General features: G+C 36.1%; 6 protein-coding genes and 2 long non-coding RNA genes across 9 annotated transcripts in view; 6 read left to right on the top strand and 2 right to left on the bottom strand.

The window, feature by feature from the left end:
• The window catches only part of LOC121432084 (SPARC-like), a 27,592-nt gene extending 21,316 nt beyond the window's left edge, over positions 1 to 6,276 (bottom strand). Inside the window, exon 1 of the mRNA XM_041629932.1 lies at positions 5,980 to 6,276. Within this exon, the coding sequence (XP_041485866.1) occupies positions 5,980 to 6,027 (48 nt within the window). The 5' untranslated portion in view covers positions 6,028 to 6,276. The remainder of the gene's footprint in view (positions 1 to 5,979) is intronic.
• A 2,827-nt stretch (positions 6,277 to 9,103) lies between these two features.
• LOC121431825 (E3 ubiquitin/ISG15 ligase TRIM25-like) lies at positions 9,104 to 12,195 on the top strand. The gene is made up of 2 exons (XM_041629579.1): positions 9,104 to 9,409; positions 10,041 to 12,195. Exon 2 carries the CDS (start codon positions 10,062 to 10,064, stop codon positions 11,919 to 11,921), a length of 1,860 nt encoding a protein of 619 aa, XP_041485513.1. The 5' UTR covers positions 9,104 to 9,409; positions 10,041 to 10,061; the 3' UTR covers positions 11,922 to 12,195.
• Positions 12,196 to 17,605: 5,410 nt separating this feature from the next.
• On the top strand, positions 17,606 to 18,935 carry LOC121431911 (transmembrane protein 35A-like). The gene is made up of 2 exons (XM_041629692.1): positions 17,606 to 17,788; positions 18,392 to 18,935. Exons 1-2 carry the CDS (start codon positions 17,678 to 17,680, stop codon positions 18,794 to 18,796), a joined length of 516 nt encoding a protein of 171 aa, XP_041485626.1. The 5' UTR covers positions 17,606 to 17,677; the 3' UTR covers positions 18,797 to 18,935.
• A 7,447-nt stretch (positions 18,936 to 26,382) lies between these two features.
• Positions 26,383 to 36,093, bottom strand: LOC121431849. Of its 2 annotated transcripts, none has more exons than XM_041629615.1 (8): positions 36,041 to 36,093; positions 35,508 to 35,699; positions 31,091 to 31,230; positions 30,549 to 30,654; positions 30,026 to 30,114; positions 28,485 to 28,652; positions 27,673 to 27,840; positions 26,383 to 26,734 (listed from the first exon to the last, which is right to left on the bottom strand). In XM_041629615.1, the coding sequence occupies exons 2-8, from the start codon at positions 35,614 to 35,616 to the stop codon at positions 26,612 to 26,614; spliced, it is 903 nt and encodes a 300-aa protein (XP_041485549.1). In that variant the 5' UTR covers positions 35,617 to 35,699; positions 36,041 to 36,093; the 3' UTR covers positions 26,383 to 26,611. The 2 variants fall into 2 exon arrangements, with proteins under 2 accessions (XP_041485549.1, XP_041485550.1); XM_041629616.1 differs by having other exon boundaries at positions 35,508 to 35,693; positions 36,041 to 36,057.
• A 2,446-nt stretch (positions 36,094 to 38,539) lies between these two features.
• LOC121432190 (solute carrier family 15 member 4-like) lies at positions 38,540 to 57,149 on the top strand. Its single transcript, XM_041630046.1, has 8 exons — positions 38,540 to 39,014; positions 41,478 to 41,688; positions 48,812 to 48,981; positions 49,544 to 49,764; positions 51,174 to 51,360; positions 51,967 to 52,167; positions 54,920 to 55,051; positions 56,387 to 57,149. Exons 1-8 carry the CDS (start codon positions 38,540 to 38,542, stop codon positions 56,659 to 56,661), a joined length of 1,872 nt encoding a protein of 623 aa, XP_041485980.1. The 3' UTR covers positions 56,662 to 57,149.
• A 3,956-nt stretch (positions 57,150 to 61,105) lies between these two features.
• Positions 61,106 to 64,069, top strand: LOC121432122. The gene is made up of 2 exons (XR_005972182.1): positions 61,106 to 61,434; positions 61,682 to 64,069. It is a non-coding gene; the product is annotated as an uncharacterized LOC121432122 (long non-coding RNA).
• Positions 64,070 to 69,247: 5,178 nt separating this feature from the next.
• Positions 69,248 to 85,065, top strand: LOC121431781. The gene is made up of 3 exons (XR_005972163.1): positions 69,248 to 69,492; positions 69,543 to 69,545; positions 85,054 to 85,065. It is a non-coding gene; the product is annotated as an uncharacterized LOC121431781 (long non-coding RNA).
• Positions 85,066 to 100,568: 15,503 nt separating this feature from the next.
• Positions 100,569 to 121,045, top strand: LOC121431682 (gelsolin-like protein 2). The gene is made up of 11 exons (XM_041629334.1): positions 100,569 to 100,873; positions 108,773 to 108,882; positions 111,473 to 111,634; positions 112,415 to 112,480; positions 113,612 to 113,739; positions 114,894 to 115,014; positions 115,334 to 115,447; positions 117,581 to 117,774; positions 118,716 to 118,797; positions 119,826 to 119,921; positions 120,625 to 121,045. Exons 2-11 carry the CDS (start codon positions 108,811 to 108,813, stop codon positions 120,718 to 120,720), a joined length of 1,131 nt encoding a protein of 376 aa, XP_041485268.1. The 5' UTR covers positions 100,569 to 100,873; positions 108,773 to 108,810; the 3' UTR covers positions 120,721 to 121,045.
• The last annotated feature ends 4,089 nt before the right edge of the window (positions 121,046 to 125,134 follow it).

Raw genomic sequence — 125,134 nt, 5'->3', positions numbered from 1 at the left:
CACCACTCCCTGGGGAGTATTCCAGTCAGTCGCCGGTGAGGCGCACACAGTACTGGACAAGCTACAATTACTTTCACATCCTTCCGGATACCCATTTAGCACCTGGGTCGAGAGTGGCAAACTGTGGATTAACGCCTTGCCAGAAGACGCCATATATACCGTGGTGGGATTCGAACACACGACCCTCTGTTTACAAGGTGAAAGGTGAGAGTCAGAACCACTAAACCACGGCTCCTCCACATAAATCTGTCATATTCTTTGCTATTAGTGTACATAAACCTAACCTTGTTTTTCACTTCGAAAAGGGGGAAGGGACAGACAGAAACGGATATAAGCTGGACAAACCCACAATGCATCATTCTATAAATAAGTCCATTCCCTATATACCCCCTCCCCGATCCTCCCATCACACAAGAGGCTTCATAATTATACAGACACTTTTTTTTCTTCAAAAAAATGATACTTTGCGCCCCCTGTCGTGTGTTTTCAATGATCGTTTTGATTTTTTTTATATAAAAGCAAAGAATCTGCGTTTTATAAAGATTGGGAAGGATGGGGGAGGGGTAAACATAACGCATTAGCACCCTTTGAATGATGTACTTCGCGATGGACGTTTTCTTTCTGCTTGTTTCTAGATGGTCCCTTAAATTGTTGGTGAACGAAGCAGCAAGCAAGAGACCACCAGGCCTCATCTGGTGCAGTTGAGAACACCAATAGTTGATGCAATTTAATGTATATAATTCTATACTTTTTGTTACTTAACATTTATATAATATATTCTATTTCTGCAATTGTAAGCGCTGTGATACTTTTTGTGTATAGCCCATATAAATAACTGTTGAGGTGTATCTCATCTTCACCCCCTTTAATGTCACGTGGGGTCGCAATCGTTCCCCTCTCATTCTGGTTACAAACTATAGTCTAATTTCTTCAAGATCAAGTTTCATATCGAATCCAAGTTTCAAGTTTTTCCTGTTACTCCTGAGGGGGTCACATACGGAGAACAAGATGTCGGCGAAACCGAAATGACAGCTGGAGTTTTCACCATGTGTAATGTGAAAGTATCTCTCCTCCAAGGGGAATATCTGGAGCTACTATCTGATCGAAGCTCCATGATCATACTTGTATCGCACATATCACGGTATGTATCATGCTTTACCAAAATTATCAGAAATGTATATCAGTTAAAGAGTATATCGCAATGATTATCATGATCCATTTCAGGTCCAAATCAAAAGGCCAGTGACTCCTACGTTAACAATCTCACACATAAGTTTTAACGCTTGAACATAATACAGTATTGCAATGTGACAGAGGGGAAGGGAGGGGGGGGGGGTCTCAAAGCTCTTGGTGCTTGGTTGTGATCACGGCCACCCTCCCCCCTCCCTTGTCGTCCCCATCCCTGTTCAAAAATATATATAGGCCTACACCATGCACTGACTGAGGTGCACATTGCATCTGAACTCTAGAAATTATTTCATCTAATAACCCCCTATTAATCATCTCGATGATATCAGTTATTTCAAATATGTCACATCACACATGCCTGCATATGATATGAACAGCGCACTGGAGGCGAACTAACAAACACTGGTATCGTGGCGTATATAGATATGTATAGAGACAGAGGGAGGGGGGATTTGGTATAATTAGCAAGGGTGATGATCTAGGGACGGGAACAGCATCCCTTCTCTCACCCTCCTCAACCTTTCAACTCGAACATTTGAAAATGATCGTCCTCATTTCAATTTTGGAGTAAATAATAGGTAAATGCAAGCTGTCTAGTGCTTTAAAGGGGAATGAAACTTTTGGAACAAGTAGGCTTGTGTCGAAACAGAAAAATAAAAGAATAAGAACAAAGAAAGTTTCAGAAAAATCGGACAAATAATGAGAAAGTTATGAGCATTTGAATATTGCAATCTCTAATGCTATGGAGATCCTCCCATTGGCAACACGACAAGGATGTGTGATGTCACTGATGAACAACTTTCCCTTTGATGGACTATAAAATACCCTGATAATGTGTCTTTTTGCTTTTTTGTATGGTGATACAAACTCTCTATCCATGATGTATTCTTTAAAAATCTGTATTACATGCCCTCCTCTAGAAACAGCACATGATCTACTGATAGATGTGATAAAAGAGGCAATTCAAGTGAAATATATACTTAAGTAATGGGGAGAGTTGTTCAAGAGTGACATCACACATCTTTGTCGCATTGCCAATGTGAGGATCTCCATAGCATTAGTGATTGCAATATTCAAAAGCTCATAACTTTCTCATTACTTGTCCGATTTTTCTCAAACTTTCGTTGATCTGTTTCTATGATTTTTCTGTTTTCACATAAGCTATCTTGGTCGAAAGGTTTCATTCTCCTTTAAAATCAAATATTTAAAGATTCTAGGAGGGCACATAGCAAGGGTAATGATCCATGGGGGTGGGGCAGCACTCCCTCATGACCCTCAAATCGAATATTTGAGAATGGTCGTCCTCATTTCATTTTTTTTAAAGTAAATCATAAGTTAATGCTCGGCATATAACATCTTATTCAAACCTTCCGATGCTGTCATTGTGGAACTACTAAATGAAAATGTAATGAAATGAAAATGAAATTTTCAGGGATTTCATTCTGCTTTCAAAATACGATTAAAAACTCTTTGAATTGGTGACAAAACTTCTTGCGCCCCATGCATAAGCACACTAATTATCATGAGTATTGATCGCGAACCCTGAAATATATATACCTACATGCATGATGTAGGTTACGGTTCCTCCTAACTACCGATGTTAGGCTATCTATCTTTCAAATCTTTGATCGAGATATGGCATATTTTCCAGACTTCATATTGATAAAACTGCATCCTATAATTCAGGCTGTGAGGCCTCCGACCAATAGATTTAATTTGTACCTGGCGATATAAAGTATTTCCGTCTGATATTTTCGTCCGACACCCTAGTCGTGGATCGCAGACTTAAATTATTTTTACCCTATATTTAGATTTAGCCCCCAAAATGAACCTGGATCTAAATTTTGCCTAACTGCAATGTTGTATTTGACTAATATTATAAAGTAGTATGTCTGTTCTTGTCTTAAATGGTTTAAATGGGAAATCAACCAAATCTGGATCTTTGTATATTCTTACGACCAGTAGCGACGCAAAGGTATTGTGAATGGAGGCTAGATGATATAGAGGTGACGTCGTGCGACCCAGATCTCTAATGGAATAATTATACAGTGCATCCCACAAGAAAAGAAACCCGTTTTCGAGATAGATTCCACAATTATTAAACATATTTTTACTATGTATTTGATACTTATGGAAAGAATGGAATCTCATATTTATTTTGAGACCAACAGCTTAGCAAATCATTCACGCATGGCAGGTTACTAACAATAAATATTGAGGTCTATCAGAAACATTTTGCGCAGAAAGTCACGTCATCATCTGAATAAACTCTCATTTCAGGGATCAGTGTGAAAAACTTGACAAAGAATACAAAAGAAATGCTAATGAGTCAATCGTCGAATAAGCACGATCGTCGTATCATGAACCAATCTTGTCCAAATTTTCTGCGCAACCTGATTTTTACATTAAAATTTCAAACTCGTCTTGCTCATTAATGCGTGAAGTGTTCGTCACATATTAGGTATCATAATGTAGAGGAATAGTTGAATTGTGTCATGATGTAAAAATGAAATATCATGATTAATTTGCCCTTGAAGAATAAATATGAGAAAATCCCGGTTCCTTTTTTTTTCTGAGATGCACTGTATATTGATAATTTTTATGTTATACTATCTGCCATTCTTCTTTCATTTCCTTTCCTTCATTTTATGTCCTTTCCATTTTTTCACTACTTGAAAATCATAATCTCAGGGAGCGTTCATTCCATGCCCCCCCCCCCTGGCGTTGCCCATACACTGGTCGTCACCTGAACAGCATCTGCTCGATTGTAATAACATACTGTCAGAGATATCACTCTCCACTCATAATACAATATGACAGCACGTATGTGAGGTATCCTTCATTATATCACCTTTAATCTAATCTAACGAACAATATCGTCAGCCCAAATACCAATACCACATTACGTGTCAAAATGATCTAACATCGCAAGATGGCAAAAAATATTCAAATTTAAAATTTAAGTGCAGTGGATTTTGTTTTAAAAGCCTTTAATTATTTTGTCAGGATTCAATATTGTAGGATAAAATTGATTTTTTCAAACCAAAGCATGAATACTTTCTTTCGAGGTATAGCTTTAAAGAAGCATTTTCTATATAACAGTTCTACAATAACTTCACTTAAGTCTATTCATAATCAACTGAAAAATTATAAGGTAGACCACATTCTCAACATTTTAATTTTATTTTCATACCGTTTGTTTATTAAGAATCCACATTTTTAATTCAAATCCATCAGTTTATTTTTTACTGTCTTTATTAATTTTTTACCAATGATTTGACCTATGTTTAACATATTACTAGCTTATTACCGCTCTGGATGTCTCAACATTGACACATTGTTGCATTTTCCTCACTGAGTGGATCCCTAATTTATGGGGGATTCTGACAAGCAAAATAACAAGGGATCCTAAAAGGAGCATGTGCCCACCCCGCCCCCCCCTCCCCCGCCGGAACCATACCTGCCCTGAAATTAGGCAGGACAGAAACAATTTGAAAATGTTGAAAACGACCTCCCCCCCCCCCCTCAATACCCTCTTAACCACACGCCCAGTAGTATCCAACCGTCTTGTTTTCGTAGTATACATATGTTTTTTATCGCAGTGGAATTCAGAGTCTGACAGATATCTCGGGTAACCTATAACCGGTAAAAGACATACGGCCTCACATCACTCGCCCTACACGACCTCGAACATGACTTGTCATAATTCAAGTTTGAAAGTTCGTATACATTTAAACATTATTTCGTAGACCTTGCATTTATTTTATCGAGAGGTGAAATGATACTCCTATTTTGTTGGGATGCTTTTTTGTGTGTTATTTGCGGGAGATGGGAGGGAGGAGGGTGTATTATGCCGGCTTGATTCTTCTGTTTCAAAAGGGGATAGGGTAAGTAAACATATGCTTTGTTGTATAAACACCCGAATTCGCGATACAAAGTTTGCACCGTAATATTCCTGTACTACAAAATACAACTTCAGAATATGATACAACGCGTTTGCCAGTAATTCCACCATTTATGAAACGCCCCAACCGATTAATCTCTCTCAAAGTCAAAGCATATTGTCACAGAACAGTCAATTTATTGCACTCAACCTCACAGAAAACCCTTTGAATAGGGTATCTTTAATAAAGTACATTCAGTTTTGATGGCTGTTACAGTTATTATCCACCCCATTGGCACTGCTTATGAAGTAATACACTTGCTACAGGCGATGGAAAATAACAAAGACGTGAAAAAGACGAAAATACCGAAATAGGACTCGCTCAACCCTGAAATATGAACTATATGCGATCTTATGACAAATGTAATAGAAAGAGAAGAAGTGTATAGTAACGAGGCGTCGGAGAAGAAAATATTATGGAATATTATGTGACAGCGCTATAAGCCTGATTTAGGTGATAAATCAGAAACACGTCAGCGACACCCTCTTTGAAACTCCGAGTTGGTATTTTACTGATGCACCAATAACTGGTTAAGCTTTCGAGATTTTGTTGGTTATTCTGTTCAAGCCTACTGATCTGTTACACTTTCATACATAAAGTCACTGCTGTGCTTTGGAGAATGGGCAAATAAGATTAATCAACCAATCAATCTATCTATCTAAAACTATCTATCTACCTATCTATTTATCTAACTATCTATCTATCACGTCATTGCCTTTTCTACGACTGCAACAACTTCAATATCAACAATATTTCAAGGGAACGGAATAGACAAAATAAGGCTTAATACTAAGTCATATGAAAATGGTACATCGAAACAAGGTATGAAAGAATAAAGTTTATTTACCAAAGGTATGACAAGTCCTAATATTGCGATAACAAGTAACCTCGTCATTTTGTCCTTGATGTCCTAAATTCCTAGGCTTTCCAAGCAACAAGGAAAGTTAAATCAAATCCAGTTATATAGATGCAGGTCCTGGCTCCGTAGCTCCTGTACTCATAAGAAGGCGGATGAGAACTTTATGAGAGGAGCGGATGGGTAAAAGTTGAACTTGCGATACGGTCTCACGCTTGTCGACAAGTCGCACCCGCAGTGCGCTTCTACCAAACCTGGCGCTATTCAGTATTCTGTCGATTTGGTCTGCTTTTGTTACACTGCAGACCCTTTACATGTATATGTGGTTTTTTTCACAGTATATATATTAATTTAACTCTTTAACTTATTTTACTTCAGAGGAAAATGGATGAACGCTCTTATAATTAGAACTCTTCATATTGCATTGAGAGACCGATTTCATGTGTGAAAATGATAACAGATCTACGTCATCGACCATTGAGCATTACTTTTGGCCAATCAGAGTAGATTATGCCCATTACGTCACCCACATCTGACAGGTGGCTATTCAAAAGAGGAAGGGAAAAACAAGACGAGATCGTTTTTTTTTCGGAAACCGACTAATATCATTTTCGGTTGGTCTGTCTGGTTGTGACATTGTGGTGTTTTTATTTTATTGTCTCCATTCTTTTTGATAACCAAAATATGAATCGTCAAATCTAGATCGATGTTCAAAGATGGCATTTACTTCCACATTTTGCTTTAATGCACGAAATATAATTTCTGATTTCTGATGCAACAGTCGTTTACGAGACGCTACACCCCCCCCCCCCCTTGAAACGAAAAAAAATCATTTAATTACACGAAAATTAAAATTGAAATTATTTTCGACGGATGATTGCATGTCTTGACAAAATGGAATCTCGTACAATTGGGTAGTATTCGCATTTTGTATGGCCGAGTCATACCAAAGACTTACACAAATGGGACCTTCTGCCTTCTTGCTAGGCGCTCAGCATTTAGATTGGTGAAGGGTAATAACATAATGGCCCGGTGGTAGAGCAGTTTCATAACAGGAGTTTTCTACCCTACATGGGTAAGTAAAACGTTATTCTTATGTTAATTGCTCAGGTAAAACGACCACAACGATCATTTCGTCCCCATTCTGCGCCGGTCAGCACACATGGTAATCATAATACCCGAAGGCTGGCCCGCGACAAATTGTTTATGTTCAAGTTCATTTCTGCATTCTCTGAAGCAGCGGGCGGTTGAAATTTCCTTGACTTTGTTGTAAAACAGCCATATCGCGTCGATTTTTGTTTTCGACGGATGTCTAATTTTAAATCTGGAAAACATTTATATCTTAGAAGAGAGAACAAGTGGGGTTGCCACTGCACGGAGGGTAAATTTCCATTTCGTCTATTGCCAACTCGTCCATTCATCACATGGTCTACCTTAATTTTGTCTAAATTCGATCATTTTGCCCATTTAACACTTAGTCAATTAGAGCAAATGGTATATGGACTAAATTGCCATTGGACCAGAGAAAAGGAAAATAGAAATATACAAACATTAATTAAGAATTTTTTATCATTTTGTGTCACCCCCTCCTTGCACTTCAATCGGTCATTACATCACTTTTGAAAAATTAAACCGCATAATTCTAACAGTAAATCGCTTTGTTCACTCGCATTATCATTTTGAATTAGAGTTTCATGGAGTCCAACTGGTAAAATTGATTAATATCTAACCTGTAACAGTAATTTAGTTACGATAGAGTGATACGTGATGCGATAATCAAATTCGAGGAACATAATTTATAGTTTTATTGACCCTTCATTGTAGGGTCAGTATATGCATAATCAACTCAAGTTCGATAAAGTATACAATTATTGATTGCTATTAATAATAATAATATTCCGCATTTACATAGCGCTTAATACATCGGAACGACGTCTCTAAGCGCTTTACAGACATATTATTACCCCGGTCATTGGATCCTTGCATGCGCGCATACAATGTATGCACCTTCTCCACTCCCTGGGGAGCATTCCAACAAGAGTTCCAAGACTCACTTGCTAGGCATACTACATATAGGCTTTCACATCCTACCGGGTACCCATTTAACACCTGGGTGGAGAGTGGCAAAGTGTGGATTAATGCCTTGCCAAAGGACGCTAGGCCATGGTGGGATTCGAACACACGACCCTCTGAATACAAGACGAGAGTCAGAACCGCTACACCACGACGCTTCAACGTGATTCTATTGATTTCGCTCCTGTCACCTCCTGATGATTGATGATACCACTGTTCTCGAAATTTTTGTTTAGGATTCCTTTCCTTCTTCATCATCATTTCAGAGAGGAGACAGTTAGACATAGAGGGCAGAGAGAGGGCGCCTCATAGCACTAGGTATCTGATGGATGAAGTACCATTTCAGCAATCGCACTGATCTGCCTTGGCAGAACCAGGGATAGGCCTATTGCTATTTCGAAAATGATGGAGGTGGGTCTACGCTCCTCTTCCCCTATTCCTTCTCCTCCCTCCTATATGGCTTACACCTCCTCCTTCTTCTTAATTCTTCTTCTTCTCCTTCTTTTTTTTCTTCTTTTCCTTTCTTTTTTCTTCTCATATTAGCCCTTATTTTGTGATTTCTTCGCCATATACCGTTTTTCCCTTTTCCACTCCTCCTTGTCCTCTTCTTCCCCCTCTTCTTCTTGTTTCTTTTTTTCATGTAAACTATGTCAGGAAGTCCAAATTTCTGAAGAAATTGTGCCCCTGTAACTTTCAAATTCTGGATCCACCCTTGAAGCTAAGGACTATTTGGAAATAGTAGGTCGAAAACAAAAGAAATAACAGCTATAATCAAATATTGCGGGGACTGGAAATACATGAAAGTAGGTCATAAAGACTTTTCCATTGATAATCATGTACCATATTATGTGCCTGTACTTTGGACTTTCGCAACCGCACGCACGGACGTGTACGCTGAATAAGTTCAGGGGACCGTTTCATGAAAGTTGTCAACACTGACAAGTTGTCTTTCTCCGACAATTACCATAGTAACAGTCAGAAGCCATAGCTTCTAACCAATCATAACCAATGATTTCATTGAAATTGTCAGTGCTGACAAGTTAGTCAGTGTTGACAACTTTCATGAAACACCCCTAGAAATGACAAATTTTCTTGCTTTTATTTCACTGACTTCCGCGTTCAGGAAGGACAATTCATCAGCAGTACACTTTAGCAAACTATTGCGCAAACTCTGAAAGTGGGTGTGTACCGTTGCATTGCACCATGTGACAAAGAAGTGACATGCACTTGATCATTGCCTCGTGTCTTACTAGTAATTGAAATATTAGCATACACCCTACCTGCTCTATAGCATATAGAGTATTTCCTACGAGGTTACTTGTACAGAACGTGTGCATATTCCGAGAAGGTAAATAATAATCATTTTTAATTATATTTTATCACGAATTGTCTTTGTATCAGCCTTATAGGGGGTAGATATTTAAATATACTAGCGCATTTAATGAACTTACTAATGAATCTGAATTTGGAAGTTGAACAAGTTTATATACCTTACTGAAGTTTACTCATATTAATTTATTGATAATAAGTGCTTTTCAATTTTGATGAATTCAACTATACAAAAACGTCTTGTATTAATATCAAGGACATGTGCAGTGTTGCTATGCCACAATTGCAACCTTCTTCATCAATCTGGAAACACCAATTCTTTTATAGCAGAATAAGACTATAAATTCCTATCCCCAAATACAAGCAGTTCTGTAACATATTTTCAAAAAATACAAATCTTTATAGAATTAGGGTGTGCTTAAGGCATGAACTATACAAACATTTTCTCCTTTATGATGCAACTATTTTGTCATCATGTTATTGCTGTGATGTTGTACCTAAATGATTATTTTTTTTCTTATATTAAGATATTGGTTTTTAATAAAACACCCTTAGGTAGTATAAAATAAACAGACAAACATTGGTATATAATCTTGGAGTGGACTATTCAATTTCATCATTCCATTGATCGTTTTTTTTTAACTATGCAGATTTGAGGTTGGTTCTCCAAAATGGCTGCTGAACTAAAGAAGGTGGTAAATCAGAACCTTGAGTGCCCCGTCTGCCTGAATATTTTTAACGAACCAAAGATCTTGAGCTGCTCCCATACCTTCTGCAAGGGCTGTTTGGATTCTTTGCTCGGTTACCTCCCGGAAGAACTAAAACTATTATGTCCAGTTTGTCGGAAGGAAACCGTGGTTCCTGATGGAGAAGTGAGTAACTTACAAACAAACCTAACTGTGAGGGCGCTGGTCGAAGATGTCCAAACCCAGGTACAGATGTGCTCCAACTGCGATCAGGAGGATGCGGCTCCAGCTGCAGTATATTGCAAAGATTGCAGTGACTACCTTTGCGAATCCTGCCACAAGATGCACTCAAAGTGGGCCAAGTTCTCAAGTCATTCAATCGCAGCTGCCAAAGATGTCAGCACTGGAAAGGTTACTTTGAAGAGGCGGGGGCAGTGTCAGAAACATCCCGGTGAGGAGGAGGGATGCTTTTGCCTCGATTGTAATGGGTATGTCTGCTTCAGATGTAGCGTCCTAGATCACACGCAAGAAGGACATAAGGTCTTGGAAGCAGTAGCTTATGAAAAGGAGCACAAGAGGAAGATTGAAGAGATGGAAGCAAAAGCAGCGTCAAAGATCTGCGATGTCAAGAAATATGTTGCATCCGTTACAAAACAGCGGCAAAGATTGCATAATGTACAAGAAAATATCTGTCACGATATTGACGAAGCATATGAAGAAACTGCCAGAAAATTGGCCGAAAGGAAAGAAATATTGAAGGGTATTGTCGAAAAACGAATAAAGAAATTCGACAGCTCGTTGGAGGAGATGGAATGGCAAGGCGATCAGCAGATAGCCCAAATAGATGCAGTGTGTAGATTGGTAAAGAATGGTTTGAAGGTTCCTGTGCAAAAAGAAGCTCTTAGAACGCACAACACGCTCTTCAAGGAGATGGAACAGCTGCTAACACGAGTAGACCCTGATGAGCAGAAGCCAAAACGAACTGCCGATGAAGGAGAACAGCTTCGTTTTATTCGGAGTCAAAGAGGAATAGAGATAGGCCAAGTCCAAGGGGATTCCAATTGGATCCTGCACATGGAAAGTCAGCTCCCTTTGAAGAACAGCATGCGTGGGATGACAGTATCGCCTGCCAATACTGTCGACATCGGCTGCTGGACTGGAGGAATTGTGACCTTCTCGACCGCTGGCATCCTTCAAGAGATAGTACTAAAAGATGTCGAAGTGTGTGCCTTGCAGTTCACATCTGATGGTGGATACGTCATACGTGACTTCAGCAATAACATTTCCCTCTACACACTGCATTGTTGCAAGAAGCTCAGAGTTCATTTCGAAACGCTGAGTGACGAGGAAGGCGGTCCAGGAGATCTCACAGTTGACAAGGATGGCAACATCCTCTCAAGCTACAGGACGACCAAGGCTATCCAGGTCTTCGGGCCATCGGGTGGGAAGCCAATCAGGGAGATCCAGTGTCAAGGATTCGAGCCACAGCAGATATTTGCAATGAGTTCCAGGAATGCGATTTTGGTGAAGAGTGATGGGCACACTGTACGAATTCTTGATGGTCATTCTGGTGCAACCTTGGACAGTATCACCAACGAAGGGGTGGATGCATATCCTGCCGTTTGCAAGGATGGCACGGTCATCATCGCCTGGGTGACTTACGAAGAGGGACGAGTTAGCATTGTCCAATACACAGGAGAACTGAAGGTCATCCAGAAGATCATAACGAACTTCAAGATCACAAAGCCATCTCGTCCGTGGTACTACCTACAGGAGTTCAAGACTGGAGAGATTGCCTTCTGCACTCCTGGAAAATTATATATCTTTCGTGAGACCAAGGACTAATACATAAGATGTTATAGCCTGTGCACTTTGCCCCCTAAAAAAGTCCTTGTGGTTAATGCAACCTTGTGTCTACATTGAAAAACATGGTGTTTCACCGTTATCAAACCACCCCTACCCCCTCCGGACCCCTTCAAGCTTTCACGCCATTTCACCGACTTATTACTTTCAAATAACTAGAGGCAACTGCTCTCAACCAAAAAATATCTTATTTGAGAAGATTTTTTTAGAAATTATCCATGCCAACTTGCCAAAAGATTGGTTGTTATATGTTACGAATTCCTCCAATGCCTGTACACCCCGCCTCCATTTGAGCGGTTTTTAATGTACAGATTTTTTGAAAATTATATTCTGATATATATAAAATATATAATATGATTGGTTTAATTTTAGTAGTTTTCGTAGAACCACACGCTAATTGTTCTCAGTATGAAACGATAGAGTATACAGGAACCCCCCTTTTTTTTTTTAAATGATTCCAGAATTGTACGACAGCAAGTGAAGTGTCGATGAGAAAAATCGGCAATGGGGAGGAGTCGCCTTTATTACATGGTACGCGGAAAGATTTTGAAAGTGGGGGCGGGGTGAACATGCATGAATCACAAATTGATGGTCATTTCCAAGTTTATATTCTGTATACGTTTACTGAAAAAATGGGGAAGGGCTTTAGCCAACCCGATGCCTCCGATGAATCTCATTTTTATAAAACAAATTGAATATGTATGTTTCATTAAATAACGAATATATTTACAGTTGTAATATTGAACAGTTCTAATGGCCTACCATCTTTTCTTCATCAAAAGACATGAGTTAACTGCCTTCAAGGATAACGGGGAATGAAAAGAGCCAATAGAAAGGGTGATTTGTTCATAATGATGATGAATGATTTTAAAACGTGAATGAATTGATTGATTGATTGATTGATTAATTGATTGATTGATGGATGGATGGATAAATGGATGGATGGATGGATGGATGGAAGGAAGGAAGGAATGAACTGACGGACGGACGGATGGATGAATGAATGAATTAGTGAATTATTCAGATATCAAAACTTGATTTTCAGTGTTTTCAATAGACCGGTTTTATTCGATTTCTCCTGGTCATATACAAGGTACTTTGGTCAGTAACCTCTTGTAAACATATTCGCGTGGGCGCGTCGTGGATAGTGGTTCTTACTCTCGGATTTCAAACAGAGGGTCGTGGGTTCGAATCCTAGCCATGACGTGTTTTCCTTCAGCCAGAAATTTATCCACACTGTGCTGCACTCGACCCAGGTGAGGTGAATGGGTACCCAGCAGGATTAATTCCTTGAATGCACCGAGCGCCCTTAGCCTTAAGTAATACAATAATACTATAAAATCGGAAGGGAAGGAGACCAACTAAAAAGTAGAGCTTGTAGGGTGAAGGCCCCCTTTTATAACTACATTAATTTATTATTTAAAAATAAGTTCTGCCGGCCTTTCTGCTTTTACATATGATCCAAATTAAGTATTTTTTAAGAAATAGAAATCTAGAAGGTTGTTTCATAAAATAAAAAGAGCAATGGATTGATGCTGACAGTGGCGTACCGTGGGTAACGGCATTGGGGGAGCACCAGCAAAAAATTTGAGTCACTTAGTGAGCGCGCTTCGCGCGCTCATTTGCAAGGTATACTGGCCTAATATAGACATTTTAAGGACAGTGTCACTAAACGGATATGTATCTCACTTCTCACATAATGCGAGCACGAAGCGCGAGCTGAAGATTTATAATATTCAGACCTAAAAGGTACATGATAAGGGACAATTTTTTGTAATCATAATATGTGTATCTGTCTCGCTAAACAAACAATGCGAGCGCGAAGAGCGAGCTCAAATTCTGTACATATTGACCCCAAACAGGGATATTTTTTTTTCAAGGAATCAATTAAAAGTACACATATCTCGCCATAGTCATCCAATGAGAGTGCCAAGCGCATCCTGATTTTGTTATAATTACATCTAAACACATGAAGCACTTTTTGTAGTCATTGTAATCATATGATTATCATACGCATCTCACTCATCAGATATTTCGAGCGCGAAGCGCGAGCTGAAATTTTAGGAAATTCAGACCTGAAGAAGGGCATTTTAAGGCTTGTTTGTAGAAATTCACGAAGACCATACGTATTTCTCTAACCAAATGATGCGAGAGCGAAGTGCAAGCTGAAAATTTTTGATATCCATATCAGGTACATTTTAAGTACTGATTTTAGGATTTCATGAAGAGCAGACATATCTCACCAACCCACAAATGCGAACATAAGTACGGAAGGAAATGTTTTATATAAGGACCTTAAAGTGGGGCAATCACTTTAAGTAGTCGGGAATAAGAAGCCTGTCACTACATAAAACAATATTAATTCGAAGTGCAAGGAAATATATTTGGTGTATATAGACTTGAAAACGGGAGGTTTTATTACAACAGGATTGTATATCTCATTAAACAGACAATGTGAGCACTAGGAACAATGAAGACATAGGCCCTGAGCAAATTATGTTTCATAAAGTTATGAAAAATGTTTTTATGTAAGATAAGCTAATTATAACAACATTATAATGAACAATAATTACTTCTTTCCCAATTACGTTTCTCTCTCTTTTTCTTCTTTTCCCCGTTTTTTTTTCTTTTGGCCAGCCGATTGGGGGGGGGCACGTGCCCCCATGCCCCCCCCCCCCCGTAGTTACGCCACTGGATGCTAATTAACGGGAACTGTGTATGCTAAGAAGTACAGTAACTGCATAGAGATGTATACTAATATATATCTCTATGAGTAACTACTAGTATTACGTAATGTTGAGAGAGAAGATCTGAAATTAGACGACAATTTGAGACGCAAATCTTGATAATCGGCATAATGAGACTGAGGGTAAAAATAATTAAAACTATGTAAATAATATTTTCATTTGTAAATCAGTATATAATTATATCTTTATTAACGTAGAGTAGACAAAATGCTATTCATTTATTTATTTAGTGTAGAAACCACCAAGCTTTATGACATGTATTAAAATTGGCAATGTTTTCTTCACGTACGTACGTACCAACGAACGTAGAGGGCAGCAACACACAAGCGTGTTGCTCTAAGGAAGGTCAACTCGATACGCGCATGTAACTGAGCTGCGCGCATATTTTATTGTTCATGACAACGAAATCAAATGCCGACCCAATACAACAACAAATTAGTAGTGATCAAGGAACGAATATGAAAGAATATGACTACAACGATATCAAAGATAACATTAAAAAATATGTTGAGGGATATACATAAATATGAAAACATACTTTGATATTTGAAACTTTACAAATGCAAGTTTCAGGAAACTAAAATCATTACCAAATCGGTGATTGTTGTTATCAGCGATTTCACCAGACGGCTGTATTAGGTGATTTGCGCCGAGACGATTTTGTGACCACTCGCAAAGCATTTCGGGATTGAATATGTCCCCCTTATTTTCTCTGGGCTCTTCGCTGAACCCATCATCATTCTATGCTTAAGCTACATTATGCTCCGTCGTCTGCTTAGATTTCAACCCCCTAGTCTAGCACTGGTACTTGTTCTGCTAGGCGTCGATCAGCATTTATCTGCAGTCCATATAGGCCGTGACTCATTTATTTATTTATTTATTAGAGCAGGCAGCAATGCCAATGGGTATTAAAAAAATTAATTCACGTATCTATCAGTAGTATGTTATCATTTCTTTTCACCATTTTCCCCAAAACTTATAAATTTAGAAATACATTCCAATCAGTAATAAGTGAAGTCTACATCTAACCTAGATCTTGATCATGTTGATCGATAGACCAAAAGCTTCAGTCTCTGTATTTTGGTTGCTCTGCTGAACTGCGCTGGCTCACTCACCGATGGATATTATAGTAAAATGTCAGAAATTGTTGAATAAATCCCCAGAAACGACGGTTATTCCTGTCTAGTTGATCGATAGACCCAAGTCTAAAGATCTAACTTTATTTGTCTAACTAACTGTCTAACTAGACAAATGCTCTGACCAGTCTCGATCTGTTTGTTGAAGATGTTGTTCCACACTGGATATCTAAGTAGATCTAGAATATATATAGATCTAGCACGACTTGTTGGTATGAGATAGTCTATGCAACAATAAAAAAATACTAAAATAATAATAAACTCAAAACAGATGAATTCCACATTGTCTTTATATAGGACGCCTAAATCTAGACCATTTGAGGGTTGGTCCATGCAAGCTAAGTTTGGTTCAATTAAGGCCAGCGTGCATGGGCTAGCCGCTAGGAGGTTATGATTTTTTTAGTCCGTACGTTAATTTAATGCCTACAGGGTAAAATCTAGATCTAGAACTAGAAGATTTAATGGTTGACAAGTTACCGTTAGGCCTTACCGTTAGGCATGAAATCTTTAAAATTCAGTTAGAAAATGCATAAAAATAAAATCACGACGAGCTTAGTCACTTTGCTCTTTCACTTTCGAAATTTCTCCAAAAAAAAAAATACGCGTTCTGCCAGCCAAGCCCAGGCCATGCAGGCCCAGGAAAATTTACCAATTCTTGCAATATGGCAAACAAATTATGTAAAAGTCTTTGATTGCACAGAATCAATGGTCAAATTAAGATATGGATGCTGTCTATCAAATCTACTTTCTGCCCAAAATCATAAATTAAGATGGTGTAAAATCTATCTAGCTCCCATTTCTTCTAGTCTAGGCCTAGATCTAAGTATAACGGTTAAGTCTAACGCAAAACGATGATGGCACTCTGCAAACGATGTAACATTGCAATCAATTTCCCAGAATTGGCTGAATTTTCTTAGAAATTATTGAAGAAAACCAGGGAAAATGTGAATAGGTGGCCGTTTATTCAAGCTTTAATTTGGCTTTGGAAGTTTGGTTGCTCAATGATTATCGACCTTCGACGCGACGCAGCGCCTGGCTGTGCAGCTCAGCTGCAGCGCAGCCAATGCAATGCATCCGATGCATGGGGTTTTTTTCGCCGTCCATAGTCTCCGACTCGAAGTTGAAATTTATACCCGGATTTCGGGATTTCGGCGCCTTATATTAAGATTTATAGACTTAAAAGTCAAATGCAAATTAAAATTTGAAATCTGACCTTGAACAATCATCGTTGATAAACTTCAGCCCTGAAGCAATTGCACTTCAAATCAGACCAGGCAAATTAGACGTCATTGTGTATGTTGCTAGAAGATCTATGACGAGTCGACTGAAGCCCCAGCGCATCATCAACGTTACTAGTAGCTACGCGACCGGCCCAGACTCGGGGCACCCAGGCCAGTAAAATGACCTCGATTATTACGGTGGTTGTCTATGCATTTATTAGTGGTGCAGCGAAATTCAGCAGAGGAAAATAAGAAATAAGAGGTATCCTCGTCATAGACTTAATATTCCAAAATGAGAAAAAATGTCAATATCATGATTATTTAAGATAAATAATTTCTTTAAAAATAAAACTAATATTTTCAATATTTTTACCTAGAATAACCGACCTAATAATTGTTCATTAAAAATATTTAAAATTAACAAATGAAAAAAAATCAACTCGACAAATTTCCGAAAAGTCCCCCTTATTTTTTAGACTGGTCACAAAATTCGAGCGGAGTTGACCTTCCTTAGAGCAACACGCTTGTGTGTTGCTGCCCTCTACGTTCGTTGGTACGTACGGTACTTCTTTAATTCTGTCGTAAACTTTAGAGACGACTCAGACGAATTTCATGTGAAATTTACAGTCCTAAAAATGGCATCTAAATTGATAATTTTGCTGTCTGGAGTCCTGGGCGTATTCTTCTTATATGCAGGTGTTTGCAAGATATATCCTATGTTGGATCAAGACCTTCATTTATCAATGGTAGTTCTCATTTATTATTGCTTTAAATTTGTGCATGTCCCATGTGTTGAAATGTGAGTTAGTTCTTCATCGCTATTTTGCCGTGCCATAAAATGTGATACAAAACATAAGTGCAAACAAGATAAGATAAAGCCAATAATGCTGTAGGCATGACTCAATTTTTGTTTGCTCTTTATCTCTACTCACATTGCTCACAAACTAAGGCCCCCACCCAAAACAAATAAATTATAACAATTGGGGTCTATTAAAAACAAAATAGAATAATGAATTATTTAGTCAACAATAATAATACCCCGAAATGGGATAGATCAATGCCATAATTGTATGTAAATTTTGAGATTGTGCTTCTCTTGTCATACTCTGTCAGAGAAAATGAATATGCTAATTGTTTTATTGGATTTAAGAGCTTTAGTCTGGTATATAGAATTAGAGTCTTACTCTTAGAAATATCTTTCTCTTTCATTTAAAGAATTTGATGAAACTATGAAGGTCCCATACTTCACAGATTCCCCTCCCCCCCCCCCCCATGAAATCCTTGCTATCCAGGTGCTCTGAAAAATCTTTTAGATTTCCTTTTTTACATTTCTTTTTTTTTATCTTCAGAAAAAGCACTTTGTGAATTATGCTCGAGTGGCTCCACTTCGCACCAACCTCAATATGAAGATCAAGGCCAGCCAGTATCGCTCTGCCATCGGGAGCTTAGAGATTGTTGGTGGGTTTGGACTGCTCAGTATGACCGGCCGCACAGCACGAATGATCGGCTTTGTGATGCTCATCGCAGCTGAACTCTTCATGATTCATTCCTACCAGGCATTGGGTGATCCTATCCATAAATACCTCCGTTTAGTAGCCGCAGCCGTTCTTCTTACAGCCCAGATGATGTTTGAGAGATGGTATGCAGGAGGAAATGGAGAAGAGGAAAAAGCGCCCTCAACGACATCAAAAAAGAAGAGGAGGAGCAATAAGAATGAAGGTGTAACAAATGAAGAAAGCAAGAAAGAGAGCTGATAGTATCCTCTGATTTTTTTCTTGTAATATTATCTCTTGTTCCATCATACCGTAAGGGCACCAGTATTCAACCCGTTTGGAGAGTTTCCTCAAATATATGAAAATATAGAATTTACCTGAATTTCAGACCCATCTTATTTCCAAGAGCAAATGCTGGTTATTCTTTTTCTGTTATTTTTTTTTTCAACCAGTCAACTGTGTGCGCGGGCGATCGAATTATATGGCGATGGTTTTTGGCACTAGTATTCAATCCGTCGGCACTAGTATTCAACCTAGCAATGAAAGATGGCCCTGTCTCTCAATCTGCCCTTGCCCCATCCGACTATGGACTAGACCATTTGAGATGAGACCAAACAGGGAATTAATCAAAGCCAGAGACTTGCATAGATCTAGATCTAATTTAGCAATCTAAACCCTTTTGAGATTTGCTATCTATCCTCACTAGGTTGAATAATAGTGCCATTCAGTGCAAAAGGCCATCGCCGCTTAATTCGATCCTCCGTGCATACAGTCGACAGACTGATAAAGAAAATACCCACAACAGATTACCCTGGAAATGATAAAGGTATGAAATTAAGATAGATTCCCTATTTCTAAATATTTTGGGGAAAATGACAAAATCTTTGAATTATGCCGGGTTGAATACTAGTGCCCATATGGTATGTGTACTGAGTAAATGTAAGCAAAAATTGTTATGGTTGGTTATTTTTTTGCCAATTTTGTATTTCCATCACTAACATTTTCAGCTTGTGTAAATGGCAAACTTTTGTTGCTACTACTAGTGAAAATGAAATAAAAAAAAATCGTGACTATTACATGACAACTCATGAGCATAAAGTGTGATAAATGATCAAAAAAATTATTCTACATGTACATACAGTGTATTGATATGATGTTAACAGCTTGGAGTCGTGGACAACCATGAAATATCATGAATTTATATGGTTGATTGATGATTAAAAGGTACACAAGGTATACAATCAATATGAATTGCTTCCCCCCCCACACTTTACCCAGTCAACATATTAGCTTCCAAAGCTTGAGTGATCTGTGCAGCAGTGCCAAATAACAACAGTAAAAATATTTGGCCCAAATTCACATAGGCTGGCTTGAGTTATTCCATTGCTTAGAAGAGATTTCATGATATGTTTGTACTTAGATTCAGTGGCGTAACTAGGGGGGGGGGCATGGGGGGGGCACGTGCCCCCCCCCAATCGGCTGGCCCCCCACCCCCAAAAAAAAACGGGGAAAAAGAGGGAGAAAGTGAAAGAAATAAAGTGGGAAGGAAGAAATTGTTGTTAATTATGTTATATTATATTATAATTATGTTATGTTATATTACAAGATAAAAAAATATATATAACTTTATGAAACATAATTTGCTCAGGGCCTATGTCTTCATTGTTCCTGATACTCGCATTGTCTGTTTAACGAGATATATAATCCTGTTGTACTAAAACCTCCCGTTTTCAAGTCAATATACACCAAATATATCTCCTCGCACTTCGAATTATTATTGTTTTATGTAATGACTTATCATTTTAAGGTCTTAATATAAAACATTTCCCGTCCGTGCTTACGTTCGCATTAGTGGATTAGTGAGATAATATGTCTGCTCTTCATGATTTCCTAAAATCAGTCCTTAAGATGTCAATTTTTTTAAATCTGAATATCAAAGATTTTAGCTTGCAATCGCATCATTTGGTTAGTGGTCTACGTGAATTCCTACAAACAAGCCTTAGAATGCCCCTCTTCAGGTGTGAATTTCCAAATTTTTCAGCACACGCTCGCAATATTTGACTAGTGAGATGCGTATGATAATCATGACTACAATGACTACAAAAAGTATGTCTTTAGGTGTAATTCTAACAAAATCAGCATGTGCTTGGCACTCGCATTAGATAACTATGGTGAGATATGTGTACTCTTAATGGATTCTTTTAAAAATAGTCCTAAAAATATCCATGTTTGGGGTCAATATATACAAAAATTTCAGCTCGCGCTTCGCGCTCGCTTCATTTGGTAAATGAAATACGTAGGGTCGTCGTGAATTCCTACAAAAAAGCCTTAAAATGTCCCTCTTCAGGTCTGAATTTCCTAAATTTTTAGTGAGATGCGCATTTTAATCATGATTACAATGACAATTGCTTTTTGTGTTTGGATGCATATAATTCTAACAAAATCAGCAAGCGCTTGGCACTCGCATTAGAATACTATGGTGAGATATGTATACTCTAAATAGATTCCTAAAACATAGTCCTTAAAATGTCTGATTGGGATCAATATATACAAAAATTTCAGCTTGCGCTTCGCGTTCGCATTTTTTTTTTAGCGAAACAGGTACATATCATGATTACAAAAATTTGCTTATAATTTCCCCTTTTATGTCTGAATATGAAAAATTTTCAGCTCGCGCTTGCATTATGTGATCAGTGACATACATATCTATTTAATGACACTGACCTTAAAATATCTCTATTCGGTCAGCATAATTAGCACTTGGTGACTCAAATTTTTGGCTGGTGCCCCCCCCAATGCCGTGACCCACGGTACGCCACTGCTTAGATTAGTGACTTAATGTACGTCCACACTGAAATGACCAATTGCGAATGCTTGCTCTTGGCAAAGGGCACTGAATTCATGCTGGTTGCTAGGTTGAGATCAAGCTTCTTCAAAGTGATTGTGTTGAATTATTTACAACACTTAAACATTATGAATGAAATTCTTGCTTGAGAAAGTTAAATGCCTGGACTCTAGAGTATGATTCAACCCATGACCATCTACCTGCACTTTAAGGTGTATGTCAAAAATGTCACCATTGTATTTCCATAATGTGTTTTGTACCGAATTGTCCTTTTTTTAATATGGCACCATCGACTGGTATCCAGAAATTAATTGGAAAAATTAAGTAATACGAGCTATCATAGAGTTAATTATATTGTCTTGTTTAACCAAGTGTGTTCTTCTGGGATATATGGGTGGTTTCAAGTTTGGTGTTAACATTTTGGGGTTGATGATAGGGTGATTTTTACATTGGCATTGAATTTAAAATGATGCTGGTTCTTGGATAAACCTTATGAAATATCAAGCTATCAATTATGTTATTTGGCTCAAGCTTGGATAACAGGGAATCTTGCTAGGGAAAGCAAGATAAATTGCACTTCAAACACCAACACCAGCAACAACACTCAACTTGAAATCACCTACTTGTATAGGATTTTTTTTTCAATTTTGGTGTTGACATTGTGGTGTTGGTGTTGGGATAAATTTTATATCAGCCCAACGCTACACTTTAATGAAGCCTGGACTTGGAGAAAGCTTACTTCTTGTTGCGCTAGTATTTAATATCCATGATGAATTTGGATTATATGTATAAACTCAATCATGTTAGGCGTTGAAGCTGTGGAAAGCAATCTGAATACTTACCAAAGAATACAAACACCAACAATGACTTTTAAGTCACCCATTGTATGGTATGCTTGAAAATTCATCCTTCTTGGAGATATGTCAGACAAGCTACCATACATGAATATAACATTGACATCAGTGTGATATTTGTGAAAATTTTTCTCTAAAATATTTTACTGGTCCTAAATATTTCTTGCTTCTGTTCATTCTATGATTACTTCTGTTTCACCCTTATGGTGATATACTGGAGTATTCATTTTCTTTTATTTTCAATTATTTTCATTTTCTTTTATCTATTTTTTTCTTTGATCAATGTATTCATTCTCTCAGTTGATCGATTTAATTGTTTTTTATTTCACCTTTTTAAGAATTTTTTATTATTTTCAATTTTTCATTAATTCATTCAGTATCATCCATAATTATTTTTTAAATATTTTTTTATTTATTTATATATACATGTATATTTTTTCTTTTTTTTTCGGGGGGGGGTGGGGGCTAAGTCATCCTTGGGCACCATGTGTATTGTATCACTGTTATTTGCTCTTCCTGTGCTTACAAAATTGCTTTGTCCATTCTTTCCTTTTTGCCAAAAAAAAATTGTGTCATTATTCATACTGAAAGCATTATGTTTATGTGATGTATGAAATTTGATAATTCATGGCAATAAATTTATAATTTTATGACTTTTATCGTGATTGTATTGTTGTATAAGTTATTTGTTGGTTTCTTTTCTTAACAAGGGAAAGCTGAAAGGGGGGATACAATGAGAGTGGAAATTCATAGCTCTGTTGTAATGGATCAAAACTTCATAAATACTACCAGGTTTCTTTCAATTTTCTGTTTTTATTGAATGTCCAATATACCCAAACCGAATTCTCTATATTTGAGTAAATATAATTTGAAAAAGAAACCAGCATATTTCATTGAAATTGGACATAAAATAAGATTGTTATGACATTTTAAAATAAAAATTGTCATTTTTTTTTCACAAAATGCACATAGTTCTATAGAAATGAGGGACCCAGTGGTTTCACACACTATCTTTTTCGAAAATATATCAATTTTTTTAATAAAGTAAAACTTGGTTTGATGATGATCACTTAATTAATGTACATGTAGGTAATAGGTAATTACTCATTTTTATTTTTAATCTGTGAAGACTTAAGAGCTAAAGAAAATTTAAATATTTCATATTATGTTTAAAAAATACAATAGACATAGTGTATAACATCAATGACAGCCTTATTTGTGTGCACATAAGTTTAAAACAAGCAAAACTTTTGGCTTTCACATCAAATTTCTGATGAAATTTTTAGTGATATACTTATTTAGTTTCATCTTTAAAGGTCAAGTCCACCCCAAAAAAGTGTTAAATTTTAATCGATGGAGAAAAATCAAACAAGCATTACGCTGAAAATTCCATCAAAATCGGATGTATATTAGGAAAGTTATGAAAATTTACAGTTTCGCTTATTTTTTACAAATCAGTTATATGCATAACTAGGCGACACTAATGAGACAGTCGATGATGTCCCTCACTCACTATTTTTGTTTTTTATTGTTTGAATTATGTCATCTTTCAATTTGTACAGATTTGACAATAAGGACCAACTTGACTGAACCATAAAATATAATAACAATGGTAATACCACATGTTCAGGGAGGAATAAAACTTTGTTTCACAGGACAACGGGGAGAAAATTTGAATATTTCATATATGGTAATAAAAAAAAAAAAGAAATAGTGAGTGGATGATGTCATCAGTCTCCTCATTTGCATGCAGACCAGGATGTGTATATAACTATTTTGTGAATTAAGCAAAACTTTTAAATATCGTAACTTTATTTTACATCCGATTTTGATGAAATTTTCAGTGTTGTGCTTGTTGGATTTTTCTCAGTTTATTAAAATCAACATTTTGTTGGGGTGGACTTGTCCTTTGATTTACAGATCAGCTTGTTAGGCAAGACTTTTTTGTCTTTAAAATAAACTTGACAAATGGGTTTTAATTCTCCATCATTTATACAATGTCTTCAAGTCATACAATAATTTACAAATGGACTACTTTTTCACATCTTGCTTTCAGCTCAAATTTACTTTATTTAAATACAACGACACAAATGCTTAGAGCACATTAATAGTACCAGTACCACATCAACATCGATAATACATTTTTGTAGTTTTTTTTACAAGGTGGTGAATGAGTTTGATATTGAGTACATCAAAATAAATTATTGCACACACAAAGAAATATAATAATCTGAAAAGAATATAAATGTACACTTTCTGGAATGCTACAGGTCTACTGTACAAATGATACACAAATATTTACACCTAAAATGTGTAAAAACTCATAACTTAAAAATCTTCTTCTATGCCTGTAAAACTGTATTTGTAGTAACTGATGGTTCCAGTCGGAAAAGAAAAAACATTATTGTGGACTAGTCATGGCAGGCCTCAAAAACTTGAGTGTTATGTTTAACATCAAAGTAATGTAAATATGGTTGCACAGCCTATATGCGATGTTGATGATGATTTCTACACTACAAAATGCATTACACTTCGGACACATTTTGCTTTAAGTGCAAAATGAGATAACTACAATTACATCAACAGCTAATTATTATTGGATCCTAAAATCCTAAAATGGGCAGAAATCTTAAATCTTCAAGTAATGATTGGCAACAAAACTGATGAAATCTTAGATAAATGATATTATTCTATCTTCTCCTTAAATGATGATGACGAAGATGATTATCATTACCATTATCATTTGGCACTTTTATAACAATAAAAACACAGTAATAATCATAACACCTTCATATTTATTCAAAGTATTTGATATAATAATAATAATAATAGACAGTTCTTGTATAGCGCATAACACATTATAAATAACGTCTCTATGCGCTTCCAAAGGACTTGGATATTATTACCCTGGCTTTAGCCTCGCAGCCTTTTACAGCGCGATGGCATTTCAAGGAATAAATTCCTGCCAGGTACCCATTTACCTCACCTGGGTTGAGTGCAGCACAATGTGGAAAAATTTCTTGCTGAAGGAAACTACGCCATGGCTGGGATTTGAACCCACGACCCTGTTTCAAAGTCCGGGGACTAATCCACTGGGCCACAACGCTCCACATGATAATTATCACACCGCCCATTATATTTATGATATACTTTATACTTCATGATATGATATACATGTATGGAGTCTGGACCCTGTTCTGCCAATAGTTCAAACTGATTGTATCTATAGTATACCTTTAAGAGTTGACCTCTGATTTAAAAAAAAGTCATTACAATGACTATTTTTGTAACTTACTGGACTTTCTTGAGATTTCACTGAAGTCAATCATATTTGCTGACACCATACTTTGAGTTTGAGAAACCCCTTGAATATAACTATGTGTTTGGTGGCTCATCCAATTAAGAAGTACCATTGAATCAAATCACAGACATTCATTTACTGGATTTAATAAAAATCATGCAAGTGTAAATAGATAATGACTGCAATATGGGGCAAGGAGTGAATATCCCTAGTAACGACATAACTTTTGGTCATATTGACTCTTGTTGATGAAGAACACCTTTGAACTGGTCAACATCCTATAGATGTCGGGTTTCCCACAAAACTTGACACTAAATTTTCAATTCACCACTGCTGCGGTAAACCTCTTGTACGGCTGCCAGAAAGACAGCTGCTTTTGGTATTGAATACAAATACGCTGCTGCATCCATTACATGTTTGCAACACAAATAGGGAAACCATCCCTGCTAATTCTCTTGCTAAAACTAGCCAAAAGACATATTACCAACACTTCTCAAACTAAGTGTTAAGCGCAATAAAAGTATAATAATAATTATTATTTACTATTTATTCGTGATAATAAAAAAGAAATTTGAATTGTTCTGATAGTCTGAAACATTGAGCTTTTCCATACATAACAACAAGCAATGTATGCTTTAACATAATTGGGCCTGTTTGATTAATCTTTGGAAATCTTACTTCCAGGGGCCTGTTGCATAAAACTTTTTACCTGAGAAAACTCTGGTAAAAACTGAAAACTAAGGTTAGTCTGATTTCTGCCATTGACTTCAACACAGGGCAAAAACTCTGGTAAAAACAACCTGAGTTTTCTCAGGTAAAAAGTTTTATGCAACTGGCCCCTGGAGAGCCAATAAACATGCATTTCAATGGGATGTTTGCCCGTAGGGTTTCATGAAATGATAATAGCAAGACTCCTATTTGGCATTATCTGAAACTCATTGTGATCTCCATGAACAGGCCCTTTGTTCTCTCCTTAACAAAGAAATGTCTATGAATTTGAATTACTTGGCAACTCAATGAAGCAGTATGGAAATTTTCATCACACAAGTGATCATGAAAACATTTAATTTCACTTTTCATGACTGAAGCAACATGGCCAAATCCTCCATACCGCTTGACAGTAGGGCATCCTTCAGCGTTTCCTTGGTAACGACAGCATCAGTCTTGTCACGCCAAACTTTCAAGAGCTCGAACAGATGCTGGGTGGGAAAGAGGGAAATTAACAGAGAATATAAATAAACAGTGGTCTCTATTTTTCAAAGTAAATCTGGCAATATCTGAACTTTTTCAATCTACATTCTAATTGAGTGATGGGTACTTTGGAGGACTTTTCTGGAGCTAGAAACCCCTCGGACCATCACATACTTTTCTCCGCTGCACTAAACATACTTCATCATGCTTAATGTTACCAAGACAACATACTTTCAACTCTTTTCTTTTTCTATGGGGGGGGGGCTGTCCGGGCTGATAGGTATTATCAAGGGCTAGGTAACTCTCAATCGCATACCCAGGCCTGGCATACCTTTCTTCACTGTACTCTACATACTTCATCATGCTCTTTGTTACCAAAACAATCCCCAACAACTTTCAACTCTTCTCTTTTTTCTATAGGAGAGGGGTCGATAGATGTTTTTTTTTACTATCTGGGGCTAGGTAGCCCTCAACCCACCAGATAAAAATTTTCACTGCACAAACTCACCTCTACTTGTTAGCAGAAATATCCCCAACAACTTTCAACTCTTCTCTATTTCTATGGGGGGGGGGGGTGGTAGATAGGTATGACTATCAGGGGCTAGGTAGGCACTCAACCATTTCTCTACATCTTTTGCTGCACTGAACATACCAAATCATGCTTCTTGTTACAAAGGTGATCCCGGCATCTTTGACCTCTTCTCCCAAGAGGGGGGGGGGGTAAAATTTTGGATATTTTGGAGGCTAGATAGCCCTCCACCCTGTTGTACATTTTTGTTGCACTGATCATACCTATCATGCTTTTTGTTACTAAGGTGATCTCGAACATCATTTAACTTTTCTTCCATGAGGGAAGATGCTGGGAGGGGTATATTTTCAATAAATTCATGGACTAGATAGCCCTCAGTCCCGATATACATTTTTCTTTTTGCTGCACTGAACATACCTCATCATGTTTCTTGTTACCAAGGCGATCCCCGACATCTTTGATCTCCTCTTCTGTGAACCCGAGTTTATTGACAAGAAGAAGCCAGTCCCGATTCCTAGCGTTACCAGCGACTCGCTGTAGAAGAGAAACTGATGGTCGGTTGTCCTCGGAAGATGCTCTTGAGTTCTGCAGAATACAAAACAATTATCAAGCGTTAAATCTACAACCTAGCAAAGTAAAACTTCGGCAACACTGATGAAAAAAATATTGTTACATAACCCCTTGCATGTTCATGGAAAACAGAAAAATATCAAAGTGGTGCCATACTAGATGAGCCCAAGGCCAAAGACTGAACTGCACAAGGTGAAATGAAATATGGCACATGACCATAGAGAATTTTTCACATTTTGTATGAACAAGCAGGGAGTAACGTTATCATCTTTTGAATTTCATGGTATAATAGGCCAAGCTTTAAAACAATGAATCAAATTTTTGCTGCTTCTTCTAGAAGCATTAAAGTAGGTTTGGATCTTCACAGGACACTAAAATCAATGTCATTGTCATAATTTATTGTGATTTACAAGGTAGTAATTATCAAATCCATAACAATTCAACCATTGACATTCCATATAATAAAATACATAACAATTAAATGAAACTGATGAAATTTGCAGGCATGTTAAGAAAGGTCATCACAAATCCCTACATTTCATGTTTGATCTAATGTTTTACCTGACAACTTCTCAATCCTTGCATATAATTGGCTGGCAGCAACTTTGTGAGTGATAGTTACTGACAAGGCACCCCATGAAACTAGCCTCAGTAATTACCTTGGATGTAGGTGACCCTGAACTAATGGGGTCAAAGGTCATAATCTGCTCCACCACGTTGGTAGGCATCTTCTTCACCCAACGGACAAAGTCTTCCTCACCGATTGACCCTTGACCTTTGACATCTACTTCCTGCATGAAGACCTGGGCTGTCCTTGAGATGACTGCCTATATTTTGTGAAAAGGGTAATACTGTGTGTAATTTCCTTTTTCTTAAAAATACATCAGTGAACATTACAAGACACTATGGGTAGTATTCTAATAGCCATTGTTAGGTTAAAGATAATGAAAGTAATTGCAGTAAACACTGCTTTCACAAGAAAGTCAGTAAAACCAGGCTTAATTGTCACTATAACATCAAAGAGGATCTAGATCTGGTACAGTTACATAAACTGAACTTTGTGAAATCTTGAAATCTACGCTGAAAAATGTTCACACTGAAGATCACCAACACAGATAAGCACCCACGTGGGACAGTGTACAATTATTACTTTGAATGTCGGCCCGATGCTTGACCCAAATCCCGTGCTTATTTGCTAATTTCTCAGCAATTACACAATTTCTTCCAGAATCCTTTGGCACATATTTTTTTATTTATACAAACAGATACTTTGGTGGTCATATCATTGGATTCTGTACGAACTCATTTGGAAATCGTTACCACAACTGGCATTTATCTTTAAATATGGGTTAACTTAGACCACATTATTATGGAGTGCCAGTTGTCAAGTTATTAAAAAAATATCTTATAATCCTTCCTCAAACAGTTGTCAAAAAATTAATTGCATCCTAAAATGGGGAAAATAGGAAAATATAATGAATTTCAATCAATTAATTGTAATATTTTAATTGTCACAAATATGGAAGAAATATTATGAAGCCAGCATTCAATAAAAGTGTGGTTAAAAGTTGCAGTTTAGACTAAGGTCAAACCTAGATTTAATTATCAGAACACCACCCAGAATGATAAGTCTCATATTGTTATTGAAGGTTTAACAAAGACCCCTTTCCCCTCGGAGACTTGTCTCATACTGTTCTCAAGGAGAGAAAATACATGTAAATGAATAAAAGCTGATCCAAAATCATACTGAAATGAGCCAAAGAACGGACAAAATCTCGAACCCTTTTCCTCACTCATATATTTCAATACCATCCTCTCACCTGGGTTGGTGAAATACAATATGGATAAATTTCTTAATGAAGGAAAACATGCCCCGGCTAGGCTTTGAACCCATGACCCTCTGAACTACTAGACCATGGTGCACCGTGGCGAATATTGCCGAGATAAAAAGCATTTCGCTGCCCCCATCTTCGAAACTTTAAATAAGCTCCATACTTGGGGAAAAGTATTTTTGAGAAGCCAGTGAACACACATTTTGCTCCATTTATCTTGCCAATTACATGCCTTCAAGTAAGTTCTGCAGACAACAGTTCCAAGCAATGTAAGGGAATATATAAGCCATAGGATTTGATTGGTCGGGTTAGGTGAGTAATTATAGCGGTCTATATTAGTGCTAAAGGAAGTCTTCAGAAAGTATTACCTCACTAGTATCTGTGTAAATCTCCTTCAAAATCTCTGTCAGGATAGGTAGCGTGATTGCATTTGCATTGTTTAGAACCCGAAAAGCACCTAAGGAAAGAGAAAGAGAGACAGAGAGAGAAAGGAAGAGAAAAAAATGAAATAACATAAACCTGGAAAAGCTACACCATTACAGCTGCAAGGAATTTTCTGATTTGCAACTATACTTGAGAAGGGGGGAGGACTTCATTAAACTATATAGTGTATGGGTACAAAAAGTTAAAAAAAATAATATTTTAATGTATTTTTTTGCCTGGTAAGCCCCCCCCCAAAAAAAAAAAACCACGCATAGCCCCTGTACTTTGTGAATAAAGTCTGTACTTGAGGATACCTGTTGCCAGCACAGACAAAATAATTAGCATTTAATGGACTCTTGACAACTTGTGATAATTTGATAAAGCAAGTGCAGTAGATAATCATCATTTCAAAGAATGTGCACTTTTTTTACTAGATTTAAAAAAAAAATCAAAGTAAAGTACATGTACCTATGACTCTTGTCTCAATGTTACTGTCACTGAACCATTTTGTTGCGTTGCAGTACGTCTGGAATGACACACCTCCATTCTCAGTCCTCGGGAACTGCATCAGTATCTGTAATTTGGGGATGGAAACATTACGGTACTCTATAGGGATTGCTAGTGGACAACATAAATGATGATGAAATCAGAATAGACTGATGAATTGGCTAAAAGATAAGGATACGAAGTGAAAACAAAATAGCTACTGGCATGAAACTGATTTATATATCCACCTGACATATAAAAAACACAAGAGACAAGACAATCTGGTATTCTGCTCAAGATTTCTGATGACTTTGCAATATGTAATTAAATCAAATTTCAAATAGTCATAAATAACCATGTAATATAATCTATGCTATGGCCAGAATTGTTTTACAGGACCCCTGGGTAAGGTGTGTAGTATTCAACACTGCTGATGATCCGGAGGGGGGAGGGCATTTCTCCCCCCCCCCCGACCTCCCTTCGATTTTCTAATTTTCCACAGGAGCCTATGGGTAATTACATACCTTGTTAATGAAGTTTTCCTCACTAGAACTTCCCATCTTTGTACTAAGAGACTTGAGGGTGTCAGCTGACAGCTCACCATTGCTGCTGCTCCCCAGCTTCTGAAATGCATCCCACAATTTCTTGACCTGCGGATTAGTCACTTCATGGCGACAAAAAATAAAAAATAAGAAGAATGAGAAGAAATAGTACCGGTAAGTACATGTAATAATAATGTCAATTATGATGATGCTGATGATGATTGATGATGATGATGGTGGTTATGGTGATGATGATGATGACGATGATAACGATGACAATGATGAAGATGAGGATGATGGCTGATAATGATCAATAATGATTATATTTCGCCTTTTCTAAAAAGTAACAACTATAGTTAACACAATATTACACAAGTACAAAAGTACAACAAATCTACTTTTACTTCCTCTAACTTCTTTATTTACCGGTATATTAATTTTGATAATCTGATTCATTACTAAATTTGGAAAATAGTAATGCTCATAAATACAAAATATGTATTTTTTTTTGGGGGGGTAGAATATGGACATACATGTATATACATTTACTATTCATGATTATTTCTGTTCTGTCAGATGACACAAAAATATGATTTCTTAATTTTCAAGATCGAACAATGTTCTTAGCTCAGCGGATAGGCCTTCTTTCAGGCAGCTCTACTCAGTCTAATGCCATGTCACTTTATACATCATAGGGGGCAGTTTCATAAAGCTGTCCGTAAAAGTGAATGACTTTAACTGGTGATCCTTTCTTGTGGTAAATGATATTCACTATTATATGTTCATTGTTGATAATTTAGCATGGAAGAAAGGTTCACCAGTCATTCTTAAAGTCGCACTTAACTTATTGAGCAGCTTCATGACCCCCCCCCCCACGGATCAACACATTTAAGTGTTCGAGCAGCTTATCAGAATTAGTGAGGGGGATCAGGAGCATGTTCCCCGGCCCTCACCAACCAAAATATCAAAATTGATTGCACATATCCTCTTTTTTTATGGGGTGCAGAATGTGGGGCTAAAACTTTGAATGAGACATTTAGGTTGTTGATTTGAGTTCTGGTTGAATAAATCTGAAGAAATTCATCTCTATACTTTGTTTCTGTGCTACCCTCCCACCCCATCCCAGTGGCGGATCCAGAGGGGGGCGCCCCGGGCGCGCGCCCCCCCCTATTTTCGCCGGATTTTTTTTTTTTTTTTTTTGATGGTTATATTTACTGGATTGGTACAATGAAGTCAATTTCAAGGGCTAGATCTAGTCAAAACTATATTTTAACTTACGCTCATGGCCTTTGTGTTCGCACAAATGCACCTCTGTCATACTGTATTGCAATATGTAAATTCCGGAATTCCAGGGCGCGCAAGTCGATTGGTTGGAAAGTTGCACCACTTGTAATCGGGAGTTGCAGTGCAGTGACCAGTGTGAAGATGTTGGATTGGATATCATTTTTTCCCGAAATTTTGTGTTTTTTGTAACATGCGTTTGTCCGTCTTTATGGCAAATACATGTAAAATGTAAGTAACAGATCGCGAGAGAAAGTGTCAACGATGCGAATGATGTCTATCCCCGAGATTATTTTTCACTCAAAGATGAAGCCCTGTATCGGGCGCCACGTGCGCAGCATTATCATTCTGCCTTGGTCATGTACGTTTTCACTGAAATGTATAGGTCAGACATATTTGTATTTAATGTAAACTAACTTTTACACTTTCTGGTAGATTCAGAGGCATATTATCCAGGGCGCCCCAACCATAGGCGGATCCAGGGGGGGGGGGCGAGGGGCCCGGGCCCCCCTATTGGCGGAGCAAAAAAGAAAAAAAGGGGAAAAGGAAGGAAAAATGAAAAAAGGAAAAGAGAGGAGAAAAGAAGGAAGGCAAGCATAAGAGGAGGAAGATGAGTGAATAAAATAAGATAAGGGGAATTAAGACTTGGAAATTATTTTTTTTAATCTTTCATGTCGGGATATAAAATTTTCGCTCGCATTGCCTTCTAGGTGATATCTTGCTCAATATGGACCTTAAAATATCAAATTCTGAAGTCAATATACAAAACATATTTCAGCTGGGAAATTGAACTTTCATTATTTTGTTTTATTCACAAATTGATTTTTTAAAAGTGTAAAAAATTCTGTTTTATGGTCTGAATATTAACAATTTCTGCTTGCGCTGCGCGCTCGCAAAATTTGATTTGTCAGGTACCTATTATTTTCCTGTATTCCATGAAGTTCTCAAAATATCCCTATTTAGGTCAGATTGTCAAAACGTATCAGCTAGCGCTGCACGCTTGCATTTTGATTAGTGAGTTATGTATATCTCAATATTAATTCTAAAACAAACTACTTAAAATCACCATTTGATGACAATTAATCATAAATTTCTGCTCGCGATTTGCGCTCGCATTGATAGATTTTAAACTCGTGCATCTTATGCATAATTACAAAAGTGCTTAAATGTCCAATTTTCAGGCCATAATATTAATAGATTTTGCGCTCTCATGCTTAGGAAGAGAAATAGGAAGATAGTCATCATTTTCTTATGATGACATAATGTCCTTATAGAATATCCCGGTCCTATGTCAAAACTCAAAGTAACAATAATTGAAAATATCAGCTGTTTTAACTGTGATCCTTCTTCACCTCACAATTTTTCCACAAAGTGCTTGCAATACAGAGCTTAAAGTGACCCCTTTTCAGATCTGAATATCATATATTTTTAGCTCGCGCTTTGCGCTCGCTTTATTGATTTTCATGGTAAAAAAAGGTATTTAGAATACCCAAATTCTAGGTTGATATCTCAAACACACGTTTATTCAGATACGCACCTTGTTCTCCATTTAAATAATTATCCAGTTTCAGATAACAATATAAAGAATTGTCTGCTCGCGCTTTGTGCTCGCATTATTAATGTATGAAAATTTCCAATAGCTTAACCTTTTCATGATTTACAAAACATGAATAGAGTGTCCAGAATTTTTCCGCTCGCGCTTCGCGCTCGCATCAATAATGTTCAGTTTTTGTCTTATCCTTTCCACGATTACAAAAAGTGCTTGAAATTTCCATTATTCAGGTAGAAATGTCAAAAATTTCAGCTCGCGCTTCGCGCTCGCAATATTTGAATGTTGAAATATGTAACGTCTTCATGGCTAAGTTCAAGCAGTCCATAACAAATACGTTTTCGATCAGCTCAAACGTATATAAAATTTTTCCGCTCGCGCTCTGCGCTCGCATTATTAATGTAAGGAAGATCCCCACTTCCTCATCCTTTTCATGATTTACAAAACTTGAATAGAGTGTCTCGTTCAGTAGGTCTAAATCACGAAATTTTTTGCTCACGCTTCGCGCTCGCACTAATCGTTTAGTTATATACCTATTCTGTTAAGTTACAAAAAGTGCTTAGAATTTCCATTCCTTAGGTAAAAATGTCAAAAAATTTCAGCTCGCGCTTCGCGCTCGCATTATTTGATTTATAAAAAATATGTAACGTCTTCATGGCTAACTGCAAGAAAGTCCTTAACAGTACCTTTTCCATCAGTTCATTTTTGCTCGCGCTTCACGTTCGTAATAATTATTCACTTGCATACACATCTTTTTTCAGGATTGCCCAGAATGTTCAAAACTTTTAGAAAAAAGTAAATAAGATTCCCCAAAAAAAAATAGCTCGCGCTTCGCGCTCGCATTATATAAATAATGATTATGGTATTATATATTTATGTTTATTCATAAGAATAAAGCTATAAGAAGTGACTAATATGACTACCCCTTTAAAGATACCAAAAATCCCGGCAAATATCATATTCGAGTGGCCGATCGGGGAAAATATGGCTGAAAAAAAAATTCCGGGCCCCCCTATTGGCGAAGGCTGGATCCGCCCCTGCCCCCAACTAAGTTTCGCCGAAGCAATCATTCCAACGAATTATCAAGGAGCAAAATTGTATATTCTCAATCACCAGTCGACCCCACTCCGCGTTTGCTGTGTATAGGCAGCTATATGTCAGCGTAAGGAGCGAAGATTTTATGTGACGGGGGGGGGGGGGGTGGGGGTTGGGGGGGAGAATAAAAATACTTTCGTGCAAGCAAGTGAAGAGCCTTTGCCAAATGTATGTTTTGAATGACCGCTTATACGGTGTGTGACTGGAAACCAGCTCCTAAATGAGTCAGTATGTGTCTTTTAGTCATGAAGTTACAGTGATTTAAGTGTGCATTTTTCTTCTAAAGGTGCTCTCAAAATACGACTTTTGGACATGATTTTTTGAAAAAGTCCTTGCCGTGGGAGGGGGGTATCCCCCCTCCCACACCCTCCCCCGCTCGGTCGCTTCGCTCCCTCGCCGCTGGCGCCCCCCCTATTTCAAAATCCTGGATCCTCCCACCCCATCCCAACACCCCTTGCCTTTCACATTTCTTACTCTTGGATGCTTCTGCATGCTTGGAAATCCATTCATCACTGGATGGGTGGACCATTTCAGAAACAATACCTCCATCATTTCCTGCAAAGTTAGAAGCCACAACCCCCATTCCGGATATTGACCTTGATGATCTTCTCTAGATCTATATTGGATCAGAATCGTCTGAGCTGCGACTGCAAAAGTTCTCTGAGTCTGACAGGAGCATGACAAAAAAAAAAGATGTGAAATTAGTGAATAATGTCGTCGTTGATTTATTTTGTTCATCAATAAATAATGTTGTTGATTTATTTTGTTCAACAATGACAGCATATGAACATTAACATGATCAAGTTACATTAACAATGTCAACTGACATGACTGACAACATACATGATGAACAAAGTCAAATTTGAGTATTCATAATTAAACAGGATTTGAGATCCATTCAAATTAACAGTTCACTTGAAAAATGACATTGGCATCATGCATTTACGCCACACAATGTAAATACTAGTAAACTGTAACGGGGAAAAGAGTTTAAAAGCTTTACTTACATCCAGCCAAGGCCAGTCAGTGCATGTCAGTCGTTGTGAAGTTCGTACTGGAAGCTTGAAGTTAGCCGCACCGGGACCGTACGCACGCCGGCCGTGCCGGTGTCGTCTCCGTTTCATGTCAACAAAATCCCGATACATACAAAGCACGTGACAGCCAATGTTGATGTTCATAGTCTAGAATAATAGTCCTGTTTACCACATAAATTTATTTGGCAAGATAATAAACTCTTTGATAATTATGAAATAAATTTAGATCTATTGTAAAAGATTTATATTTTTAATAAAAATATCAGAATAGAAAGTGCACACCTTGTAAGCCTTTCAACTCTCGAATGAAAATGTTTGATAATATTTCTCAGTTTATTATATATAGCGTCTAGCTTAGCTTATTACAGATCGACAGTAGGGGAGTGTACATCATTCACAGCCAGCGCCTATTTTTTGCTTGCATGCAATCTTCGTTACTTTGACAGAGATCTGCGTTGGAAAAGGAAGTCTTCCCTGTACCCGTCCATTAGTAATTGTACACATAAATTTTGGAGTGCATATTTCTTTGATTGATGAAGCCGGAAAAGACTCAGAGCAAGTGAGCTAAAGCAAGCCGAAGAACAAACCACGCAGACGATACCGGCGTCGCATCGCTCGCAGGAGTTCCGGCGAGTTGAGTTAGGCGTAGGCGATAGGCCTGGCCTAGCCGCTTTGTTTCGCTGCTACTACGAGCCCGCATTGGCTTTGCTGTGTCTGTCTGTTGTTTGAGGTTGTCACATCGTTCATGATTTCTGCTATTTTTTTTTTGTGTGTGAATATGCATAAATATATCTCCCTGTAATTACGGTATGACTAATTGAAATAAGTTTGGTAGCCTAATTGATATCAATGATCAAATTTAATTATTTCCTCAGTCTCAGAAAATCAGACTCAAGAATCTTTCAAGATCCTATAGGCCTACTATGAAATAAGCCAATAAGGGATGCTCCAGGCTGAAAATATTTCTTTCTAAGTACAAATTCACAGAGCAAAATGCTGAAAATTTGATCAAAATTGGATGACAAATAACGAAGTTATTAAATTTTAAAGATTTGCATAATATTCCGGTGAAACAGATCTCGGCATGTCGTCATGATGACATGATGAATATTCATTAGGTGGGCTGATGATGGCATATCCCCTCTTGTTCTTTTGTATTTTATTATACGAAATTAGGTTTATTCACAAAATTTCTACCAAGAACTAAAACAATTGATTGGCAACTGATTTTGTGCATTAGTTATTTATTGTTGCAACTTATTTTATCATAATGGAGACATACACGTATGAAAAATGAAACATTTATGATTTCATGTAATTACACAAGAAAAAAAGAAAGTGGAGATGTGACATTATCAGCCCACCTAATGAATATTCATAACAATGTGCTTATAACTTTTTTCACAAAATATAAACTTTAAAATTCAATAACCATAACTTCATCATTTGTTATCCAATTTTGATCAAATTTTCAGCATTTTACTCTTTTGTATTTTATTACAAATACGAAATTAGGTTTATTTCACCCTTGTAATTTACTCTATTTATTTACATATAAATATTTTCAGCCCGGACCATCCCTTTAATCACTAATTTAATAGGGGCAGCAGAACACATTTTGAAAGAAGGGGCGAACATGAATAAAATGTTAGATTGTAATTTTCCCCTTTTTTATGTGTTAACTGGAAAAAGTTGGGTGGGAACTGACGTCAACTCGATCATATTGATAATTTTCATGATGACAAGTTGAGAAATGTTCCACAAAAAAAAATGCTTAGTTTGAGCAAATGGCCAAAAATGGAGGATATTTTCCCTGTATGACTGCTGCCAAGTAGAAATCCCCATTTTGTTACAACTTTCTCCTTTTTTTTTGAAAATTCACAACATTCTTATTTTTGTCTGATTGTAGCACAACTTTCACCCAATTTCTCTGAGCTTTTTTTGTCCTTTTTAAAATTATTTTCATAACAGTTGGATTTCCTGTGTATTGCCGTTATTTGCACCTTTATGAAATTTTATGAATCGTTTTTTGCTACAGTTGCGTAGTTATGATGCCAGGAAGGGCCTGTTTCACAAAGACTTTAAAATTCAATTCAATTTAAGAAAAATTAACATCTCTCATGAATGAAAAAATTGGTTAACATATACAATGCTTCACATACACATATTCATAGAAAATAATTTTGAAAAGATCAGCGTTAGAAATTTAACAGCATTTATTTATTTATTCATTTAATTTAGGGGGGGGGGCCATCATGGCAACTTCATTTGAACCATTGCAACAGGTGAGCGTTTCATCAATATTTTTGTCTGACATGTTGTCAGATCTGACATCTTTCCTTGATTTTGATTCGCTGATAAGCAATGTATGGTTATTGTCGGATAAAACGTCTGACAAGTCCTTTGATGAAACGCTCCCCAGGTCTGAAATAGCAGCCAATCACCATCATGGTTTTCACGGTATTTAGCATCATGGCAGTTTCCATAATTGTAGGTCTCTATGAAGCAGGCTCATGGACAAGGTACCTACCATCCACAAGTAAATCACATAATTGGGATTCTCTTTCCTCTAGGAATAAGCCGTCAAAGATCATGGACCCATTGACAGACGAAGAAAGACTAATCCCTGCACCCCAAGAGCTGTCTCCAGCGCCGTCCCCGGCGCCGTCCCCGGCACCGGTCAACTTTTTCAGGAGTGGACGCGCAAGGGTCGTCTTGTGCATCCTCTTCTGTGAGCTGTGTGAACGATTGACTTACTATAGTATCATAGGAAACCTCGTCATCTTCTGCACCAATGAACTCGGGTACTCCAGTGCCACGGCAGCTGTGATAGTCGCAGCCTTTTCCGGGACGTCGTATTTTGTGCCTATTTTCGGAGGCTGGGTCGCCGACTCGATTGCTGGGAAATACAACACAATCTATGGGAGTTTGCTTATATATTTTGTTGGTGAGTACTTATTCATGGTTCCATTACATTTGCTCCAGCGACAATTGCGTTGCTCTAAATTCTACACACTAATCAAATGACCAACTTCAATCCTGGGTTTCACACTAAAGATAAAGACCTGCCAACCAGTACGTTTTTGGCGTATTTACATATAGTACGTTTTTGCAACCAAAATACGGCAGTACATTTTTTCTTTAAAAAATATGTTTTCTAAGAATTTTTTTTTTTACAAAATCATATTTTATTGAGAAAAATCATCTCTATATGTCTCTATTTCATAAAACTTACACAAATATGGTTATTACATGTAGATCAATGTCATTTCAGGCAACTTGTGTTTTTTCAATCATTTTGTTTAAACCAGGGTTATGAAATACAATTTTTTGGGGGAAAATTAAATACATTTTTTTAAATCACAGAATACAGTTTTTCATTCCCAGAGGTTGGCAGGTCTGATTATATTTCCCTACCCTACACCTAACCCTAAACATCCTTTTGCAACCCTATTACCCTACATGTACATCTAATACCCCTTTCATAAACCCAATTAAAATGAATTAGGCGGCTAATAGCAGCATAATTTGGTCGTAAAATTGGAGGAGGACAAGAGTTATCCGCATTACTCTGATGCTGCTATGATCCGCATAATAGCGGCATCGGGATAAGATTTTGAGTTTATGAACGCATTTCCAAATAATGCGGATAATTGCCATGGTGCGGTCACAAGGTCACCCTTTTCCAACACAACCGCATCGGAGGGGGCGTGTCCAGTTGTCATGGCGATTATCCGCCTTTTTCAGGACGGGCGCTCGTAAAAATAATGCGGCTTATTTTCGGAGTTTATGAACGCAATTTTTATTGAATTATCCGCATTACTCTTAGGCGGCTAATTGGAGGATAGGTTTATGAAAAGGGTATTAGACAAAATTAAGCCCGGAGCACTTGTCACAGGAGCAAATGTTTTATTATTTTACGGAAAGTAAAAAAGCTCATATGTACAACTAATGTGATAATGACTTATTTTTAGGAGGTAAATGTAGTCAAGGTTCTCTTTATTTAGGAACAAGGGTATAATTTTGGGCTTAAGGACTTTACCGCTGATAGAGGGGGGAGTTGGGGAATAATAATAATTCACTTTTTGGCCTCCCTAACTGTTAATCATGAAGGACAAATTTATTTTCGATGAGCCGTTTTTGTATGGTACATGTAGGCCTAATTTCTTAAACTGGGGGCTTCAGGTATATGCCATTATTTATGCACTGACAAATGACACATTAGCACCTCACCTGGCTCATAATTTGTATTGCATAACTTTTTTCCCCTTCCACAGGGTTCTTTATTTTCTAAAAGCATAATTACACTGTATAAACATTTACAATTTTTTTCAGACAAACAGTAAATAAAGATGGTATATACATAATTCCTAATACATAGACATAAAGTCAAACTGACTTATTATACAATCAATAAGTTGTCACAGCCAAAGCAAATTTGGTAAGAAAAATAAGAGATCTGATACAAATATCTAGGAAATAAACATTGGTAATAATTATGTTTGTTAAGGTGACAGATTGCCAGCTTGTTCGAGAAAGTTTCTGAAACAAAACCATTTCTTTCTGAACTTATTTGCTCTGAAATTTGTTTCATATATTTTTCATTTTCATAATAAAGTTTTACAGCCGACACAATTGTGATAAATAAAGGTAACTCTTTTCTCAATTTAGCTATGAAATATATCTCTTTTCTTACTATCATCATGATACAGTTAAGAGCATTATTTGTACCACAAAATCCAAAAAATTTGTTTGCATTCGTTAATACGATCACCTCTCGAGTATTTTGAAATATCCATGATTCTATTCTCGACAATATTACATTAGAATGAGTACAAAGGCAAAATATATGCATAATTGTTTCATCATTATCAATACAAAAGTACATTTCATATTTGCTACTATACCAAATTTCAACAGAGAATCTTTCATGTACAATATTTTGTTTGAAACCACCTTGTGTTTATATCCATTGTTGTCTGAAAAGGAATCAAACAAAAACCAACCCAAAGGATGTATTGCATAACTAATTTTTTTAAAAAAATTGGTTTTATCTTTACGGAGCAATTTGTTTGGGTGAGCTGTTTTTTCATGGGAATTTCTAAAACTGTGGGGCTTCTAGAATGCCCAACAAAAGATGAATTTATGCACTGACATAGGAATGCACCTGTCTCATAACTTATATTGCATACTTTCAAAGAGCTGTTTTTCTTTGGACCCCCCCCCCCCCTCTGCCCGATGTAGACCTCATATAAGTTACAGTGCTCTGAATTCAAATTCATACTGTACATTGTGCTATTGTATACAGGATGAGTTCTACTTCCATATTGCATTTACAACAGTTGACTAAATTGATAATGAAGTTTTTTCTAATCTACTGGTATTTTATGCATTTTTACTTCTTTTATAGGTGCTGTCACTCTTCCTCTTATCTCAATTTACTATGAGGACTATGGAGATGGCAATGCGGGTCTTACAAACTCTCAAAAGCAAGGATTCTTTGTGTTTGGTCTCCTGCTAATCTCCATCGGAACAGGAGGCATCAAGTCCAATGTAGGTCCTTTTGGAGCCCAGCAGATGGAGGATCTAGGCGAAGGGGCAGTGCAGACTTTCTTCTACTGGTATGTTTGTCAGTCCAAAGTGTAGAGTGATAATGAGAGATAAATTTTTCATTGTTATTGCTTCAGCATTTCAGGTCAAATCAGATTTTAAAAATGGGTCGAATGAGGGAAGCCTTTCATGAAATATATATAGTGAGTGAGTTTTCATTGACTATTTGTTATAAGCTACTGAAATCCTTGCATCTGATTGGCTCGGAGTAAGAAAAATTCAGTGAAAATCACTAACTTTCAAGATGCTTTATAAAGCACTTCACAGATTTAAATTTTCAATTCAATTAATTTATTTCCATCTTCAAATTCAAATAGTACAATATATTCTCTTGGAAGTGAGGTATGCAAATACATTAGCAAGTCTCCTTTCCAGAGATATACTTTTATGTCTATTACTACTAGTAGTAAAAGGTATTAAGTAGGAAGAACATTCATAATCGAGACAGGAAGTCATTATTGTGATCGATTGGTTTCAGTTTTCAATTCACACACTTGCCGTATAAAGTATGCTTTTTCTTTAAGTGACTTTTTCTTTAAGTACTTTAAGTGACTTTTTCTTTAAGTACATGTACAAAGCATAGTATGTATGATATATAATCTGCATAGTCTAGATGGTATTATACCATGGTACAATTGAAACCACCCTTGTGAGTTCGGGCCAACAAATGCAGTATATGTAGCATTCAAATTGATGTTTTTAGTCAGGATTCAATAAAATATGGTTAACTAAAATCTGGCTCTATCTCCTCCCGTTTGTATGATTCGTGCACTGCAGTAAACCCTGTAATTTTCACTTTTGACAAACAAATTATGTAACTCTGAAGTATAATCCTTTACCCTTGTAAACACCGTATATGAGTGTTCAAAATGGTATTAATGGTATTGATTGATTTTGCCGGAGACAAGTCTGAAGTCAGTAGCATTTCATTATCACCATGTGACTGCATTAGTAATTAAATAGTGAAACAGGAACTAGTACAAACATAGCATAAAAGTTATGGACGTGATTGCATTTTATGTGGGGTTTTTTCTGTTTGTTTACAATATCACACATAAAGGGTCTCCATAAAAGTCACAAGTTTCAGTTTTCATTGAAAACTGAAACTCATGTGACTTTAATTTCAAGCTGCGACACATGTACATGTATCTGGGTATGGTAATTCCATAAACTATGGTGCCAAGTTAGAAGTTATGATATTTGGGATGTCCTGTTTACTTAAAAGAACTTTTAGCTATATGCCATCCACACCATCATAAAACTAGTGTAAAGTCTCAGATCATTTAATGAACACAAAGGGCATACTGTTCATTCTTTGAAAACCAACTCAGATATTTAATACTAGATTCATGACCATATTTATGGCCTCAATAGCTCATGGCACACTAAATATGTCACTAATTGGTTGATCATTTATATGGAATCACCCATTTAGATCTTGGATATTTAAGAGGGTGGGGAATGAAAAAATGGTGAAAATGATAAAATAAAGGTATATAAAAGAGGCAAAAGTAATAAAGATGATAAACACATTGCTTATTATGTTTTATGATTTAAACAAGTTTATCCAGGGAATAATTTTCCTGGTATCGCATTGCAATTTGCTCCATATTTTTTAAAGACTGCTATGCATAAAGTCTTTTGTATAGTATGTTTTTACATAGGATTCTACATTAGTTGAGAGCTTTTCTCTTATGACCAATAATGCTATTCACCCCCCCCCCCCCATCCTCCACCCACGAGATCAATCATTGGCATTTAGCCCTGATCTTCATAGCACAGATTTTAAGGCTATTTCTCTTTCATTTTTGCTGTAAAATGAAAGGTAATGACTCAAAATAAAAACCAGGATGCATGTACAGTATCTAGAACAGTGATACAATGAATATCGTAATTCAAATCTCAAAAAGGTAATAAGTTTTTCAGTTTGGATAATATTTCATTGCATTTTGTATGCCTCTCATGATCATTATCAGTCTACATATGATGAATGACTATGGATATGGAAGCGAGAAATTACATGTAGTGTCTTTGTTGGTCACGCTAAACTTGAGTCCCATATCTATATACACTTTGCTTTCCGTGATGGAATTAGTTGGTCGCATGTCATAAGGTGGTCCAATTTTGCGAACTGGGTAAAAATGGTCAAAAATTTTATTTTTTGATATGTTATAGCTGTTACCATTCTCTAAATAATGAATTTAGCCTATAGTTCTAGCTTCAAAATGAGATCTTACTCAATAAATTTGGTCAAGATGCTGTGATGTAGCAATAATTTACCCATGGCACCATGTGGAAAATTGTTCATACGCCACCCTTTTTGCATACCCAACTTATGAAATGCAACCAGTTAATATATTTAATAGTTAAAATATGTTGTGTGGCAATACATTTTTTTTCGTTTAGAATTTATCGATTGCTCTAACATTGATTTTTCATGTGATCAAGGTTTCACTTGACTCGGAAATATACTCTAGTGTTGTTGGTTTCAGTATCGAATTAACCACTTAAGACTTGATTTATTGATTATTATTGCTTCTATCCATTGTTCACATTATTCAGCTTTTGATTGACACATGTTTCCTCCAATGAACCATTTTTACATCTAATTGAATTGTTTTACTGTCATTGGTAGACTATCATTATTTGTATTTTATTATTATCAACAATAAAAATTAAAGGTCAAGTCCATCCCAGAAAAATGTTGATTTGAATAAATGGAAAAATCAAACCAGCATAATGCTGATAGTTTGATCAAAATTGGATGTAAAATAAGAAAGTTACATGGCATTTTTAAGTTTCGCTTATATTTCACAAAACAGTTAAATGCACAACTTCATGACATGAAAATGAGAAAGTTGAGGATGTCCCTCACTCACTATTTCTTTTGTTTTTTATTGTCTGAATTGTACAATTTTTCATTTTTTACAGATTTGACAACAAGGGCCAACTTGACTGACCCATATAGTATTAAAATAATGTTAATTCCACATGTTCAGGGAGGAATTAATCTTTGTTTCACTTGACAATGAGGTGAAAAATTGAATATTCAGTGTTTCATATAATAAAATACATAAGAAATAGTGAGTGGATGATGTCATCAATCTCCTCAATTGCATACCGACAAGGATGTGCATATAACTGTTTTGTGAAATTAAGCGAAACTTTAAAATATAACTTCTAATTTTACATCCGATTATGAAATTTTCAGTGATATGCTTGTTGGATTTTTCTCTTTTTATTCAAATCAACATTTTGTTAGGGTGGACTTGTCCTTTAATGAGTCTGATGCACTTTCTTTTGACTGGTTCATTAATGTTGTCCCTGGGTTAACCTACTATGCTGTCATCAATCTTCAATAGGAAGTTGGTTTGGATATAATGTACATGTATAGAATCCATCATTCTAGTCATTGGTAGGTTTTCATGTTTCAATAGAATTGACAATAATAGTAATAATAACGGTATATTTACCCAGGGTAGCCACTTCAGTTCCGAAGACTGTTCTCCCAGTGGGCCCTGCTAAATTATTATTGCACGGCGAAGCCAGAATACCGATTATGGTGCACAAGCTTTTTGAGGAATTGTTTCCTGTCGGTACCCATTTACCTCACCTGGGTTGAGTGACACACAGTGTGGATAAATTTCTTGCTGAAGGAAAACACACCACGTGATAAAGTAATTTCACTGTCTTTCTTTTGACCAAGGTTTGAATGGTTCATGGTTGTTTGGCTCAGGGACTGCCTTCTCTGCCATTGTCTATGTTCAACAAGAATTTGGTTTTGATATAGAATTCATTATTCCTGTAATTGGTAGATTGAATTTTTTATGGTGTTATCAATAATAAAAAATAATGGGCGATTAAGATTTCACTTTCGTTTGATAAAGGTTTGACTAGTTCATGGTTGTTGGTTCAGGAATACCCTGCTCTTCCATTGTCTATGTTCAACAAGAAGTTACATGTAGTTTAGAATTCATCATTCCAGTTATTGGTGTCTAGTGGTATCAGTGATAAAAAGTAATGAGCTATTAAAGTTTTACTGTCTTTTGTTGAAGGTTTTGGCTCAGGAATTGCCTACTGTGCTTTTGTCTATGTCCAACAATGAGCTAGTTTTAATGCATACACTTTACAATGTGTATCATTGGTAGATGATTAATTTTATATGGTGTTATCATTAATAAGAACTTAATGGGACAATTTCATTTTTTTGGCTCAAGGATCACCTACTATGCTGTCGTCTATGTCCAATAAGACGTTGGTTTCCTTATTAAATTACAATGTGTGTCATTGGTAGATGATTAATTTTGTATGAGTATGATCAATAATTCATAAAAACTTAATGGGACAATTTCACTTTCTTTTGATCAAAGTTTAACTGGTTCATCAACGGGCATCAACGTTGGCTCAGGGATCGCCTACTCTGCTGTTGTCTACTGTACGTCCAACAAGGAGCTGGTTTCAATGTTAAACCTTAATGTGTGTCATTGGTAGATGGTTAATTTTATATGGTATTATTGTAATACAAATTAATGAGACAATTTCACTTTCTTTTGATCAAGGTTTTTGTCTCGCCTGCGGAGCGAGACATACATGTAGGTATCACTATTTCCGGCGGCGGCGTCGTCGTCAACAATTGTGTTGTACACCCAATAACTTTCTACAGCTTCGAGGTGGGATCACCAAATTCATACCAGAGGTCCATCTCGTGAAAGCACAGGTCAAGTTCGAATATGAGTTGAATTTGAATAAGGTCAAAGGTCAATGAACTTTCCATGACTGGCACTGTGCTATGTTGTACACCCAATAACTTTCTACAGCTTCGAGGTGGGATCACCAAATTCATACCAGAGGTCCATCTCCTGAAGGCACAGGTCAAGTTCGAATATGAGTCGAATTTGAATAAGGTCAAAGGTCAATGAACTTTCCATGACTGGCACTGTGCTGTGCTGTACATCCAATAACTTTCTACAGCTTCGAGGTGGGATCACCAAATTCATACCAGAGGTCCATCTCCTGAAGGCACAGGTCAAGTTCGAATATGAGTCAAATTTGAATAAGGTCAAAGGTCAATGAACTTTCCATGACTGGCACTGTGCTATGTTGTACACCCAATAACTTTCTATAGCTTCGAGATGGGATCGCCAAATTCATACCAGAGGTCCATCTCCTGAAGGCACAGGTCAAGTTCGAATATGAGTCGAATTTGAATAAGGTTAAAGGTCAAAGGTCAATGAACTTTCCGTGACTGGCACTGTGCTGTGCTGTACATCCAATAACTTTCTACAGCTTTGAGGTGGGATCACCAAATTCATACCAGAGGTCCATCTCCTGAAGGCACTGGTCAAGTTTGAATATGAGTCGAATTTGAATAAGGTCAAAGGTCAATGAACTTTTCATGACTGGCACTGTGCTGTGTTGTACACCCAATAACTTTCTATAGCTTCGAGGTGGGATCACCAAATTCATACCAGAGGTCCATCTCCTGAAGGCACAGGTCAAGTTCAAACTTGAATAAGGTCAAAGGTCAATGAACTTTCCATGACTGGCACTGTGCTGTGTTGTATACCCAATAACTTTCTATAGCTTCGAGATGGGATCGCCAAATTCATACCAGAGGTCCATCTCCTGAAGGCACAGGTCAAGTTCGAATATGAGTTGAATTTGAATAAGGTTAAAGGTCAAAGGTCAATGAACTTTCCATGACTGGCACTGTGCTGTGTTGTACACCCAATAACTTTCTACAGCTTCGAGGTAGGATTGCCAAATTCATACAAGAGGTCCATCTTTTGAAGGTGCAGGTCAAGTTCGAATGTGAGTTGAATTTGATTAAGGTCAAAGGTCAATGAACATTTTACTTCAGAACTCAGTACTCTCTGTACTTGAACCAGATTTTGTATTTTACTTGTTTATTCTTTAAAAGTTGTTGTTGTTATTTATTTAATGAGCTATAGTTCTTGGCACCATTTATAATATTCACACAAATTTGCCAAAGGTACAATAGAAAAGCTGTCAAAGTTTTCACTCATATTATTATGCATTACATTCTTTTTCACTAACATTCATTTCCTTACTTCCATGGAAATCATTATAGCTTCATAGTATTAACAGCATTCTTAGTGTTATCTCATTTCCTAGGGATAAAGTAGGCCTATGGCATTGCATATGTAAACTGTCAGAACCACAATTCACCCCCGTAAACTGCTGACAGCCTCGGAAGTCATATAGCATAGTTTTGACATACATTCTCTTCATGACTGCAATATGCAGGCGAGACAACGCTTGGCATTTGCCTTATACTGGTTCATCAACATTGGCTCAGGGATCGCCTGCTCTGCTGTCATCTTTGTCCAACAAGAAGAAGCTGGTTTCAATATTAACTTTACAATGTCTGTCATTGCTAGATGGTTCATTTTGTTTGGTATTATCATTGATAAAAACTTAATGGGACATTTCACTTTCTTTTGATCAAGGTTTTACTGGTTCATCAACGTTGGCTCAGGGATCGCCTACTCTGCAGTCGTCTATGTCCAACTAGAAGTTGGTTTTTAAATTGGTAGTCGTTTTTATGTTATTTTCAAAAATAAAAAATAATGAGTGACCAAAATGTCACTTTCTTCTGTTTAAGGTTTTACTGGTTCGTCAACGTTGGCTCAGGGATCGCCTACTCTGCAAGTGTCTTTGTACAATAAGAAGCTGGTTTCAATATTAACTTTGCAATGTCTGTCATTGGTAGATGGTTCATTTTGTTTGGTATTATCATTGATAAAAACTTAATGGGACAATTTCACTTTCTTTTGATCAAGGTTTTACTGGTTCATCAACGTTGGCTCAGGGATCGCCTACTCTGCAGTCGTCTATGTCCAACTAGAAGTTGGTTTTTAAATTGGTAGTCGTTTTTATTTTATTTTCAAAAATAAAAAATAATGAGTGACCAAAATGTCACTTTCTTTTGTTTAAGGTTTTACTGGTTCGTCAACGTTGGCTCAGGGATCGCCTACTCTGCAAGTGTCTTTGTACAATAAGAAGCTGGTTTCAATATTAACTTTGCAATGTCCCTCATTGGTAGATAGTTAAATTTATATGGTATTATCGTAATAAAAATTAATGGGGCCATTTCACTTCCTTTCGATCAAGGTTTTACTGGTTCATCAACGTTGGCTCAGGGATCGCCTACTCTGCTGTCGTCTATGTCCAGCAGGAAGTTGGTTTCGATGTAGGTTTCACCATTCCCACCGTCTCCATACTCCTGTCTATTATTATCCTTGTTCTCAGCCGCAACAAGTACTTAATGAAGGATCCAGAAGGTATGCTGAGAAGGGAAGATTTTGCCTTGTTTATTGTTTTTGTAAAGAAAACATGAGATAGATTATATAAATTTTGTTCTTGAAATTTTCAACTTGATAGCTTGGCAGAAATAGAAAAGATAATCAAACAGTAAGTAAGTCATTACACATTTACAACTGCTCACCAACAGAAATGTTCATGCATACTGATCATTCACCTTTGGCAAGCAGCATTCATGCACAGTCTTGCGAGGAACTGGTTAGTGTAGGAAAGAGCCGAGGCAGTCCAGGTACGGTCCAGATCATTGAGGACCTTTTTTATTCAAAGAAAAAATTTTGAAATATACCAGGCTTTATTTTGAAAGGGTGATGGAAATAATATCTCTTTGAATGGTGAGGCTTTGACTGTTTTCTGAGGGCAAAGTGAATAATATTTTGCTAGAATTTCTCATACCCTAGTATTTATCATAATGCATGTTGATGGAAGAATCAGTCTTAATGTTTTTATCACTTTCTTTCAGTTGTAAACTCTAATCTTTCCACAATATAGCAAACATCCCTGTTATCTTTGTCTTCTTTACAGGGAGCGTACTGACTAAAGTAGTGAAGATCACTTTCGATGGGACAAAGCAATGTACATGTATGCACCCAAACCAAGATGAAGACCTTGATAGCTGCCTGGACAGGACTAAGATCTCAAAAGGGGGGCGATACCAGGACCAAGAGGTCGATGATGTCAAGTCTCTGGGGCGCGTGATACCGGTCTTCATACCCATCGTCGTCTATTGGACCATATATATCCAGGTAAATGGAAGAGATATATATGTATATTTGTTTAAGAGATTTTTAAAAAATAGAAAGTTATTGATATCAAATTATGAATTTACTCAAAAATATTTTACATGGTTTCAAGGGAAAATATCCATCATCAACAGGTGGTAGAAAGATTCTGCACAGGGCTTGGAGATGTCTGTATGGCCATGGGAGTGAAATCTGAATACTTGTGGAAGTCACGTGATCCCCTCTCGTATGATGTCAAAGTTAACAATTGGCATCTGACACGGCTCAATGACTTGTACCAACTGTGAAAGATATTTAGATGATAAACAGAAGATGGTCTGTGGGTCGGCTCTTATTGTTTCATCTGTGAATGGGCTTTCTTACACAATTCTAGTATATTTTCATGGGGATATTGCTGTACATGGATGTAATAGCTGCTGTTATGGCGATGGAGGAATCTAAAGAGTAATGAGTGGCAAGAGTTGTTAAAAAAGTATTTTTAAGTTATGAAAAGAGGATAAAGCGTTATCTAAAAGCGGATTATTATCATTATCATCTCTACAAGAGATCACAGAGGAGCGTCTACAAATCTCGTTTTGACTCATTTGATCTACATCAGGCTGGGCTTATTTTTACATATTAATTGAAAAATCAATGTAAAAATGCATATACATTTATGTAAAATATACCAAAATTTTCCAAGAAAACTTTTTTTAAAGAAAAGTATTTGGATAGCCAATGCCAACAATCAGAATTAATCATTGAACATGTGAACCCATTTCCATTTTGTTTATCCTATTACCTACTAATAGCAGATAGTACCTGGACAATATGTTTAATGATATACTACGTCAGATGTTGTTTGAAGGTTTGCATGGTGGCATGTATAATCGTTGATGTGGTTTACGGTATACCATGTGGAGTATTATAGAAGAAGAAAAAGAAATGGATAGGCGAGAAAGCGGAAATTTGAGAGTAGAGTAATCTTTCTTGAATGTAGTCCGTAAAAAAATGTAAACCAGAAGAGATTGATGAGTTAAAACAGCTTGAGTAGTAGAATGGATGAGGAGTTGGTGGCTTGAGTCGGCGAGTAGAGATGATGAGCAGGAGCAGTAGAGAGACTCGACGTTTTCGGGCAGGTTGACTGTCCGTCTTCAGGAGTGAGTGTTCGCTTGGCGTGTGGCGGTAATTATGGAGAACGGTTGGACGTGGGAGAAAGCGCTGGGCCGGCGGTCACGGCGGTCATAAGTACCGCCGCACGCCGAGCGAATACTCACTCCTGAAAACCACATCAGCAATATACGTGCTAATATATATAATCATTCACTTAAGTACATAAGTACTTAAGTACAATTAAGTAAGGAAAAGCACCAAGGGAACTTTATGTCAACTATCAGTACTCTAGTACAACTCTGATTTTCTCATTTATGTAGATGTCATCCACCTATTTACTGCAAGGAGAGAGGATGAGATTAAAGTACGGAGAGTTCACGATACCTGTTGCTGCCCTCAATCTCTTCAATGTGGTTATCATCCTGATTCTTATACCCATCATGGATCGAATCGTCTACCCTTGTTTTGAGAGGAACGGTATGAGGTTGTCCATGCTAAAGAGAATAGGTTAGTTGTTGTGTACATTTACATCATAGTATAATTTTTCAATTACAATAAATCCAAAACATTGATAAAGTGGCTGGAAATTTTCAATTAAATCTTATGGCTTACTATACAGTGATTCCCCTCAACAAAACCACTTAGTCTGATTTCTGATTTAACTGGTATAGGTCTTATTGCCTGAAGATTTAATATTGACCTTGGCTGTACTAGTATTTAGTCTCCTTACCATTTTATTGTCCTCAGAGTGAAAAATCTGGCTATATATGTTGACTAAATGATGTTAGCCAAAGTGGATATATGCATTGGATGAACTAGTTGCTAACTTCTAATTTTCTATTGGGCACATTTTTCTCTTACAGCACAAGTGGGAAAAATAGAAAAGGGCACCACAATTTCCAAAAAGTGAATATCAGCCACAGGGGCATTGAGCTCAGGGCATCTACAACCATGGGCCTGGATTGGTTTAAAGCCTTGGTGGTATGATTGAAAAGGTCATTGTCAAATACCAAATATACATGTAGATGTACCAGGCAAGGGCATGCATGTGGAAAAGAATCCATACACAACTTGTACTCCTTTTTTATTGATTGTCATCCCCTCTCATTGTAGGAATTGGAATGTTTTTTGCTGCCGGCTCTATGATTGTGGCAGCCATCGTAGAGATATGTCGGAAGAACGTGATGCGAGATGGGGGGTTCCTAGAGCAAACGATTGCAGACGTCACATACAATGCTTCGGACATCTCTGTCTTTGCCCAGATTCCCCAGTACTGCTTGATTGGAACCAGTGAAGTCTTCACAAGTATCACAGGTTAATAAAATTATATGGACTGCTATGTCGGGCCTGTAGTCATTTTTATAGAGATGCAGCAAAACTATGTCACCGTTCTCACTACGCTTTCTAAAACTAATTTACTGGAAATCGGTTCAGGAAACCAGTTTGGAAGATCGCATTGCTAGCGTTCCCACTTGATTGCACAAAAGTGGTTTTCAAAATCACTTCACGTAGAGCGATCTTGTTGCTATGGGAACGCTCTCAGAGGGGTGACACGTTTTGCCCGAAATTCGAAACCGCAGCGTAGGCATTCTACACACAATAAGTGGGATAGTGCGCTCAAAATGTGCGAAGATCGCTTCTCTAAGAACTTTTGTATCAATACTTATGCTAGAACCAGTTTAACGAGGCAAAGCAATCTTGAAAACTCATCTCGAGGTGGTTTTCTAAACCAGTTTGGAAGATTGCTTCGACCGTTTACATGTTAAACTAGTTTCCAGTAAACTAGTTTTAGGAAGGTAGTGAGAACGGTGTCTACGAAACTGTGACTTTTGGTCAGGCTTTATGATCATGAACATTCATGTACAAGCTGAATAGAATGATTAACTTCATCAAATTAACTTTGTTAAAGGTCAAGTCCACCCCAGAAAAATGTTGATTAGATTAAAATCAACCAATCATAACGCTGAAAATTTCATCAAAATGGGATGTAAAATATGGAAGTTATGACATTTTAGTTATATGCACAACTCACTGGCATGCAAATGATGATGTTTCTTACTATTTCTTTTGTTTTTTTATTGTTGAAGTATACAATATTTCAATTTTTGCAGACTTGACAATAAGGACCAACTTGACAGAACCATAAAACCTTAAAACAATGGTAACACTACATGTTCAGGGAGGAATAAAACATTGTTTCACATGATGATTAGTGCTGTTATCGATAAGATCGGTAAGATATTTTTAGCGATATATTGTTGGAGAATTTTCTTTCCGATAACGGCACTAATGATAATGATGAGAAAATTATAATATTTCATATAATGAAATACAAAAGGAATAGTGAGTGGATGACGTCATTAATCCCCTCATTTGCATACAGACCAGGATGTGCATATAACTGTTTTGTGAAATTAAGCGAAGCTTCAAAATGTCATAACTCTCTTATTTTACACTCGATTTTGACAAAATTTTCAGTGTTGTGGTTGTTGGATTTTTCTCATTTTATTCAAATCAACTTTTTGTTGGGGTGGACTTGTCCTTTGAAATACAAGTAGTTGCCACAAGCAATAGTTTCGAGAGAGAGAGTTGGGTGATAATAATAGTTACACGTAATTCTAACACAGTTTACACAAACCTAATTGTGAAACAAGGAAACCTCTTGGTAAAGCCAAGCTATGTTGAAATATTCATGAAAGACACAAACAGAAATAAGCACATGAAGGCACTTGTTGCATTGTCTTCATTATTTAGAATGTCATCACACAATTTGAAGGTGCTCTTGTGATTAGATGAAGTGCTAAAAATTGCTCCCATGGACCACTAGGAAGTCAAAGTGTGCTGTATTAAGCCAACGGCACATCACTTTCTGATCACTACATGGATTGAAATGCGATAAAAGATTAAGTCATTCTCATTCTGGCCCAGTCTGCTGACTGAATGCCTTTTATATATAACTATTTCCATGGCATTAACCCATTTGCTACCAGAATGATTTGGCACATATTAACTCTTAACATGCCACGCACACTACTAACCCAACGCCACAGTGCTAATCCGATGCTATTCCCCTGTGCCAGCCACAAAACCCCCCTGTGCCACATTGATTTTGGGATCGCGAGTCGTATTCACTCCTTTCAATAGTCATGATTACAATTGCTTGTAACTCTCTAACGATTAGTTTATCCACAAAATATTGTGGAGTAAAGTTGTAGGAAATTTCAAACCCCTTATAATTGTGTCCTCATTATATGGATTGGTTATTATCTTTACCACTAAAATATGAGTTGTATCAAGTAGTTCCATTTTGTGGAGTGTTTTGTATGGATCAAAAAACCTAGGTCTCTTCCCTCTCAGAGGCGGAGCCATATCTTGTAAAAAATGTAGAAATACTCGAAAAAGTTGAATGTAAACCGCATGAGTAAGTTGATCTCTCAGAAAGCAGAGTTGGCACTGCACACAATAGTGCTAATTACGGAATGCATGCGATGCGCAATACAATGCAAAATGGCGTAACAATGATTGTAATTCTGAATGTGCGCAGTCATGCACGAAGCAGGCGAGGGTAGGAAACAATGCAAGCACAAAGCAATCAATAGTAGGCGTGTGAGCACGAGTGTGGCATGTTATAGTAGGATACGTAGCGTGCACGAAGCACTCAATGAGTTAATAATGACAACAATAGACATTTAAGTAGCCATCTTTTGAGAATTAATCTTTTCCGAGGTGCACTATGACTTTAATAACTTGAGCTGCCCTCCAGCGCTTTGTGCATTCAATGAATAAATCCTGCCAGGTAACCAATTCACTTCATCTGGTTTGAGTGCCGTACAGTGTTGGTAAATTTCTTGCTGAAGGCAAACACGCCATGTCTGGTATTCGAACTCACGTCCCTCAGATTGAAAGTCGAGATTCGTAATCACTAGACCACGATGCCCCCACAATTTTTATTGATTCTCTGATCATTTTCCAATGTTAAATTAAATTATTTTTCTAATTGTTACCCTATTTTTGTCATTAATTTTTTTGATCATTACCCTATCTTGAATTGATCTCTAACATCCAGGTCTTGAGTTTGCGTACTCCCAGTCACCTGACTCCATGCAGGGTGTCATCATGGGGCTATTCCTGATGACCACCGGTCTAGGAAGCTACCTAGGGTCCCTACTGGTTATCATCGTCAATGCTGCTTCATCAGGTAAGGAAGCAACAGTTGGGCGATTCCATACGTGTGTCGTACGGGACATTTTGACAACAATTTCTAGTTTCCTAACTGAATGCTTGAGCAATGAAATATTTTTTTGTCAATGATAAAGCTATAGTGGGTAGTCATGTGAAAAACTCATAACCAACACAAAAAAATTGATTATGAGTAAATTGTAGGTGAAAATGTTATGTGTCGTACGGGACGCAGAAATGTCCTGTACGACACGCAACATTTTAAGCACTGATTCACCTATGGACAATATATTTTTGTTGGTTGCCAGTTTTTTTGCATGTCTATCCAGTAGTACTTTGATATTACCACAAAGCAAATTGAAGTTCTTCGTTCGTTTGGACAGCAGGTTGAAAAATGTTGTGAAAATGGCTGATTTTCTCGCATGGAATCGGCCAGTTAGTGGTTCCGGAAGGTTCAGAGCATGGATCTGGCCACAGAGGATAATCTATTGTTACTGGGGGTGCTGTTACAATGTTCAGCAGCACCACCAGTAACAATAGAATAATCCTTCATGGACAGGGCCCAGGTTAAGAGCTGACAAAACATTTGAGGGTTGAACCATTGTGAGAGGAAACAAAACACAAGGAGAGAATTAATTTAATTGGAAAGATACAAAATCAGTTATAAAATAAGAGAGTTATATGGAAGTTTGGGGGGGGGGGTGGTGGTGGAAGTAGTGGTATTAGTAGTAGTAGATGGTAGTAGTAGTAGTAGTAGTAGTAGTAGTAGTAGTAGTAGTAGTAGTAGTAGTAGTAGTAGTAGTAGTAGTAGTAGTAGTAGTAGTAGTAGTAGTAGTAGTAGTAGTAGTAGTAGTAGTAGTAGTAGTAGTAGTAGTAGTAGCAGTAGCAGTAGCAGTAGCAGTAGCAGTAGCAGTAGCAGTAGCAGTAGCAGTAGCAGTAGCAGTAGCAGTAGTAGTAGTAGTAGTAGTAGTGGTAGTGGTAGTGGTAGTGGTAGTGGTAGTGGTAGTGGTAGTGGTAGTGGTAGTGGTAGTGGTAGTGGTAGTGGTAGTGGTAGTGGTAGTGGTAGTAGTAGTAGTAGTAGTAGTAGTAGTAGTAGTAGTGCTCGAAGTGGTGGTAGTAGTAGTGGTGGTAGGAGCAGTAGTAGTAGTTGTAGTATTGGTAGTAGTAATAGTGATAGAAGTGGTGGTAGAAGTTATGGGGGTGGTGGTTGTAGCAGTAGTGGTAGTAGTAGTGGTGGTGGTGGTTGTGGTGGTAGTAGTGGTAGTTGTACTTGAGTTGTTCTCAGTATTAGTAGAATTAGTGGGGTTTTTTATACACTGACCATGAATGATGTTTCTCTTTGCCTTGTTACTAGATACCTGGATACCGGATGAAATCAACGATGGATTCTTGGAATATTTTTACTTCCTTCTTGCCGGGCTGATGCTGCTCGACTTCCTCTTCTTCCTGATCATCGCACACCGGTATAAATATGTCAATGGCAGCACTCGGACGGGCAGTGTAGATTCCTTTAGCAGCAAACCCAATGAAGAACTGGGTTACTCTTATAACACAGAGACGGAATCGCTGCTTCCGAAATCTCCAGAACCTCAGTCAAAGAGAGTTGAAAATGATTATTCTTTTTCATAGAGGTATGTCTTGATTGCACAAGAAACAGTTTGTCTGAAGGATATTTTATCAAAGCTGTGTTTATTACTTAATCTATTGAAACCAAATAGAGATTTTTTTAAGGGTGTGATAAAATGACATTTTAGCTCATGATTGAAATGTGAATTTTAGAATCGTTTTTATAGAATTTTTAAAATATTTCTTTAGATCTTTCAAATCATATCAGGGAATTTGTACAACTTCAGTAGATTTTGAAAAATATATACTTTTTTCTTCTTCATCCATGTAGTAGGCTACAGTCAACCTTTTGTGTATAATCATACTTTTAGCAGGTATGGTGTGGATGCTAATATGTACAGTGCAGGTTAAAACAACTAAGTCATTAGCTATGTACAGTGCAGCTAAAAATAAGTGACTTTATAAAGCTCCCAAAAATGTTCTGTAATCTGATTGGTCCAAATCTGATCACATGATATTCAGTGAATTGCACTATTGCATCCAAAATGCACTATCCTGCACTCTGACGTCATACCACAAGTACTATCCTGCACTCTGACGTCAGAGTGCAGGATAGTGCGAGGTCTGGAATTATCTAGAATAATCTAGAATTTAGATCAATCGGTATTGGGTGCAGAATAGTGCGAGGTCTGGAATTATCTAGAATAATCTAGAATTTAGATCAATCGGTAACATGGGTGATTAGGGGGGTTGTATAAAACAATCGATGCATGCATTCTTGTGCATAGAGGACCTAAATAATGAAGTCCATGCTCGACTCACCAAATGGATATACCGCACGGTGTCCTGCGGACCTCGGTATGAAAGGTATTCCATTGGCTCTTCTCCCACATCATTCATTATTTGGCCTGCATGCACGCGCTTACGTGCATTATTTGTATACTATCTAATGGAGCTGAGTTTCCCCATACCATTTGCTTGAATTGGGCTACATGTAAAGTAGTACAGCTGATGGCATCTTAGGACAGCCCATTTCACATTCTGATAGTGTCAGGGAAGAATGTCCGTTGGTAGCTAATAGTTCAAATTTTTACATTTCTGAAGACTAACATGACCAACAGGTTTACTTTTATTTGAAAGATAAATTCCAGTTGTGGTAACGATTTCAAAATGAGTTCGTACAGAATCCAATGAAATGACCACCAAAGTGTCTGTATAAATAAAAAATATCTGCCAAAGGATTTTGGAAGAAATTGTGTGATTGCTAAGAAATTAGCAAATAAGCACGGGATTTGGGTCGAGCGTCGGGCCGACATTCAAAGCAGTAATAATACACTGTCCCATGTGCACTTATCTGTGTTGGTGATCTTCAGTGTGAACATTTTTCAGCGTAGATTTCAAGATTTCACAAAGTTCAGTTTATGTAACTGTAACAGATCTAGATCCTTGATGATATAGTGACAATTAAGCTTGGTTTAACACACTTTCTTGTGAAATCAGTGTTTACTGCAACTACTTTCATTTATCTTTAAGAAAAAGTACTCAGATCATTTACTGCAGAATTCTGAAATGTACACTGGCTGTGTACAGGGACTGCCTGGTTCCAAGTACATGTAGGAAACAGTTTAAAGTGACTGTTCTTTGGCACTAAGAGATGTTTATCTTTATTGGAGAGTAGGGACAACTCTAGATTTGACACCGTTTTGTTTCCATTCACTGAGCATGCTGCATTGCTGAGTTACATAAATGTTTTTAGTGTGTTCATTTTGTAGAGGACCATTATATTTTGTTTTCATTGATTTTCCTCTCACATTTTATATTAATGATTGTCAACAATTTTTATCAGCTTTTAAGCCAACCGACACGGATTATGGAACTACGGATCAGATGTGTCTTATGTTGATATCAATATATCATCATGAGGCTATAAGTTTTACTATTTGTTGTATGGGTAAAATGAATGATGGAGACCTCTTGAAACGAGTTAGGCATTCTTTTTTGCTTGGGTGTTCACTAGTATTACATGTACCAGGTTCCAAGTTTTGTTTCTGACTTGCCTGTTCCAGAAGCTTTTTGCTGGCCAAGATTTTTTATTGAAACTCATGGACTGCTGAATACTGTAATTCCCAAGTACAGAATAGCCAGTTACAGTGGGCAATAGGTCAGTATCTGTGTTTGCATGAGCATTGTTTTTTTGAGGGCCTGCAACCAACCAGGGGCCTGTTGCATAAAACTTTTTACCTGAGAAAACTCTGGTAAAAACTAAAAACTAAGGTTAGTCTGATTTTTGCCATTGACTTTAACACAGGGCAAAAACTCCGGTAAAAACAACCTGAGTTTTTTCAGGTAAAAAGTTTTATGCAACGGGCCCCAGGTCTGGGATTTTTTTTCGATCATTTCAAAGTATTTGAAGGGCTTCCATTATTAAATTGGCAATCAAATTTTACTTTTTTTTACGTCAATCAAATATTCTGTAGATCATGAATACAAATTCTAAGAAATAGATCTGATTTACATTTTCTTAGGTTTGACAACACAGTAAACTAATAATACAATAATAGGAATTACCACTAACATACCTGCAAATTCAACCAGAAGTATTTAAGCCAAGCCCTACACTGCTTCAAAAGACATTGATATTGTGTCCATGTAGATTGTAGGGATACATACATGTATACTTAACTCAAGTTATCCAAGAGTGTGGTACACATAAAGCTGCGTTAAATGTATTTCGTGATGATGGTTATTATTACTGTTATAATCATCTTAATTGTCATATTACTAGGTGTATTAGAATTCTTTCCGGGATGTAGTCGAGGAGGCCGACCTCTAGGCCAGATCTTGCCAGCCTTAGCATCGGCCTCATCCATAGTCACGGGTACAAAGTCTATGGGAGGTTTTCTCCAGCGGCCTCGTGACTCGGAAGTACCGGCCTTGACTACATCCGTGATTATTCTCAGAGATCTTTTTAAAGTATACATTAGATTGGTGAAATATTTCTGTTTCTGTTTATGGTAACTCCCGTAGGAACTCGGCAGGACAGCATATTTGCTGGTAAACGCCAAGCTGGTATATAACCAATTACCTTAGAAACATTTTCCGTCTAGGTGAATCAGTCATAGTGGCTGACGTTATAGATGACAGATATCACTCTTGGGCCTTTTCATTAGAGTGGAGACAGTGGCAGAGTGGGGATTCAAACATACAACCTTGCGATTATGAGTCCAATGCTCTAACCACTGGACCACACGACCGTATTAGTGCCCAGAAGATCAAAGAGAGCTTTTAAACTGGAATACTTGTTGAGTCTTGCCAATTTGTCTTCTGTAACATGCATGTGTGAATCTCCACAGTATTACTTGATTCTCCTACAGTGATTCCTTTCTCACAAGAAGGACTAACGTTGTATTGGAAGATATCCGCAACAGAGTACTAAGGTTTTTGAGAAACAAACTGTGTTTACATATTATATTAGGCCTTCACCCACTACAGGTTGTGCCAGAGGGAGTAGGTGTCCGTGTTGTCTGTCCGTCCCTCCGCATTGTGTTCCCGCAATAACTCAAGAACCGATTGACTTCATTTTGGATCATGTATGCATGTGGGATGGACAATGAACTGAATAGTTTGAGGTGTATGGAGGTGAAATGTTCAGGGTCACAGAGGTCATTGTATACCCTAATGGTGCACTCACATTTCCCTTATGGCAGTCGATTACAGCTGCTGGAACATTTCTGTACCAGCTACATATAGGTGGTGTGAATAAACATGAATGAAACGGCTGTTCTTGACTCACTGTATGACAGCCGTAGTGGAAATGTGACCGTGCCTTGAAACGCACCATTTTTTCCAAAAAATTTAAGAGACCTTTGCTGGTCAACTTCTCATTTTGATCATGTATGCATATGTGAGTGGCAATAGTTTGATTGGTTTGGTGGTATGGAAGTCAAAGGTTGAAGTTCACAAAGGTCATGACATACCTTAAATGCCTTGTTCTCTTGATTGCCCAAGAACCTTTTGACATATATCACCTTCAAATTTGAGTCATGTGTATACCGTAAAATGCCTCATACTTGTAATAGCTAATTAATTGCTAATTAATCAGCTAATTAATAGCTAATTAATCTAATTCAAAATTAGAAGATATATGCTTGCTGGAGTGCCAATTATCTGATTATTATGGGGAACAGAGATCAAAGTTCACAGAGGTCATGCGTCTTGAGAAATATCATTTTCTTGGATAATTCAAGAACTGTTTGATGGACTGACTTTAAATTTGGGTCATATTTGCAAGCACATAGATGTGACTATGATAAACCGGTACTGAAGGATGTGAGAAAAGAGGCAATTTAAGTGAAATACATACTAAAGTAATGGGGAGAGTTGTTCACAAGTGACATCACACGTCTTTGTCGCATTGCCAATTGGAGGATCTCCATAGCATTAGTGATTGCAATATTTGAATGCTCATAACTTTCTCATTATTTGTCCGATTTTTTCTCAAACTTTCAATGATCTGTTTCTTTGATTCTTCTGTTTTCACACAAGCTAATTTGTTCTAAAGGTTTCATTCTCCTTTAATGACTATGCAATGAACAATGTGATCTGATTTATTAAATGTTTTTCACGATGTCAGTATAAATTATGCAATATGTAGCTCGGATCAGGCATTGGCGGAGGCATGAATTATGTATGTAAATTTAAAATCCATCTAGTTTGCATAGAGCATTGATATGTGGTTTGTTCCTATTCTAACTTTTCCTAGGCTTAATGCGAAGTGTAAATGTATTTATGACAGGTCCCAACATGGATCCTTGTGGAACACCATGAGGTAGTGAAGTTGTCCGTTTTCAATGTTTTTTAATGTTTTTAACAATATCAGTATAAAATATGCAATATGTAGCTCAGATCAGGCATTGGCGGAGCCATGAATTATGACATGTAAATCGAAAATCCATCTAGTTTGCATAAAGCATCGGTATGTAGTTCATTCCTATTCTAATTTCTTCTAGGTTTAATGTTGAGTGTAAATGTTTTTATGATAGGTCCCAACATGGATCCTTGTGGAACACCATGAAGTAGTGAGGTTGTCCATTTTCAGTACCAATTTTCAATATTATGGCTCAGGTCAGAAGGTGAAACCCTGAAGGGGTTTCCTGCTATTTTTTTCTTTTCCATTTATATTGAGACTTAATAATTGCATAAAAAGAAAAAAAAGTAACCAAAATTACGAGTTATCTTGCCTTACATTGCTTTGATTTCAATGGTTTTCAAGTTTTTTGTTTTTTCTTGTCGATCATGATAAGCTCTGATAATTATAGATACACTCAGTTTACATTTATTGTGGACTTATGCATTTGAATTCCAATATACATATATATTAATACATACAAGTATGTGATCAATTTTGACATTAGTATAACAGTACTATTTTGTATTGCCTCAATAATTCCAAATTACAGGTTATTTTCTACAAATTCTTAATATTTCTAAAATGAGAATTTTTATTGTCATATCTGATTGTGAAAATATACATTTTTATGTGAATGCATATTTTATTACTCATTTACTAGTACTCCGTAGTGTCTGTAGGTTAAGTTTGGAATGGTGCTTTAATAATGAATTAATGAATTCTTATATTTTTACATCCTTTATTTTAATTGCCTTATTACATGCACATTTGTTTTTAATGAAATTCATCCTATATATTGCACAAACATGTACTTACCAGATGTGAATATTTAGACTTACTTCAACTAATTTTAAAATGTGCATTATTTGTTTCATAAAACGGGTTGGGAGTATGGTTATGTATTGGAAAGGTTGTAGAACCTCTCCAAATTTTCGAGGCTCGCACGGATGAAGAGATAACACCTGACTTCTATTGTGACATAACAGGCGTATGTGATATGTGCGCGTAAGCGCAAAAATCCTTGTCTTAGTCCTTTCTTTGAAGAAGAAGGATTTCAGATAGCATCTCAGTTATTACGCGCTCTGAGTTAAATGATGGCCCAAAATTGCACAGTGATGCACTTGCACAACTTGGAGGTTGCATAGAATTAAAGCATGACTTCGTGACGTGACTTGCATTGGCTACAATCCTTGAACCCGTTTTATAACAAGTTATGAGGTGTAATATGGTATATACTCACCTATAGATGTTCATTGTTCATTTTATTCATATAAAAAATGTATTCTATCTTGTTATAATTTTTCAAAACTCAAATTGTCTTTTTAGTCAAGGAAAGCAAATTATGTGCCCATTGTTAGTCAATTCATTTTTTTTTTTAATTATATTGTTATCTTCTATATATCATAATTTTCAATTATGAATCTAATGCTTTACTTTTTTTATAACTCATGAACATTTAGATACTAACTGAAAATATAGTCCAACTCGAAAAGAAATGCTCTTTTTATATTCCTTTTATAGGTTTATAATTTCTGCTTTTAGAATTGTTTTAGGTATTGTTTAAAATTTGTTGCTAATCCGAATCTTCCTGTTGAATATATTGCCACTTACAAAAAAAGTCTAGTTGTATTAACTTCATATGCAATATTACTTTGTATTTTTTGCCTTTACAAAAGACAAGTATTTTAACCAAGAATTATGTGTCGATGTATTCTATTTGTGTTTTTATCTATTGTCATTTAGATAAATTTAACGAAATATTGTTTATTACCATAATGTGAATGTTCTAGTCTATTGTGGGTTTTTCTGTTTCTGTAACTATAACAAGACAAGTTTCTATAATTGATGTTGATAATATATAGATGTGCATGTATTGTATATATATTGTATCTACCCAGACATTGAGTATTCTGAAAATATTTGTCATGATATCCAAAATTAAAAGAGAAGGCTTTAAATACTTATTCCATTTTTAACTGAAAATAAATTCCAACTGCCCTGTACTGGGGAATATTAGAGATTTAGAAGAGAAAATTCCATATTAATGCTTGTGTATTGTATGTCTATGCAGTCTATTTTATTCCATCCAGGATTTCTACAAGCTTTTCTTCCCAAAATTCATTTCGAAATAGTGGTTTTTCATTGAAAGTTATGAATTATTTTTTTATGTGACAATTTTTATATTTCGTGGTCATATCAAAATCAAATTCATATCATGCTATTTTCCGCAAAGTTTTAGAGCAAAGTATTTTGGAGACAAATCAAGTTCTTTAATGCAGTCACACTTAGTTGAAATGTAAGGAAAACTAAAAGCTCTCATTTTGGCACTTCATATAACTTTATGAACATCTTTTTGAAACAGGCTCCTCGATGCATATTTTATCGTTAATGTGCACTGTATCGTTGATTATACTTTTAATGTGTTTTACAATGAAGTGCAATCTTATTTTAAAGATTTTGATACATTTTTGTACAATGTATGTATCTCTTCCAATAGTTGTGAAAGATATTTTTCTAACAGATGATTTGTCGATAAATAAAGCATATATTTCATGATACAGATGAATCTGTTTGCAATTATTCTAAAGTTTGATGTATGTGAATTAAATGGTTTTTGGCAAAGTAACTATGTTTTAAAAGAGAGACAGGGACACGGAGACTTGTAAAGATGAAGAGTGGGGGTGAGGGATGGGGAGGGGTTGAGATTGAGAGGTCTGTTAGATTCTATCATAACAGATTAAAGAGAGAAAATCTGTAAGTGTGTGATGGTCAGCAGTCTGAAAATCTACCCAAGTTCAAGTAAGAGGTGCACATAGTGACATTTTTATTTAAAAATAACAAATCTTTTCTTTTGTCATAAAATTGCATTCATTTTGACAAGAATAATTCTTCTTAAACATAAATTGTAGAAAATGCCCCTCTAATAAAGGTATGTCTTTGAAATCGAGTTGATTGTTGTGTTATATTTTTTGTGGGGGTATGGGAGTTGGGGACGAGGTATATAACAATACTGTAGATGTTCTAAATGTGCCCCCTCTTTTGGAAAATCCTTGATACGTCCCTGCATCGAGGTCACCAAAGGAGGTTGATGTAGGGATGGGGGTCAGCACACGGCTTGGCTCCTTGTTTCGCGAGTCTTGGGGCAACCATTATAATGATATTATTATAATGATAAACTACGCCATCTTGTGTCAGGAAATAATCAAACGAGGGGGATCAAACAGCGATAACGAAGTATGGAGGTGGGATTACTTTTTAAAATAGCTATAATGATATAAAACGTCGAATTTTAGGAAACGTCAAGGAGAGTTTCTGTGTCATGTAGTAGAATCACAAATATATATTTATATATTCTATAAAAAAAACAAAACAATGTGTTAGTATACCGGTATCCCCGGGGACCGGTATGCTAAGCTAAAATGGGATCATTTTCATAGATTTTTCATTAAAAAAAAACGTTTTCCAATATTTGTTATTCTTTCTCTTTTTATTCTTATCTCGATATCATCAAGGATTACGTTAAAATCTGCTTGCATTTGGATGATATTTTGATGAATCATCGCAAATGAGTGCAGCACCCAGTTCCCATGTGTATAGTGCCACTCCCACCAAGAAAAATGAACGGCGCGGCTATTTATTGATCGTTTTCAAGTAGTCTTTTATTAAGGCTGTCGAAAGGTTGTCGAATGCGAAACTATGCATGTTTATCAGTTAAAAAAAGAAAATCTAAATTAAAGGCTCGTGGAGTACAGATATAGGCCTATACTTATTCGAATAGGCTGTAGTTTTAGTTAGGGTAATTTATAATGGATGGGGGTTCAAGTATTCTTATGTCGAAAGACATTACCTGCACTGACATATCAACGCACCTGAATCATTAACTGTATTAGCAACTGAAAGTGATTTTATTCGTCTTTTGACGCCCCAGATACCGATATCGCTTCGAAAATTTACAGGTGCTCTGAAAAGAGTGAAATCGGTCGGATCGATGTTCATCCTTTTCTCCGGGGAAGTCCTTCATAAATTCATTTTCGGTTTACGTCCCTGCGTTTCATAAATAATATTGTTCCGTTTCAAGCTTCAATTTTCATTTCTCAACAACATTAACAAACGAAGTAACATATTAAACATGTTACATGAAATGACAATTAAAATTGATGTCGAATATACATACAAAAAAATAATGATCAGAAAGAAGTGGATATAAAAAACTTTACTTCTTATGCATTATTCCGATTGATATTGTACTTTAAATTTGACTGTTACTTTGATTTTGTTGTGCTTTGTGAACGGAAAATGAATAAAATCTAAATCTTCTCAGATCACCCCCACCCACCCCGCCAAAAATGATAAAGATATTTAAAGTCGGCAGGATGAAGGGGGTAAAAGAAAAAAAAAATGTTTTTATTGCATTCAACAAGAGAAACGATGCCGATGCGCGTTTGTTTACGCCTATTTTGAATGATCATGGGTAGATAAAAATACATGGGCATTCATGATAGTACAATACGGCGTAATATGACAAAGATGGCACATAGTATAACATCCTTGTTATTTAAGACCGGTACTAAAGTGATTATACCGAAAACTTAAAAAATTGCCTCTCAGCTGTTTAGAGAAATGGTAAGAGAGAACAAAACTAAAAATATCTAAATATGTCAAATGATAAACATTGTCACAATAAATCGCAACGAAAACTTAATATAAAGCCTTGAGTGTTGAAGTCCAGGGGTGTAATGCCAGGGTATTTAATGGGGCCGCAGGAGGGGGGGGGGATCGCCCACCTGCATGGTGACGTCATATTTCCCTCCGATTGAAAAACAGGGATAATGGAGTTGTACGATTCACATCTTTCTTTTGATACTTTTCCTTCAATTTTCCTCTTTTTCTTTTTTCCCCTTTCTTCTTCTCTTCCTTTTTATTCTCAACAAATCAAATCACAGAGGGTCGAGGTCGCCCCTGGACCCCACATAGCGCAGCGCTACCCCTGTATATATCTATAAGCCTAGACTATAATTAAAATCTAAATCTTTCAAATCAGCGAATAGCAGAAAATCACCTGTGTTCAGGGAAAAATCTACATTAATTTTTATCACGTGATTAACAGGTGCGGATCCAGCTTTCACCAATAGGAGGGGGGTGCGATTTTTTTTCACCCATATCTTCCCCGATCGGCAGCTCCGGCAAAGTTTATTTTTGTTTGTTTCTTTAAAAGGGTAGTCCTTACAGTCACTTCTTAGCTTTATTCTTATAAAACAATGTAATAATCTTATAAGCCCTTTTTTAAATAGTGCGATCGCGAAGCCAGGGGAGTGTTTCATCAACATTTTCACCCGACAAGTTGTCAGATCTGACATCTTTCTCTGATGTTGATTGGCTGAGAGGTATTGTTACTATGGTAACTGTCGGATAAAATGGGACTTGTCCGATAAAACGTCCGACAAGTCCTTTCATGAAACGCCCCCTGAACAAGTTTTTTGAAATTTAAGGTATCTTGTCTTGAAAATTGAACATGATATATAGACAATGTTTGTAACCCTGAACAAATGCGAATGTAACTGGATAATTGATGCGAGTGCGAAGCGCGTTCAAATTATTATACGTTTTTGCCTGATTGAAAAGGGTCCTGTTAAGAACTATTTGCAGTTAGCCACGAAGACAATTCATATTTCAACAATAAAAAAGGGGATTCGCGCGAGCTGAATTTTTTTGGCATTCTGACCTGAAAAAATGAACATTCTAAGCTCTTTTGTAAACATGATAAGAATATAGTTATAGTTATATAACTAAACAATAATTGATGCGAGCGCGAGCTGAAAAAATGAGCTTTAGGCATAAAAAACGGGACACTGTTCGTTTTTTTAAATCATAAAAAGGATGAGTAATTGGGTATCTTCCTACTTTAATAATGCAAGCGCGCGAAGCGCGAGAAGAACATTTTTGATATTCTGATCTGAAACTGGATACTTTAAACAGGTTTTAAATACCGAACTAGCTGCGTATCTCAATATATGCGTGTGCGTGTTTTAGACCTAGAATCTGGGTATTCTGAATACATTTTTTTTATCATGAAAATAAATAATGAGAGCGTGGAGCGCGAGAAGAAAACATTTAATATTTCTATGTGAAAAAAGGGTCAATTTAAATACTTTGTTCAAGCACTGTGTAGGAAAATTTTGAAGTGGACGTGGATTGCACTAAATAAATGATGCGAGCGCGAAGTGCGATCTGATATTTTTTAAATTATCATTTTACCTATCATAGGACCGGGACATTCTAGGGACATGTTGTCATCATATGAAAATGATGACTATCTCCCTCTTCTTAAGCGCGAGATGAAACTTGTCAATATTCCATTCTTTAAAAAGGGGACAATTAAGTTATTAGAAATTCATAAAAATGTTATCTTTTTAATTAATTAAATAAGCCTAATGATAGCGCAAAATTTGTTGATATCAAGGCATGAAAACTGGAAATTTTAACACTTTTGTAATTATGAATATGATGGAAGGGTTGATATAATTCAACAATTAATGCGAGCGCATATCGCGAGCCGAGACTTAAACTTTTTATAACTGTCATAAGGGATTTTACTTAACTCAACAATCAAAATGAGGGTGCGCAGCACAAGCTGATATGTTTTGACAGTCAAACCTGCCAGGGGTATTTTGAGAACTTTATGGAATGCACGAAGACAATTTGCCCAATCAAAATGAAGCAAAGCGCGCAGCGCGAGCTAAAAATGTTGATATTCAGACCATAAAACGGATAGTTTACAGAGCATTTTTTTAAATCAATTTGAAAATCAAAGAAAATAAAGAAAGCCCGACGTCTGAGCTTAAAAATGCTTTGTTATACCTATTGACTTAAAAACTTGACATATTAAGCTCCATATCAGCCTCTAGAGCAAGAAATGTGTCTCATCGAATAGGCAATGCGAGCACGAAGCGTGAGCGAAAATGTTATATATTATGACATGAAAGATTTTTGTTGGTTATATTCCAAGTCTTCCCCTCACCTTATTATCCTCACTCGTCTTCCACCTCTTCTTTTGATCTCCCTTTTCTCTCCTCTTTCTTCCATTTTTCTTCCTTTCTTATTTTTTTGCGCCCCCCCCCCCTTGGACCCGCCTATGCTATGATCCCGGGCTATAAGCCAATCGGATAGGCATCATTTTGTAACGTCTGCGTTCTGCCATGATTTGAAATTACAATTTGGCCGCGAGCAAGACATTGATGTCAAAAAGTATAAATAAAGATAAGAGTTCTGGATTTTCAAAGATTAATTTTGTAACATCACAAGCTAATCTTTTCGAGAGTTTGAACAGATCATCAATTATTATTTCCCCCATTTTCAGCGTTGAGTGTAGACCCCGGAGTTATCAAAAGCCGGGAATTAATTGGGGCATATGTAGTTGTATGGGATGAACACTTATGAAAGGAGCAAAAATTGAATTATTCGCTCCATGACGATAAAATAAAAGATAAACAAACATCTGGAGAAAGAGAGAGAAAGATTGTTACGTAATTCAAAATATTCATTCAATTCTCTTCATTTATGTTCATATCTTTATTTTTTTCTTTTGTTGTCTCTGTTCTTACTCCTCATATGCTTAATATATTCCTTTCCTCATTTTTAAAAATATTTTTCTGCATTCTATCATAACTTTCATTACTGCATTCAACAAAAATATTCAAAAATTGTAGGCTCGGATATATCATATACATGTCTGAGGGAAAAACTGGGCGCCTTGGAAGAAACTAAACACACAGCGGCAACGGCAGCACGGTTATAAACGGTGCATGGGTAACCGTACGAGCCCATCACGACCGGCGCGTCGCGTGCCACTCCTCCTACTCGGTCACTCACACTGCATGCATTCACTCTCGGCGCACCACCACCTGTTTCACCGATCCAGTTAACGTGGAAACCGGCGCGGCATTTCGCTACTAAGGATTCACCCTATCAACGCCATCATCTGAAAGGTATGCAAAGCTCTCATTTTCCATATAAATGTTTTCTGTTACACCTATAGATTGTATATGTAAAACAAGAGGATTTGGGATGTACGGAAAACAACATTTTTAACGCTTTCAGTTTTACTTTTTTGCGATCGTCGGATCTGAGCTGAGTGAGATGCGTGCGTGAGAGAGTGAGATGCATGCTTATTGCAGGGAAGTGTTACCTGCTTATTGTGTGGAGTGCAAGTGATGGTGACATGGGCTGTAGTATGCATGATTGATTGATGGGCTATTGGTATTGAGCTATAAAGCTGACATAAGTATCGCAATGCAACATCGCTTCGGTGTTGGCAAGCAGTGATATCGCAGTTTCACCAGTGAAATTACACGTTTTGGAATTGCATTAACACATCCCAGACCCAGTGAGTGGAGGGATGTAGTCTTATAGATTCATAACTTCATAGATAAATTGTCAAATACCCGAAGCAAAGATAAGAAAATACCTGTTGTGATGTGTTCAAAAGAGCGACGTATTGACTGGTGTAAGAAAAATCACTGTCCAGTGAATTGAGCATTATATAGGTATTTTTTTTAATCCCCCAAAGTGCATGCTGCCAGCCAGGAGGCTCCTAGCTGCTAGCTGGAGAGTAAAAATCACATTCATTAACGTGAGCTAGCTCACATTACTCTTTAGGAGCCTCCTGGCCTTATTATCAGACAGGTATGACGTGAAGAGTATGAGATAAAAGTTTGTTTACTATTGATGGTTAATTGCTCTCGCCACTCTTCTTCTGTGAAGTACAGTCCTGTTCGTAGAGTATAGTCATACTTATAAGCACACATAGGTGGCGGAAGGGGGGACATTTCCCCCTAAATTTGAGATGGGGGATGGTCCCCTCCCCCCTATAGTTTTTGTTGATAACTTTTTTTTTTTTGCTTGTCAAATTTTTTACCTGTGTCCATCCCAAAACTTTGGTGGACCCCCTAATTTTTGGGGGGCTTCCGCCGCCAAAGCACAAGGTAATTGAGTACTTTATATTTTCCCTGTTTTTGTCCCCCACACCCCTTTACATCCTATATTGAAGATTTTTTCAGTTGATATTTTACTATCAATTTATGCTAACTAGGCTTTAAACAATGTAGATAAGACATTAGTATTTTTAGATTAATATTTGTTAATTAAAATTAAAATCTACATGTACATATAAGCCTATTGATATCCAGATCTTGTTTTGTATCATGAACCGTGTATGCCTATTCCATATATTTGAGAATTTTTAAGGGATGGCAGCTCAAAATGACATAATTTTACCAGGTGATAATTTAAGAGCTATTCTAAAGAATGATTTATGGCTGTCAAATACTTGTCTCATTTGCATTTAGCTGATGTTTAAATATTCAGAGGTATGTTGGTAAAATGCTGTTGTAAACACATTCAATTGTGGCTACAAATTGAATTTGAAATACAGTCAGTGTTTGGAAGTTTAATAAAAACGATGCTTATAGTTATATTTTGGAATTTTATTAGTCAGTTTTGACATAACTCACGTTTTTTTAACATAGCAACGACCAGCAATGTAGAAAAATATAGATCTTTTCTAATATTTTACTTAACTGTAAAATCAGATATACACAATTGCGAAGTATGCACATATTTCTTCTTGAAAGCATCGCATGTATCTTTGTGGCAAACTATCATCTTGCTGAAATATAGGAATCTGTTGTAAATTCATTTTCAGTTAGTATTTCCCACGTGCTTGTGTCCAATAAAATGACTACCATAGCATGCAAAGAGTTAACCTACATAACGTCCCCTTGCAAAGGTCATCCAGTCGAAACCAACATGTGTCATTCATTCACAAAACATGAGAGCAATTTTTGACAGGAAACCGAGAAGGGGCCAATTTAAATTGGTAACGGAAAGAAGGGGAAAGCCGACTATGGCAACTGATCCACCCACACAGAATACAACAAGTGGGACTGGGAGGTGCTAGAATTAAAAAAAAAATCAAAATCAGGTGAAGTATCAAAGACAAATCCTTTTTCTTGTGGAAAAGTACCTTCTTAGGTAAATTGCCAATTCGTCCACTGCCAACTCATCTACTCACCACATGGTCTACATTCATTTAGTGTAATGCCATATTCCATCCATCCATCAACATTTTGTCTAACAACCATTTGGTCCAATCATACCTTTTCGTCTATTACCATTTTGTCTAGTAACCAGCTGGTCTCATACCCATTTTCTTTTCATTCATTTTGCACAATTAACACTTAAGTTTAATTAGACCACATGGTATATGGACTAAATGAAAGGAGACCATGTGGTGAGTGGACAAACTAATGGTAGACCAAATGATAGTAGACGAGTTGGCAGTTGGATGAATTGGCATTAGACGAATCAGAAATAAACCCCTTTTTTCACTGCTCCAAGATCTTAATATTATTTCTAGTATACGGTAGTGAAAGCAATATTGAGTTTTACTTGAAAAGTACTTCTATTATGTACCTGCAATTTAATGAATAGGTGGAATTATGAGAAAGAAATAATTTTTTTTCAATATAGATTTTTAATCAAATTTTGACCTTGTGTTTTAGAATCTGATTCTTTTGTTAGATTAATTCCAAATTCAATTCTATCTTTTTTTAATGTAACAAACAGCAGAAATCAAAGTTATAAGAAAAAATATGAAATCTTTTCAGCTCAAAATCATGCAATGATGACTAGACGTCTTAAACCAACTAGCTTTCAAGGTTATCTCCTTTTGAAAAGGCAGCTAATCTCTCCATCCCTTTGACGTAAGACTTAAACTCTGGACCCAGACATTAGCAAAATAAGTATTTACAGTTCATTGGCTGTCTGATAATAGTTTATAGGTTGTTCTATTTATTTAGAGGGTTGATACCTCTTATTGGCAGATTGCATGGAGATAATGCACCACTTAGCAGGAGGGGTCAGAATGGGATTAACCAATTACCAAATAACCTTTATCTGGGTTAGGCGTAAATGGTGTTAAGTGGATCTCTTTGCATAAACTAATATGGGTTCTGACTTGTGCCACACAGTTGCAGTCACATTGGCGAAAGCAACCCCAGACCTCACCAAATTTAGTACAATATTTCCAATGACATGCCATCATAGTTTGGAGTCTGTATAGTTGGTGTGACTGAAGCAGTAATTTCCTAACCTTACAATTTTAGCCTATATTGTACCTGGTCTGTCAGGTGTACAGATGAATGCTATTGTTTTTTCTTTCAAAGTTACAATATAATATTGTGTTTTAATCTTACCCTTGGTTTAGATGGCTAAATTGTTCACCAGGCCATCAAATTTGTTATAGATTGTAATAATCTAGATACATGTACTGTAGCTAAAGTTCAACAACTTGAAATAAGAAGGGTTGGGTTTGTTATCATTATAATCGTTCTTTTTTATTTACTTATTCAAAATAAAAAGATTTGATTTTTATATTGGTACATGTATGTTCTTTTGTATGTAACGCCAGGTTTTATAGCATTTCTGTTTCTGTTGGTGGTAACTCCCGTAGAAACTCAGCAGGACAGCATTTTGTTGGTAAACGCCAAGCTGGTATATATCCAATTACCTTGGAAACATTTTACGTCTAGGTTAATCAGTCATAGTGGCTGACGTAATAGACGACAGATATCACTCTTGGGCCTTTTTATCAAAGTGGAGACAATGGCAGAGTTGGGATTCGAACTCACAACCTTGCTATTATGAGTCTAATGCTCTAACCACTGGACCACACGACCCGTGAAACATTCAAAGAGAATGATATACCTTTCCAGCAAATATGCAAAAGTGCACATAAATATAAATTCGGCCTTCTTGTATGCTGATTATCCTAAAATGTAAAGTGATGCAGTACAATTTACAACAATACAGTGTAAAATAAGGGAAAACCTTCATGGGGCACGGGGCATAGTCCCCCCCCCCCCCCCCCCCGACACCCAAAAGAGCATGTTGAAAATTGAAAAGGAACCCTGGACATTTTCATAGGGTCCAATGTAAGTTGTCATTTTGGCTGTTGAGCTTTGATAGAAACTAAAGTAGTCCTCGAAAGATTTTTTATTAACCTTTCCCAGATTTAAACGATTTCCACACAAGTAACAGGCCTCAGTTTCTCCTCTAATCTCCCCTGTGAAATTAGGAAATCACTATGTTTTGTCGAGATATATTGTTGCCGATCACCCCCACATAATAGGTTGCCACCTTGTACGAGTCCTGCTTGCCTGCACCTGTGGGCGGAACGGTAGTTTTCCGCTCCCTCGTAAGAAGCCCAAGGTGTGGTCCAAGCTATGATGTACCTCATGACTAATATATTTATCTTCCAGTCCTCAATATGAAACAATTGCCTTATATGGCCAAGTCATTATGATGTCATAGGAGCAGTGTGGGAGTTGTTAAGCATGTTTAGAGTATCTTGTATGGATAAGTGTGGGGGCTGTGGAATTTTGTCTGTTTATTTATTTGTTGGGGTCAATAATTGCCCTAATTTGAACAGTATCGATATTTGGGGGTCAGGATTTAATTTTAATATTTATTTTGTGGATAAGTTGGGGGTTGTAGAATTTCATTTTTTTTGGTGGTGGTGTTGGTTTTCAGTGATTACCCTAATTTGAACAATAGTTATATTTGGGGGCCAGAGTTTATGTTAAGCTTTACCAAATAAATATCACTCAATACATGTATGTCTGATGTCATTGGGAATTACATATATTGCTTGTAGATAAGTGTAGAGCCTATGGAATTTAATTCCTTTTTTGTTTTGTCAGTGATATTGTCATAATTTGATTAATATCTTGCGGGTCAGGGTTTATTTTAGATAGCTGGATGTCAATCTGTTTGATGTCATAGTGTCAGTTTAGTCGTTATTTAGCGTGTTTTTGTATCTAGGTATACTTTTCTAATGAAAAGGTTGGGGGCTGTGTGTGGAATTTCATTTTTTTGTGTGTTCGACAATTACCTCCATAATTTGAACAATAGGCCTATTCTTATTACATACAGTATTGCTCGGAATAAAGTTGACACCCTCCCGAGGGGTCACGCACCTACCGCGAGACAGGCGTGAACCAAAAAATTACCGCCAGCCAATTTCACGTGTGAAATTCCCGCGGTAATTCCCGCAGGCCGCTGGCTGAAGAGAGGCCCAATTATCACGTCAAACACGAGATTTTAGTCAGATCTGATCACCATTTGTCCATGTACTTTTCGCCTCAACACTAGACACTTTTTGGTAAAAACAAGACGCAATCTCAAGCGATCCCGATGCGATCCCGTCAGTTTACTGACGGATGTTCTATTGTCACTTGGTCTATTTATCAGATGGGCTAACAACATTATGGCTAAACCCACTTTGTTCAATTCTCTTTTAATCTACCATCCAGTCATTTGCACTTCAAAATATCAACCCGATAGACAGTAGGTTGAAAAACTGCCTCGAGCGCGCGCATCAGAAAAATTCCCGCTAAAAATCCATGTGCCCAGTTCCTGACCGAGTGACCCAGTTATTGTGACATCTTTGGCTTAAAGGACGAGTAGATTCCCTTTCCACTGTTTATTTATGAAGCTAGCTAAAGGTTTATTTTTCAGTGTATATGCTATCAATGACGTCTTCCGTTTAAAAGGAGTAGATAATAATTTATGTCTTTTATTTTTATCTCCTGTTCTTCAATTCTGTAATTTTAATCAGGTACGTATTTCATTCAAAGAACGAATATTTTCATCATTTTTCTATTCATCATTCAAAGAAGAAGATTCGCTTCCCATCATAGGCGGCGGAAGCCAACAAAAATAGGAGGGGTCCACCTGAAATCTTGTGATGGACAGTTAAAAAATTTGACACGAAAAAAAAGGTTATCAACTAAAATTTTAGAGGGGAACCATCCTCCCACCTCAAATTTAGGGGGATCTGTCCCCCCCCCCGCCGCCTATGCTCATCGTTTTCTGTTCATTGTTTTTTTTTATTTTTAATCAGTAATACGTCGTTTATTTAAAGGACGAGTAGATTTGCTAACCATCATATTCTGTTTATCAATTCTGCGTTTTTTGTTTTTAATTTCATCACTTACGTTTTTATTCAAAGTAGATTCGCTTTCCATCATTTTTCTGTTCATGAATTCTGTATTTGTATTTTTCTGTTACGTCCTTCATTTAAAGGACGATTAGATTACCATTATTTTTCTGTTCATTGATTGACTTTTTTTTCATGTAATCGTTACAAAGTCAATTCAAAGGACGAGTTTAATTCAGATTTGAGTTTTATTATGAAGTTATGAAATAGAGATTTTGAATTAAGTCAAAATAATCATACATTTAAATAAACAAAACAACCTATGAGATACGAGATCTACTCAGAATGGAACAGAGATTACTAGATTTGCTAACTATCATTTTCTGTTCATCAATATTTTTGTGTTTTTCCATTACTGACGACTTTTATTCAAAGAACATTCGATTTCAATCATTTTCTGTTCATTTATTCTGTGTTTTTTTTTTCATTCAATCACTTGCGTCTTTTATTCAAAGAACATTCGCTTTCAATCATTTTTCTGTTCAATTCTGTATAGTTTAATTGCATCGTTCACTGCAAGAACGAGTTGATTACCTTCATATCATTTTTTAGTTCCATCAATTCTTTTCATTGTTTCATCAGTTACGTCTTTTATTTAAAGAAAAAAAAAACGCTTTCCCTCATTTTTCTATTCAACGATTCTGTATTTTTATTTTATCTGTTACATCGTTCATTCCAAGAACAAGTAGATTCACTTTCCATCATTCCGACGTTCAGAGGACGAGTATATTTGCTTTCCATTTTCCTGTTCATCAGTTCTGTGTTTTAATTAGTTGTTTATTCGAAGAACTAGTAAATTTGATTTCCATCATTTTCTGTAAAATTCTGTACGTTTATCGGTTACGTCTTTTATTCAAAGATTATTCACTTCCCATCATATTTCATTTTATCGCTATCGATAACACATGATTTTATACCCCAAAAAGATTACTTTTCAATATCATCATTCGTATATTATTTATTCTCATTCAATTCTTATGTCTTTCACTTTGTTTTCTTCCTGTTCTTCTTCTTTACCTTTATCACCTTCATTCGTTCATTCAACATATCATCCGTTGCTTCTCTTGTATCCTTATCTTCTTTATCCTTCATTCCTTCTCCTCGCCGTCGTCTTCTTCCTCCTACTTCTCCCTCTTTTCTCTTCGATCGGCCATCTTGAACCCCCCTTCCCGGAAAAAGAAAACACGCATGTGGCCCTGCTTTAAATGCCTAGCATCAGCAGTTTCTGAAAAATCTTATTCAGTCCCCCCCCCCCCCTGCATCTTCCTTAAATATTTTATATGCCTGTTAGTGTTACTCTGTTCCCTTTCTCCCCGTTCATCATTCCAGCAACAGCCTGCCCCTGTAGGCTATATCGTCTTTTTACGCCCGCCCGTATGAAGGACACACTCGGTGTCCGTCTGTCCGTCCATTCGTTAACTTTTCCTTCTCAACATGATAACTCCAGTTCAACTTCCCGAGGCTTATATTATTGGTGTGTATATGATCCGGGAATTCTATTCCTTTTGAGGTCAATTAAGTCACTACCTTCCAGTTTTCTTGCTTTACCAATATACTCCATTTTCCGTGGCACAAAACATTGACAAAATATCATAAAAATGTTTATGGGAAATGTTAAAATCATATAAAAATGGTTTTCTCATTACTATAAAACATTTCACTTACGTTATAGCTGTAACGTAAAAAAAAACATTTAAAACATAATTCCCTATAAATGTATTTCAGTAATATTAATAAAATGTTGCAATGGTATCTTTTTATGAATTGACTCGTTTTAATCCATGTGCATATCAATTATCTCTTGCTAATATGTTTATGTATATTCATTTTAATGTTGCCCTGTGTATTGTTCGTCTATATAGAACAGACAACCAGGAATTATTGCAATTGTTTCTCTTTTTATCGACAACAGGTGATTTTTATCCAAAATATATGATAGATTTTCAATATCATCCTCATGACCATCATCGTCACCCTCATCAACACTCCGGGCCCCAAAATGCCAACTATATTGGACAATTTGGGGGTGGGTGTTCATGGACTGTCTTAATACATGTTCTTTTCAAACAGTTACACAAAAGATCAGATGTGTAACTTACAGCCTTCTCATTGTTTGCTGTTCTATAATCTTCACACCTCTATTCATTGTCCACAAAAAGCGCGAGACGGTGTAATTAATTGACCCCAGTTAAGTTCACATACAGCTAGGGTTGTTCAATTCAACCACGTTTCAAGAGTAATTAATATACATGTACGAGGACATCATTCCTGATCTTATCTATCTGTCTATATAAATAATGTACACGTTCGATAGGGAAGATTGATACTGAAGAAATAAAACAATGTAAGAGTCTTGTACCGTCATATTATAAACCCCTCAAAAAAGTTCCGCAGCTCAAGTTTGAGTGCTAATAAATTTCTTAGTGTGCCATCATCATATGTAAAAGTGGTATCATTGGAAAGTATGATTATTCCTCTTTACGATCATCTGTCATTTGTAATGCCAGAGTTATCATGAAATACACAGACATGATATTAATATGCAGCAATGTAAAAAATGAAATGTTGCAAAATTCGTTGCCATGTCATGTTTGAGTTCTGCAACTCATACTGCAAATTTTAGTGCTAATAAATTTCTTAATGTGCCATCATCATGTGTAAAAGTGATATCTTTAGAAAGCATGATTATTCTTTACAATCATGTGTCATTTGTCATGCTAGTGTTATCATGAAATACACAGACATGATAATACGCAGCAATGTTAGACATGAAATGTTGCAAAATGCGTCGTTTGCAATAGCGAATTTCCAATTGTTTCGAGGATGGACCGAGTGCATTCACTGTCACCTGCATGGGAAATTCTATAGAAATGGAGACTCTTGTTGGAAATCAATGCATTTTGCAACATTTCACTTCTGACTTTTCTCGATGTTCAGGGTGACTGCATATTCCATGATTACATAATCACAGCAAATGGCATGTCATTGTAAAGAAGAATAATTCAGCTTTCCAAAGATACCAGTTTCATCTTTTATACTTCATTAACCAAAAAGATATCACCCCCAAAACGAGTTGCAAAACTTTTTTTGAGGGGTTTATATGTGTGTCTGATGGAAACGATTGAAGTTAAACAGAAGAAAAGGCGAGATCAGAAAGGAAAGAATGATCTGAATAAATAAAATACTTAAATTTAAAGGTACAAGCCTATAGGCTTGAAAGAGATTGAACAAGAACGGTAGACGAATACAAAGACAATAACAATTGATAGTGAAGACACAAATAAAGAATAGAACATACATGTTTCGAGGTGTCGCACCTCGTCCTCAGCCTGAAAATTATTAACAGTCATTGGTATTTATACAGTTAGGATGTCAAGTATAAATTTCAAGAATGTACATGTAGTTACACACAGTCACTGTCTACCATGTCTGGAGACACTTGCAATCGTCACCCCAATGCTAGTTAGAATGCAATACCCATTGTTTCAAAATTCTCGATACTGCTCAAACAGATTTTCAACTAAAAATAAAAGAAGGACTTTTCATCAAATGGAAACAACCTCAACTAAACCAACAGGTGTGCAATTTCCAAATAATGTTATCCATTTAATTTAACCCACCCCTATCTGATGAATCCATAGAATTTGTATTTTTTTACTGCATTCCATTTAACAATTGAATTCACACCTTGTAATCCTGTGTAACTACATACTTGACATCCTAACTGTATAAATAGCAATGACTATGTTCCGTTTATTAAAATGTTATGTTCTATTCTTTATTTTTGTCTTCAATTTGGTATTGTGCCGTTCTTTTGGAAGTATCGTAATTGATAGTGAATAAAATAGGGGATAGACAAGATATTCAACAAAAATTAAGAGCGATAGAAGAGGACAGGACCTATTGATATAGAGGAATAAAATAACGGGATTGACTTAATTGGCTTAATACATGTTCTATTCAAACAGTTACACAAAAGATCATTGTGTAACTTACAGCCTTCTCATTGTTAGCTGTTCTATAATCTTCACACCTCTATTCATTGTCCACAAAATGCGCGAGACGGTGTAATTAATTGACCCCAGTTAAGTTCACATACAGCTAGGGTTGTTCAATTTAACCACGTTTCAAGAGGAATTAATATACATGTACGAGGACATCATTCCTGATCTTATTGATGCTGAAGAAACAAAACAATGTAAGAGTCTTGTACCGTCATATTATATATGTGTGACTGATGGAAACGATTGAAGTTAAAGAGAAGAAAAGGCGAGATCAGAGAGGAAAGAATGATCTGAATAAATAAAATACTTAAGGTATAGGCCTATATGCTTGAAAGAGATAGAACAAGAACGGTAGAGGAATACAAGACAATAACAATTGATAGTGAAGACACAAATAAAGAATAGGACATACATGTTTCGAGGTGTCGCACCTCATCCTCAGCCTGAAAATTATTAACAGAGTCATAGGTATTTATACAGTTAGGATGTCAAGTATAAATTTCAAGAATGTACATGTAGTTACACACAGTCACTGTCTACCATGTCTGGAGACACTTGCAATCGTCACCCCAATGCTAGTTAGAATGAAATACCCATTGTTTCAAAATTCTCGATACTGCTCAAACAGATTTTCAACTAAAAAGAAAAGAAGGGCTTTTCATCAAATGGAAACAACCTCAACTAAACCAACAGGTGTGCAATTTCCAAATAATGTTATCCATTTAATTTAACCCACCCCTATCTGATGAATCCATAGACTTTTTTTTACTGCATTCCATTGAACAATTGAATTCACACCTTATAATCCTGTGTAACTACATTCTTGAAATTTATAATTGACATCCTAACAGTATAAATAGCAATGACTCTGTTAATAATTTTCAGGCTGAGGATGAGGTGCGACACCTCGGAACATGTTCGTTTATTAAAATGTTATGTTCTATTCTTTATTTTTGTCTTCAATTTGGTATCGTGCCGTTCTTTTGGAAGTATCATAATTGATAGTGAATAAAATAGGGGATAGACAAGATATTCAACAAAAATTAAGAGCGATAGAAGAGGACAGGAACTATTGATATTGAGGAATAAAATAAAGGGATCGTCTTAATAGAGATTAAGAGAAATTAAGATATAGATAGCAGGCGTATGTGTACGTGTGGTTACAAGAGAGGTTGATACTGACTGATGAAATCAAATGATGGATAAATTAGAAGAACTGATGATTGAAGAAATAGAAATAACCCACCCCTCACCTAGTCTGCTGGGCAAACCCTTCACTCGAAATAAGGGTCTGAATGTGCAGCCTACTCATGCCTTGTGTACTGAAGGCTCTCTCGCTCAGGATTGAAACAGCAAGTTTTGTATGTGCTAGTCTTTGCGTGGAGGCACACTTGTTCCAATGAGGGTCTGTGCCTGCAAACTACCCCTCACCCATGATGATGCCAGGTCGTCCTCGACTATACCCGATGTTCAAACTATAACTATGTTGTGCATTAGATTAATAAGGTAAGTTTATCTTTCCACATTTCTAGCTGATTGATTTATTTTATTTTTTTCATTCTTACACATTCATGAAAAACGTACTGCGAAATTTAATGTCACTTCATTGGATATATTTCTTTATTTAATTTATGTATACTGCCACTTCCTGACTCGTTTCCATTGTTTTATTGCTTGGTTTTCCCTCATTCGCTCCGTCAATCATTTTAATCACAGCATCACTATTGAAGTTTAGGGGTGGATCCAACTTTTTCAACGGGGGGGGGGGGTATGCTTATTCAGTAAAATCTTACAAGTTGAAAAAAAAATGTGTTTCACTCCCAAATGAAGGTAATATATGCCACGAAAAGTCTGAACATTCTTAACAGAACGGAAACACGCAATGACAAGCTCGGTCGCTTTTCTCACTTCAATTTTTTTTTATTTTATGCATCTCCCCCCCCCCCCCGAAAAAAAATTCTGCATATAACCAAGGGTCAGGTCACTTACGTATGTCCGTTATTTTACCACAATAAATGTTTTAATGGTTCTCGATGGAGAGGGTGCTACCCCCCCCCCCCCCCCCCCCCGTTCCTCTACAGCTCAAATTCACTTTTTTTTATCTCGAAGTTTCGATTTCAAATGGGATTTTCAATTTCAGAAACATTTTCCTTAGTAATTGTTCCCATCCTTTATATTAAAAGCTCTCGCTATGCCTCTTAGAACTTTTTTTGTCGTATTTCTCAGTGATATTAGGCATAATCTATTCAGTCTACTCCTAAATCATACCATAATTAAGAGAAAAACCCATCTCGTGCGAGTACTCGTTAGCGCTTTTGCAGATACCGTACCATACCAGCGAGCTCGAAAGAAAATCAGATTGCCCGAACTAAGTTACAACAAAATCACCAAATAGAAAGTATTTCGTGCTTTTGTGCTATCCCAGTGATTGTTACTGAACCTAAACTCATTTTCTTCAGTTAAATGATACAGGTATTGTATTTTTTAATGATGGACGTCCATTTTAGAGACAAAATCGGAATATTATGCACTGTCACTGTCTTCTCGGCCTCTGCTCACAATGTACGGTAACCGGTACCGTATACTAGTAGTACAGTAGCTAGCTAAACTCGTACTAGTGGTTTGACGTAGTGACACTGACAGTGATTGTAGCTAGCTACATGTAGTTACTTAGTACTAGCCTTGTACACTTCTTCAAAAGACTTTACCAAATTAGGCCTAACGTTGATCGTATACCCATATATGCTTACTCTCGGGCTTACTCTGTCGTTGTCGCAATGCAGATATCGCCGAGTGAGGGATAAGCACAAACAAGCCTTCACAAAGCACAAGCAAATGTTTATTCCGGCACTAAAACTTAACTGAAGACATTCATACTTACAGTTAATTGTCATGATGTTAATCAGGACAATTTAATTCATTGTCTGACTTCAGTGGTTCATCTTTGTGCCTTCAGGATAATATGATCCACCGTTGGGTCTTAGTTAAGACCAAATATTTACTTATTGACAAATATACACCTTTATTTGTTTATTAGAACATTCAGGTACAAAAGATCAGCATAAAATTGTTTTTCATCAATGACCAAAGGAAAACATAAAAACTATAAATCATCATATAATACATGAAAATATAGTCAAAATTTAAGTCAAAAAAAGACAAAGATAACAATACTTGGTAACAGACGGTAGATAAATATTGTGATTATACGAATCAAACTAATATCTATATATCAAATTAAATACATGTATCTAAGGAACGATAAGGCAAGGGAAAAGTGAGTCGAGCAAACATTAGTCTAAAAATGTAGACCCACATCAGCAGTGTGTGTACCTCAGCTGATTCAACGAGTCTGCATAGCAGACTATGTCTACGGAGGCTGCAGAAGCTTCGCTCGACCTTTCAGGCTGGTTTCCTGTGCAAACCAGCACCTCACGAGCCATTATGCCATGGTAACATTTGTTCCACGGCGGCCGTACGGCGAGTCGAAAACAGCCGTTTTAACATTTTTTTGTCCAACTACATATTGGTGGTTTGAATCAAAATGGATAAAACGGCTGTTTTCGACTCGCCGTACGGCCGCCGTGGAACAAATGTGACCATGGTATAAGCAAGCATTGGCGTACCTACGGCGGGGGGGGGGGTCAGATGGGAGAGACCGAGAGAGTGCCCCCCCCCCTGACGAGCGACACACAGATGGCCTGCTACTTTGGTCTTGAATTTTATTTTTTTTTGCTTGTAAATTTTTTTTCTGATACGAAATCCTTTATTTGTGGTTGAAGACTTTTTGGCTGGCCAAAATTTTTCCTGATACGAAATCCTTCATTTGTTCTTGTAGACTTTTTTTTTGGTTGCTTGTCAATTTTTTTGGGCGGACGAATTTGCCCTCCCCCTTGCTGGAAAATCTGAGGTACGCCACTGCGAGCAAGAGAGATGACAGCAGACAATGACAGAGGTGACGTGAATCAGTGAGAGGAGAGAATATAAAAACAATTCTGAAAACTATCATTCAAACAATGAAAGATTAATTAAACTTTAAGAAGATATATGCATATTATGACGATCCGGTGACAATAAATTGACACTTAAAAATATTTTATCTTTGTTCATCCATTAACACCAGCTTGAACGTCGGATAATATTGAATATAGAGCTTTGCAATATTACACCAAAAAAGTCAAAAGGATTAAAGAATGGAGGAAAAAAAGATAGGGATCGAGGGAGAAGTGACCTGAGATATTGATTCAGTAAAAATTTAATGAGTGAGACATGGGTCAAATGGAAATATATCAACATAAAAAACGATAAAAATAGAATATGAGGAAACAAGGGAAAAACAACACTGATTATAATTAAGCATGAGTAATCATTATTCGTGGTGCAATCATTTAATATGCCTTGTACGTGCTGTGTTTTTGTGACTTGATCGAGTGGTGGGAGAAACAAAGTAGTTTATCATTCCTTATATCATAATAACGGCAGGAGGATTGTTGGGCAATAATGCACTGAAAATATTAAAATTAAATAATTATAGTTGCGAACAAGTGAGAGAATGACGATAAAGGAATGTAAGAAATTAAAGGAAATAGACGATAGGTCTGTTTTTTCCAGCCTCGGTGTCTCTTGCTCAATCTAACCACCCCGCCCCCACGCCCTCTCTATCCATTATCTAATGCTCTCTCTCCCTCTCTCTTGATCATTCCCCGTCTCTCGTATCTGTCGCTCTCTCCTCTTGCTCGACTCTGTCCCTCCGTTATTGGGTGCTCCCTTTTTCTTGTAACTATTTACAACTTATCCCAGAAAGTACATGATCTCATCTCGACCCGACTTTCGTTCAAAGAAGTTCAGAAAGATGACAATTTGAGGGCGATGACACGAGCGTGCATTAAAATTGTGCACTGGCGCAAAGCTAAACATCAAGCCATGACATTTTTGTTTGGGTTTCGAGGAGATCGAGACGGCATCTTACGGCAATAAGTTGCTGTATTGTAATTTCGAGAGAGACATCGCGGCAAGTCAGGAGGGCTAATTTGAACCATGTGAGTTGTCTAAATTGTGACATTTTATTATCAACATAAGATCGTCCCTCCTTCTGCGGTATTACCGCGGTAATACACGAGATTTTTATTTAAAAAATCTCGTGGTAATTACCGCCGTAATTTCTCTTGACAGGAGACTCCCGCCGATGGGAATTTGCTGGTGGTAATCGCGCGGTACCCGATCTCCCGTCGACTTACGCGGTACAGCGCGGTAATGTGTCAACTTTATTCCGAGCAATACTGTTCTTATTACAGAGGTCAGGGTGTGATTTTAGCGTACCATTTGTCAATCTGTCTGACGTCATAGTGTCAGTTCATACGAAAGTTAATTATTTAGCATATTTTAGCCTGAAGTGTGGGGGTTGTCATGTTTATTTTAAGAATTTTCTAGTTGTCTATGAATTTAACTTGCTATTTTAGAGGTCAGGGTTGATAGGCTTGAATCAGTTGCCAATCAGGTTGGAATTGTCCATTTTGTCTCGAGTTTGTTGCCTATACATGTATTTACCTTTAAAAAGGAATGTTCTTATATGAATATTGCCTATAGCCAGAAATATAAGTAGGCCTACCACCGATTAAACTTTGTACATGTACAAGAAAAGCATCCATATTCTATTTTTGACACGATAATGAATGGTGTTTTGTTATAGCAATTAAGGTTGATCATATTCCTTTTTGTAAGTTTTGGGCAAAGAAAATTATGTGAAAGACACAAATGTAACATTCTATAAAAATCTTTGCTTTGTGTTTAATAGCATTTGTCACAAACAAACATTATTGGCATTATGTCACTATATACTTCAAATTGACCAAATACACAGAAGAGGTATTAAAAGACTTTATTGGTTGAGTGAGTGTTTTGTTCTCTTTTCACTCCTAAAGATCATGATCTTGTCATGAAAAGTTTGCAAATATCTTTTGTTCGAACATTCCAGCATTTTTTTCTCTCGTTCTTTTCAGCCTGGCTTGGTCATTCTTAACTCAACATTGTACTATTCAATGGAAACTGTTTACCTGACGATTTTGGGGTCCTTTTCAGCACCGTTGAAGCTGAAAAATAATGTCATATCAGACAAGCTGGTTAATATTGAGAAAATTGTCATTTGTTGTTGATTACCCTAGATGACAAGCTTCTTTAACCATGCGGAATGCAGGAATATTCATCATAATATGAGGGTTGGTCTTATCATAAGTTTACAATAAAGTTGATTTCATATTTCAGTGATATTGTGCAAAAAGTAGGATAGATAGTGAAGGGTGGGGCTTTGAAATAAGATCCGAGGGGGCCCTTCCATAAAGCAATTTATAAATTCATGCCTGACTTTACAGCCGACTGTAAAGTCTTTCCCAATGTTTAACCAAAGTTTGACTTTATTCGGGATGACACGATATTTGCTCCGGCGACAGTTGTTCCAGGCTTTATTTCATTCAAGATGTAGGGTTAGGGTTGCAATAGGGTTTTATGTTAGGTTAAAGTTTAGGATATGGCGATAGGTTTAGGATGGGATATCCAGGGCTGAAATTGGTCATTCAATTTGTGTGTGGAACTTACAGCAGAGCATTGGACATCACAGGATCGAGCTATATGTCTTGGAACTGTAGTTTTTACTGTTTTCATATGAAATGTGGCAATCGGATGTACTTTACAGTTCGCACTGAAATTGAATATTCGTATTACATAAAAAAATTTCACAATACTACACATCTAGCTATTGAGTCATGCAATTGAAAGTGATTGAAAACATTTTATGCACATTTGGCTCTCTTTGTTAAATACCGGTATAGCAATGTTATATTCTTCATTAGTTTTAGGCTATATAGTTAAAAACTAAAAAAAAACTATCACATCATTAATACTAATGAGATACATGTATCTTCTAATCAATCTGAGCAACTTTCCATTTTCAAACGTTGGATCAAGGAGATATCACCTTGGTTGGATCCCCCAGTACATGGGCCTGTACTATTTCCGTTTGTATGCATTTGAATTCCATTACGATGGTACAGTGGTCATGACCGTTGGTATATTTTTAAGTGAGGGGGTAGGCCCCTATGGGCGTTAAGATAATAGTCATGGGTCACTGCCCCGAGTAAATGGTTTAAGTGAAGCGATTGTTGGGGTATATTGTCTCGGAATAATGGCATGTAAAATACATGCTGGAAAAAATCAATGTTTTCTTGTATGACCTCCAGCGTGTATAACTATGAGAGAGAATGCGTTTCAAACGCTTATACTTGCATTCTACTTTCTTTTGTTTCTTTATTGACAGTAGTGTGTAGGTGCTTGCAGAATACAATTGCATTGCTTGGCATGGGCATATATATTATAGCTACAGTCTAGGAAAGAAATTCCTATAGATCAGTGTACAAAATTAGGAAAAGATCATACATGTACACTGAATTGCTTTTCAAAAAAAAAAACAGTTATCATTTTAAAACTTTCAAGTTTAATTTGAAGTGAATTTCTGCTATTTATAAGTAGAAGATTATCTATTCATAATAATGTGTGTGTAAATTGGAACTCTGCACTTCTATTTCTTTGCCCTCTTCATAGGATTTTAAAAGACAAAAATCTGGCTGAGGCACGTTTTAAAATCCCCAAATATTCTATGTCACATACATGTACAGTAATAGCACATCCTTGTTTTTTTTCAATTAACCTTTGATATAGTGGCTCTAGGCCTATACACCCTCATGCAGTAGTTTTTTTTATAAATTATGAATGTCGATTATTATTAAAACAATTTTAACGCCTCTTGAATTAGTGTGCGTAAATACGAGAGTGATCTGACCTTCACCCATACAGTAGCTGTGTTACCTTGGCGTGGAATCGTATTGTCCTAATATATGAACGAGGAGTATTAGTAACAAGTTGTGTGTGATATAAAACAACTCTCCACAATTGCTGGATGATGCCTGTGTTATCAACACAAGCTGTAAATTTTGAAATTGGTCTATAAAAAATGAATGAGACAATGTCTGCCCATTGCACCTGCTTCTATTCATGTATGTAAACATATTTATACATACTGATATAGTGGTATGAATAAATTAAGTGTTGGACTTCCCGAACATCTTATTTTTGTATCATATCTTCAGTAAATATACATTCAAATTTATTTAGAAATGGCTCTGAATTTAGCATTATATATTTTTTTGGATAAATTTTCAGATTACCCCCTCCCCCTTCAGAACTGACTTTCCCACATAATACTAAACAATGATAATAAAAGTACATGTTAATTTATTAATAAAACAATTACTGGTAGTGTGGAATTGGATTTCATAATTGACTAAAAAAAATGGTGACTTGTCAATTTATGCTGCAATATCATCTGCAGTCTGGAGGAAATATCCTAATTGGTCTTAAAGGGGAATGAAACCTTTGGAACAAGTAGGCTTGTGTCGAAACAGAAAAACTAAAGAATAAGAACAAAGAAAGTTACGAGCATTTTAATATTGCAATCACTAATGCTATGGAGATCCTCCATTGGCAATGCAACAAGGTTGTGTGATATGTCACACGTGAACAACTTTCCCTTTGATGGACGATATAATCCCCCCAAAATGTCTCTTTTAGCTTTTTGTTATGGTGATACAAGCTCTTTATCCATGATGTATTCTTTAAAAATCTGTATTTACATGCCCTCTTGTAGAAAGAATATATGCTCTACTGATAGATGTGAAAAAGATGCAGTTTAAATGAAATATACACTAAAGTAATGGGGAGAGTTGTTCATAAGTGACATCACACATCTTTGTCGCATTGCCACTGTGAGGATCTCCATAGCATTAGTGATCGCAATATTCAAATGCTCATAATTTCCTCATTACTTGTCCGATTTTTCTCAAACTTTCGTTGGTCTGTTTCTATGATTTTTCTGTTTTCATACAAGCTATCTTGTTCCAAAGATTTCATTCTCCTTTAAGAAAAGTCCAACACAACTACATGAAACCTACAATATCGTTTCACTTCACCTTTAATGTTCTCAAAATCTAAACATCTCCAGCATGTTTCAGCAAACCAGGTATCTGACCCAAGATATAGCAGTTTAGAAATCAGAAGTTGTCATGACTCCAGAGAACTTGATAACTAATTCTGCCCACAACGCCTGTACCCAACTTCTCGCTCCATTGAGAAATACACCGTAATTTGCTCTCACACTACGAGAATACCTGCGACCATGGAAAAAAATCCCTGCATACCTTTTCATAATTTCAAGTACCTACTATTTTACGGAATTATTTTCTTGTGGGAATATTATATGTATTGATTTCACATTTGCAAAAATACCTGGTATTTTTCTGATTAGGGTAGATCACGTTAAATTTTCTGATGAGAGATAGTTCTCAAACTTCAAATCAATTAGAATATGCATTATGTAGAGTCAGATAAACACCAAGATGCCTCAATCAGACTGATACTGTGGTACATGTGCGGGTACATTACTGATTTAATTATTGTTCATGAAAAGCATCAGTGTTCTTTCAAATACATCAATTCCCGCTCAGAAGTGACTCATACGTGCAAAGATTTTTGTCAGTATGGCGATCAAGTTCCAATTTTTTGGAGCTTAATTACATTACATCCCCATCATCTCCGAAGCCATCGATGGACTGAATTGCTTTCAGAGACATCCAAGGAAAATTTTGAACCACATCTGGGCATACAAATAAATTGAGTTTTACTGTTAATAATTAGGACATTAAAATTAAAACCTTGAAAAATCATTTGTGATGAAATAGGAGCCATATGCCACCTGTGCATTATTTCTTTTGCAAACTTTTTTTAATATCATAATGTCCATTTTCTTGATTGAACCGCAGTAGAGTTTGAATCCTCTATGATACAAATCTGATTTGAATTAAAGGCCTAGTCCCACTGCATGTAAGGATGCAGAGAGGATGTAAAACGTAAAAGAATCTTGCCATCCGTTGGAATAAATGTATTTGTTGTGTACTCTTTGCATATGTGTTTCATACACTCTATATCCATTGAGCATCCGTCCACTGTTATTTCATTATCAGCCCATTTTGTCCATTATCTGGAGCGAATGAAAACGGGTGGAGCCACCTCAAAATTTTGCTTGTCCACTGTATCCATTATGAATATTCTATGTTTTGTGTCTGTCGGCCAGTGGGACCAGACTTTAATTTAGTTTATTCATGGAGTAGGTAGGCTGTATGGTTTGGTGAAAGAAGCAAAACTTGAAATTCATTAAAATTGAATTATAGCAAAGTTACAGATTTTCAAAAATGTGCATTGTTAGACAAAAGAAGAGGTTACCAATGCTTTTATTTAAGCCTGGGCCCTACCTAAGAATTGCAACATCATAAAAATTGAATAAAAATGAGATTTCTTTATATTTTACTCATTTTAGTTGCCTCGAGAAAAAAGGAAGGAATCCTTGTGCTACAATTTACTTTCATGATAAATCCACTTTCTCCAAATTTTTGCCCGATAACAGACAGGAGTCGTAAAAAATTGAATCTTCAGCATTTTTGGCAGGAAAGGAAGAAGGGTATTCAGGAAGGATGTTGGTCATATATGATATTTCCTCTTGTCTGTTTCATGTCGTCTGGTCCAGCCTAGATGATACCCTGAGAGGTAGATTAGGTTTATCCTGCTGAGGACCAATAGGCAGTGCTGCATTAGCCCGATTGGCCCTCTTCGCGATTTATCTCAAGATTCAAGAAACCCTGTCTCCACCATCGCAAAAAAGCAATTCTTGCTTGAGCAAGACATCGACGCATTTATGATCTGACGCTGTGAATAAATAATCCTGAGTGCGTCTGCACCTGCGAATTAGCGGGATAATTTGTAAAATAGCGCGCTATTTCGCAAATAATCCCAAGTTGACTTGGGATTGCAATCTCGAGATTAATCCTATAAACTAGCGCAATAATTGCATCTCCATTACAAATAATCTTAAGATCGTGTTCAGATGTTCAGATCGGGATGATTTGCTGGATCAGAAATAGCGTGCTAATTTAAAAACTTGGGCTGGTGCAGACAGCCTTTTCGATTCCAAGACATTTAACCCAAACCGGCAAATCCAGCATGCATATTGTTGTGTTGGGTTTATTACACTGAAAGTGCGATATAAAAAGTGGAATTATGGTTGCTGTACTTATATTTCAGATATCTACTATATGTGGGCAATTATTATTTTTTTCATATTTACCAAGCATAGAGGTACTAGTAGCTCCATGGACCCAGGGTATTTTAGCTTTATCACCTGGTCTTCCAGTTGGCTCTGCATAAGTTTACATTAAAAAAACCCTTTCCTTACAGAGAAACCGTTCTCACTATGTTTAGTGGAAACCTGATGCTTGAATCCTTCATAAGTACAGCAATACTGTTTCCTATAGTCATCCACATCCACACAGAAGAAAATAATATAGAAAGTGTTAGGTGTGCAAGAACATAAAAGAATATTTGTCCCCATCCCCCCCCACCTGAATATTTTTTTAAAGGCCTTTTATCATAGAATCTTCTATTTTTTTTCAATTTGAGAAACATTTCCAAAGGATAATTTACGGGAAATATGTCCTCCTTATCTTGGCAATACAGGAAACTATCAATTACCGTTAGAGGACACATGAAAAACAATATTGTGAATGTAAAGATAAACAATGTAAAGACACAAGTTTTAGAGATGCCCTAGTTATAGTATTTAAAGTCAAGGTTTATTGATCAATCGATAGCCAGTTTAGCCAGTTATTCATAATTGACGATAAATACCATGGGTAATTACAATAGTTTTACTTTTTGGATAGTAAACATATATATATTTTATGTTCTGAACTTCATTTTTTTTTAATTTTACCAAATTGGAAACTACAACTATGTGTTGGCACATCTATTACAATCTCCCTTGCTTTTATTGTCATGGCGATTGGTATATGATTTGAAAAATCCCTCAATTGACATATAAATGATAATAATTGGCTCTCACTCAACTTGCATGTCATCAAATACCTGTTAGAGACTTGCATGCCTTTTAAAGTATCAAGCGTTGAGTGGCATCTGTTTGCAAGATTCATCATTCCTCAAAGCTACTTCTGCTGATGCATACACACACTTGCTTTAAATGGGCACTGTTTTTAAAAACCATTTACAGGGAAATTTGGCAATTCTTTATTTGTACTAGAATGCTTTGAAGCCAATATTTCATATTATGCTGAATGGTTAGCAAATAAATGGCTTTGGTTCTTGACTGCTTTGAGCTCCAAGGAATAAAACAAATATATTTTCATACTGCTGTACCTTTAAGCATATTCAGGGATCTTCTCTTATTCTCAATAGCCATCATACTCGACATAGAATTCATGGAAATATGATATTGCTACATTGCTACAACTGTATCAAGACTAGGGATCCTCTCTAATTGTCATACTGCTCACCTGGGTTGAGAGCACCAAATTGACAAACAGATGCATTGAATCTTAAGCCAACGTATCTTTAGATTATGACCTATTTACGGTTGTATATAAATACAAAGTAAATAGAACAATCATATAGCCAAATAAATCACATTTTTTGGCTTCATTAGGAAGCTTCATTAATAGCTTCATTCACTAAACTCTAGTAGCAATAGATTTACAAGAAAATGTTTCTTATGTTGTGGTTTGTGTCGAAGTTTGGCTTCAGGCTCATCATATTTTGCTGCAAGTGATGACAGATCTATGAGTCACAAAATATAATGTCAGTCTTGGGCAAGTTTCTCTTGCATCTTCTTGGATACACCATATGTTTTTCTATTCAGATCTCTAGTCATGCATGTATTGCTAGGAAGTGTGACTAGTAAAATGGGCAGAACAGGTTTTTGACTGTCAGAACATATGTGTTGAGGGAGTTTTTCATGTTGCACAGTGAGACGTGGCTATTCTGCTATTCCGACAATTATGTATGTTTATGACATTCATGTCTCAGATTAAAGCACACTCTAATACAAAGACGATTTGGATAGGAGCAATTTAAAAATCTTGTATTAATGGAAAACTAGAAATAAGAGGATGAATTCCTAAGAGAAAGAAATTGAACAGGGAACATAAGGTAGTCTGAAACTGTGATAAAATCTTATCCTAATAACTTTAATCTAATTTTTGCAGATTGACCCTCATACCCTTTTCATAAACCCATCCTCCAATTAGCCGCCTAAGAGTAATGTGGATAATTCAATAAAAATTGCGTTCACAAACTCCGAAAATAATCCGCACTATTTTTACGAGCGCCCGTCCTGAAAAAGGCGGATAATCGTCATGACAACCGGACACGCCCCCTCCCATGCGGTGGTGTTGGAAAAGGGTGACCTTGTGACCGCGCCATGGCAATTATCCGCATTATTTGGAAATGTGTTTATAAAGTCAAAATCTGGTCCCGATGCTGCTATTATGCGGATAATAGCATCATCAAAATAATGCGGATAACTCTGGTCCTCCTCTGATTTTACGACCAAATTATGCTGCTATTAGCCGCATAATTGGGTTTATGAAAGGGGTATCAGTGTGCTTTCGTTTAGTCAGCTTGTCTTGGGTTCATAATGATAACCATAGCTGGAATTATATACTACTACTAGTAGCGTTTTTGCCAGAGGAGACTAATTACTAAACAAAACTATTAAACCCCAGCTTTATAGCATGAGTTACCACTTTTATTAAAAGTGGGTGCATTTTAAAGAATTAATACTAACCAGGTACCCAATTACCTCACGTGGGTCGAGTGCAATACAATGTTGATATATTTCTTGCTGAAGGAGAACTAGATACTGCAGATATCTCTCAAGCTTTGTTTGTCAACATATCAGGTAGGCCTATCCTGTTGGCTGCTATCACACCTGGGTAGAGAGTGGCAAAGATAGATAAATATCTTGCCCAAGGACATTAACAAACATTTGGAGAACAAGACCATCCTCTATGTTCCTATGACTGTCATTCGTGCTGATTTTATTGATTATAATTTCAAAAGGCACAATTACTATAAAAACTTCATTGGTGTTGTAGAATCTTATGCAACTCTGGGTTGTAAACAGGTCAGTACACTTTTGTCCAGCCACCTTTGTAGTTAAGACATCTTCACTTCAAGGTCCCTCTGATAGGACTTTAAACCATGTCCTCTGATTCCAGTCTGCAGTGCATCCTTTCCAAGCAGTCAGGTATAATGATAAATAACCTGAACTAAAAACCTTTCAAATTTAGAAATTCATGTATATCCACAAAAGTATTCAACTCTCTTTTAAACTTGAAGCCAAATACCGCAGGAAGATTACAGGTATCTGTAAAATAAAAACCAATGGAAAATATTACAAAATATGAATCATCCCAGAACAGTGTGGGCCGAGTCTTGATGACCTTTTGGAGTCCAAAATTAGATGAGCCCTTCAGGCATTTTCTTCTTTATTTTCTGCGGTGAGGGAGAAAGTAGCACTTAAGCTGTGGTTAACTGATAAAATGCTTGTTTATCCATGGTTTACACCTTGTAATTTACTAACACCCTTGTAACCGTGGCAACATTGTTGTGCTCTGTAATCTACATTTTGACTAATAATATCCTAATATGTCCCTCTAGAGCCGATCTCCCCTCCGTGCAGGAAGCTTGTACCTGGTTCACATATGCATTGGTAATGTTCAATTTCTTTGACCTTGAGCTGATAACATCCTGGAATGGCTAATTAATAAAATCAATTACAAACTCACATGCAGTTCTGGAAATTCATGCTAGGTATCACCAGATGAGCTCATGAACTTATTTTGTGTCACACCTGTGTCCGACTCCAAAGGCCCTCTTGATCGCCAGTGAATCACTTGATTACCCATGACCTTCCCTTGTTCATATATTTAGCACACTCCTGGGGCCCGTCTTACAAAGAGTTGCGATTGATCTGATCAATCGCAAATATGGAAAGCCAGCAAGGTCAACATATGAAATGCATGTTTGTTCATAAATTATTCTAGATATGAATGTATATCCATAAAGTTATCGATATCTTGACAATTTGATGTGTTTTCCTTTGTTTACAAAGGACATTTTGCAAATTTCCTGTAGAAATTTACGACACTGATGGATTTCCACGATTGATTGGATGATTTGGATCACTCGTTACTCTTTGTAAGACAGGGCCGTGGGTTAACCTATTTCAGGCTTTGATTTAATGCAAAGACCACAAGTTTTCTGTTAAGAATAGATTTTGAGCAATCCCAATTTCACTTTGAAGAAAGTAAACATTTAATGAAGATATTATCAAATTTAAGATTGCTTCCAAAATGATTAACATTTTAAAAGTGAGTTCAGTAATAACATTTTGAGCCATGGAAAGAAAAGAATGCTAGGAAATATTATGTAAATTGGTGCCTGTAAATAACCATAAATAACAAATAAACAAGATTGTATGTATGTGTAGGCCTACATTAAAAATTAAAATGAAATCAATGTAAAGTACCAAGAAGTAGGTTTTGTTAACAATTATTGTTTATTTGTGCGAGCAGTCAATTTCTGACAAATAGGGGTTTAAATCCAGATGCAAAAGTGAAATGCGCTTATTCTTTTCAAAAGAGGCAGTTTATTGTTAAATATTCATTTAATAAAGAGGTAGACCATATACTGTTCCATGATATGGGATTATGGGCTAGCCCTGGCACAATTACACTGTTTGTGGGTGTGTGTATGTGGGTGGTTGGTCTTTTGTGATCTTGACTTTGTGGGAGTATTTTTTTGTCCAACCGATACCTTGTATGACCTTTTAATGTCCTTGATGATATGACACCATAATAGATGAAAAATGATGAATTGTGCCATGCAGTGTTATTCTTTTTTCACAAAAAACCTAGATTACATACTGTATATATGTATGGCTAATATACTGGAATAAATGATAACAAATATTGGTGTTATCTTTAGACCTAAACACTAGCGTACCTATGGGGGGGCAGGGGGACGAGTTTGAAATTGAAGACCTCTTTTTTTTCTGGTGCGAAATCTCATTTATATCCTGTTGAGGCCCTTTTTTTTTGGCTTGTCAATTTTTTTTCTGGTATGAAATCCTTTATTTGTGGTTGAAGACCTTTTTTTTTGCTTGTCAAATTTTTTGGCGGGCGATTTTCCCCCCCCCCTGTGGAAAATCCTAGGTACGCTACTGGACCTAAAGTATGGGTAGCATAGGAGGCTAATGGGGCCATTTAGTGGAGGGGGAAATCCTTGGTTGAGCCTGAAAACTCTACACCAGGGGTCCGTAACACAAAGGTTAGCGATTAATCGCTAAATGAATTGGCCTATCAAAATCATCGTTGCATGCACATTTTGCTCTGTGGACTGACTGGGAACCAATCAGAACTGAACTGTTCATTCAAATTAGCAATTAATCGCTAATGTTTTTTGTTAAGGGGCCCTGATGTAGCTTAACAAAAATAATTAAATGGATTAATAGATATTGGGCTTAGCACATGCCCAGAATAGTGAGTATTATTATTTTCAGCAGTATCTTATTGTAATTTCTTATATTTCATTATTTGTTACATCCAATTAGATTATTTATAATATTCCAACAAATACTTTAGCTATTTATAATGCCATTCTAGCTGTCTTCTCTCCTATGTTTTATTTTTTCTGGATTAACAAATATTCAAAAGAAAAATTTAATATCATCCATGCAAGTGTGTATGATTTTCAAACCACTTTAGGGTTAAATCCTTGTACAAACAAACATCTAAATTTATGCATGTGGATATTAGAATGTTCCGCTATAAATGAGGTAATTGCAAAAACATGTTTGTGCGTGCGCTCATATGTTGTATATTCCTCTTTTAAGTAGGATATGAGAGATATGGACTTTATCAAATTAGTATTGGCATACAGGGGAAAATGGTTGATGCTGTTCGGATGAAGAGCTTTATTCAATTAGGATGCAGCAAATTGGCAACTGCTATTGCCTGATGGTGACCCGTCTGGATAATGAGCCAATCGCCATGGCGCTAACAACGTTTACGTGAAATTTGACCTCCCTGTCAGATGAGGATAACCTTATTCCCAAAACCATTCCATTCATAAATATTTTCAGGGGTAGGGTATCGTAAAGTTTGCTTATTTACTCGCAATAACTGTCATACATAAATCGCTTCGATCGTTCCAATAGGCACTAGCGTAAATTAGCCATTCATTTCTTATGCCAGATAGTCGCATTATAATCAAATTTTGATCAATATTTCTCTGCAACTTGATATGGAAATTTCAAACTCTTCTTGCTCATTGATGCATACAATATATTGGTTTATTTCCGATTCGTCTAATGCCAATTCGTCCAATTGTCAACTCGTCAATGTTCATTTGGTCTACTATCATTTTGTCCACCACATCGTCCACTCACAATATCATCTGATAACCAGTTGGTCCAATAGCCATTTAATCCATATACCACTTGGTCTAATTGGACTAAGTGTTCACTGTGCGAAATGAATGAAAATAAAATGGTTATTAGACCAACTGGTTATGAGACGAAATGGTCATAGATGAAATGGTGATTAGACAAAGTGATGATTGGACCAAATGGTTGTAAGACAAAATGTTGATGGACGGAATGGCATTAGATTAAATGAAAGTAGACCATGTGGTGAGTTGACGAGTTGGCAGTAGACGAATTGGCAATTTACCAATTATATCAGCAATTTCGCCTTTAGATCAAAATATTAATTTGATGATGCTTGAAAGTACATAATGAATCATTTGCAAATGCTGTTAAATATCAATTGAGAATATAAGTTTCTTTTTTTGTGGGGGGCATTCTATCGTTGACTATACTGGTAATTGATTTGGTATGATAAAAATTTCCAAGAGTCATTAGAATTTGTGCTGGTATGCAACCCAGCCCGAAAACCCTGTACATTTACCAAACGTGATAGGCATTTATTGATAATAATATGTCCATTTATATAGCGCAGTTACTATGTGCATATACTCAACTGCGCTATGATACTTGGTATCATATCATTACCCTGGTTGTAGTTGAGCCGCCATTTTAATAGACGGTAACACGTTCAAAGAATTAATCCTACCAGGTACCCAAAATCCCCTCACCTGGGTCGAGTGCAGCACAATGTTGATAAGTTTCTTGCCGAAGGAAATTACACCATGGCTGGGATTCGATCCCAGGACTCTCCATTTCAAAGTCTTGATACTAATCCACTGGGCCACAATGCTCCACAAATTTATTGATTTATCTCCACAAATAGAAAGCTGAGAGATATTTTTCTTTCTTGGCCTGCATCTGCAAGTAATGATGGTAATTGGTATGGTAGTTTTTTGTGTGAAAAGTGATGATGATGCTGATATTAATGTTAATTTGAGAATGAAAACAAAAATAATGATAATAATAACAATAATAATTGTTATTATAATGATATTGACAAAAACAACAATGATGGTAAGAGTGATAGTGATAAATACTAATGATAACAATGATGATAAAAAAATAATGATATTGATAATGCTGATGATAATAGCGACAAAAACAGTGATTAAAATAGTCATAAAATAGGTTACTTGTGTAACGCTCATGTATCATATCATTCAGTGTGATCGTATTTCAGCTTAGATTTTATGATTTCACAAAGTTCATTTTATGTACATGTAACTGCACATACCAGATCTAGATCCATGATGATATCGTTATACTTAACCTTGGTTTTACAGACTTTCTCACGAAAATATTGTTTTACTGCAACTACTATCATTTAGCTTTAAACATTGTGCGATCAGTCATTACGCTTTATAATGCATGACCCAGGGATGGTATTCTGAGGTCATTTTATCTTTAAAATATTTTATTTTATCTCTTAAAATGAAATTGGTATTCTGAGATGAGATTTTATCTCTCAGATAAAATTTTAGATTTTATCTTGCGTATCTACAAATGATACGCATTAGAACAATGCCTGCGTACACATACCCATCGCGTATCTGGCCATAGCAACGCAGATGATGTGGTTGCTCCCATGTTACTTTTGAAGAAAAAATAAAATAAACTTAAAAGAGGGTAGAGGCTATTTTATCTCTGCGACGTTGATTTCACCAGTATTTCTAGGTGAATTAACCCCAAATGGTGACATGAAAATGAAGAAAAATTATATATTTATTGAGAATAACACCTTAACGTTATTCCTAATATTGTCTTTGAAATGATGTTTGAAAAGATGCGATGTAGACTTCGAAAAAAAGATGAGTATTGTCCTTTTTGTTAAAAAGAAATCTCCGTAAAGACGTTCATTTCACCAATATTTCTTGGTGAATTAACCCCAAATGGTCACATGAAAATGAAGAAAAATTATATATTTATTGAGAATAACACCTTAACGTTGTTCCTGTACAATCAGCGAGTATTTCATAAGACTTCTTGACTAATATTGTCTTTGAAATGATGCTTGAAAAGATGTGATAAAGACTTCGAAAAAGATGAGAGTATTGTCCTTCTTGTTAAAAAGAAATCTCCGTAAAGACGCGTAAGCGTATAGTGCAAGCGTATTGAAGTCAATAAATTGACGCAATCTGGCCCCTTTGCCACACCTCCTGGCGGAATGGTTTTTAATTGGTTGAGTGATATGAGAGAGCTATAAAAGTGCGTTTCTAATTGGATATTGATTTAAAAAATAGGTGTGTCTTACAGAGATAAAATGAAGATAAAATGGTTCTCAGAATACCAATTTGGAGAGATTTTAAGGCTATTTTATCTCACTGATTTTAACGGAGATAAAATATTTTATTTTATCTGAGATAAAAATGGATCTCAGAATACCACCCCTGGTCCTTGCAAATGTAGGTCTATGTTCTGCAGTGCAATACAATCATGACCACGCTCCAATAGTTTCATGTACAAAGTATTTCAGTGTTTTCTGTCGTTCAAGGGCAATTACTGAAATAGTATGAAAAATTGAATTCCCTGGAAAGGGCATACTTCACTGATTAATCATTTGGGCATGATATGATTTGGAAATTTCTCCTTTTAAAATGTTTATAACAATAGTAGAGTGATTTTCTATTTCAGAAGACGGTTGTGGATGTTTTTATGTGTTTGTGTCATAACAAAAGTATCCTAAGTTATTTGTTTTATTGTATGTACACTGTAGTAGGTGTGTTAGGTGAAAATAATATTATTTTTAAGGGTGTTTTTAAAGTTCACCTGCATATTTGTGAAACCTGTCATGGAAACCATCCAATCCAAACCAATATTTCAATTTGGAATATTATATCTTTAATGTTCTTGGAATTATATTGTCATTTCATATTTCAAAAATTTCTTTAACTGAGGGGTAGGCTCAACCCTACCCCACTCTTGTATCACAACTTCCAGATGGAAGGTGAACTTGGTGCATGACCATCAGTTTTTCTTACATTCATTTTCTGCTTTACTTTGATGCAGACTGGGGCAATTGAAATTTTGAAATGAATATATATATGGTTCTAATTCAAATAAGAAGAGATACAAAGATGAAATATAGAAAGGGGTATGGGGAGGACGGTTCACAGATGTAGAGCTGATTGCTAATCATAATATGCAGGCCTTGTATTCATGGAGTGTGAGAGAGGGAGAGGGGGATTGCAAGAGGAAGAGAAGGAAAGGGAGCGGGTGAATAAAAGAATGAATAGAGGGAAGAGAAAGAGAAAGGGGTATGGAGACAGGAGAAACACAAATCTTTATACAGAAAGAGAAAAAGGGGACATTAAATAGGAAAAAGAAATGGGAGAGAGAGAGAGAGAGAAAAGCAAGAGATGAGAACCTTGATGTACTTTGAACTCAGCCGTAGAGAGCTGTCAGTATATAATGCACCAGCGGTCTGAGAGTATTTACATGAACTATATTTATCAGCAGCAAGTCGTTGGTCGCTGAAGTTCAACTTCTGAATTGCTCCACCCATTTTCATCAGGCAGCTGCTTTACATGTATGTAGAACGGTCGGTAGTATCCTTTTTTCCTCTCACTTGCAAAGACTCGCGAGTATACCTACCTCTTGTAATAGCGTGTTCTGAGGAGACCGAAGCTGTCTAAGTGGCTCTCACAGTCACCAACCTGTTTGCCTTCATTGGTATACATTGTGCTGTAGAGGTATACACACAGATCAATCAAATTTACAGTGACCATCCTAGAGGAATACTTGTAGTTATTGATATTGTGCGATTTTGATTGATCAAGGGAAATAGTTCATTCTGGATTTTCGTTATTTGGTTTTCTCAGTTTGCCGAAGCAGCTCGACTGACTATAGTTGTAGTCTAGATTGTAAAGGTAGGTTTGTTTTGTACAGTATTCCTTTCTCATTGCTCAGAGATGGTGTTTATTGGTATGTTTCTAGAGGGGTTGTTGCAAGAAATCTGCAATTGATAACAAATCAAATTTAGGTACCGAATTCAATGACAAGTCTTGCATTTAAGTGCAAAGTTACAATTGATTGCTGGTCTGTCTATTCCAACAGAAAGTTTTTGTTTATGTGTTTTGTCAGCCTTTCATTCACAAATAGATCACAAAAAACATTGGCTACATGTTTATTATGATCTATCATTTGCAATATTGGAGTGAAAGTTTTGCAATCAATTCCAAAGAAGTTTGTTCCATGAACCAAGGAGTCAAATTTTATTGTTCTGTAGGTGGTAGGCCTAATTTTTCTTTTGAAAATTATTTTGTTTAGTTTAAGAGGCCCTGTATTGAACAATGAAAGTTTAATATGCGATTATAGTCATATAGAAAACACAGTAAAGAAGAATATATCAAAGGAATTTAGACAAAATATAATAGAAAAAATGTATACAGGATGGAAATAGGGAAATTAAAACACCTAGAAAATATTGAAGCATATAACACTATAAAAAACATGATGTTTGACAAAAATCAAAGCATGATAAAAGTGGGTATTTTTGGTATAAATATACATCGTAAAATATAAAATAGGCCTATTTTGCTTTTTGACCACCATGCCCAATTGCAAGCATCATCATGATTGCACATCGTCTTAGCTGACACACGGCCATCTGGTAAACTCTCCCTGCGAGCCGGCCACGAGACCATGACGAGAAGAAATTACAGTCAAGACGGAAGATCGGACAGATCTCTGTCATCTTTAACCGTGTGCGGTTACCATTGATTAATTTTGCAGTGAGCTGAGACCTATGATTAGGAAGGGGATATTGTCTTTCCAGGGGCCTGTAACACAAAGCCTAGCAGTTGATCGTGGAACCATGTATCTGTGATCGATTACATTGACCACAATGTAGAATCAATAAAAAAAAACAATTTTAGGATCAATTGCTATTTGCTAAGTTTTTTTTTCTTAATACAGGAGTCAGATCTGGGAGAAAATTGCAAGACATTTATATTCGAAAAAAAAAAGGAAGGCACTTTTTTTCGTAATTTGAGGTAAAGATAAAATGGACACATATCAGCCAATATGAAAGGACGCGTCATGTCAGAGTGGTTCTAACTCTTGTAATGAGAGGGTTGTGTTTTCAAATCCTACGGTAGCCTATTGTCCTTAGGCAAGGCATGATCAATCCACACTTTGCCACTCTCCACCCAGGTGTTGAATGGGTACCTGATAGGAAGTGATACGGTAACCTATGTAGTAGGTTTGCCTAGCAATTGACTTTGGAAACTCTTGTTGAAATACTCACAGGGAGTGATGAAAGTGCTTTCTGTAGATTGTGCATGAACAATTTAGCATCCAATGTGAAAAGTCAACAATTTTTAAGAGGTTGCTACTTGCTTTACATGTATGTGTACACCCAGCCGGTGTGAGCTGTAAATGAATTGTGAGCAAGTCAAGTGACAGAGCCTTTAGATTAAAATCTGTAGTGATATATCTGTAAAGTTTTTAGAGAAGTGGAATATCATTATTGAAGGGGAGCTGTCTTTCACAATGTACACAAGTCATTGGCAGAGACTTTATGCTGCATATTCAGACCACTTCCTTGGAGTGAAGGGTGTTGTAAAATGGTTGCAGTGCTCCAGATTTGGTGTCATCATCAGAATAATGTACAGTTAAAACAAACTCTTAAGTAATTAAACTTCCTCATCCTTTTCCCATTTCATTTTACCAGCACTTCTTCACCCCAACATTGTGAAATATTTATGTGGCATATCTTGAGAACCTTTAATTATGTATTTGGTATGCAAATCTTGTTAGACCCATCAAGAATTATCCTCATTATCAGTTCTTGAACTCTGAACAAATACGTAGGAGGACGACGAAGTGGTGTTATAATTACCATATTTTGAAATAAGGAACAAAAAGCTGACACATACATGTAGATCTGTAGCTGTTATAATATGTCAAGATCTAATAAAAGAAGAATTGTTGATTTCAAGTTACAGTTTTTGTTATCTATAATATCGTTGTCATTGAGCAACTTTTCCTCTACCTTCTAATAACTTGGTTAAACTGTCATTTAAAATCAAGGTTTCAAAGTCATTATAGATGACAAATGATCCATTTAATGCTAGATTTAATACTTGAACCTTGAATGAAATATTAACTTTCTCTCTTTGAATAGCAGTAGACTAATCTTATCTTATAGAATTGATTTAATCTCTCTTGAATTGCATTGAGTGCTTAGTGAATTAATCCTCGGCATCACCTGTGTGACTATGTGTACCAATAATTTTAAGGGTGATTTACATATACAGCTCCCACCACTGGTGGCAGTGATGGGAGCAGGAAAATGGAGCAAGTAAAGCAACCAGGCCATAAATTTAATATCTGTCATGGTATTACTGGGCATAAATTTCATTTGATATAGCATCTTCCAAATAATAATAATTCAAGCAAACAAAAGAATGAAATGGGGGTTTATGGCATCAGATTGTTTTATAGGTAACTCGTGCCAATTTTGAAGACTATACACTGAATTTGCTGGAAAAAATGTGATTTCTTTATAACTATTTGGGGGCAGCTAGGGCACTTCAACTAGAATACAAGTGTCTTGTCATAATAGCTATGCCAGCTTACTGCAAGTCATTCTGGGCTAGGCATACTTTTTATCATCGATTTGATATTTATCTTTTAGGTCAACAAACAACATCCATGTACAATATGCAGATTATCAACACTTTATATTTTGAGTGTGCTATATTATTGGAAACTAAAAGATGCTCACTTTAGTCATGCAATTCCACTCTATCATGGGTCATGTGACTACCACTGGTATAAAATTTATGTAATTCATGCATAATTCAGCCATTTTCTATTTAAAGCCGGAGCAGGGTGTTTTAAGGTCATTCCATTGCTTCTGCTTGATTAATTAATGACTGTTTAATCAGCCTGACAGTGTCTTAATGATTAACTCACTTCTGTAATCTTGACTACCGGTGATAGTATATCAAGGTTAGTGGACATTAATCAAGGGTCGTGAAACCATGAAATGCTTGGTAATTGAAAATTTGCAATAGATGTGTAATTTAGTTGTGGTAAAGATTCAAGAATGTATATTAGAGTATGATTGGAATATTCAAATCTCAAAGATAAAGTTATGACTTTTTGGTAATAATAATGATTTTGATGAAACAGTAATGATAATCAGAAAGCTATAAAGTTTATCTTGATATTTTATATATAATGCTTATGAAATGGTTCTATACAAAAAAAAGAATAACAGGTTAAGTGTTGGGTACTTTTTTTGGTTGCAAACTGCACTGGCAGTATCAGCAATTTTCAGTCTTTAAAAGGTTGCTCACTTGTTTTTGTTGCCACATTGGAGCATTTGCTGAATTTTATTGGCTATTTCTTTCATTTCATGGGCTATTTTGGGGCTCAACAAGCAGTTTTGTTGTAAAAGTAATCTCATTGATGTAGAATATTGATGTTCTTAATGTTCTTGAATAGTGTTTGGAAAATCTTAGGGCAATTTTAGAAAAGATAGTCACCCCAAATTTTTCAAATCATTCTATCTTACAAATTTTAGGGGCGATCGTTGCTGTCATGAGGGCGAAATCGCCCGTCACCATCATTTAATTCCTATGCTGCATCTTCAAACTAAATCATTCTAATTTTTCTTCTGAATTTATAGGGGAAGTTCACCCTGACAAAAACTTAATTGTAAAAATAGCAGAAAAAATAATGAAAAATATTGCCGAAGGTTTGAGAAAAATTCATCAAATAATTAAAAAGTTATTAGAATTTCAATTATTTGATTTGTGACGTCATATGCGAGCAGCATTCCTACATAGCGAATGGTAAAAAATCAATGAAATGTATTTTTCTCAGAAAATTGAAAATGGCTTTCACTGTACCTTTTGTATATCATTAGTCAAATCATTTCACACCCAATCATGAATAGAAAACAAAATTAAGTCATCAGGAACCATGCAAAATTGGAAATTCATGCATTTTATATTACATAACACATGGGGCAGCTGCTCGTTTATGACGTCACAAATCCAAAACTTTGAACTCTAATAACTTTCTTACTCTTTAACGGATTTTCCTCAAACCTTCACCAATATTTTTTACTATTTTTTCTGCTATTTTTGCAACAAAGTTTACTTCAGGGTGAACTTCCCCTTTAAACCAGACGCCCTTGATTAAATAAGGACAACTGGGCCCATTTGATACTGAAACCCATCAATTCGATTGGCTGAGAGTTAACTCGTTAGAGAGATGGAGTATTTGGTACTAGTCTTATAACGAGTCTTTACGAAATGTTACCTAGGTTTTGCTTTTGTCATAAAAAACCTCTGAATTATTTGGAATGGGTTTTTGATGGTCTATAAGCAAGTAGGTTAGCACACAAACAAGCTTGAAATGATACTGGTGATCTCTCAACCATGGCTGTGCGGTGGTGTAAACGCAACAGTGGCTTTTATTTAGAGAGTTGATCCATGACAAGTCATCCATTGTGTACGCCTTAATGATGGAATATTAAACGGACTTCATTCAGAAATGAATACAATTAATGAAGATTATACAGAGCATTAGTGTAGGGATTACAAGGTCTGTAACACTGGTGTTTGTAGGTGGAACTAATACCATGGTCACATTTGCTCTACGGCGGCCGTACGGCGAGTCGAAATCAGCCGTTTTATTCATTTTTATTCAAACCACCTATATTTAGTTGGTACAAAAATGTTAAAACGGCTGTTTTTAACTCGCCGTACGGCCGCCGTAGAACAAATGTGACCATGGTATAACTGAACTACCATCAGGTGGGGATGTACTAATATTTTTAATGCTTCACTTGTATTTTTGTGGATTCGTTTTGTTTTTTTGTGAATTTGATTGACCTTATTTTACATTCAATTTTTATTTCTTCAATATGTTACACTTTTATTAATAAAGATGAGACTGCATGAGCACAAGTTGCGATGTGCTCATGCAGTCTCATCCTCCTTTTTATTCATTTTTCATTGCAATGTAGAAAATTAATAAAATTAAATATATACTCTTTATACTCTCATATGATTTGTTTTCACTTAATCGAAAGTCCATGTTTGGCACCTTTCATCAGAGAGATTAAAATAATGTGTGGTTGGTGAATGAGTTTGTAACAGCCACTCCATGAGCGTGTGCTCTAACTATCAAAACCAAGTGCTAACTTTATCATGGCCATGAGAGTACCTGTCAAAAAGACATCTGTAGTAAGCAACCTGGATCACTACGATTACTCAAAATAAACCCATCTGTGATCTGAGACCCAACTCTTCATTGATATTCTCAGCCCACTTTTCCCACTCATGGGGGCCTCTTGTGCCTTATATGGTAACCTGTTTACGCACTCCAGCCAAACATTTGCCATTGTCATGGCAACATGATGCCCTCTGTTAGGTTGTTGCGGTATGAGTAAGAAAGTTTCACCCCCTTGTGCTTCCTCCAGGTTGACTTCATCTTGTCATTTGCCCTGTCACCTTATTTTTTATTTTCCTCTTTTTCTAATCCTTCCCCTTCTCCTCCTTCATATACACTTCTTTCCCTCCTTCTCCTGTCCATCTTTTCCCCCCTCTTCCTCCTATTTTTTCTGCTCCTTCTTTTTCTTCTCTAGCTTCTTCCCATTCCCATCTTTCCTTTTCTTCATATTATTCTATTCTCCTCCTCTTTCTCCTCTTCTTCTTTCTTCTCTTCTTCCACTTCTCCTCCTCCTCCTTCTTTGTCTTCTTCTTCGTCTTCTTCTTCTTCTTGTTCTTCTCCTCCTCCTTCTCCTCTTTCTTCTTCTTCTCCTCTACTCTCTCTCTTTCTCCTCTTCCCCTTTCTCTTATTTTCACCCTCTTCTCCTACTTCATTTTCTTTATCCTCTTGAAGGGACTATTGCAAACTTTGCATTCATACAATATATAATGAAATGAAAACCATTTTAGTATTCGCATTCAGGATTAGATTTTCCTTCATTTTGTTTCTTTATTTGTTTTTCAGAGTATAGTTACAGATCATAATCGAAATATATACTATGTAGTCTTTGATTACCCACTTGCAATTCTCTGTATCAATGTTGGGGAAAGCATGCAGCGAACAATATTCCTTTCAGAATGATTTCAGTGCTAATAGGAGTTTGGTACATTAATGCAATTAAAATGATTCAATAAAACTGAGAATATTTCATGTCATAGGCAGGAGACATTTCATTGATAACACATTGTTTCTTATCTCGTTATACCAAGGCATGGATACATTTTGACATCTCGCACAAATATTCACAGAAGTTCATGACATTTGGCTCTTGGCTTTCAATATAATGTTTCTCCCTCGTGGTTTTTGCTATGCACCCTATTGGAGTAAAGGCCATGTTAGCTTCAAAACGTAGCCAATCGTGCGATTGTTATGACGTCATTACGACTAGATATTTAATTCCCTTTAATTCTATGAAGGATGATAGCATCATAGCATAGTCACAGATTTGAACATAGGGATTTGTACAGTGATTCAGAACATTACACATTAAGATATTCCATGTCTGAATATAAGCATCAAATTCTATGTTTTATTCCAAAATCGGGTTGCGGACCAATCATAGGTGTGCGGTGGTATACATTGCCTGTGAGAGAAAATAGGGAGTGCTCTTTGGAGGCATAGAAGTTGATTTCTTTTCATAACCCCACAATATATTGCAATATGATATATGTGACAAAATAAAATATGTACCATACATGTTCTATTCTACAAATTTGCACAAAATTTTCATTCATGCAAGGAAACTTTTTTTTTATACAACTTGCATGAGCCGTGAAAAAAAAATTATGGTGTGAATAAGAAATATTATTAAAAGGTGAAAAAAACAACCTCTGTGCTATATAGTAGACACTATTAAAGAACCATGGAATATTTTTCTTTCTTCGTGGTTAGGTCCCTCTATCACAAATGTCTGCTATGGATTGCAATTATGAGAGAACATTTCTGATTGGTTCCTTGTTGGTGTGATGAAGAAAGTTCACATGCAACAATGACTTTGATTGGCCAGCACCATGAAGTGATTGATTGAAAAAAACTTTGTGATATGGAGCCCACATATGTTATTGCTGCTTCAAGGATCTTAATGAAAAGGAGAGGGAAGAGGCAACAACAGAATAAGGGGGAAATGAAAGGAGAGGAGAGAAGAAAGAGAGAGAAAGATAGAGCAGGAGGGAGAGAGCGTGAGCGAGCAAGCAATGCATTTCCACTGTATATCGGAAAGAAGCAGAATAGAAAAATCAATATCTTTCCTGTTTGTATAGGCATGGGTCTTGAAATTTCTGGCCTCGTACTAAAACTCATACTGAATTTGTAGACTTTTACACTTACATGTATACATGTAGTAGATACAGTGCTGCCAGATATTGCATACATATATTTTGTAGTTATTTTGTTTCCCCTCATAATTTAATATTTTGAAGGTACTGTTCCTGCATGAGCATTTCCTTTCGAAATTTGAATCATGAACCTTAATTTTTTTACTAAATCTGCTTGTTTTTCTAATTCTCATGTCATATAGAGCCATATGTATGAATCTGGTTTGAGTCAGTTATTATGGAGGGAAGATTTTGAGAGAAAATTAATACGACTAATTGATACTCTGCTTTGATATTAAAAACAAAAAAAAATAGAATGCAGAATACTTTATTAGTTTAAGTTAGCTTTTAAGGTGTAGTTAACTCTATTATCAATTAATGAATGTCAACAAAACATAACATGTTTATCTTCTCTTTTTCTCCCGATCTTACCTTTCGATTCAGATTTTGCCAATCAAGCATTGCACTGAGCTCCACACAATATGCAGAAGGCCAAAAAGTATGAGTGGCAAGACACGAATCTTGCCCTTTTTGGGTCGCAGACAGAAAAAGATGTAAGTACTGTAACAATGTGTCTTGACAATACTTTTATATTTTGCAATAATACATGTATAATACAGTCAGTATATTTGAGTAGATATTGGGTATACTTCTTAATGCTAGGGTTGTATTGTGAGTCTTTCAACATCATGAAGCTGAGAGATCAAACTGATTTCAAGCTTGGTCAGTCAAGCTCGAAAGGTAATTAAGGTCAGTTTATGTCAAGCCAATGACCATGACTTCTGTTAGGTAGTTAAAGTTTAAAGAGGTACCCTTTGACTGAAAATTATGTGGAAATCCGGCAAAGAAAACAATGAAAATTTCATCAAATCTGGAAATAACAAAGTTCTGATATTTCAAATTAATTAGTTTGGAGAAACAGTTCTATGTGTGTCCTCTTTAATATGCAATATGTGAGCTGATGATGTCACCTCCCCCTTATTCTTTTGTATTTAATATATGAAGTCATGTTTATTTCATTTTCCCCTCCCAAGAATGTAAAATGTAGGATTGACTTTTGATTTATTGTGTATGATAATCATTGCCGAATCTTGTTTCATTACAAGGGAGACATGTTTTATGCGCATGTATGAAAATATCAAATTATCATGATTTCATGTAATGTATTGAAAAAATTAAGTGTGAATGTGAGACCATCCACCCACCTATTGCATGTTATTAACTTCATAGTTGTTCAAAGTATATTGTTAACATTTGAAATTCTGAATGAACCCTTTTCATCTAGTAGATGTATCATGTAATTATTTTCAGTACCCCTTTTAAAAAACCTATGACACTCTTTTATTAATGTGTTTCCCATTTTGTATCCACTCCTTGGATCCTGTCTTTTATAAGTATGTTCCAATTGATAACTAGATTATACAAATGCATATCACCTAAACTTTATGATGTGGAGGATAAGCAATGAAAAAGTGTTTTACAGGAAGACGTAACAGTACATTTTGCGTTATTACATGAAAATTTATTTTAACCAGGTGCTCAATCAAAATGAAACATCTGAATGGTTTTCCCTTTTGATAGAAAACCTATTCCAAAGTAGAGACTGAGCTACAGATTTCAGGATCTGTGCAGCTTTTTGATATCAAATCCCTAAATTTGGAAGATTAAATCTTGAAGATCTTTTTCAGAGGAATATAAAGATTTCACAGATAGAGGGCGCTAGATATGTTTGATTTGAATGTTTAGATTTTAAAATTTTTACAGAGAATCAGCTTTTGAGAAAAGAGTTCAGAGATAAATGACGAATATAAGATTGTAATGATTTTAAAGGTCAAGTCCACCTCAGAAAAATGTTGATTTGAATCAATAGAGAAAAATCAGACAAGCACAATGCTGAAAATTTCATCAAAATCGGATGTAAAATAAGAAAGTTACGACATTTCAAAGTTTCGCTTATTTTTAACAAAATAGTTATATGAACGAGCCAGTTACATCCAAATGAGATAGTCGATGATATCACTCACTATTTCTTTTGTTTTTTATTGTTGGAATTATACAATATTTCAATTTTTATGAATTTGATAATTAGGACCTCCTTGCCTGAAGCACAAAATGTTAAAATAATGGAATTCCACGTGTTCAGGGAGGAATGAAACTTCATTTCACATGACAATGACGAGAAAATCAAAATATTTCATATTTCAAACAATAAAAAACAAAAGAAACAATGAGTGAGTGACATCGTCGATTTTCTCATTTGGATGTAACTGTCTCGTTCATATAATTGCTTTGTGAAATGAAGCAAAACTTTAAAATGTCATAACTTTTTTATTTTACATCCGATTTTGATGAAATTTTCAGTGTTAGGCTTGTTGAATTCTTCTCTTTTTATTCAAATCAAGATTTTGTTGGGGTGGACTTGTCCTTTAATGATACTGAAGTATAATTCACATTATTGACCCATTACCAAAACTAAAGACAGGCTTTAATAAGAACGATCCTTTGAAGACAGCTCATTCAATCGTACTACATAATATATAATAATTTCAGTTTGTTTATTTTCATATCACACAAAATATACAATGTAACATCTAACAAGAAAGAATAAGTCATAGAGATATAAAAATAATACAGTGCATTACAATAATTCAATTAAATAAGGCAATTGTAATAACATCTGAACATTCCAGATCGGAGACAGATAGATAAGATGAGGATATGAAGGACAAACTTAAAAAGCAGAGCTAGTAATTTATAGTATTTGTATGAATAACTTAAAAGTATTGTCAATTTGTTTCAATATCAATATGTTACATAAAAAGAGAAAAAGAAATTTACCTTAGAATAAAGGAAAGAGAGAAACATTGATAGGAGGAAAAAATAGATTAGGGTGGACTGAGAATAAATAGTAAGGGAGGAACAGATCGGAGCCGAGAGGGATTATCATTCAGATATGTGTTAAAAATACAAGTTTTCATTACGTTTAAAAGAATATATAATGGAACCGGAATTTTTAGAGCCAGTTTGTGGATTATTCCAAAATAATGGACCTTTTTGCCAATAATTGTAGTATGTGAAAAAGCAGGAGGATTATGTCAAATTTTCTCTAAATTTACCCTAAATGTTCTCAAAATCTTTCTAAAGGTGAAGAAGGAAGCGGCAGAAACAGAACCAGCATGGAGGGGGTGTGGTCAAAAAGTCGGTCTTCAGATCTGGAGGATTGTGAAGTTTAAGGTGGAACACTGGAACAAGGAAGATTATGGAGATTTCTTTGATGGTGACTCCTACATCATTCTAAACACCTTTGTGAGTTTCGAACATACTCTTAATAATAATGATGATGTAGATTAGAGCGTAGGAAAGTTTTATTTCATAGGCAACTTTGGGTTGATTGCTGAATTTTAAAGACTGTTTCATTTCAGAAACTATTTGAAGGAAAGCCTACGTACAAAATTGAAGGTTACAGTTTTGCTGGAGACATGAATATCATAATTTTGTAGATGTTATATTTTTTCTCCTAGTAATTTGAAACTCTCTCAAAGCCAAATACTCCAAAATACTTATTGCAGAAGTTTCTTGTAAAGTATGTTAATTTCCCATCGATTTGCTCTCCTGGCAATTAAGGATATTTTAGCAATTCTTCATTCCAGCACAATATGACCTGTAAAGTGTAAGCCTTTCTACGTAAAGTCAATATTTTACTGATTTTTCAAGAGAGGTGTTCATTGCACTGAGAAAAGCAAGAAGATGGTTGCACAGTGTAATTTTAATTTTCTATGCGTGGGCAGCGATGCAGTATCATATGTGATATATTAACTTTAAAGCAATCAGAGAGTTTAAATTACTGTTCAAAATTGACATCAATCACAGGTTCGCTCTGTCTTATCACCGATATTACAATATCAATGATATATTTCATGATGATATGAAGATTATACAACATTGGAACAATTGAAAATGATATGCACAGTTATGTAGCTCAATTGGAAGCACAAACTTCAAAATATAAGTGTGTGATGTTAAGATACAAAACTCGAAATATGTTTTATATAATTTTTTTCTTTTTATTCATGTCACAACCAATAGAAAGATGAAGACAGCGAGGAGTTGAATTATGATGTACATTTCTGGATAGGCAAGCATTCAACGCAGGTAATTATTCATTAGTTTTCAAGATTTCATCAACACAAATATTAACGAAATGTGTAAAATCAATGTATTGCATTGCATTTATTTTGATTGTTATTATTACTTTTATTCTTATGTTTCCATAATGAAAATTACAGTAACTGTCAGTCTTTTTTATACAGACCCCAAGTTCAAGATTTGATTTAAATACAGCATCCATGAGGAATTTTTTAAATAGATATTTAAGAGGTTGTTCTCACAAGTACATTTCCTTGTGTGGCTTAGGACACATACCTCAAAATATTCCTCCACATAGGCTCCTATGTTAAACATGTAATTTGACGAAACCACCACAAAAGTGTTAATAATACAATTCATACCCTTATTATTTAATGTCATTGAATATCCTTTGCTTCTTGATGGTATAAAGATATGTTTTCAATGCTTCTTCTTGGTTAGGGGTCTGCAGCCCATGATACTTTGCAGCTTGGTTACAGCACAGTAGTGTAAAATATCCTAGGGCAACTAATAAAGTTCCCAAGGATCCATATGATATTCCTTCATGGTACTTACCTGTAACAGTTAAGTCCAAATTTATGTTTATTCAAACATTTCTCAGATGTTTGCTATTGATTTTATATGATTTTTTTTCTTTATACCTGTAAGTTGTTGATCGATTTAAAGAGAAATACCAGTAGTTGCAGCAAACACTGATTTCATGAGAAAGTCTGTAAAACAAGGCTTAATTGTCAGTATATCATCGAGGATCAAGATCTGGTACAGTTACATAAACTGAACTTTGTGAAATCTTGAAATTTACGCTGAAAAATGTTCACACTGAAGATCACCAACACAGATAAGCGCACATGGGACAGTGTATAATAATTGCTTTGAATGTCGGGTCCGACGCTTGACCCGAATCCTGTGCTTATTTGCTGATTTCTCAGCAATTACACAATTTCTTCCAGAATCCTTTGGCACATATGTTTTATTTATACAAACAGACACTTTGGTGGTCATTTAATTGGATTCTGTACGAACTCATTTTGATATCGTTACCAAAACTGGCATTTACCTTTAAGGTTCATGGAGAATTTACTATAAATTGGACCAGACCAAACGAGAGGCAGGTAACTTTACTTTTTTTGTTTTCAGGATGAATATGGGACGGCAGCATACAAGACGGTGGAGTTGGACACGTACCTTGATGATAAACCAGTACAACACAGAGAGGTGATGAACAAAGAGTCAGACCTCTTCAAGAGTTATTTCAAGAGATTGACGTAAGGGCTTGATCATTAATTCTCAGATTGAATATTCATTTGACACAATATTTTCAGGAGGAATGGAATGTCGGGTTGTTCCATTTTTGGGGGATTTTCGTAGAAATCACTTTGTGATTGTTGTCGCAAATGCAATCTTTCTTCAAAATAATCCGGACAATCATACAGTGTTTTAACAAATACATCTTTTTAAAGTTGGGTGTTTTTTAAATCGTGCTGGGGCCGATTGCATGAAAGGGTCTTTCCAAGGACTGTCTTTCGTGTTGCCCATCTTTTATGATACGCTGTATGCGGGATATTTATAAAATATGTGATAAACATATAAAATTTGTTAGCTCGCATTTAAATCAATATGTATACATTTTCATGATATATTACACCACTTTATAAACAAAGATTTTATTTACTTTAAGGCATAAATGAAATATGTTTGCAGGTAATTTATTTAAAATGCGTTTCACATGGCGCATCATAATAAATGAGCGACACGAAAGATGGTTCTTGCAAAGACCCTTTCATGCAATCGGCCCCTGGAATACTCGAGAGTGTGGAGAAAAAGCATCCAATTGTCCTGTAACACGAAGGTTTGTGATCAATCCTACGCTTGAGTTTCACAATTAATTTTGCATTGTAATCAGTGCAACCAATCGTATATAAATGTTCTACAATGATATCTAAGGTTTGTGTTACAGGCCTCAGAAGGGATGACATGACATTCGTCTAAGATAACTTGATAGTGTAAGGGTTTTGTGTTGGGTTTAGGGTTAGGTATAGGATAGAATAGTGTTAAATCCGAGGTTGAAATTGATTACTCAATTATTGTGGACTTCACAGCCGAACAATTGTTGCTGGATTTCATGTAACCCCAGAAGGAGCTATGTAGAAATTAAAATTATTATTTATTTTGTATATTACATTGTTTGATCAGGGGGGTGTTTCTCAAAGATTTAAGTATGACTTAGAGTCGCACGTAAATATCAAGTTGCGTACGGTATGAAAGGTTTGACTGCATTGGTCAGATTGTGTCATGAGGACGCGCACTACGGCGTATCTGTCAATAGGATCTCGCGTTGCATATGACATACGCGTCGGCATTTAAGTGCGACTTAAGTCATACTAAAATCTTTGTGAAACAACCCCCACTGTTTTTATAGGTATATGAATGGTGGAGCTGATAGTGGTTTCAGGCATGTCAAACCAGAAGAGTACCCACCCAGACTACTCCACTGTCACATGGAAGGCAAGGGAAGAAATGCAGTTCTCAAAATAAATGAGGTAAATATATTTTGAATTTCTAATCTTGAAAATAATTTTTAAAAAGTGTAATGATGTGTAGGATATTGATAGAGATGACAATAATTAGTATTGAAAATATGTCCTTTGATATTTTGCAAATCCATATTTATTTTGTATTTAATTTTATGCATTACTGTACTGAGCAATTTGAAAATTTAAATTGCATTTTTATAAAATTCTTAGCATTGCATAGATTAGGCTTGTTTCTGCTCGATTCATTTTTAAATCTATCTTCCATAGTTCAAAGTAAAAAAAGTATATTATATTTTCAATAAGCTATATTATTTGATTTATACAGGAAAGGAAAGTGTCCAAAAAATGCATGAGGTCAGATGATGTCTACTTTTTGGACGGTGGAACAAAGATGTTTATGTGGTGTGGTGGTAGTAGTAAACATGATGAAAGGTTTAAGGTACGTAAATGAAAAGACTTAATCCAGTTATCTTAAAACGTAGTTAGATTTAGATTTCAGATAGTGAAATCACACTGCTGCCACTGATAGCCATTGGAGTGGGTTTGTATCGAACTGCTGCCACTGATATCCACAGCAGTTGTTTTGTATCTAACTGCTGCCTCTTTCAGTCATAGGTGTTGGTTTGTATCCCACTGCTGCCACTGATAGCCATTGGAGTGGGTTTGTATCCCACTGCTGCCACTGATAGTCATAGAAGTGGATTTGTATCCCACTGCTGCCACTGATAGCCATTGGAGTGGGTCTGTATCCCTCTGCTGCCACTGATAGCCATAGCAGTTGTTTTGTATCTAACTGCTGCCTCTTTCAGTCATAGGTGTTGGTTTGTATCCCACTGCTGCCACTGATAGTCATAGCAGTTGTTTTGTATCTAAATGCTGCCTCTTGCAGTCATAGGAGTGGGTTTGTATCCCACTGCTGCCACTGATAGTCATAGGAGTGGGTTTGTATCCCACTGCTGCCACTGATAGCCATAACAATTGTTTTGTATCTAACTGCTGCCTCTTGCAGTCATAGGAGTGGGTTTGTATCCCACTGCTGCCACTGATAGTCATAGCAGTTGTTTTGTATCTAACTGCTGCCTCTTACAGTCATAGGAGTGGGTTTGTATCCCACTACTGCCACTGATAGCCATAGCAGTTGTTTTGTATCTAACTGCTGCCTCTTGCAGTCATAGGAGTGGGTTTGTATCACACTGTTGCCACTGATAGCCATAGCAATTGTTTCGTACCTAACTGCTGCCACTCATAGTCACAGGAGTGGCTTGGTATCCCACTGCTGCCAAAACTTGGAGCTGCTGTTAAAAAAAAACAGAGCTCAAGGTAAAGCCTGGGTCTTATAGTTGCCCTATCTCTTGCATAAACATGCTATGTAAATCCAGCTGTTTTTGTTATTGCTATTGTTGTTGTTATTATAACCTCTATTTTTATAATTTTATAAATCATGGTTCAAAAACCATGCTTATGTGCTCTGGCCAATGTTTTTTTTTTTACCTCATCCGGCCTGAAGGGCCAGATGAGCTTATGCTGTGACGTCCGTCGTCTGTCCACAATTTGTTTGCTTGATATGATAGCACTAGGTGGGGGACTCAAAACTTCTACAGACTTTTGAAACTCATTAAATATGCTAATTTATGTAAATTTTTCCAAATTCACAAAAAATGCTTCTTCTTTATTTGTTGACAGATTTTGATTTTTTTTTTGCTTCCATCTGGTAGAGCTTTATGAGGTCCACCAAACTTCTGCACAGAATTTGGAAAATTTTGACAAGAAAAATTTGTATGCTGATTTAAGCGAAATTATGCTTATTTTTCAAAATTCATATAAAATGCTTTTTCTTCTCTATTTGTTGACCATTTTGATTTTTTTTCTTCCCTCTGTTAGAGCTTCATGAGATTCGCCAAACTTATACACAGAATTTTGAAAATTCGAGATCACAGAAATTGCCTATTCTTAATTTGTTGACCGATTTTGATTTTTTTTTCTTCCACCTGGTAGAGCTTCATGAGGTTCACCAAACTTCCACACAGAATATTGATATTTTTTTACAGAAATTGTGCTAATTTATGCAAAATTCATTTATAAATCACCAAAATGCTTTTCTCCTTCATTTGTTCATCAGTTTCAATTTTGTTTACTTTATATGATCGCTGTAGGTGGGGATACAAAATTTCTACACAGAATTTTGAAACTCATAAAATATACTAATTTATACATATTTTTCAAAACCCCCCAAAATACTTCATATTTATTTGTTGACCAATTTTGAATTTGTTTGTTCCATCTGAGAGCTTCATGAGGTTCACCAAGGTTTCTACACAGAATTTAGAAATTTTGAATAGAAAATTATTTATGCTTGTTTATACAGAATTATTCATAAATCACAAAAAATGCTTCTTCTCTGTCATTCATCAATTTCAATTCTGTTTCCTCAATTTATGTTACCAATATAATTCACTACACTGTCAACTGGGCTGAAATAAAAAATTAGGTTAAATTTCTTTGCGAGATGCCGGATGAGCTCGACATCATTGATGTGCTAGTTATTTTCTTGTTTGTCTTTCTGAATCTGCAGGCAGCACAAGAGTTCCAGTGTTGGACTGCCAAGAGGCCGCGTGCCGTCAAGGAGAGCCTTGACGAAACTGACATCTCACCCGACCATCCATTCTGGGATTTCTTCGCCGATGATGATGACGACGATAGTGAAGATGACGTCGATGCTGATGAGGACGCCGATGACAGCAAGACATTTGAAAGTGTGCTCTTCAGGTAATAATCTCTATTGGAACCCCTCAATGGCTTGATCTAATCCCATTTTCTAAAAAATTCCCCTTCAGTTCGGCCTTTCATGATCTGAGCCAATGACAAAAAACTTAGCACTTGAACCTAGGCTGATGGTTCCATGAGGATTGCTTTGATGGAAAATCTGCATGTTAAGCCGAACATAAAACCTAACCTCCAAAACTGAATCAAACCTAATCTTTATCTTTACATTATCCTGAACCCAAAAATCTATTGCTATCCTTCCTCTATTCCGATGTTCTCTTAGATATTCAATTCATTTCTTTATTTCATTTCCATTCAAAATGTAATACAAAGTAATATAAAGTAATACAAATCAAGTACAATTTTACAGAAGGCTGGAGCAAATGTCGTGACACAAGTCTGATATCTAGTATTTGATCTCATGGATCACTATGTCATGTCAAGTGTACAAATTCACTGTGTGATCAGTTATGTAGATTTGCACTAGGGGGCCTGGGGTTGTTTGGCAAAGATATGAATACGACTACATTACAGAATTATTGAGGTATAAAACCAGTAATCATGGTCGCAATTTGCGCAGTTCAACTGATCCTCTGCTTTTACGGATTCCATCCTTCAAAACAAAAGTAACGCTAGGGGATCGAGCCTTTGCTTGTGTAGCCCCCAAGCTCTGGAATAGCTCACCCCTGGATGTTACGAAAGCACCATCTGTAAATAACTTTATTTTAAAGCTCAAAACACATCTATTTAATTAATAACAAGCATGTTAGGAGTCCCATAAAGTGCATTAGAATGTACATTATGGAATAGTTTCTGCGCTCTAAATTTATATTTATGTTTTTGTTGTCTAGTCTGTAGTTGTCTTGTGGATTCTTCTAGTGATTTTGAGATGATTATGTTGCTGGGAAATGATTAAATAAATACAAATACTTGTTCTTTTTCAGACTCTCCAATTCATCCGGTGTGTTAGATTTTACTGAGGTTTCCAAGGGACGCAACATCTGCAAATCAGATCTTGATTCCAATGTAAGTTAATACCAAGCTTTATCAAAGTGATGAGCCTTCATTCCTCAAATTGGCAATATGTTTTTTTAAGCCTGTGTAGTTCAAAACAGAAAGATTGAATAACACATAATATTAAGATGAATGATAATGATGAAATAGGATGCAACATCTGCAAATCAGATCTTGGGTCCAGTGTAAGTTAATACAAAGCTTTCTCAAAGTGACAAACCTTCATTCCACAAATTGACAACATTTTTTAAAGCCTTTGTAGTTCAAAACAAAAAGAATGAATAATACATAAAAAGAATAGTAATTATGAAATGGGATGCAACATCTGTAACTCAGATCTTGGTTCCAGTGTAAGTTAAAACAAAGCTTTCAATTCTCCAATTAGCAATATTTTTATTTTATTTTAGCTTTTGGAGTTCAAAACAAAATGAACAGAGAACACATGAGTGAAGATGAATGATAATTATGAAAGTGGGTTACATTATCTGCATATTTTCAGATCTTGATTCAAGTGGTAGTGATGAGTCTTCAATAAACAAATTTGCCACCTCTCTTTTAGCTTTTGTAGTTCGAAACAAAAAGGATGGATAGCACATACATGAATTAAGATGAATAATAATTGCAAAACGGGATGCAGTATCTGCCACCAGATCTTGATTCCATTGTAAAGCCAGCCTGACACTTGCACGATTTTGTGTCACGCATTGCTTCTGTTCGTGAACTCTTCGGGAGGATGCGTGCCAGTGCGCGCCATGCCACGACTGTCACGAATAGTTCACGAACTGATCATGTCGAGTTCACGAGTAGTTCAGCACGACACCGTCCAAATTGCACAAACTCGTGCCAATGCGGGAAGTGCATAAGCTATGCACAAACTATGCGTGAACTCGTGCCAGTTCGTGTCAATGTGGACACTGACAGGCACGCATTGGACGACTTGCCACGATAAAATCGTGGCCAAAAGTCGTGCAAGTGTCAGCCTGGCTTAAGTTGATACAGAGCTTTACCTCTGGCTTTCTCTATATGTTTCCCCTCTGCAGGATGTTTTTATCCTGGACACAGGCATGGACTGCTTTGTATGGGCTGGTAAAGACGCAGACAAGGAAGAGAAGAACAATGGCATTCCTTATGCCACGGTAAGCACCACTATTCAAGAAAAATTCAAGGATTTTTTACAGGGGACCAGGGGGGGGGCGAAAATTACTTATTAAAGGAATAATTAGGAAGTATAATTGATGTGATATGAATGCATGCATGCCTGAAATTGATTATGATTAGCAAAATATTGTGTCCTGTGGGGAAGGACTTACATATCTACTTACTATTACGATGATGATGATGTTGGCGATGATGATGAGGATTATGTTGATGATGGTGATGATGATGGCGATGGTGATGATAATGATGAGGATGATGTTGATGATGATGGTGTTGATGGTGATGATGATGATGGTGTTGATGGTGATGGTGGTGATGGTGATAGTGATAGTGACTGTGATGATGTGATGATGATGATGATGATGATAATGACGACAATGATGATGATGATAATGAAGATGATGATGGTGATGATGATAATGACGACAATGATGATGATGATAATGAAGATGATGATGGTGATGATGATAAGGAGGATTATGTTGATGATGATGATGATGATGATGATGGTGACGATGATGATGATGGCGTTGATGATGGTGATGATAATGATGATGATGATGACGATGACGATGATGATGACGATGATGATGATGATGATGTTGATGATAATGATATAATGATGATGATGAAGACAGAGTAAAGATACATCATTTTGTTTTCTCTTCACATTGAACACAGGAATACCTGAAGAAAACCCAGCACAGGAATGCACCCATCAGCAGTCTGAAAGAGGGATCAAAATGCAAAAAATTCACAGAAATTATAGGTCGTTAAATCGGTTTGTCTCCCTCTGTATTGTCAAATAAGAAATACTAGTAAACCCCTTTGCATAAAGCCATGTACATGCTTATAATACTTGATTAATAAGAAATGAACAATAGCCCATCATATGCCTTAATGTCATGAGTAAGATGTCATTGATTGTGTAACATAGGGCAGCTGTTAAATAGAGGAAATTCCATTGAAAAAGGGTAAATTATCATTTGTTAGCCAGAAGTCACATTGTAAGTTGTCTGCAAAGATGTTAAAGCATTTCATGGCTTTAGAATTCACAAAGACAAGTTGTCACATGAAAAAGATATCGATACTTCATAATAGAGGGTGATTTTATCTCGTTAAAAAAAAATCAATAAACTGTGACGGTCCACATTAGTTATTTCATTACCATTTTCTGGAGGAATAATTTTCAAAACTAGAGACGATGCATTTGTGCTACCATTGATGCGATATCTGCCGTTTTCCATGAAAACCTTGATTTTAATTTGCTTTTGAGCATTTGGCTCATGCTAATTTTCACTGATAGTGGACTTACCACCAATGGTAATATGTATGCAGTGGGACTAAGATTTATCTTGCTTATTAAAATTAATGACTATGAAAAGGAACTTACACATATTTGTCCCTTGAACCTACGTTTGAAAAGTTTATTAAATTATATAGTTTATGACCATACTGTACAAATTTTCTTGATTTCTGTATAAGAAAATTTCAATTTCTGTTTACATTTTGTGATATGTACAAGGAATGTAATAACTATTTTCTATCTTGATTGATAAGAAATTTTAAAGTTTTCATCTTTTTTTTGTAGACATCTTTGAAAGTGTAAATTGGTTGTTTCTATTATTTTGTTTTCTTCTATAGAGTTTTCAGTTGTGATGAGTGTCATTAATTGATGTTATTATTTTTTAATGTAAATAGTTATATATTTGCATGAGCTTTCTTCAGTTACTCTGCCAAGGGTCCTGTTTCACAAAACTTGTGATCAGTAACAGGTGCTACGATAAGTTAGCTATCAGCCAATCAGATGGCTGGATTTCAGTAGCTTACAACATTAGGCTCTAATGTGCCATTGGTGACAGGATTTATGACAAGGGCCTAGATGTATTTCATCTATTTAATCATTGTAACATATTGGATTTGTTACTGTCTTGTTGTAAAATTGGATCATGATAAACAGATAATATTCAAAGCAGCAATTTCCATGCCCATTTTCATCCTTGACAGTTATTATTCAAATGTTCATAAAAGTTGGCTCCACGTAGTGTGCTGGTACTGTAGACTTACATATATTAGTGCAACTATAACACACATCTTGTGTTTAAAATCAAAGCACTAAATTGTTTCAATATAGTGATCATATCTGTCTGCGTAATATCATTAATAACCATGACGCAATTTCAGGGTTTGCAACTAAAAGATAGCCATAATGAAGGTCTTGTCTATCTTTTTATATTTAATATTTGGAAGAATTGATACCCATGTCAAAATACCAGCACTCATCCATACTAGAAGAGGTTGGGAGTTCAAGATCTGGCCACATCAGACCAAAAGAGGTTAAAAGATGGCAGTTGCTGCTACCATGTTGGCGGTATGTTTAATGGATAGAGCTTCGTCGATCTGCTGCTGCTCAGTGACTGATGGGCCCACAAATAATTGGGCAAAATGGACTTTCAGAGGATATATATTTCTGATTAAACAATAAAATATCGATTTTATTTTTTTCATATACAATACTGGTTCTTGAAAGTCCTAAGGTTTCATGACAGAACCAATATACAGTTGATTAATGCTGTCATTTCTCCATTCCGTCATAAAAGCCGTCTCATGAGTAGGCATTATAGTATGTGTTGATACCAGATTCCATGCAAAAAAAAACTAATTTTGCATGTTGCAATATGTTTTCTGGTACTTCTAAGTTGTATATAATATAAAATAACGTTCTCTCTATAGAATGAGGAAAAAGGCAAACAGCTTCGACTTTAGGAGAATTTTACTTTATAAAATACATACTAGATTACGACTAATGGACTTTAAAATGAATATCACTGAGGCAATTATTCAATAGTGTGATTCCATAGGAAAAGTCAATTTAGATAAAGATTGTATGGGCCTTGTCAATAAATGCTAGCATTCCTTCTTTATTTTCCGACAGAATGCTGAAATATTATCTGACAAAAATACTCTGGACCAATTATATTGAATCATTCTGTAGATAGATTAAGATTTTTTTATTGGTGTTTTGAGGTAAAATCATGGATGTGATAAGATAACACTGCATGATACAGTATGGTGTCTGCAAAATCACTTCCTAAAAGGAAAAGGGGTGCTTCATCTCTTTCAGATATGAAATGGGACAAAATATTCATTTCTGTGTAAAGTGCATGAGTTGAGATAAAAGTTCATATGAATATAGCACAAATGAAATAAGTCAAATTTGCATGTCCTTCCCATTCATAAAATAAAGTGTGCGCATTGTAGTTAATGGGTAGGTCTATACACAATCATGATTACTATTGTTGAAAATTTTATTCTTTCGGACAAAATTGTCTTTCACTCTTATAAAAAAATAACTTTATCTTAGAGGAAGCTAGTTCCTGTGAAAATAAAGTGAATATTTACATTGTGAAATTGTTTATAAGTAGAGATTATTTGTAAAATAATTTGTAAAGTTAAAAACTTTTTATGCTGTGTGAATATTTAATATACTCCAGTATTCAAATATTGTAACATAAGTTCCAGACTTAGACACATTTCCAAAGTTCACTGTGTATGAAATGCCATGTGCAGACTTCTCCAATTACATGCACATACTATAAGATTAATAAAAAAACACCTGTGTCATCAAAGCTCATCTGTTTCGATAAACTTTCCTGATATGCATGCCTGGCCTAGCAGCTCTCACTGGAGTTAATATGAAGATTATTATTTCAATTCTTTTGATTTTTTTAAATAATAATCTAGATATTAGACTCCCTCCTGTTCCCAATTAACCCTAACAAATAACAATATTTCAAAGATACAAGTCTTTTTTTTTAAAGGTAATAAGTACTACTGCCACTTCTATATTAGAGAAAGTTGGATTTCACATTTTATTAATTTTATATCACTCAGCTTCTCAAAGTTTGTTTCACTCAGTTCATGATGTTGTTTCTCCATTTTGCTTGCTCTGTCTTGTGTATTTACACAACTTTTTGCCACAGGTTGATACCCCTTTCATAAACCCATCCTCCAATTATCTGCCTAAGAGTAATGTGGATAATTCAATAAAAAATGCGTTCACAAACTCCGAAAATAATCCGCACTATTTTTTACTAGCGCCCAACCTGAAAAAGGTGGATAATTGTCATGGCAGCTGCACACACCCCCTCCGATGCGGTTGCGTTGGAAAAGGGTGACCTTGTGACCGCACCATGGCAATTATCCGCATTGCTTTGGAAATGCATTCATAAAGTCAAAATCTGGTCCCGATGCCACTATTATGCAAATAATTGCAGCATCAAAATAATGCAGATAACTCTGGTCCCGCTCCGATTTTACGACCAAATTATGCGGATATTATCCGCATATTATTATCTGGATATTATCCGCATAATTGGGTTTATGAAAGGGGTATAAGTTTCATATTTCCAATTATCAAAAGTTGTAATATCATAATTTATGTGCTGCATTAATGTGTATCATGTATTTGAGCTTGAATATATATACATTTGAAAGTACAGGCTTGAACTGTCCATGGGCAAGCAAAACTACAGATATATTGGTCTCGAGATATGGGCCTTGGCTAGGAATCAAGATGTCATTGTTCTTCAATTTCAGAAAAGATAGTATGCTTAATTTGAATACATCTAACTAGCTTATTGAAGAATAAGGAACTATATCGCAGCTTTTACCATTACTACATTTGAATAATCTTAACATGATTTTGGCAATAAAGAAACAATAATATAAAGTGACTTATAATGTTATCTTGGAATCATGTGTTGTTATGATTATATTATATATATATTATATAGTAAGTTGGGAAGAAATAATATGTATAAGTCACATTCAATTATTGATTAAATGTAATACAGAAGTGTAATTAAATAAAAAGAAGTACACAGCCTATCGTGATGACAAATTTTCTTTGTATATTTTGTTTTGTACTGTGACCTATGATTTTGATAAATTTCATTTTAGTTTTTTTTGTCTTTTCCCTCTCCCCTACCCATATTGTTTTTAAGATATCAGATAATGTTGCATGTTTTTATATTTTCCCTTAGATATGCATATTTAATATCAATATTTTTTTATTCTTAAATTTTCTTTATTTTATGAACAAATAATGCCCAGAGGGCGTGATCCCACTCAAAACAAAATGAAATCTAATAGAGAAGTTAGAAGGGGAGTGGGGAAGAGAATGAAAGAA

Source organism: Lytechinus variegatus, chromosome 18 (genome assembly GCF_018143015.1).
Source record: "Lytechinus variegatus isolate NC3 chromosome 18, Lvar_3.0, whole genome shotgun sequence".
Lineage (NCBI taxonomy): Eukaryota > Metazoa > Echinodermata > Echinoidea > Temnopleuroida > Toxopneustidae > Lytechinus > Lytechinus variegatus.
Note: the sequence above shows the minus strand (reverse complement) of the source record. Positions and strands in the feature narration are given on the sequence as shown.

What these genes read in the sequence shown, in the direction of transcription:
- LOC121431825 (XM_041629579.1), top strand. Translation starts at nt 10,062, where the DNA reads ATGGCTGCTGAACTAAAGAAGGTGGTAAATCAGAACCTTGAGTGCCCC.
- LOC121431911 (XM_041629692.1), top strand. Translation starts at nt 17,678, where the DNA reads ATGGCATCTAAATTGATAATTTTGCTGTCTGGAGTCCTGGGCGTATTC. An exon ending in AAGACCTTCATTTATCAATG is followed by an intron (nt 17,789 to 18,391) that starts GTAGTTCTCATT and finishes TTTTATCTTCAG; the next exon opens with AAAAAGCACTTTGTGAATTA.
- LOC121431849 (XM_041629615.1), bottom strand. Translation starts at nt 35,616, where the DNA reads ATGGGGGTTGTGGCTTCTAACTTTGCAGGAAATGATGGAGGTATTGTT. An exon ending in GCATGCAGAAGCATCCAAGA is followed by an intron (nt 31,231 to 35,507) that starts GTAAGAAATGTG and finishes GTCGCCATGAAG; the next exon opens with TGACTAATCCGCAGGTCAAG. An exon ending in TTTACACAGATACTAGTGAG is followed by an intron (nt 28,653 to 30,025) that starts GTAATACTTTCT and finishes CACAAAATATAG; the next exon opens with GCAGTCATCTCAAGGACAGC.
- LOC121432190 (XM_041630046.1), top strand. Translation starts at nt 38,540, where the DNA reads ATGGCAGTTTCCATAATTGTAGGTCTCTATGAAGCAGGCTCATGGACA. An exon ending in GTGCAGACTTTCTTCTACTG is followed by an intron (nt 41,689 to 48,811) that starts GTATGTTTGTCA and finishes CTTTCGATCAAG; the next exon opens with GTTTTACTGGTTCATCAACG. An exon ending in GTCCATGCTAAAGAGAATAG is followed by an intron (nt 51,361 to 51,966) that starts GTTAGTTGTTGT and finishes CTCTCATTGTAG; the next exon opens with GAATTGGAATGTTTTTTGCT.
- LOC121431682 (XM_041629334.1), top strand. Translation starts at nt 108,811, where the DNA reads ATGCAGAAGGCCAAAAAGTATGAGTGGCAAGACACGAATCTTGCCCTT. An exon ending in AGTTATTTCAAGAGATTGAC is followed by an intron (nt 113,740 to 114,893) that starts GTAAGGGCTTGA and finishes CTGTTTTTATAG; the next exon opens with GTATATGAATGGTGGAGCTG. An exon ending in ATGGCATTCCTTATGCCACG is followed by an intron (nt 119,922 to 120,624) that starts GTAAGCACCACT and finishes CATTGAACACAG; the next exon opens with GAATACCTGAAGAAAACCCA.